The sequence below is a fragment of the Balaenoptera ricei genome, chromosome 8 (assembly GCF_028023285.1).
Source record: "Balaenoptera ricei isolate mBalRic1 chromosome 8, mBalRic1.hap2, whole genome shotgun sequence".
NCBI classification, from domain to species: domain Eukaryota; kingdom Metazoa; phylum Chordata; class Mammalia; order Artiodactyla; family Balaenopteridae; genus Balaenoptera; species Balaenoptera ricei.
Window position 1 is genome coordinate 13192010 of NC_082646.1, and position 128257 is coordinate 13320266.

The window sequence follows — 128257 nt, forward strand, 5'->3', positions numbered from 1 at the left end:
ATGAGTCATGGGGATGAAATGCACAGCATGGGGAATATAGTCAATAATATAATAACTTTGTATGTGTCAGATGGTAACTAGACTTATTGTGGTGATCATTTTCTAATATATAGAAATATAGAATCTCTATGTTGTACACCTGGAACTAACATAGTATTGTAGGTCAATTATACTTCAGTTAAAAACAGTAATAATGAATAAACAAACAAATAAAGGAGTTAAGACTAGTCAAAGGGTAACAATTCAGGATTTTTTTATTTTTCCAGTATAAAAATAATACTCATTTGTTTAAAATTCAAAAACTATACTAAAAAGTATAGATATTTTAAATCACCCAAAGCCCTACAAATCAGAGTAATCACTGTTAGCATTTTTTGTGTATTTCCTTCCAGTCTTTTTTTCTTTGCATAATTTTTTAAACTTTATTTTATTGTGGCAAGAACACTTAGCATGAGGTCTACCCTCTTAACAAATTTTAAGTGTACAGGAAAGTTAACTATACATGATTTTGTACAGCAGATCTCTCGAACTTATTCATCTTGCAAAACTGAAACTTTATGCCCATTGATTAGTAACTCCTCTTTTCCCCCTTCCCCTCCAGCCCCTGGCAACCACCATTTTACTGTGTTTCTATGAGTTTGAATATTTTAGATACGTAATATAAGTGGAATCATACAGTACTTGTCTTTTTGTGACTGGTTTATTTCACTTAGCATAATGTCCTCAAGGTTCATCCATGTTGTCACATATTGCAGAATTTCCTTCTCTTTTATGGCTGAATAATATTCCATTGTATGTATAGACCACATTTTGCTTATCCATTCATTGGTTGATAGACATTTACGTTGTTTCTACATCTTGGCTATTGTAAATAGTGCTGTAATGTACACGGGGTGCTAATATCTCTTTGAGATCCTGATTTCAGTTCTTTTGGATAAATACCCAGAAGTGTGATTGCTGGATCACATGGTAGATCTATTTTGAATTTTTTGAGGAACTGCCATACTGTTTTCCATAGCAGCTGCACCATTTTGCATTCCCACCAACAGCGTACAGGGGTTCCAATTTCTCCACATCCTTCCATAGTTTTCATTTTTTGGATTGTTTAAGAATTGTGACCCTAGCCTCTTCCTTTCAACCTGTGATGCCTGAGGTGAAGGTCTGTTTTCTGAGGCCAACTTTTGCAAGGTGGTGGGAGAAATCTTAAATAGTGGCTCACACACACAGCAGCAGGACGGAGATGGACCACACGCTGGATTGTGTTGGAAAAAGAACTTCTCCACTGGTTTCCATCGTCTCTCACGGAGGTTGGGAGTCCTGATCTTATTCCGGAACTAAGGAGGCCAATGCAGCAGAAAACCCTGCCACCTCGCTCCTCTGTAGCTAATAAGATGCACTGGCATTTGATGCCATGGGGCCATGTTTTGTTGGAGAGTGGGCCACTGAAGCAGGTGTGGCGTGCCCTCTTGCCCGTTCCCCACGCCCTTGAGCACTCCCTGAGCCCTGGCCAGGAAGGCTCTCCTGTGCTTTTTGTTTGCATGGGGTTCACACACCTGAGCACAGCCCCACCCTACCGTAACCCGTGAGAACGCCCGCCATTCCCTGTACCTCATCTGCCCACGTGAGGCAGGCCTGCAGGCCCATTCCACATGGCTGACCCAGAGGGAGGGACACTCCAAGTCTGCTCTGTTGGCCTGTCAGAGCTCCATGGCATGCCACTCCCAAGGTTTAGATTTGTGGGGAGAGAAGGGGCCGCATCTTAACTAGAGATCTAAGCTACATCTTCAAATTTAGCTTGTATCAGAGAATCTGATATCAGATTCCCTATAGGTAGGGATATATACATCCCAGTTTTTCTGGGATAGTCCCAGCTTATGCTTGTCCTTCTGGCATAATTATTAATAGCATCCCCTTTCACTTTCAAAAGTGTCCCAATTTGCACAATACATTATAGGGTGCTTGTGCAGAGTAAGAAGATATGAAATTACCTTCTCAGTGGCTGGTGTAATCTCTGGTGGTGGAGGGGAAGGGAGAGGGATACAATTTGGATCCCCAAGCCCCTTCCAGATGGCACAAGTGCCATGGCTTATCAATCCCTGGTTTTAGCAGAAGTCACTGTAACCACAGGAAGTTCCAGGCAAGGAAGCAGGACAGTTCTGCAGGGAACTATCTCAGGGAAGGTATTGCTCCATTAAGCCATCACCCAGCTCCCAGCCGGCACCCACACAACCTCAGGCCTCCAGGACCCTCTTGCTCTTTATCTTCTAAGTCTGAACCTCTCGCCTCAACCTGCACGTCCAGATTTGCTGCCAGCCCCCCAACTTCTGCCATCATCCCCTTGTTTGGCTGCACTGAACCCTTCACACCTGACTCTACCTCTCAAGGGTCTCTGCCTTGGCCTCCTCCTTGACTACAGCTCAGTCCAGCTCCATCAGGGACCTCCCAGTCGAAGCTGTACCCACAGCAGGGACTTCATCCTGTGCCTCGAAGGCTCTTGATGGAGACCCACACATTAGACAAGACTGTAACCTCCACAGTTTGTCTTCTGAAATTCTGCCTTTGGCTCACTTTAAATTTCTGCCCCATCTTTAATATTTTCCACTGGCTCCTTCCCTTCACCATTAGACCTTTGTATGTTTATTTATTCATTCATTCATTCAGTGTTACTTATGGGCCTGTCAGGGTGCCAGGCGGAGGATGCAGGTCTTCCCTCTCCTTTGTCACTGCTGTCCCTACCACTCAGCTCTCCTTCCTAACCTAACCTCTCCAGGAAGTGACCTGTTCACAGCTCCCATTTACTTGCTCCCACTTTGCAGTCTTCTGCCACCACTGATATTCTAAAACTGCCCCTGCTATGCTCACCAGTAACCTCCGGGTTGCCAGACCAGGAACTGTGCCAGCCTCTTGGCCTTGGCACTATTGGCCCATTTCTTCTTCTCTTGGTGACCTGGACGTTGCCTTTCCCTGACTCTTTCCTGCATCCCACCTGCATCCCACCATCTCCACCCACCCAGGATCTCCCATGTGTCTTGAGAGTATACTGACCCAGTCCCTGGAATTGACTTCATTTTATGGTCCAGCTTCTGTGCCTAGGGGAAGGGGGCAGTCCCACCTCTGACCTATTTCACTTAGCATAATGCTCTCAAGGTCCATCCATGTTGTCACGATAGCAAGATTTCATTCTTTTTTATGGCTAAGTAATATTACAGTGTGTGTGTACACTAGATAGATAGATGATACGTACTTACATACATACATACATACATACCTCATTTTCTTTACCCATTCATCCATCCATCAGCGGACACTTAGGTTGTTTCCATATCTTGGCTATTGTAAATAATGCTGCAATGAACATGAGGGTGTAGATGTCTTTTCAAGTTAGTGTTTTCATTTTCTTCAGATAAATACCCAGATGTAAATTGCTGGATCATATGGTAGTTCTATTTTTAATTTTTTGAGGAAATGCCATACTGTTTCCATAGTGACTGCACCAATTTACATTCTCACCAAAAGTGCCCAAGGGTTCCCTTTTCTCCACATCCTGACTAATACTTATTATTTGTTCTTTTTGATAATAGCCATTCTGACAGGTGTTGAGGTGATATTGTGGTTTTGATTTTCATTTCCCTGATGATTAGTGATGTTGAGCATCTTTTCATATACCTGTTAGCCATCCATATGTATTCTTTGGAAAAATGTCTATTCAGATCTTCTGTCCATTTTTTAATTGGATTGTTTGGGTTTTTTGCTATTGAGTTGTATGAGTTCTTTACATATTTTGGATATGAACGCCTTGTCAGACATATGATCTGCAAATATTTTCTTCTATTCAGTAGGTTGCCTTCAGTGTGATGTCCCACTTGATTTTTGCTTTTGTTGCCTTTGCTTCTGAATCAGATTCAAAAAATCATCACCAAGACCTCTGTAAAAAAAGCTTACCGCCTATGTTTTCTTCTAGGAGCTTTATGGTTTCAGGTCTTATGTTCAAGTCTTAGTCCATTTTGAGTTCATTTCTGTGTATGCTGTAAGATAGTGGTCCAGTTTTCCCAACATCATTTATTGAAGAGACTGTTCTTTCCCCATTGTATATTCTTGGCTCTTCTGTTGTAAATTAGTTGGCCATATGTATGGGTTTATTTCTGAGCTCTCTATTGTGTCCCACTGATCTATCTGTCTGTTTTTATGCCAATACCATACTATGACTTTGTAATATAGTTTGAAACTAGAGAGTGTGATATCTTCCAGCTTTGGTTCTCTTTCTCAAGATTGCTTTAGCTATTCGGGAACTTTTGTGGTTCCATACAAATTTTAAGATTGTTTGTGCTAGTTCTGTGAAAAATGCCATTGGAATTTTGATAGGAATTGCACTGAATCTGTAGATTGCTTTGGGTAGTATGGACATTTTAACAATATTAATTCTTCCAATCCATTGAGCACTTGTTGCCCGTTTTTGAACTTCATATAAATGGAATCATACAGTATGTAGTTTTTTGTATCTGGGTTCTTTCACTCATCCTTATATCCATGAGATTCACTCACATTGTTGTGTATAGCAGTTATGTGTTATCTTTTTAATCACTGAATAGTGTTCCATTGTCTGAATATTCCACAATTTATTTATTCATTCATTCTACTGTTGATGAGTTGTTTCCAAATTGTGTTATTATGAATAAATATGCTATGAATACTTTTGTTTATGCCTTTTGGATGACATATGTTCTCATTTCTCTTGGATATTTACCCAGTAGTGAGATTGCTGAATTATATAAAGCTATATACTTAGCTTTAATAACTATTTCCAGACAGTTTTCCAAAGTAGTTGTACCAATGTACATTCTTCCAGCAAGGTATGAGATTTTCAGTGGCTCCAATCTTGACCAACAGTGGTAATCTCAGTTTTAAAAATTTTAGCCATTTGGGGGAGGGGGTTGTAGTGATATCTCATTGTGGTTTTAATGTGCATTTCCCTGATGACTAATGATCATGAATGTCTTTTAATATGTATATTGGCCACTTGGATATATAAAATGCCTGTTCAAGTCCTTTGCCCATTTTTAAATTGGCTTGTTTGTCTTTTTGTTTGTAGGAGCTCTTTATATACTCCGGATATGAGTCTTTTGATGGATCTATGTATTATGCATGCCTGCTCCCAGTGTGGGGTTTGCCTTCTCTTTTTTGCGTGTGATTTTTTAAAAAATTGTTAACTGTTGTAAAATATACACAACATGAAATGTATCATTTTTAAGTGTATAGATCAGTGACATTAAATATATTCATATCTGCAATCACCACCACCATCTAACTACAGAACTTTTTCATCTTCCCAAACTGGAACTCTGTACCCATTAAACACTAACTCCCCATTCTCTTCTCCCTCCAGTCCCTGGCAACCACTGTTCTACTTTCTATCTCTATGAATTTGACTATCCTAGGAACCTCATATAAATTAGAATCATATAATATTTGTCCTTTTGTGACTGCCTTATTACACTTAGCATAATGTCTTCAAGGTTCATCCATGTTTTAGCATGTGTTAGAATTCCCTTCCCCTTTAAATCTGAATAATATTCCACTGTATGGATAGACCACATTTTATTTATCTATTCATCCTTTGATGGACACTGAGTTATTTCCACCCTTTGGCTATTGTGAATAATGCTGCTATAAACATGGGTGCATTGCCCTGTCTTTGGTGAAGAAATATTCTTGGTTTTTTTTTTTTTTTTTAATTTTTTTTCATTTTATTTATTTATTTATTTATGGCTGCGTTGGGTCTTCGTTTCTGTGCGAGGGCTTTCTCCAGTTGCGGAGAGCGGGGGCCACTCTTCATCGCTGTGCGCGGGCCTCTCACTGTCGCGGCCTCTCTCATTGCGGAGCACAGGCTCCAGACGCGCGGGCTCAGTAGTTGTGGCTCACGGGCCTAGTCGCTCCGTGGCATGTGGGATCTTCCCAGACCAGGGCTCGAACCCGTGTCCCCTGCATCGGCAGGCAGATTCTCAACCACTGCGCCACCAGGGAAGCCCTCTTGGTTTTTTTAAGTCAGATTTATTGAGGTATAATTTACATTCATTCTTTTTAGGCACTACAGTCTATAAATTCTGAAAACACATGCAGTCATACAGCAATCAAGACAGAGCATTTTTTTTTAAATAAATTTATTTATTTATTTTTGGCTGCGTTGGGTCTTTGTTGCTGTGCACAGGCTTTCTCTAGTTGTGGCGAGCGGGGTCTACTCTTCGTTGCAGTGCGCGGGCTTCTCGCTGCAGTGGCTTCTCTTGCGGAGCACAGGCTCTAGGCACACAGGCTTCAGTAGTTGTGGCATGTGGGCTCAGTAGTTGTGGCACGTGGGCATGTGGGATCTTCCCAGACCAGGGACTGAACCCATGTCCTCTGCCTTGGCAGGCAGATTCTTAACCACTGCGCCACCAGGGAAGCCCCAGTTATCTATTTTATACATAGTAGTGTATATATGTCAATCCCAGTCTCCCAATTCATCCCACCCCCCTTCTCCCCTTGGTATCCATACGTTTGTTCTCTATATCTGTGTCTCTATTTCTGCTTTGCAAATAAGTTCATCTGTATCATTTTTCTAGATTCCACATATAAGCCATATTATACAATATTTGTTTTTCTTGATAGAACTCTTACAAATACTGTATGATTTTACTTATATGTGGAACCTAAAAAACAAAACAAACAAAACAAAATTAAAACTGACTCATAGATACAGAGAACAAATGGGTGGTTGCCAAAGGGGCAGTAGGTGGAGGTGGCAAAATAGGTGAAGGGGATTAACAGGTACAAACCTTCAGTTATAAAATAAATAAGGCACAGGGATACAATATACAGCATAAGGAATACAGTCAATAATACTGTAATAACTTTGTATGGGGACAGATGGTTACCAGACTTATCGTGGTGATCATTTCATAATGTATGCAAATGTTGAATCACTATGTAGTACACCTGAAACTAACATAATATCGTATGTCAATCATACTTCAATTTTTAAAAGGAAAAAAGTTTAATTAAAATTTTTAAAAATTTTTGAAAGAACTCTCTTGTGAAAGCCTATAAAACTTGTTCTAATGTTATAGGACTATTCAGAATTTTGGTAAGTGACATATCTTCTAGGGATTTGTCCATTTTATCTAACCTCAAATTCATAGATGGTATTATTTGTTGACATTATTTTATTATTTTTAAACATTGTTGTATCTGTAGTTATATGCTCTTTTCACTCATACTGTTAATTATATATGTCTTTTTCTCTCCTTCTCTCTCTCCCTTCCTCCCTCTGTCTCCTAATTACACCAGGGATTTGTCTATTTGTTTATCTTCTTGAAAAACCAACTTTAACTTTTGTTGAGTCTTCCTACTGCATCAGTGTTTTCTGTTCCACTGATTTCTGCTCATATTTTTACTATGTCCTTCCTTCTGCTTTCTTTGGGCCTATTCTGTTGTTCTTTTCTCAACCACTTAGTTTGGATACTTATATTAATGTTCATCAGCCTTTTTTCTTTTCTAATATAAGAATATAAAACCATAAGTTTCCCTTGAAACATTTTTGCTGTATCCTACAAGTTTTTATATGTAGTATTTCCATTATCATTCAGTTTTAATTACTTTTTTTTTAACGTGACATCTAACGTTGCCAACTTTATTTTGTGCATTTGTGTAAGAACATTTAGTTTACAGGTTTCGGGGCTCTCTCAAACTGTATAATTTGCTTTGAGAAGTACACTCAATACAATTTTTTAATTGTTTAAAGCTGCATTCAACATCAAACTTACCTTGGGTAACTTTTGACAACTTACATCTGTGGACAAAGCTAATAGTGTTTTTTTAAACATCAACAGCACCTTGCCTGAACAGGACTTTAAAGAAATTAATATATTGAAAAAACATATTTGAACCCTTATTTGATTACTTTAATTGCACCATTAAAACATTTGACTTAAATTATTGGACCATTCCAGTCAGTGTACTGTTCTGATTTATCATTGTGTAGGCCAATTGGCCTGTCAGTGCGCATGTCTTTTTCGCTGGTCTTATAATTTTTGTGCAATAATTAAAGGCAAAGGACTAGATGCACTATTGTGTAAAGAGATTACACATGACTGTACCCTATTGCACTTAATCAAATAGTATGTGGGGATTTACAATCGCTTGCACTGTTTCACAAAATAAATATCTCATGTCAAATACTAGATAAGCATCTAAGTTATTTCTACTTAATCCTGTTTAGATAATAGGGACAGAATAAACTGTGGTACAGAATAAACCTGGGCCCTCAGCTGCCAGTAGCAGCTTCAGTTTCTTGGGTGGTCAGGGGACCCGTTCTGTTAGAGGATCCAAAGTAGACCACACCCTGATATAAGGTAGGCGCTATTATCCTCGATTCGTATTTTTTAGAGTCCTGCTCCTGAGCTAGAGTTTACACCAACTGCCTACTACCCCTGCTAACTTGGGGCCCCCCTCCAGTTATTAAGCACCAAAGCGGCTAGACATGGCACTTGTGCATACCTGCCCTTCAACACGTGCTGCCTTGTACTCAGAAATGATGCACGTTTCACCTAAATCCAGGAGGGATCGTTATCACCTAGAACGTGGATTACGAAGGAGTGACTGTGCATTTATCTAGGTGCCTATGTTGTGCCCCGCAATGCACAGAACCCTGTCGTTGTAAGCTGTTCAAGCTATCTGGGGCATATCCAAATAAGCAGTTGACCCTAAACGGCGGTTTTTCTAAGTAGTCCGCGAATACACCGCAGCCAGACGAGTTCAGCCCATGCAGCTCAAGACCGGGAGCCAGTTCGTGTCAAGTGCACTACGGCCCTCACTCAGTCTGTTCAAGGCCACAGCCGGATTCTCATCTCCCCTCCCTGCAGACGCCCTCCCCGCCGCGGTTAAATGAACCTGCCCGTCTCACTGATTTCCACGGAGAGGACACTCGGACTCACAGGACAGGCACAGGAATAAGCAGAGACTGCAGAACCCCCGACGTCTTCCCCAGCCCCCAACCCCGGCAGCCCAGAGCCGCCGTCTAGCTCGCGGTTAAAAAGGCCGCCACCGCGGGGTCAGACGGCCCCAGTTAAGCGCAAGCGCGTGCTGCTCCGGCGCTGCAGCCTGACCCCAGGCGCCACGCGCAGGCGCGGCGAGGGCTCAAAGGAAGCGCGTTTAATTACTTCTAAGTTTATGCGATGATTTCTTCTTGATTCTTGAGACAGGTTTTGGTTTTTTTTTCCAAATGTATAGAAAATGTTTTAAATTGTCCTTTTGTTATAAACTTCTATTGAATTGTTTTGTAAACAGAGAGTCTATTATAATGCTTACACTTTAAAATATGTAGGGAAATTTTATCATTAATTTTTATGAATGTTCCGTGTATGCTTGGGGAAAAAAAATGTTTTCTGATTGTTCGATGCCAAATTTTATATAGGTCCATTAGAAAAAGTCTGTGTTGTGTTTCCATTCATTATACCATTGCTGATATATATTTTTCTACTTATCAATAATCAAGACAGGTGCATTGAAATCTTCCACTAAAATGAAGGATTGTTCATTTTTTCCTTGTTGTACTATTAATGATAGATGTGACTTGAATCTCTTTGGATACTGCCTGTCCTTCATTCTTTCTCTTCTCTCCTGACTTTAGACATTTATCAAACCATCTGATTCTAGCTTCTCTCTCTTAATTTCTCATATTCTCCATCTCCTTTTCCTCTTTGTGGAGTTCTGGATAATTTCTCCTAATACATCTTTCCGTTTACTACTTTTTCTTCAACTGTGTCTATCAAAACTGTGCTTTTTAAACCTATCCACTGAGTTTTCATTTCAACAATTACATTTTTCATTTTGAGGTGATCCCTTTTTTTGAGGTTACATTCATATAACTTGAAATTAATCATTTGAAGTCAGTAGCATTTAGTACATTCACAATATTGTACAACCACCACATTTGGTTTTTTTTATTTCAGATCTGTTTGTTCCTGATAATTTCCTATTATATGCTCTTTGTAATTATATTTCTTTGAAGCACTACATTTTTATACATTTAATTCCTTAAACATTTCCTATATAACTAGTCTATACTGAATATCTGACACTCTATCATCTGCAGTCCTTGGAATGTACTGTTCATTATTGTCCATTGTTTCTGTGACTCTCAGGCACAGTAACTTGGCTTCTCATGGGTTTGGTCATCTTTATTCAGGAGCTCATAGTAATAATCTGTGAGGGTCCTTTGAGCCTAACTTGAGAAAGCTTTCCTCCAGAGAGGGTTTGCCTCTAAGTACTCTGCTTGCTGGAAGGCACCTCCAAACAAAACCACCTCAGCCTCCATTGAGAATCTGGCTCAGAAAAGGAATCCAGAATCAGCATCTCCATCCCACCTTCCAATGTCAGTGAACACATGGTGGTGTGGATATATGATCCGACCTCAGGGGTCTCCCCCCACCACACCCCCACGCCTACTGGTCCAGCTGGTTCCCACCACCCTGCTCCACCCCAGCCCCTGATCCAGCCACCTCACCTACCATGGGGGAAGTGAGAAGCTCCTTCTACAACTCTTCGCCATCAAATCCCAGGCGCTAGCTGCCACAGATGGGGCTGTAGCCACTCTATGACTAGATCATGATTGTTTGTTTTTGGTGGTGGGCCTCTGGAGACCTCTCCTTTTGTGAGAACAGTGATGCATCAAAGATTATGTTCTACCTGGGGTCAAGCTGTGGTGCAGCAGGGCACTCTCTGAGCCCCCAGTAGTCATGATTCTGGTCCACTCCAGCATTTACCCATAATTAAGCTGATATTTCTATCTCCACCCTGTGTCTCTGTCTCCCAATTAGCTGTGAATTCAGGCACGGAAAGGGGATTTATTTATTGGGTCCCCTCAAATGCCAAAAGAGCACAGCCGGGAAGAATTGGGAAACACAGAAGGGGGTTGTGTGAGCATGGACTGCCCCCTCTGAGCCTGTTTCCTCTAAAATAAAATGAGTATAATCCTACCTGGGCTGACTAGTCCCAGGGTCATTGTACAATTAAATGAAAAGACAGGTGGGGAAGATCTTTGAAAGCTGAAATAACTCAATAAATTTACAGGATTGTTAGTACTGCAAACATTATTACTGCTAAACTTAACTATAATAACCAGCACCAGGGTTTCATGAACCAGCTCCACAGACAGGAAAGATGGAAAATCTTCACAATGCTCTTGGGTTTCCTGCTTTGGCAATGGTGTGGAGACATGGTGACAGCCAGTTTCTCAACTGCAGTTATTTTGTTTCATGCCCTTGAAATAAAATATTTCATGCCCATTTCCTGCAAAAATGCCACCCAGATAAATTTCTTGAGCCATCATTCTCAAGGCGTTGACTAATGAGCTTGTTATTTTCAGCCTAAAGAGCCCTCTCTTCCTCTTCCCTTGATTAGATGTACCCCCGCACCCCACTATTTGAACTCACTCCCTTACGTGAAAAGAGGTCGAAGTTGCAACTGAGTTCTGCTAAATGTGGCAATTCAATATTTTTCAACCTTTTTTTACTGCACCTCATAGCAACATACACAATTTACACAGCAACCCAGTACAAATACACATGCGCGCAAACACACACACACACACACACAGATTTTCATAAAGCAATTCCTACCTTACATATCATGTATTTTCATATTTTCAATCCTATTCTATCCTATACTATTATAGTCTACTTGATTTTTTTAAATTATGGTCACAACTTATTAAACTGATTTGCATCTTGAAAAGCATGGGAAAGTAACAAAGGAGGGTGTATGTCCACCTCTTAAGGTCCTGAAGAAAGACATGGGCTTCTCCCCTGCATCTCTCGATATGTGCTAGAGACAGTACAGTTTAACCCAGAAGCAGGGATGACCAGGGTGAGGTCTAATTCCTCTTTTCTCCGAGGCAATGCCTGCCTTCCTTCCTCTCGTCCTTCCTTCATAAAATATGTATTGTGCACCTATTATTTGCCAGGCACTGTGCTAGGTGCTGAGAACACAAAGATAAGTGAGACTGTGGAACAACTCCCCGGAGGGGACAGACACCCCCTCAGCTAATCAAAGGCTTAATGGTTAAACCCAATGGGTTAATGAAAGAAACCCAGGGAATGTGAGAGGCCAAGCCTCCTCCCCATCCTGATACTCATTCCATGTGAAAGTGGTTCCACAACACTACCCTCCTGGCCCCTCTCTACCCTCCACACACTTCACCCCAAGGGAGGTGGAGGAATCTGTCTGGTGATTTTGGAAGGAAAACCTGGCATGTGTGACCCTGACATTTTCTTGTCCTTTTCTTCTCAAATCAAACTGCCTTGGCAGTGGGCATCTCTTACCCTGTCCTCCAGGCTGAAAGTTTTACAGAGGACCTTCCCCAGCACTGCCTGGGACGAGGTGGGTAAATGGATCACATTCTAGAGTTTAGTGTTATGAAGCCCACATAAAAAGTCACAGTCTCTTTGTGGGTGGAAGATCGATGTTGTTTAAGGGTACAAACTTGCAACAAGTAGCAATAAGCCATAGAGATCTAATGCACGGTATAATTAAAATAAACAATATTGTACTATAATTATGTAATGTGATAAATATCGCTACAACAGCAATCATATTACAATATATAATATATCAAAGTAACAGTTGTACACCTTACGTTTATACAATGCTCTACGTCCAATTTATTCAATTTTTTTAAAAGTCACAATCACCAACAACAGCTCTTTCATAACGCAATAGCTCATCTCCATCTGCCTGATACCCTGTCACCCTGTCTTCATATTCATTGTTCCAGGATTTAGGCAAGGAAGAGGGGTGCTATTTAGAGGGTCTCCTTGCACACCCAGCATCTCCCACAAGTGAATCTTAGCCCTTCCCAATGCACATCCCCATCCTGGCTTCTTGCTGTCTCTTTCTACCCCTCTCACCAGTGTTTTGCTTCTCAAAAACCCAGGAACCAAGTTGGCAAAGACAGCCATCTCCACAACGGGCAGATGCGGGAGAAGATCCTCCAAAAGAGACACACATGTCTTTAGTGAGCAGAGGGGGAAAGAGGCTGTAACACTCACATCCACAGGGTGATCCACAGATCTAACCCTCATCTCGTTCTTAAAGCCCAGATCCAATCACCTTACCCCCACTTATAACCTTCCAATGTCTCGTAACAAAACCTCTTCCCTCCACTGGGAGAGCTAGTCCTCTTCTATAATACTTTCTCTGACTCTTATTGCTGCCAAAATATTGGCTCCCTGTACACCCATACCGAAATGAGATACAGAGACAGAGTTTTGGAGGAGAAAGAAAGGGTGGCTTTATTCTTTGCCAGGCAAAGCAGGCTAGCGCCTCAAGAACTGTGCCCCCCTCCCTGGGGAATAGGGAGAGGTCTTGTAGTCAGGGCTGGTGGTCAGGGGTATGTCATAAGGATCAAGGCAGTAACAGTCCTTCATTCTTCTTTCTTCGGCAGAGTTTCAAAAGGGTGGGGTTGCTGACAAGATTAGGGTGTGTGCAGGGTCTCTGGTGGTCTCCTAATCTTGATGAGCTTTTCTGGTCCCTTTAATCTCACCTCAGGTGGTTTCCTGGCTGCTCCTCCCTTGATTTGCAACTCTTTGAATCTGCCCTTTGGAACTCAGGGAAGGTCATGGAGGCTGGAGTCTTGCCTACAAGAAATGGAGGACAAAAAGGCCTCCATGCGGGCTTCCCTGGTGGCGCAGTGGTTGAGAATCTGCCTGCCAATGCAGGGGACACGGGTTCGAGCCCTGGTCTGGGAAGATCCCACATGCCACGGAGCAATTAGGCCCGTGAGCCACAATTACTGAGCCTGCGCGTCTGGAGCCTGTGCTCTGCAACAAGAGAGGCCGCGATAATGAGAGGCCTGCGCACCGCGATGAAGAGTGGCCCCCACTTGCCACAACTAGAGAAAGCCCTCACACAGAAACGAAGACCCAACACAGCCATAAATAAATAAATAAATAAAAAATTAAAAAAAAAAAAAAAAAAAAGGCCTCCATGCCTGGGAGCCCCATAGGGCCCTGCTCGGTTTCACCCTGGGCAGAGGGGTGTGAGCTCAGGAAGCATATTTAACTAGTTTCTGTCACAATGGTTTAATGCAAGTATTGGCTAATGTGCTTTGATTTTTCAGATTCAATGAAATTGGCTAGAATCCCATTCCCACCTCCATCCCCCGTCCCTCTGGAATTCTAAAGGGCATATACAGCTAATGGAGTCTCTAGTCACCACTGCTTCAGCCGTACTTTGCCTAATTTGTTCAATAAACAGGTGCATTGTCCTCTCGTAATGCTGCCCCCATTCTGCACTAAAATGATCCAGATGTGAAATTCACACACACACAGAGGCCTTTATATATTTAGTAGATTTGACTAAAGGTTTGTAGGAATTACATTACAGAACCCAAATGATTTAAAATGAAATACTAAGCATCCTGTTCTAAGAATTCTATCAAGACACTTTCCACCTCTCCACCTATTACTTGGCCCTCTCTTTTGCCCTCTGTGATGTCCAATTCCTATAGATTTCTTACACAGATTCGTTTGGGTATCACTCTCCTTTCTCAGAATCCAACCAATCCCCACTCCCAGCTCCTTCCCTTCCACCTCCACATGGCTCATCGGAAAACTTTTCTAAATGGACGTAGTTTCCCCCAAAGAGCAATTGCAGTGCAGGTTGTAATTGTAATAATTTTCACTCCACTGTATATGGTCATGTTTGTTATAATTGTGTAACAGGGAAGAGCCAAATCTGACTACATGTTGGATCTGTTTCTTTTACTTTAACCTTTGCTTCCCGTTGCTTTTGTTCACTAAAAGGATACTGTCTATACAGAATGGCCTGCCCCGGGAAACCCTGCCCCTCTGCCTGAATGTTAAACCAAAGTGCCTTTGTTCAGGGAAACATCCAGACCCTGTCCGCCTGTGGATGGCTGCAAGAAAGAAGAAATTAACACAACCCCTCCCCCAGGCTGGCCATTCCTGGGGACAATTGCAAAACTTATGGCCTTTTTACTTTATTTCCTCATCTCCTCCCCCTCTCTGTTCTTTAAAAGAAACTGGTATCCAAACCCCAATAAGATGTTTTTTTGGAGACATTAGTCTGCCATCTTCTCAGTCTGCTGACTTTCCAAATAAAGTCGTATTCCTTGCCTCGATACCTCGTCTCCGATTTATTGGCCTGTCATGCGGCCAGCAGAGCGAGCTCGGACTCTCGGTAACAACTGCATGTTTTTAAATATTGTTCTCTAGAAACAGAGAGCATCTGGGAGCAGCTAGAGGGCAGGATCTGCACAGGTCTTCCTGTTCTTCGTGTGGCAGGTAATCTTGAAGATATTTATGATTTCCTCCTTGCCATTTCCGTTTTCCCTTTCCTCTCTCCAATCGACAATTCCTGTTCTTCCTCGCTTCTGGGAGGGCAAAGACTGCTGGTTGTTATTCTTGTTCTTGTAGTATCTGAAGCCCCACATTTTAGCTGTGCTCATAGACACCCAGAGTAAAGACATTTGCCAACCTCCCTCATAATTAGATGTGGCCATGTGACCAAATTCAGTCCATCACGTATGAGCAGAAGTGATGTGCACTTAAAGGGAAGGGACACTTCCTTGCCTCTCCCTTCTTCCTCTTTCTGCTGGCCAGATGTGGGCCCAGGGACATGATGGGGAGCTCTCGGGGACCGTGAAGATAAGAGCAACATCCCAGAGTGTGACAGAGCAGGAGGTTAGAAGTGTGAATCCCCAGCCCCATGTCAGCCCGGATGCCCACGTTCACACTGGTTCATGAGATAAAAATTAAGTCCCATCATGTTTAAGCCACTGTATTCTGGGTTCCTTTGTTACAGCAACCAAACACGAATCTTAACTATATTAGTTTCTTAGGGCTGCCATAACAAAATGCCACAGACAGAGTGGCTTAGACAACAGAAATTTACTTTCTCACAGTTCTGGAGGCTGGAAGTCTGAGGTCAAGGTTTCAGCAGGGCTGGTTTCCTCTAAGGCCTCTCTCCTTGGCTTGTAGATGGCCTCCTTCTTCTGGTGTTTTCACATGGTCTCCCTGCTGTGCTTGTCTGTGTCCAAATCTCTTCTCATGAGGACACCAGTCATTTTGGGTTAAGGCTCAACCCAAAGATTTCATTTTTAACATAATTACCTCTTTGAAGCCCTTATCTCCAAATGCTGTTACATTCTGAGACACCAGGAGTTAGGACTTCAACACAGGAATTTTGCGGGGACACAATTAAGCCCATAACACTAATGAATACCCTTCTCTTCCTGGCTTCTGTTTTCCCGAGTGGATAGGCTAGATGTCCCTGAGGGAGAAGAGAAATGCTTGGAAGCATAGAAAGAGAGAGTCTCCTGGACTAAAAAGAGATTCCCCTGAGCCAGAGAGGCAAAGAGGAGGTAATGCCAGCAGTGGGGACCATTTCCTGCTCCCCGGTAGCTCCCTAGGGGATGACCAGGCACAGGATTCCTGTACCTCAAGCCTGAGCCCCAGGAAGAAGGGGGGCAGTAGAGCAGGCCTGACGGAGCCTCAGCAGCATGGAAAGCAAATACGGCTGCCCAGGCCGGCCTCCTGGTGCCTGGGCTCCACGTGTGACCTGGAATCTTTGCACTGTGTTGGCTCCCAAGGCACCAAGATGACAAAGTTGCATTTCCCACCAACCCAGCAGACACGGGGCTTCGAGTCTAATTGAAGTTGTTTTACAGAAAATAAAGAAATGCATTATCTCTTGCGTATCTGATTAATTAACTAAAATCAGTGTGTTGTATCTGCCGGGACCTAACCAAGAATCAGATACAGAATAGCATGCTTGAGGATCCATGGGGGAGGGGAAATAGGAACAAAAGCAGATACACATGCCAGCACCTCTTCCATCTTTATCCAGCTCAGTTTTCCCACCTGGATGTGTTTCCCTCTTCTGAGCTCCAGCAGGCATTTATCTTATCACAAGTACATTGATTTCCTTGGCGTGCTTGTGCTTTTGCCTTAAAATCCCTACACCAGGGGACTTCCCTGGTGGCACAGTGGTTGGAACTCTGCGCTCCCAATGCAGGGGTCCCTGGTTCAATCCCTGGTCAGGGAACTCGATCCCACTTGCATGCTGCAACTAAGAGTTTGCATGCAACAACAAAGGAGCCCACGTGCCGTAACTAAGGAGCCCGCCTACCACAACTAAGACCCGGCGCAACCAAATAAATAAAAAATTTTTAAACATAAAAAAAATCCTGGGACTTCCCTGGTGGCTCAGTGGTTAAGAATCTGCCTGCCAATGCAGGGGACACGGGTTCAAGCCCTGGTCCGGGAAGATCCCACATGCCACGGAGCAACTAAGCCTGTGCGCCATAACTACTGAGCCTGCGCTCTAGAGCCCATGCTCTGCAACAAGAGAAGCCACCGCAATGAGAAGCCCACACACCATAACGAGGAGTAGCCCTCGCTCCCCGCAACTAGAGAAAGCCTGCACACGGCAATGAAGACCCAACGCAGCCAAAAATAAATTTATTTATTTATTTATTTATTTATTAAAAAAAAAAAAAAAATCCCTACACCATCCTGCACCCCAGGCAGGGATTCATCTCATGTTTTTCTTTTTTCTTTTTTTCTTTTTGTTTTTGTTTTTCCTCTTTTTTTCTTCTTTTTATTTTTGATATTTTTCTAATTGAATGAAATGGGCACTGGGTCAAGACACAAAAACAAGAGGAAACATGGAGTCACTTAGGGTGGAATCACCTGGGGGAAGTTTCCTGAAGGCAGACACTGGGCTGGCTCCACGGAGAGGAGAAGGATGTGGTTTGGAACTGTGGCAGGAGGGATGGGGAAGGCCCGGGAGCCGGGCAGTGCCGCCAGCCCTCTCAGGAGCCTGACACAGGGCTGTCCTCCTCCTGGTCATAATTTATTCAACTGCAGCTGTGACTGAAAATATCCTAGGCAGCTGGTTTACTCTCTGAGGACCCAGCATGTGGGAGAACCCTGAGTGTAGCCCTTGGATACAGACCTGAGCTACACAGGATGCTCAGATGGACAATTACAGGGCACTGAGCAGGGGAAATAGGATTAGAGGATCAACCCCCTTCTGACACAGATGTGAGCAGCCTGGGCTTTTGGAGTCTTGGGAACTTCACTTTTGCCTTGCGCCATGCCACATAGGCCTTCCCACCCTAATCCATGGCTCCCACCCCATTTTGGTCAGCCTTCTGGCTGATGATTGGACATCGACAGCAAGTAATTTCGCTTGGGAGAATGAGACCCCTAACCAGTCCATTCTGGCCTGACAATAACTGCTTATCTAATCCAGCCAGGCCAGGCTGCTTATATGAAAGCAGCCTCTTTCCTATAATCCACAAAATACGTGATGAGAGGGGTTACACCTGGAGCTTCAGAAGGCGTTAATTCCTCTTATTTGAGTGTATATGATATGTACAGTGTATTTGAGTGTACACAGTATATTTGAGTGTATACAGTGTAGAGTCAGACTGCCTGGGTTCAAACGAGGGTCAGCCATCGTCTATTTCACAGAGGACCACACTGAGGCCAGAGAGATGACAGACCTTGCCCAGGGTCACCCAGGAGTTGCTGAAGGAGAAAATAGAGAGACGAGACTGCCCAAGAGGAAAGATGGCATTTGTCCTCAGTCTGAGTGAGACATATGTGTTGCTATGGTTTAAGCCCCCACCTCCATCCCCTGAGGGCGTGCCAAGTGCTGGGTAAGGAAATCCAGGTCTGGCTAGAAGGAAGCAGCTGGATGGAATAGAAGAAAGTCATGTAAGAGCCAAACCTCTGAGATTCTGTCCTCACCTCTGGCACACTCCAGAGCCAGGAAGCAAAGCTTGACCGTCTGTGCCTCCATGCCCCCATCTCTTAAAGCAGGGCAATAATAGCTCAGCTGTGTTTTTGCTACACAGTCAACATGGTCTGGGGGTTAGAAGAGGTCAGAAGACCTAGGTTCGAATCCCTGCCTCACCCCACGTGACTTAGGCAAGGCTGTGGAACTCTTGGAGGCTCAGTTTCCTCATCTGTAAAATGGGGACACCTTATCGACTTAAAGAGCTGCTGAAAGGAACAAATGTGACGTTGCCTAGGAAATGGAGATGGACACAGATGTGAGCAGCCTGGGCTTTTGGAGTTTTGGGAACTTCACTTTTGCCTTGCGCCATGCCACATAGGCCTTCCCATCCTAATCCATGGTTCCCACCCCATTTTGGTCAGCTCAGGCTGCTATAACAAACTATTACAGATTGGGGTGGGGGGTGCTTCAAAAATAGACACATTTCTCACAGTTCTAGAGGCTAGAAGTCCAAGATCAAGGCACCGGTAGATCCCATGTCTGGTGAGAGCCTCTCCCTGGTTCACAGACAGCTGTCTTCTCATTGTATCATCACATGGCAGAGAGAGCAAAGAGAGGAAGCAAGTTCTCACGTCTCTTCTTAAAAAGCACTATGAAAAGAAGGCTCCACCACACACCTATGGTCAATTAATCTTCAACAAAGGAGGCAAGAATATACAATGGAAAAATGACAGTCTCTTCAGCAAGTGGTGTTGGGAAAGCTGGACAGTCACATGTAAATCAATGAAGTTAGAACCCTCCTCACACCATATACAAAAATAAACTCAAAATGGCTTAAAGACTTAAATACAAGACATGACACCATAAAACTCCTAGAAGAGAACATAGGTAAAACATTCTCTGACATAAATCATACCAATGTTTTCTTAGGTCAGTCTCCCAAGGCAATAGAAACAAAAGCAAAAAATAAGCAAATGGGGCCCAATCAAACTTACAAGATTTTGTACCGCAAAGGAAACAATAAATAACACAAAAAGAAAACCTACAGACTGGGAGAAAATGCAAATGATGCAACCAACAAGGGCTTAATTCCCAAAATATACAAACAGCTCATACAATTCAAAAACAAAAACACAAACAACTCAATCCAAAAATGGGCAGAAGACCTAAACAGACATTTCTCCAAAGAAGACATACAGATGGCCAATAGGCACCTGAAAAGATGCTCAACATCGCTAATTATTAGAGAAGTGCAAATCAAAACTACAATGAGGTACCACCTCACACCGGTCAGAATAGCCATCATTAAAAAGTCTACAAATAACAAATGCTGGAGAGGGTGTGGAGCAAAGGGAACCCTCCAACATTGTTGGTGGGAATGTAAATTGGTGCAGCCACTGTGGAAAACAGTATAGATGTTCCTCAAAAAACTATGATCCAACAATCCCACTCCTGGGCACATAACCAGACAAAACTATAATTCAAAAAGATACATGCACCCCTATGTTCATAGCAGCACTATTCACATTAGCCAAGACATGGAAACAACCTAAATGTCCATCGACAGATGAATGGATAAGATGTGGTACATATATACAACGGAATAATACTCAGCCATAAAAAAAGAATGAAATAATGCCACTTGCAGCAACATGGATGGACCCAGAGATTATCATACTAAGTGAAGTAAGTCAGAAGGAGAGAGACAGGGATTTCCCTGGTGGCGCAGTGGTTAAGAATCTGCCTGGCAATACAGGGGACACGGGTTCGATCCCTGGTCTGGAAAGATCCCACATGCCTGGGAGCAACTAAGCCTGTGCGCCACAACTACTGAGCCTGCGCTCTAGAGCCCGCGAGCCACAACTACTGAGTCAGTGCACCACAACCACTGAGCCTGCGCACCACAACTACTGAGCCCACGTGCCACAGCTACTGAAGACCATGTGCCTAGGGCCCGTGCTCCGCAACAAGAGAAGCCACCGCACCGCGCACTGCAACGAAGAGTAGCTCCCGCTCACCACAACTAGAGAAAGCCCGCACGCAGCAATGAAGACCCAAAGCAGCCAAAATAAATAAATAAATTTATTATAAAAATATATATATATATATGTATACCAAGAGGACTAGGAGAATCACTACAAGACAAAAAAAAAAAAGTAAGAGACAAATATATGATATCACTTATATGTGGAACCTAAAATATGACACAAATGTTTCTTATCTACGAAACAGAAACAGACTCACAGACATAGAGAATAGACCTGTGGTTGCCAAGGGGGTGTGGTGGAATGGATTGGGAGTTTGGGATTATCAGATGCAAACTATTATATATAGAATGGATAAACAACAAGGTTCTACTGTATGGCACAGGGAACTATATTCAATATCCTATGGTAAACCATAATGGAAAAGAATATGAAAAAGAATATAAATGTATGTATCACTGAATCACTTTGCTGTACAGCAGAAATTAACACAACATTGTAAATCAACTATACTTCAGTAAAATAAATAAAACATAAAAAATAAAAATTTTAAAAAGAAAAATTGATAATTTTGCAGTGGAGACACGCAGCAGACTCTACCCTAACCAAGTGATCAAAATTCACTTCACCAATAATGGCACAACCTGACATGAAGTGCCTCCTGAAATGAGGGGCTGAGAGGGACACATCAATTCTGTAGTATTACTGCCTGAAGTGCATAAACCAAATCTAATTACGAGGAAACACCAGAAAACCCCAAATTGAATGACAGTCTACAAACTAATAGCCCTGTACTCTTAAAAAAAATGAAGTGAATAATAGCAGTAGGGATGAAGAGAAAGTAAGCTAATTCATGAAATAATTAGAAAATAAATCTAATGAAGTGTTCTCCTGTATGTAGCATTTGCTACGAACTCTGTGGGGGGGGAGAAAGGTACACAATTAGAGACCTGTTTATGCCTAAAATTTCTCTCCATAAATGCTCGAGAAACTGGTAACATTGGTTATCTCTGGAGAAGGGAGGTGGAGAATTGGATTTGGAGACAGCACTGCTTTTCACTATAACCTTTTCATCCTACTTGAATTTTTAAAATCATTTAAGTATATTATTTGTTTAAAGTCTTATATTTTTAAGTTAATCTTAAAAGATAGCTCCCAAACATAATATTAAATGAAGAAAACAAACACAAATGAGTACATATTATATGATTCCATCTATACAGGTTATAAAACTAGGCAAAATTAATCCATGTAATATAAGTCAGGCTAGGAGACTCACATTTCCCAATTTCAAATTGTACACAAAGCAACAGTAATCAAAACAGAGTGGTAGGGCTTCCCTGGTGGCACAGTAGTTGAGAGTCTGCCTGCCAATGCAGGGGACACGGGTTCGAGCCCTGGTCTGGGAAGATCCCACATGCCGCGGAGCAACTAGGCCCGTGAGCCACAGCTACTGAGCCTGCGCGTCTGGAGCCTGTGCTCCGCCACAAAAGAAGCCGCGACAGTGAGAGGCCCGCGCACTGCGATGAAGAGTGGCCCCCGCTCACCGCAACTAGAGGAAGCCCCCGCATAGAAAACGAAGACCCAACACAGCCAAAAATAAATAAACAAATAAATTTAAAAAAAAAAAACAGAGTGGTACTGGCATAAGGACAGACATATAGACCAACAGGATAGAATTGAGAGTCCAGAAATAAACCCATATATCTATGGCTAATAGGGTTTTTTTTAATTTTTATTGGAGTATAGTTCATTTACAATGTTGTGTTAGTTTCAGGTGTACAGCAAAGTGAATCAGTTATATATATTTAAATGTATCCACTCTTTTTTAGATTCTTTTCCCATAGAAGCCATTACAGAGTATTGAGTAGAGTTGCCTGTGGTTGGCCAGTTGGTTTTTAACAAGGGTGCCCAGACTATTCAAGAGGGAAAAAATATTCTCTTCAATATACGGTGGGACAACTAGATATACATGCAGAAGAATGAAGTTGAACCCACATGTCACGCCATATTCAAAAATTAACTCAAAATGAATCAACAACATACATGTAAGGGTTAAAACTATAAAACTTTTAGAAGAAAAGGTAAATCTTCATGAACCTTGGATTTAGCAATGGATTCTTAGGTATGATACCAAAAGCACATACAACCAAAGGAAAATTAGGTAAATTGGAATTCATCAAAATTTAAAACTTCTGTGCATCAAATGACATCATCCAGAAAGCAAAAAGACAACCTAAAGAATGGGAGAAAACATTTGCAAATCATATATCTTTAAAATGTCTAGTATCCAGAATATATAGAGAACTCTTAGAATTCAACAACAGAAAGACAATCCAATTTTAAAATGAGCAAAGGATTTGAATAGACAGTTCTCAAAAGAAAATATACAATCAGTAAACACATAAAAAATAGTCAACATCATTAGTTATTAGTGAAATGCAAATCAAAACCATGATAACATACCGCTTCACACCCACTGTGATGGCTGTAATTTTTTTTAAAGGTAAATGGTAGCGAAGACGTGGAGAAACTGGACCTCTTGTGCATCATGGGTAGGAATGTAAAATGATGCAGCCACTGAGGAAAACAGTGTGATGTTCCTTCAAAAAGTGAAACATATAATCATCATATGACCCAGCAATTCTACTTCTAGGTATATATCCAAGAGAATTGAAAACAAGTATTCAAACAAATATTTATTCAAACAAATATTTATTAAAACAAATAGTGTGCACAGAAATGTTCACACTATTCGAAGCACTATTCACAGCAGCCAAAAGGTGGGAACAACTCAGATGTCTATCAATGGATGAGTGAATAAGTGAAATGTGGTCTATCCATACAATGGAATATTATTCACCCACAAAGTGAAATGAAGAAGAGATACCTGCTAAACAGGGATAAACCTTGAAAACATTACATTAAGTGAAAGAAGCCAGAAACAAAAGGTCATATATTATATGAGCCCTTCTATACAAAATATCCAGAATAGGTAAATCCCTAAAGATAGAAAGCAAATTGGTGGTTGCCGGAGAGAGTGGGGAGGGGGAATCAGAAATGACTGCCTAATGAAGACAGAGCTTTCCTTTGGGGAGATGAAAATGTTTTAGAACTTGATAGAGGTGGTGGTCTCACAGCACTGTGAGTATATAAAATGCCACTGAATTATACACTTTAAAATGGTTAATTGTATGTTGTGTGAATTTCAACTCAAATTTCTTTTGAGGGGGGAAAAATGTCAGGCTAGGGGTTAACCTCATCCTGAGCTACTGTCTGGAAGGGGCACAAGGGTGGCTTCTGGGGGGCTAGTTGGTTTGCTTTCTTGGGCTGGGTTCTGGCTGCACTTGTGTGTGAATTTGTGAAAATTTTCAGCAAGCTCTATACAGGTGATGTGTGCTGTGTCTTCTATGTATTTTACACTCCAACAAAGGAAGTTTGTTTTGTACTTTTTTATTGTTTTTTGTTTGTTTGTTTGGCCGCAACTTGTGGCTTGTGGGATCTTAGTTCCCTGACCAGGGATTGAACCTGGGTCCCGGCAGTGAAAGCACAGAGCCCTAACCTGGAACTCTGGAACACTGGAACACCAGAGAATTCTCTGTTTTGTACTTTTTTAAAAAGGAAATTCTTCTTGCTACATTTAAGATCCTGACAACAGCCCTTCTCTTGTGACAGGGCCAGGATAAGGGCGATGCAAGCAATGTGAATCGTGCAAGTGTTGACTCAGATCCAGTCTTTGTTTCAAAGGCTGCTATTTTGTTCATCATGGCTTTTTTTGCATTTGTTTTGGTTTTTGAAATATTGCCAATAAAATATTGTTTATCTCTGTCACTGAGGTTTTGGGCATCCCCTGAAATGTTGCACCCCAGACAGTGTCTTACTCACCTCACCCTAGTCCCCTCCCTAAATTTCAACCCAGCACCATTGGGAACTGAAGGAAATGCAGTCTGAAGAGTAGGGGGGAGCTCGCCCCAATCTGCCTCTTCCTGTGAGAATAAGGGGCTTTCTGAAGTGCATCCCTCAGCCTCAGGTGGCACAAACAAGACCCCGCCCTTCTTCCTGACACTCCCCCAAGCCTCCTGACCCCCACAGGTTCCAGGCCCCCAGAGTGAGGCCACATTGCTCAGGAGGCAGGGGCGTGAGGCCCCACGCTACCCAGTAAGGAGCTGGATAAAAGGTAGCTGCCAGAGTTTGTACTGGGGAAACCTCAGGGGGATCCTAATAAATGGGCATGCCCCATTCCCGTAATCCTTAGCAACATTCATTTCTGGAAATGTTGCTTTCCCTTCTGTTTTCTGAGTGGGCAAAAGTAAGTGCAGGCATCTTGAGAGTGTATTTAAGTAGATGAGTTGGAGGGCGTGGCCTGGCTTGTCCAGTTCGCTCTCTTTCTTACACTCCTGGGGGATTTGCTTATGAAATCAGATCCTCCCATCATGAAGAAAAAGTTTAACTGTGTCACTTTCCCTTGAATGAAATAGGAACTTTTTAAATAGATGTCTGCAAAGCAGTATGTATTTTTTAAATGCAGCAAAGTAGAGATTTCTCAAAAAAATGTGGTGATCTTTAAATATTTAACAATTTAGAATATCCTCTCTAGTTAATAAAGGTACATTCTATAAAGAGAAAAAATATATTTTAAATACATATTATAAAAGACAACCTATACCACTTATAGATCTACATCTATATGAACATATATGTGATATATATACTTTATTTTTAAATGGGATCAAATTCTAGAACAATGCAGCCCAACAGACATTTCTGCAATGATGGCAATGTTTTATATCTGCACTGTCCAACATGGTAGCCACTAGCCACAGTTGCTACTGAGCACTTGAAATGGAGCTGGTGTGACTGAGGGTCAGAATTTCTAATTTTATTTTATTTTAGATAGTTTAAATTTAAATGTATTTAAATAGCCACATGTGTTACTGTACTGTATTAAGCAGCACAGAGCTGTATAGCATTTCGCAAACATTTAATTCACTTAACATTGATTGGCAAGGTCTTTCCAATTCAATAAATATGCTTCTCAAACATCAGTACCTATGTACATGATAACACTAATAAGTTAAAAAGTGTAATGTAAAACTAGATCCCAATCATAGCAGCACCAAAAATATATATATTAGGATAATATTTTTTTAAGACCATACATGACCCAAATAAAGAAACCTAGAAAATCTCATTAAGGTATTTTTTAAAAGGAAGAGGAAGAAGATTAGAAACAGTGGAAGACGAGGTGGGACAGGACTGAAATATCCAGGGACCAAAAGACAGACTGTCAAGGGTGATGTTGGTGAAGAAGATGATGCTAGGTAAGGCAAAGAGAAATGCAGAGCCTACACATGCAGTCCCGTATAGGAATTTGAGTTTTGTTCTGAAAGAAAAGAGAAAATATTGAGTCATTGAAGAGTTTTATTTATTTATTTATTTTTAGCAAATGTGGGGTTTTTTCTAATATTTATTTTTTAACATCTTTATTGGAGTACAATTGCTTTACAATGGTGTGTTAGTTTCTGCTTTATAACAAAGTGAATCAGCTATACATATACATATATCCCCATCTCTTCCCTTTAATATTTATTTATTTGTTTGTTTGTTTGTTTGCACCAGGTCTTAGTTGCGGCAGGCGAGCTCCTTAGTTTCGGCTCGCAGCCCCCTTAGTTGTGGCATGTGAATGCTTAGTTGCAGCATGCATGTGGGATCTAGTTCCCTGACCAGGGGTTGAACCCAGGCCCCCTGCATTGGGAGCACAGAGTCCTATCCACTGCGCCGCCAGGGAAGCCCCACTGAAGAGTTTTAAAGAGGAGCAGGACATGATCTGCTCCATGTCTAAAAAGAGCACTGATTTGGAAAATGCCCTGTAAGGGGCACAAGGAGGATTATTTAGGAAATTTAAGGAACAGTTGAAAATAGTATTCAAGAGCTCAGCCTCTTACCTGTTGATGAACTTCTCTGTACCTCAGTTCCTCATTTGTAAAATGGGGTTAAAAATGGTATACCTACCTTGAGGGTTACTTTGAGATTAAAAAGAACTAGTGTTTGTAATACACTTAGACAGTGCCCTGCACATAGCAAGTGCTTTATAAGCCATTTACTCTTATTATGACTGCATTAGTCCAGAGGAAAGATGATGTAAGCTTTGAGTGGTAGCGGTGAAATTATTTTGGCAGAAGACTGCAGCTGTAGGAGGCTGTGGAGTTAAAAGGTTTACTGAAGATGCAAAAGCTTGGAGAGAAGTGGGGAAAAGAGCGCTAAATGGGAGGTAGATGGGAGACATGAGTGGGCGGTATGGGAAATGAAGTAATCATAGATGACTTCAGAGTTTTTGGCTTAAGCAATTGTGCTGATGGGGGTCCCATTTATGCAAAGGAAAAGACTGGAGGTCAATTTAGGACATATCAGATTTGAGATCTCCAGGTGGCTATACTAAGTAATAGTTGATCAATGGGTCAGAGCTCAGGGAAGAGTTTGGACTGAAGTTATAAACATGTTCTTCATTTTTGCGAGAGGGCAAATATTTAATAATATAATTTGAATTGGACATTTCGTAATAATATTTAAAGGCACTCAAATCTTAAGAAATTTGATAGATCAAACACATGTAAAATTATATTTGTATAAATCATTCATTGAAGCATTGTTTGTAATAGTACAGTTTGTAAATCACCTAAATAGCCACTGATAGGGGACTGGTTAAATAGCCTATAATATGATCATAAATGGAATATTATAACACTGATAAGAGAATTAGTCAAATTCATATGTCCTGATATATCAGTTAAATGATGCTCAAGAGACATTGTTCAGTGAAAAAATAAGATGCACAGCAAAATGTATAAAAGACTACATTTGTGTGTGCTCCATACCTCTCCTCTAAAAAACAGATTTGCAATGTTATATTCATGGATTATTTCAGGAAGGATACACAATTGCTAACAACTGTAGCAATGGCTAGAGGACAGGAGTTGATCAAGATTTACTTTTTACTCCATGTTCTTTGGTATCATTGAATTTAGAACCACATACATGCATTACAAATATTTTAAGTATGTAAAAAAAATTTTAAACATGGTTTCGGGAAAAAAAATCACTCTGGTAGCAATGTGGAGCAATGTGCAACAAACTGGCATCAGGAGACCAATTAGCAGTCTACTGCAATACTCCAAGCGAGAGAAGATGAGTACTAGGGCTAGGGCTGTGTCAATGAGGGTGGAAAGAAGAGTTTGCTCCAAGAAGCATTTTACAGGTAGAATTCAAACTCAGATGAAAGGCTGGTTATGGGGGTGAAAGCAAGAGAGGATGACTCCCAGGATTTGGGCTAAGAAAGATTTTGTACTCGTAGTCACTCCCCCCAGGTCTACCCATTCCTCCAATAGCTCCTGGAAGGCTGGATGGACAGAGATCTTCCTGGGAAAGCTGAAGAGAGGGGATGGGGGGAGCGTCTAGGTGAACAGAGAGCTCCAGCCACCACCACTGCCCCCCCCCCACACACACACAGCATCACACGGACTCCTGGACTGCACCTCATGCTCTCACCAGAGAAGCTGAAACACATGCTTTCCTAATCAGTGCATTTGGAAAAAAGAATACCCATTGACATTCTCCTCCTTTCCTTCCTGCCAATGAGCAGCAGAAATGCCTCCAACATAAAGAAAAGATTTCTAATTTTTTTCATTTTGCCCGTCTAAGAGTTGAATTTCCCCTCTTAGAGGAAATTCCTCCTACTTTGGATTAGCCTGACCCAGAGTAGCTGCAGGATGCTGCATTTGCATGCCGCAATTCTATTGGCTGAAGCCAGCTGGCAAGGGGTGTGAAGTAATTGTCAGCCTCTTCAGAAGGAGTTAACATGTTATGAGCTTGCAAGTCAGGAGGTAACAGCTTGCTTACAAGGCAGCTTTGCCCAAGATGTGTCCTGGCTCTGGAAGGTTAAGGTGGAGGTGGCTTCAGACAGCTGTGGGACCTCTGCCCATATTTTTTTGTTTTCCCCAAAAGCCAGTAAAAAAAAAAAAAAGCTAACTCTGCTGACATTCCACAAGGATGAGTCTTGTTTATCCCTAGGCACAGCGGTACCCGCCAAAAAACTGCTAATCCGTTTTCCCTTTACTGGAGAGACTGAGTCAGGACTCAGGGGGGCTATTCTCACCTCTCAGACAGCCCTTTCTGGCCCTCCTCTGACTTTGTGCTGAGACTGAGAAGAGCTGAGCTCAGCCAAGCCAAAATCCTGAGGTTGAGCCTGAAAAGGCCCAGGCAGTCCCACAGCCCATGCTCTCGAGCATCTTTGCCAGGTGCTGCTGCCCAGGAGATGGGCACGAGCAAGATCTCACCAGCGGGCAGGTCCTGACCTTCATGGGAGACTCCAGTCCTTTGCTTTGGACACCAGCAACCCCCCTCACCACCTCTAGCCACCCTCGAGAGAAGAGGAAACCACCAGCAGCCCCTCACATACAAGGTTCACATCCTCAGTCTTTTCCGACTCACTGCCCAACACATGACTATATTAACCAGGTAGTTTATTTTCTGTATTCTGATGCTTTGACATCTGGGGTGACCGCCCCTCCCTGGGGCGGCCAATTCCTGGAAGTAGTAAACCACTCACCCACCAGTGCACCTTTCAAATGCAAACCAACCAATTCAATCAACCAAACTAATTAACCAATCTAATTCCATTAACCAATCGGATTTGAGGGTGCCCACACCCTCAACCATCTCCTTTATCAGGCACTCACATTCCAGATCACTAGCCACCTGCCCTAATCATCCCACGGCCAGGTACGAGCCAACTGGAGACACCCTTGTGCCCCAGAGACCACTGAGATTATTCAAACTAGCCAATCCTAAACCTGTTTAACCTGCCTCATCTGTCCCTTCCCACAGAAACCACAATAATGGCTCTTGCCCACAATCTCCCCTTTGCCTCCGCCTCCAACACTAGTGCTTCCCAGTGCGGCCCACCCCCCCCCGCCACCCCCCATACAGTGGTGTGCATCCCTCTTGAGATCTATGAATATAACCAACTACCTTTTCAGTGGTAGTCATCTCCTCATCTGCTGGCCCTGCCATACCTAAATAATAATAAAACCTACATTTTTAAACAATGACCTCAGACCTCAGCTCCCACCAGCTTCTGAAACTGTCCTCACCCGGTGACCACCTTGTTGCTAAATCTAATAAATGCGTTTTAGTCTTTACTTGACGCCACTGACCACTTGCCCATCTCTGGGGTGTGGCTCTCTCCTGGCTCTCCTATCCCTCTGGCTCTCCTATCCCTCTGGCACTCTTTCTCACACTCCTTTGTGGCTTAAACACCAGTGCTCCTTCAGGTCCCGTCCTGGGTTTCGTTTTCTTCTAGGACTACAGTGCCCCCTGGGCGCTCATTACCACCTATTTGCCGACACCTACTAGATATCTGCCTTCCACTCAGACCTTGCTCCCAGCCTCAACCTGGACCTCTGCACTGCGTGTCCCACAGGACCTCAAACTCAACATGGCTGACATTGAACTCATGATCTTTTGCCCCAAAGCTGCCTCCTCTCTTCTCTTCTTTCAGAGCAACCACACCAAAAACCTGGGAATTCCTGCAAGACCTCACCAAACACACCTATGAAGTGCCCATGTGCTGTGAATTCTCCCATGTGGGTCTCTCTCATCTGTCCCACCTCCTCCATCTCCACTGCTCCTGCCCCATTTCAGGCCCTCACCCAGCCACATCTCAGGCACCATCCCTCCCCTCCCGCTGCCCACTCCATGTGTGAACCACACAGAACTTCAGAATGTGCTGTTCCCCAGACACAGTTCACGCTTCCATGCCTTTGTTTCTGAGACTCCCTCTGTTGGAAACGCCTTTCTTCTTCTTTCCAGAAAAACAACCACTACTTTCTCCCAAACTCTCCTTGGAATTTTCTCCCTTTTTTGCCTGACAAACAGCACCGATGATACTTGATTGCTCTTATTTCTTTATATGTTCATTCAAAAATATTTATTAAGAATCTACTTTGAGCTAGGACCTGGAGGCCCTAGAGATACAACAGTAAATAAGGCAGACACAGACCCTGACCTCAAGGAAGTGTCTATCACACCGCCCTGTTCCCCCAGAAGCTGCCTTCTGCCTCTCTACCTCTGCTCTGAACCCACTACAAGACGAAAGGACCAACTGAGCAGGAGACGCTCCATGTGGCCCTCTGTTAATCCCCTACACTGCCCCAGAGTAATCTTTTGAAGGAATGCATCTCTCTGGCCATTCCGCACCCTTCCGATAAAACTTTGATGACCTCACGTTACCCACGTTCCTCAACTGGGTCTTCCCCGTTTCGCCAGTGACCCCTCTCAACATTCATTGCCACAGGCAACCCCAAACCACCTGTATTTTCCCACATCCGCTTTGCTTTGCTTTGTCTCTATGCCTTTGTTCATGCCCTCTCCTTCACCTTAAATGCCCTTCCTTCTCTTCACCTGGTTTATTGTTATCTACTGCTGTGTAACAAACCACTTGGGCTAGTAACTAAAGGCAACAACCATTCTGTGAGTCAGCAGTTTGGTCAGGGGTCAGCTGGGACGGCTCATCAGTACTCCATATGGACTTACAGGGCTCACCCATGCATTTATGGTCAGTTGACAGGTGGGCGGGGGCTGGATGATCCTAGAACGTCTCATTCAATACCTGGCAATTCGGTGGGGCTGTTAACTGGAGCATTTCAGTTCAGGTCTCTCCATGCGGCTAGCTTGGGCTTCCTCAAGTGGCAGCTGGGTTCTAAGAAGCAAGCCCTCTTCCCTTTTACGGCCATCGCTGAAGTGCCAGCGGCCAAAATGAAGTTCAATCCCTTTGTGACTTCTGACTGATGGAAAACCGGAAAAGGAATTTCAGTGCACCTTCCCACATTCACAGGAAGATTATGTCTTCCCCTCTTTCTAAAGAGCTGAGACAGAAGTACAATGTTCGACCCATGCCCATCCGAAAGGACGATGAAGTTCAGGTTGTACGAGGGCACTACAAAGGGCAGCAAATTGGCAAAGTAGTCCAGGTTTACAGGAAGAAATATGTCATCTGCAATGAACAAGTGCAGTGGGAAAAGGCTAATGGCACGACTGTCCGTGTGGGCATTCACTCCAGCAAGATGGCTATCACCAGACTAAAACTGGACAAAGACCGCAAAAAGATCCTCGAATGTAAAGCCAAATCTTGCCAAGCAGGAAAGGAAAAGGGCAAATATAAGGAAGAAACAATTGAGAAGATGCAGGAATAAAGTAATCTTGCATACAACTTTCATTAAAAACTGTTAAAATGAAAACAAAAAAAAGAAGAAGCAAGCCATAATGCACAAGCATTTATGAAGTTTCTGCCTGATCACATTTGCTCAAATCCCATTGGCCAAAGTATGTCATATAGCTGAGCCCAGAATCAATATGGAAGAGGTGTGACTCCCTGGGGAGCCATTAAGGTAGCAATCTACCACAGTCTGCCCTCTACCCCTAATGATGCACAGCCTTCCCACATGTGAAATATACACCCCCTACCAAAACACCCAAAGTAGTATCCAATCATGACACCAGGCTCAAAGTCCTTGATCTCATAACATGCTGCAGGTCTGGATGTGGCTGAATCTCCTGGGGTACAACTCCTCGGGTGTGGCTCCTTTTGATCCAGAAGACTGTGAGCTAACAAGACAAGAAATCTGCTCCCCACGTGCCCAGCATACAATGGTATCACGTACAGGATAACCTCAATAGATGCTCCCCTTAAAAGGGGGAGAAACAGGAGGCACGTAGCAATCATGGAATTCAAAGCCATTCTGGAATCCAGCCAGGCACTATTATCAGGACCCCTACTCCAGAGGCAGGGAATGTTACTTGAATAGAGCTCAGTTCCCCTTGGCTTCTAGTTATATCCTCTGGGCTCTTGGTTCTGCCCTCCGAGAGGATTTTCTTTTCCATAAAAAAAGGCGTGTGTGAATATTGGCCAGCTTACTGCCCATAGACAGTTGGGGGGCCCAAGGCGTCTTTTCATTTTTAACTGTGTCATTCCCTTTGAGTCCAAACTGATAGAGTTTGTTTTGTTTTGTTTTTTAATTTTAATCAAGTCCAATTTATTTATTTATTTATTTATTTATTTATTTATTTTTGATAGAGTTTTTGCCAATACAATACTGTTTAAAACTTTATGGGTTTTCTGTATTATTGGGTTCACTTTGTGCACCAAAAGTCACATGCATAATTAGTTTCAAGAAGACTCTATTTCTGCTATGGGACAGCATCCTTAATTTTCTCAGAAACCCTTTTGTTTAACTGAGAAGGTCTACTAGGCACCATCTTAAATCTTCCTGGGGTCTGAACAAAGTCTCTACAATCATATGCTTGATTTAATCTTTACCCTTAGGCTAGTTCTCACTTTGAGAATCTATTGCCTGCTGGAGAGACTGGAAATGAGACCAGTTTTCTTTTCCATCTCAGCAAACTGGACAGATCCTCATTTAGCTCATCTCTCTTATAATACCTTATCATGCCAGCTAGAAGCACCCAAATGACACTTTCAGCATTCTGTCTCTAGATCCCTTTAGCTAAATCCACAAATTCAGTAGGTGCATTTTCTGTTACCAAAAGCAATGTTTTTGCCAATTGTTTCTCCACCGTATAACATGAGTCACCCTTGGTCCAGCCTCCAAGCAGTTTCCTTACTGCTTTCCCAGCCTCTCCCACCAGTTCATTCACAGCCCCTCCAGCCTGCACCACAGCCTCCTTGCTGCTTATCATGCAAACCTTTGCCCACCACCCAGTTCCAAAGCCACTGCCCCATGTTTAGGTTTTTTTTTTTTTTTTAATAATCATTCTAGGAGCACAGGAGGTACTGAGCACTTTTTTTTTTTTAATTTATTTATGTATTTATTTATTTTTGGCTGTGTTGGGTCTTCGTTTCTGTGCGAGGGCTTTCTCTAGTTGTGGCAAGCGGAGGCCACTCTTCATCGCGGTGCGCGGGCCTCTCACTATCGCGGCCTCTCTTGTTGCGGAGCACAGGCTCCAGACGCGCAAGCTCAGTAGTTGTGGCTCACGGGCCTAGTTGCTCCGCGGCATGTGGGATCTTCCCAGACCAGGGCTCGAACCTGTGTCCCCTGCATTGGCAGGCAGATTCTCAACCACTGCACCACCAGGGAAGCCCCCATGTTTAGGTTTTTAAAGCATGTTTAGGTACCACACTTCTAGGTACCAATTTATGTATCAGGTACCTATCGCTACATAACAAATCATGTAAAACAACAGCTTCAAACAACCACCGTTTTATTAAGTTCATGGATTCTGTGGATTAGGAATACAGACTTGTCTCTGTCCCGCAATATCTGGGGCCTCAGTTTGAAAACTCGAACAGTTAGGCGGACAACTCAAACAGCTTGGGGCTGGATTGTCTGGAAGCTTCTTTATCTACATGACTGGAGCCTGGGCTGAAAAGACTCTGAAAGCTAGGTTCACCTGGGTCTAGAGTGTTTACATGATGCCTCTCCACAGGACGGGGGCTTCAACTGCATAGCCTCAGGGTCGTCAGACATCGCATATGGCGGTTCCAAGAGCAAGTGTCCCAGAAAACAAAGTAAAAGCTATATGGCCTTTCTAAGACCTCAATTCAAAAGCCTTTTAGCATCACTTCTGCCGTATTCTATCAGTGGGAGCAGTCACAAATCCATTAAGACTCAGGTGGGACACAGACTTCACTTCCTGAGAAAGGAAGACCAAAGAATTTCTATCCAGGTTTTAAAACCACCTTAGTAGGCTTATTGGGGATGGTTCATTTCTGTTCTTGGTGGCATCAGTTAGGATTACACATGTGTTTGTGATCACGTGGCAGGTTAACTGGGGGCTAGCTGATCCCAAATGGTGGTTGATACAAACTGAGGCACCTCAGTTCTCTACGTGGTTGCTCAAACTTTCTCACGTGGCAACTGAATTCTAAGAAGGCAAGTCCCAACGTACAAACACTTATCAAGCTTCTGCTTGCATCTCATTTGCTGACAGCCCATTGGCCAAAGCAAGGCACATGGCCAAGTCCAGAGTCAATGAAGATGGAGATCACATGAGGGCATGGATATCAGGATACATGATTCACTGGAGGTCAGTACTATAACAATCTACTACACCTGGGTAACTCCCATTTTTCTTTAAAGACTCAGTTCATGCCTCCCCTCTTCCAACAAGGCCTCTCTTGACAGACTGGGTCATTAGTTGTCCCTTCTTTGAGCTGCCACAATACTTTACACACATCTCTACCTCTGAACTTACCCTATTGTTTTCTAACTATCTATTTACCATTTTCATCTCCCCCACTGGACAAGCCTTCGAAGGCAGACTATGCTCTATTGATCTTTGTATTCCCAGGGTCTAGCCCTGTGTCTAGAACATTGTGCCTAACAATAATGTCTTTCAGGACTTCCCTGATGGCACAGTGGTTAAGAATCCGCCTGCCAATGCAGGGGACATGGGTTCGAGCCCTGGTCCGGGAAGATCCCACATGCTGTGGAGCAACTAAGCCCGTGTGCCACAACTACTGAGCCTGCGTGCCACAACTACTGAAGCCCACGCACCTAGAGCCTGTGCTCCACAACGAGAGAAGCCACTGCAATGAGAAGCCCAGGCACTGCAATGAAGAGTAGCCCCTGCTCACCACAACTAGAGAAAGCCCACATGCAGCTACGAAGACCCAAAAATAAATAAATAAATAAAGTTTTAAAAATAAAAAATAATGTCTTTTAATTATTTGATTAGTTAAACATTCATGAATAAACCTTCTTAAATGTTGGAAGTGTTATCTCCATTGGTGCTTTGACCTCTCGCCCTCTGCCCTGCATTCTAAGAGAAACTTCTCTTTTTTGTCATACTCTCCAACCAAACATGCAGTTCTTCGGGGAGTGACCTCACTCAAGGAGTTGACCTCAAATAGAGATTAGGAGAGGCAGCAGAGGGTCAAGCAGTGGTTCCAAGATTTTTCAATTTCATAGACTACTCATATTTCCAAAGAAGTCTGAGGAGCAACAGAAAGTTACCACTTTTCTTTTTGTGCCTAGAAGGGACATTAAAAACACACCATCTACCACCATCAGTTCAAAAAAGTGGAAAGGTATAACCTTAGAATGAAAAAATAGACCATTGCAAGGAAGGGCCAGTGTGTGGTCTCAATTCGCCCAAAATTAGGGCTCAACAGCTGTCTTAACATGTGATCCAACTGGGAAGGTCTCAAGTGGCCTAAACACAAATTCTCCTTCCCAATTTTCAGTTTCTGCTGATAAGTTCTACTGGTCAATTAACCCTCCTTTTCACAGGGACCAGGCATAATCCCTGCTTATCCCTGAGAATCAGGCTTCTGTTCCCTGCCAGCCCACAGAATTATTCAGACAAGCCAATCATATCCTCCTGCGGGAAATGAGCATTCCACCCTTTGGATACGACAAAGCCTGCCTCTCACAGCTCCTGCTTTTTCACTGTTCCTGATTGCAGCTCCTGAGTGGCAGTGCCTGGCATGTGGTGTCTTCCTCCGGGCTGTAAGTACAGGTGACTAATAAACTGCTGTCAATCACATCTGTCCAGTGTCAGGTGTCATGTGTTCAACCATCTCCAAAACCCTAGGGTGGGAATCTGGGAATCCTCCCGTATCAACAGAGTGAATAGGAGGCGATCAGAACAAAGCAGCAACCTGACAGCTATGTTCAGAGTACCCCACGTTGTCCTTGTTTTTCTCATTTCACCATGCACCAGTTAAGTCAGTCTAGCAGAAGTCTGAAGACCCACCCTGGGAGCAGTGGAGAGCACTGTACATGGAGTCAGGAGATCTGGGATCTAGCTAGTCTTGCCTGTGCTCCAAAATATTTGTCTGACCTTTGACAAATCATTATCCTTTGTGGGCCTCATTTTCCAGCTATAAAATGATGAGATGACTTCTGCCACCTCTGTGATTAAAAAGACAATCTGATGAAATAGGGAAATAAAAAGAGTGAATGGCTGGTAGTCCCTTGGTTATCCTAAAGGAACGTGCATTTTTATTACTTTTTGGTTTGCTTTTTATATTTATTTATTTATTTGGTTGCGCCAGGTCTTAGTTGTGGCAGGTGGGCTCCTTAGTTGTGGCACACGAACTCTTAGTTGCAGCATGCATGTGGGATCTAGTTCCCTGACCAGGGATCGGACCCAGGCCCCCTGCACTGGGAGCGCAGAGTCTTAACCACTGCACCACCAGGGAAGTCCCAGAATGTGCATTTTTAGAGGAGTATTTACTCCATGTGTCTCTAGATAGGGCAACTGGAGATGATGGGAGAGGAAAGATCTAAGGGACCAACAGGGCAGCCACAGTCTGCCAGTAAATCTTGCCTTGGATGGATTCCTCTAAACCCTTCCTGCTTTCAGCACTCCTATCCTGTGCCATTAGCAAATGGGAGTTTTAAATCTCCTCCCCATCACCACCCTGTGTTCCATCCCAGCCCCTAAATGTTTCATTTGAGCCATTAACTCCATCCAGCCGGAGACCTTGCTTTAGCTGACACACAATTGCCACACCCTCTAGAGTCCACACTCCCCACCACTTCCTGAAGTGAAGTGCTTGGGGACCCAGAAAATAGGCCAGGTCCTCATAAACTTATCAAAATAGCACAGCTAGGCCTTCCAACCAGCAACACTCAGAGACTGGGCCATAGAGTGGAAAACAGAGCATCCAGGGTCTTGTCCAGACAGAGCCCAGATATCTCCGGTAGTTAAGGGGCCTCTGGGTATCCTCATGTCTTGCCAAAACAAGTAACCATCTCCAGCCCTCCAGCCCCATCTGTGTGTGTGTGTGTGTTCCAGTGGCGGGGGTGGGGGGGGGGCGGGGAGCGGTTAGGCTGAAGCTAAAGCAACTAAAGCAACTGTGCTCTGATAGGAAAGATCCCTGGACTGAGAACCAGAAAGCTGTTAAGCAGGAAAGAAGACACTGCGTGGAGTGCCAAGGAGGAGGCTAGCACGTCTGGAATGCAGCGGGAAGATGAAAGGGAAAGATGAGGTGGTGGTGGAGGTCGGCCGCCAGGGGCCAGGACATCCAGGGCCTTAAAAATTACCCTCCAGACAATGAGAAGCCAGGTCACCTGATCTTTGAAGAGGGATGGTCCCAGGCCTGGGAGCTTGTGAAAAGTGCAGACTCAGGCAGCTCTACTAGACTAGGGAGATCCCAGGGGGGCAGGGGCAGGGGCATTTCTCATAAAGTGCCCCAGGAGCTTCTGGTTTTTTACCAGAGCCAAGGGCCCCTGGACTGGACCATCTGCAAGGCTTGTTCCAGTTAGAAAATTCCATCACTCTAAGCGTCAGGAGGCCACCTAACCTCCAAGGGAGGGAGAGGGAAGTAAATCTCCCACTTGCAAGCCCAGGGATGGCTTCCAACAGTGCCATTACACTAATGGAAACTGCAGTGAAGGAGCCAGGACCAATGTCTATGAAAAAATAGGAGAATGGGTAGTCAGGGGGGCAGGGCCAGCCCACAGGATGTCCCCACCAGAATTCACAAAGATGCCACAAGGATGCAAATCAATCAAATAAACCTTTGTTCAAAAAAAATTCACCTCACCCGTGGCTGGGAGAGACAAGTCATCAGCACTGGCTGTTAAAAAAAAAAAAAAAAAAAAATCCAAGGGCTTCTGATGACTTCAAATTAATGGGGCAAGGACAGGTGCCCCAGGGGATTAAAAGTGTGGTATTCCTTTCTAGTTGGTCCCGTCTCCTCCCCTTTCCCACAGTTCCACAATTTCCCCTCCCACTGGTCTGGGATGCAGCCATGGAGTGGCTCAGCACTGAGGACTTGGGGCTCCACACCCCAAGTCGACCGGCCAGCTCTCCCACTTACTAATCATGAATTGGGATGGAGAGTGGGCTGAGATGAACCCAGCAGATTGTGGCCATGGATGTAATGTGCCCAGCAGAACGCTTGATAGAGGGCGGCACCCTTTCCCTTGTCTGAAGACCAAGCAGACAGTACTCAAGGACTTGGGTGGGAGTGGGGGCAGGAGGAGTACATGAAATTGAGAAGAACCTTCTAGCTGTCTGCACCAGGAAGTGCCAGCCCAGGAGCTGAGGGAGACTTAGTGCCCAAGAGCAGAAAGCCTCTGAAGGGCTGGGTGCTCTAGGTTGGGTGAAGGGGTGGAGCAGGGCTGGGGACCAGGAAAGACCAGGTGCTGCCTTGCTTCTGAAGGGCTGCTCCAATGTGGAAAAACATCCTACCATCTTCCTTTGGAGAAAACCTGGAATATTCCAACACCAAAAACCTCTCACTGGCGGCTCCTGTGGAGATGGGCTCCAGCTGAAAAGGAAACGAGGAGGCATGGGCGCTGCCTAAGGGGGCCCGATTGCTGGCCTCCATCATCCATCCCTTACCCCTTGGTTTCCCCACAGGCTTGTGAAGCCTAGGTCAGAAGAAAGGATTAAAGCCTTAAAAGGGAAGCGAAAAAAAAAGGGAAGCGATCTTGGCGGGGCTCTGGGAGGCGGCGAGCGGCCCCACCCTGATCTCCAGGGTTCTGAACCCCTCCATCCCTGGTCAGGTCCGCCAGCCACAGTATGAGGGCCCCCTTTTGCTGCGGACGGCCACTCTCCCACACCAATATCGGACCGCCTCCTCCTCCCTCTGCCACCCTTTTTCCGCTACCCACTCAGCCTCTGATTGGCCGAGCCCCCGGGCCCTCCCCGCTCCTCCTCTCCCACCCCTGGTGAAAACTGCGGGCGCCGAGCAGGGTGTAGCAACTGGAGGCGGCAGCGCATCTAAAGGAGGCTGCTGCGGCCGAGAACCGGAGCCCAGGTAGGAGCCAGAGGCAGGGCGGGACCCGGGGCGCAGGGATAGCAGGCCTCCTGGCGCCCAGGCAAGCCCTCCCGATCCGAGGCTTCAGAAAACGGTCGGAGGGCGCCCTGGGAAGGAGCCGCTCAGTGCTTGAGGGGCCTGTTTGCCAGGCAGGGGCAGGAGCCGGACGCAACTGCTGCAGGCCGGGGGCCGCGGCGAAACTTTCGCCCGCTGGGGAACGTTCGCCTGGGGCTGGGGTGCTGGAGGAGAACCGGGAGGAAGGGCGCCAAGGAAAGCCTTGTGTTCTGCTCCCCAGCCAGACGTCCCCAAAGCCAGCCTGCGAAGGCGAGACCGGGGGTGGGGGACGGTGAAACTGGGGGAACGGAGGACCGCAAACTGAAGGGTATCTCTGCCCTGCGACCTCGCTGCGGGCTGGGTGCGGGGCATCCAAAGAACGGGAAACCGCAGTGCCGCGGGCGGGGGCTGGGGCGGGGACTGGGAGGACGGCAGGCAGACGGGGGAGGCGAGAACTGGAAAAGGATGAGAGAGGGGGAAGGAGGACCTCAACTGGGAAAGGAGAGGATTGGAATAGGGACACGGAATAAGGGTGGGGTTAGTCGAACGCGGGCTGCAGAGGAGGGAGCGCAAAGCTTCTCCGGGTTCTGAGCTGCGGGGACGCAAGGCCGAGGACAGGCAGACAGACTGCACCTCCCCTCCAGCTGTCTACCCCTCCCTTTGGCTCTACATCCCCTTGAGTCCCAGCCCCATTTCTTCCTTTCTAGTTCTAGCCGCTGCTTCCCCCGCTTCCTCTCCTAGATCCCAAGCTCGCCACCCCCTCTGTAACTCAGCGTCTGCTAATCTAAACCAGATGTCGGCCCCCCTTTCTTCCCCAACGGCACCTCCGGGTCCCTCTGAGCAGGGGTCTGAGAGGGAATCGACTGCAGCCGCAGGCACCCGGGAGCCCCAGTCTCGCCCCCTTCCCCCTCCCTCACCCCACTGGGCCGAACGCCGGGGACCCTAGACGCGGCTAGCGGCGCGCCCTGCGCACCAGGGCGCACGCACCAGGGCACGGCCCCGCGCACTCGCAGGCACACGCCCCTGCTGTGGCCTCTCCCTGGCGAGCACTGCTGCAGACGGGCTAGGCTACCCGCTCTGTGTCGCCTTGCCAGGATATAGATTCAGCCTAGGCTGCAAAAAAAAGACAGGGCAGAGAGCCTAGGCAGGGAGGCTACCGAAGCTGGACTGGAAAGCTGCAGGCCGAGGAATCCTGCCCAGAGAGCTGGACGGTTGGAAACATGTTGGTTCTGATGCAGAGAACCTATGCAATAGGATGGCACTGTCGCCTTCCCCACCCACAGTCAGGAACACCCTTAGCGGTGTGCCAAGTATGGTCCTACCTGGGGCCCCGCACATTCCTGACCACACTCGTCTAAGAGGCCAAAGACTAACCTTGTGGATCACTTACTCTTCAACAGTGCCAGATGTTTGTCATTTTTCTTAATCCCCATCACAACCCTGTGGGTATCTAAAGCCCAGGTTCATTCAGTATCTTTCGGGCATCTGTTGTATGCCAGGAACTGTTTGGGCATTGGGAATTTTCTTCTGAACGAGAAATAGGTAGGCCCTGAATGAGGAGTTTTTGTTTCATGGGTAGAGAGTTCTGATTTTGCAAGATGAAAAGGGTTCTGGAGATTGGAGACTGTACACTTAAAAATGGTTAAGATAATAAATTGTGTGTTCTGCAAATTTTACAATTAAAAAATTAGGAAGTCCCTGACTTCCTGAAGGAAGAGGAAACGGTCAAGTTAAAGACACTTACTCAAAGCCACCCAGCTAGTAAGTGTTCAGCACACATACACACCACCGAAGGGTGTGTTCTCCAACCCCACTGCTTTCCCAGATGGGGAAGAGCTGAGTGGCAGTGTCACATTCACTGAGAGGTGGGAGGGGAGAGGGCTGTAGAGAGGGGCTTGGATGCTCACCGTGGCCATTATGGCATGTCTCCCAGGGGCCCCCAGCCCTGGCAGTAAGTGCGGGCACACCTGCCCCACCTCTTGGCTGATTCCCATCCTGTTGCACCCCCAGATCCAGGACTGAGCTCTCGGCACCATGAACCCTACCATTGGCATCACTCTCTTGCTGACAGGTACCGGGCAAGGGGCAGGGCTGGGATTCCAAACACCCTGGCTGCCTTCCTTTCAGAGAAGCTAGCTTCTTCCTCATGACCTCAGAAAGTAGAGGTGACTAAGGGAGAGAGAGGGCTCCTTTTATCCCTAAGTCAGCTGAGCAACCTAGTTGATCTTCTGACTACCTGGGATGGTTTTTGGAAACACAATTCACTGAGCCTGCCGCATACTGAGTTGGAATCTCCAAGTGTGAACCAGGATGTTGCATCAACTCCCCCAAGGTCTCCTGCCCCTGGAACATACTGGTGGGACCCACGACTAGAGTAGAGGGAGGTAGGCTGGGGCCTGCAGTAGGGAAGGTAGACTGGCCCTCAGGGACCTCTGGGCAGGGAGAGGTGCTCAGAGAGCAGACCCTGTGCCCTTCCCTGGCCAGGCCTTTCTCTACTGTTAATGTGGATGGGAGGCCCCCTGCTCTACAGGGTCCTCACCAACTTGGAGGGGGCACTGCTGGTGCCAGTCTTACAGGTGGCCCGTGGGCAGAAGGTGACCAGCCTGACAGCCTGCCTGGTGGACCAGAGCCTTCGTCTAGACTGCCGCCATGAGAATACCACCAACCTGCCCATTCAGTACGAGTTCAGCCTGACCCGTGAGACAAAGAAGCACGTGCTCTTTGGCACCATTGGGGTCCCTGAGCATGCATACCGCTCCCGAACCAACTTCTTCAGCAAGTACAATCTCAAGGTCCTCTACCTGTCCGACTTCACCACCAAGGATGAGGGAACCTACACATGCGCACTCCACCTCTCTGGCCAGACTCCCATCGTCTCCAACAGGAATGTCTCTGTGCTCAGAGGTGAGGCAAACCCCCAACAAGACCAAGGAAGCTGGGAGAGGCAGGCTGGGGAGGAACGGGCTGGCTGGGCCAGCTGGCAGTCCCCTTGGCTGGGCCACAATAGGGAGTGGCCCCAAAACTTCTCTCCCCTTCCCCCCACTGCTGCCTGTGCCCGGGTGGGGGTGGGGGGGAATCGCCACCTTCAGCATGAATGGGGGAAGGGCTAAGGGGACAGTCAGACAGGCAGAGTGGTGTGGCGGCCGCTTCCCCCATGACTGCGGGCAAATCGCTCGGCCTCCCCAAACCTCCTTCTCCCCACCTGGAAAACAGGATGGGCACTAGCCTCCTCACCCACAGTTTTCTTGTGATGATATTTGTCCAAGGGCTCAGGAACCGGCAAATGGGAAAGACGGTTGGTTCTGTCAGACCAGGTTGGCCCTGGTTCCAGCCAAGACATCATGGCGCCAGCCTCCCCAAGGGAAAGCAGCCTTGCTCTGGGCCTGGGCCTGCCCGAGTCCTGGTCGCTCTCCATTCCCGCCCTGCCTCTCTACCCCGTCCTCTCTCCACAGATAAACTGGTCAAGTGTGGCGGCACAAGCCTGCTGACCCAGAACACCTCGTGGCTGCTGCCGCTCCTGTTCTCCCTGCCGCTCCTGCAGGCCATGGATTTCATCTCCCTGTGACCGGCTGGGCCCACGGAGAACACGGGAAGCCACAAGGCCCAGTCCAGAGACCCTACTTCTCTGAGTCAGTTGACCCCCCTCCCCGCAACCTCTCACACACCTTGGGGAGAAGTGGGGACCCCACCGCCCCTAAGGAATCCCAGTGCTGCATACCATCATCTCCCACCCCCCACGGCCACCCCCTACCCTCTCCGCACGCCACTGCCTATTTGTATTCTTTGTTCCAGAGCTGCTTCTGTCTGGTTTATTTAGGGCTTATCCTACCTTTTCTTTGGCAGTTTGCGAAAAGGGAAGCCAGGGTTGGGGACCTGATGGAGAGCGAGGGGAAGGAAGGGGTAGAAGGAGGGGAGGGGTATCAGTCCCTGGGGCCGGTCAGCCTTGCCCACCGGGACTAGAGGCCTGGGAGAGACCTGGGCGAGGAGGGGGAAGGGTGTGTTTGGCCCTAGCACATCCCTCAGCAGTAGGGATGGCGCCTGAAGACCCCGGATGTGAGGGCACTGCCAAGCGTTTGTGGCCCATCCTGTGAGGAGAGAACCGAGCATCTCCACGAGCACTTTCTGTCACAGAAAAAAGCCACCTTCTTACCCTGCAGAAGTCCCCAAGGGGCCTTGGGCCCGGGGTCTGGTCCAGTGAAAATGCAGATTCTGCCCAGAAAGCAGTGCTGATGGGTTGGCGAGGCAGGTGGAAGGCAGGGTCCATCATCCCTCCCCCCCACCGAGGAGGCTAAAAATGGAAGCCTAGTGTCTCTCACTGGCTCGGCCGGCAGTTGGGAGGTGGCAGAGGAGGACAAGCCCCCTCCCAGGCTATCCCAAGCTCCTAGGAGCTTCCAGAACTCAGACCTGGAGGCAGTAAATCAGGCCTGGTGGAGCCCCTGGTTGAGCCACACAGAGTTCGGCCCACACGTTCCCCCAAGAGGCTCTTCCGTCTTCCCCCAGCAGTGCCCGAGCCTTCAGATAGACCCCCGTCCCAGAGGCCTGCCTTCTCAGGGACCTCTCGGGGGCCTGGGACTGGCCGTGGGGTGATACCCATAAGTGGACATGCCTTGAGGGGTGGCTTTTCCCAGCACCCAGCTCTCCACCCGGCGGCTCTTCCCCGTCCTGTGACCGTGTGTAGTGCCACCACAGCTTATGGCATCTCACTGAGGAAAAAGAATACTGTACAATAAAACCAAGCCTCTGGAATCTGTCCTCCTGTCTGTCTCTGCTTTGCTCCTCTCTCCCCAGGCCCGCCCCCCTCCCTTAGCCTTGAGGGCCAACCCGCCACCTCCTCCTCTCCCCCATCTCTGCCTTCTGCAGCCCTTCTTCTCCCCCCTGCACCCCAGGGGTGGACCACTGCATGCCCAGCTTTTCAGAACCACTCTAACACGGCACGTTTGCCCAAATAAACAAATGTTCCCTCTCTGTGGACTCACCTGCCCCATGTGTGGGCCAAGCCACATGGCGCTGGTTCCAGAACATGCTAACAGGCACTAAGGCACGGAGTCTGCCTTCTCAGATCTGGATGTTCTCAGAAATGCCCCGTCAGCTTACATCAGCTATAGAGAGGGGCACAGAGAGGAGGCTCGGGAAGCGAGGCGGTCCGTGGGAGCTGCCTTCATCATCAAGGTGTAAGGACAAGCATCTCTTCTGAACTCCAACATGGCCACATAAAGCACTGGGGGTGGGGAGAGAACACTGAGGCCTGTCCCCGGCTCCCTCCCCTAAAAGTCACTGAGTAGAAAGCGCCCCCTGGTAGTAGGGACTAGAACAGCATCACAGGGTGGTTCTGGGTCTCGGTTGCTGCCAGAGTGAGGCAGCCCCCAGACGACCTTCCCTGCTTTGCCAGGGAATCTGGGGGAGGAGAGTGGTGACCCCCCAGAAGCTGACTCATTTGGTATTTAGCGCTGGTGTGGATGGTTTTTCTGAGCATTTACTTAAAGGCCCAGGATCTAAACTCACGCCACTGACTCCCACTCTTGCGACACCTCCCATTGATACCTGAGCTTTGCCAGTGACACCCGTAGTGGCCAGGCCGGAACAGGGCAAGGGAAGCCCTCAAGGAAGAGAGGGAGCTGCCCGTGTCACCGACCACGGGGACCCACCCATCCCCATGTGGGCTGTTGGCCACTCAGGACAGTGCAGCCAGCCTGGACACAGGGCCCTTTTGCTCCACCCTGCTTGCAGCCAAAAACTGAAAAGAGCCTTATGTAGGGGAAGGGAGTTCAAATGCCACCCTCGGGGTAGTAAGAGCTAAAGCTGGAAGGTCTTTCTGGAAGGAACTGGGAAGCCAGGCATGCAGCCTCAACTGTGAGAAGCCATGAGACCCTGGCACCTGTGTGAGCCTCCTGTGTGGTCTTTGTCACCCTCGCACTGTTTCCTTGAAGAGTTTAGCGGCCCCTCAACAAGGGTCCCTTTGCAGCCATGCCTGTGGGAGGAGAGCCCAAGGCCACGGCGAGTGGGCTTAGCTTCAGAAGACACAGAGGCCTCTGAGGCCCAGGGGCTATAGGAAGGCAGGGACGGAGAAGAAAGGAACAGGCCTGGGGCTGGGAAGGGGCTCGAGGACTTAAAGGCAGGGCCGTCGGGCCTCACAGCACAAGCCAACCCAGAAAGACTGCGGGCCGGGGCTGCGGTGGGCTCCCGGGGCCAGTCCACGACGGCAGCCAGTTCCTCCCCGGTCACGTCAGGAGAGCTGAAAGGGACTGCGGCACGTCTGCAGGGACTTGGCTAGCTACAAAGAGGGCTGGGGCCGGCCCTGGTTCCTGCACACATGCCCAGAGCCCACCCCACCCAGCCCCTTCCCATTCCTCCTCACTCCTCTCCCACATCCCCCTTGGCCATCTTGGTCCTTACCTTAGGGCGTGGAATCCTTGCTCCGTAGAAAGAGAAAGAAGCCCCTCTCCACACATCCGTCCACTGAGACAGAGGAACATCTGCACATGGCGCAGCGTGAGGGTCTTCCCAACACCTAGGGGCTCCCTCGGGAAGGACAAGGGGGTCACCGTGGGGAGATGCAGGGACTTTCTCTGGCCAACCAATAAATGTACCCAGCATCCAGGGGACCCGTGACACACATCCTCCAGCCCCTGCCCCCCCCCAGCATGACGTCCCTGTCCTCACTGTGTCTGCAGCTCCCGTGTTGTGAGGAGCAGGTTTGTCTTTACATGTGAAAGAAGCAAGTCCCAGGTTAGGAGTAAACCACTTCCTCATCTACCGCTGAGGAATCAGTGGGCCTGGAGTCCTTCAGAGTTCTGGCAAAGCGTGAGGGTCGTCAGCTGCCTCCTGCTAACCCTGAAGCAGGGCTTCAGGACAAAGGTGGGATTGCCTCCTGCCCAGGGCTCTCAGGCCCCGAATGTCTCCCACCCCTCGGGAGTATCATGTCATGTGAAGACTCCCGGGAGGCGTCTTTGCCTGGCAAAGGGAAGACCTGGGGGCAGGGAAGCTATGGAAGTGGGCACATGCTGTAGAGGGCAGCGTAGGACCAACGGGAGAGTTCTGCGGAGGCCAAGTGTGACTCTACACCGGAAGGGGCCTTTGATGGCTGGAGCTGCCCAGCCGCAGAGGCAGGAGTATCTGGCAGTGGGCTTGGTCAGTGGAGGCCACCTGCCCAGCCTGCAGGAAAACAACTTCCTGAATTCAGTGGGAACCTGGGCTAGATGACCCTAGTCACTTCACCCTTCAGTGCCTCATTTTTCTGATTTCTAAAATAAGATGGGGGGGAGGGGGCGCATCTGGTGCTGCAGTGGTTAAGAACCCGCCTGCCAATGCAGGGGACACGGATTCGATCCCTGGTCCGGGAAGATCCCACATGCTGCGGAGCAACTAAGCCCGTGCACCACACCTACTGAGCCCATACACCACAACTACTGAGACAGTGCTCTAGAGCCCGCGAGCCACAACTACTGAGCCCAAGTGCCACAACTACTGAAGCCCGCGTGCCTAGAGCTTGTGCTCCACAACAACAGAAGCCACCACAGTGAGAGGCCCGCGCACCGCAACGAAGAGTGGCCCCCGCTCACTGCAACTAGAGAAAGCCCACGCCCAGCAACAAAGACCCAACACAGCCAAAAATAAATAAATAAATTTGAAAAAAAAACAAAAACAGAAGTGGTGACTTTGAGATAGATACAGAGTTAAAACTGGGAGGACTGGTGAACCTGAGTAAGGTCTGTGGATTTTACCAATATCGATTTTCCCAGTGTTGATACTGTGCTACAGTTGTATTAGATGTTACCACTGGGGACTTCCTTGGTGGTCCAGTGGGTGAGACTCCACGCTCCCAATGCGGGGGGCCCGGGTTTGATCCCTGATGGGGGAACTAGATCCCCGCATGCATGCCGCAACTAAAACAAAAAAGATCCCTCACGCTGCAACAAAGATCCCGCATGCCACAACTAAGACCCTGTGCAAACAAAATAAATATGTGTGTATATATATATATTTTTTTTTTAAATGTTACCATTGGGGGAAATTGGATGAAGGGTACGCAGGACCTTGTCATATTATTTTTATAACTGTTGTAAATTTTTAATTATTTTAAAATAAGGGTTTTTTTAAATTCTCAACAACCAAAAAAAAAAAAGATGGCAAGTACTAACTCCAGAAACGCCAGAGGGAGGAAAAAAAGAATTCTAATCATATAGCACATTACACAGCTTAGATGTGAAATATTTACAGAGTCATACTAATATAAACACTAAACAGTGATTTTAACCAAAAATTGTGATAAAGCTATATTGGAGGATGGGAGAAGGCTAAGTATATGTGTTTAGTGGGGGAGGAAATGGGCATTAAGAGAGCTAAACCTCATTTTCCAGAGGTGAAAGTCAACAGATAAGACTTAAAACTGAAAAATCAAGAAATAGCTAGCTATATGAGAAATTTTGAAATATAAAAATAAAGTAAATAGCAGAAAAACTAGCTGAAATAGTTGAGAGTAGTTGCTTTGGGGAATGAGAATGTAGGATGGGGTAACAGACTGCTTTTACATTATAAACCTAGTAATACTTTTAGTCTCTATTAGTTTGCTAAGCAATATAAATCAAATGTACTTAAAGAAATATATTAATGCCCAACCCAAAAAAAACAGAGAGGACTTGCTTACTAGTGGTTTAGATGGAGGTGGAGTGTTGAAAGGAAAGGAGACGAAATCCTGGATGACCCTTGGGTTTTTGCTTGAACAATTAGTGGATGGTGATGCCATGTGTTGAGACAGAGAAGGATGGGGAATACTGGGGTGGAGAAGTGGATTTGTTAAATCTGCGATGCCCATTAGATATCCAAATGGAGTATCGAGAAGACAGCTGGCTCTCCCAGTCCTGAGCACAGGTGAGAGATGGGGGTTAGAGAAAATTCGACAGACATCAGCATTTGGGTGGTAGGTACTGACCACGGGACAAGTAAGATCATGCAGGGAGGTGTTATAGAGAAATAATTGAGCCCAGACCTAGAATCTGAGGTGGTCCAATATTTAGCGTTTAGGGGGACGCAACGGAGATTAAAGAGCAGCCAGTGAGGAAAGAGGAAAGCCAGGGGTTAGCAGAGCCAGAGAAGGAAAAGTTTTAAAAAAGAGCAATCAACTAGGTCAACTTCTGTTAAGAAGTCAAGTAAGACGAGGACCAAGTTGTTGGTGACTATGGTAGCTGGTCTCCAAAGATGACCCCCTAAATAAAATATGCCCTTGTGTAATCCCATTCCCTTGGGCCTGGCATGGCCTTGTGTCTTGCTTATGACCAATAGCATATGATAGACATCATGCTACATGACTCCCAAAGTTAGGTCCTAAGAAGCCTTGCAGCTTCCACCTGGTTCTCCAGGAATGCTCACTCCTGGGACACACCCTCCTGGAACCTAGCTACCATTCTGAGAGCCCAAGTCACATAGTGGCCACATGTAGTCACTCCAGTCACCAGCCCCAGCTAAGCTCCCAGCCAACAGCCAAAATCCACTGCCGGCCGAGTCACCACGCCATCTTGGACATCCAGCTCAGGTGAGCCTCTGGATGACTCCTGGCCCAGCGGTTGCTGACTACAACCTCGTGAGAAAGAAACCCCAAGTGAGAAGTTCCCAGGTAAGCTCATCAACCACAGCAGCATGAAACACATTAATAAATTTTTTTAAAATACATTTATTTGTTTGTTTGTTTGTTTGTTTGTTTTTGGCTGTGTTGGGTCTTCGTTGCTGTGCACGGGCTTTCTCTAGCTGCAGCGAGCAGGGGCTACTCTTCATTGCAGTGCACGGGCTTCTCATTGCAGTGGCTTCTCCTGTTGTGGAGCATGGGTTCTAGGGCACTAAAATACTGAGCACGGGCTTCAGTAGTTGTGGCACACAAGCTCAGTAGTTGTGGCTCGCGGGCTCTAGAGTGCAGGCTCAGTAGTTGTGGTGCACGGGCTTAGCTGCTCCGCGGCATGTGGGATCTTCCCAGACCAGGGCTCGAACCCATGTCCCCTGCATTGGCAGGTGGATTCTTAACCACTGCACCACCAGGGAAGCCCATCAATAATTTTTTTTTTTTACACTTAAAAAAAAATCTTATTGAAGTATAGTTGATTTACAATGTTGTGTTAGTTTCAGGTGTACAGCAAAGTGATTCAGTTATACATATACATACATCCACTCTTTTTTAGGTTCTTTTCCCATATAGGTCATTAGAGAGTATTGAGTAGAGTTCCCTGTGCTAGACAGTAGGTCCTTATTAGTTATCGATTTTCTACATAGCAGTGTGTATATGTCAATCAAGTTAATAAATTGCTTAAAGCCGCTAAATGTTGGTGCAGTTTGTGATGCAGCAATAGTCACTTTAACAAGAGCAGTTCAGTGGAGGAGGGGTAACAGAGGCCAGTTTGGAGGGGGTGAGCGAGTGAATGGGAGGGTGTAGACTTCTCTTCCAGGAAGCTGAGCTGTGACTGGTGTGGGAAGCAGAGTCAAGGGGAGTCGTTTATCTTTAAGACGGGAGAGACTAGAGCATGGTGTACATTGATGGCAATTACTTATGAAGACAGGGAAAGACTGATGAACAAGGGGGAGAAGAAAATGAGGAAGCAGAGTCCTTGGGGAGGTGAGAAAGGAGGGATCCAGATGAGAAATAAAGGCAAAGGAGATGGGTGTGGAAGAGGGGAGGTTTGTGAACTTGAGGGTAGAAGTTCAGGGGTTTCCACACGAGTAGCAAGGCCATCAGCTAAATAAGAGGGTGAGGAGATGAAGGGAAGATGCAATAGGTTTGAAAAAAGTAGATAATAGAAAATAGGCATATCAAAAAGTAGGAGTGGTTCGATATTTTGTAATAACCTATAATGGAAAAGAGTCTGAAAAAGAATAGATACAGACATAGATATATGTGTAACTGAATCACTTTGCTGTACATCTGAAACTAACACAACATTGTGAATCAACTATACATCAATAAAAATTTTTTTAATTAAAAAAACCCACATGAAAAGATGTAGACATAGAGAATGGACTTGAGGACACGGGGTAGGAGGGGGAAGCCGGGGCGAAGTGAGAGTAGCATCGACATATATACACTACCGAATGTAAAATAGTTGGCTAGTGGGAAGCAGCAGCATAGCACAGGGAGGTCAGCTCGGTACTTTGCGATGACCTAGAGGGGTGGGATAGGGAGGATGGGAGGGAGGCTCAAGAGGGAGGGGATATGGGGACACATGTATGCACATGGCTGATTCGCTTTGTTGTACAACAGAAACTAACACGGTATTGTGAAGCAATTATACTCTAATAAAGATCTATTAAAAAAAAAAAAGACTAGGGCTTCCCTGGTGGCGCAGTGGTTGAGAATCTGCCTGCCAATGCAGGGGACAGGGGTTCGAGCCCTGGTCTGGAAGATCCCACATGCCGTGGAGCAACTAGGCCCGTGAGCCACAACTACTGAGCCTGCGCGTCTGGAGCCTGTGCCCCGCAACAAGAGAGGCAGCAACAGTGAAAGGCCCGCGCACCGCGATGAAGAGTGGCCCCCACTTGCCGCAGCTAGAGAAAGCCCTCGCACAGAAATGAAGACCCAACACAGCCAAAAATAAATAAATAAATAAATTTATTTTAAAAAAAAAAAGTACAAATAATTATTTTTGGCTGCATTGGGTCTTCGTTGCTGTGCACGGGCTTTATCTAGTTGCAGCGAGCGGGGGCTACTCTTCATTGTGGTGCACGGGCTTCTCACTGCGGTGGCTTCTCTTGTTGTGGAGCACGGGCTCTAGGCACGCGGTTTCAGTAGTCGTGGCACACGGGCTCAGCAGTTGTAGCTCGTGGGATCTAGAGCGCAGGCTCAGTAGTTGTGGCACACGGGCTTAGTTGCTCCGCGGCATGTGGGATCTTCCCGGACCAGGGCTCAAACCCGTGTCTCCTGCATTGGCAGGCGGATTCTTAATCACTGCGCCACCAGGGAAGCCCCAGTGGATTCTTTTTAAAATGCAATATGCACATTTAACCTATCAAATTCTTAAATTAATCAAAACCTTTATCCTCTTTATGGAAAAATCAAGGCCCTTAGGATATTATAACTCTACTTACCCCTTCCCACATACATGTTACTGTAGTCAGAAATTTTAATTTTATTTTTTTAAAAACTTTATTTTGAAAGCTACCATATGATCCAGCAATCCCACTCCCAGGCATATATCCAGAGAAAAACATGGTTTGAAAGGATACATGCACCCCAATGTTCATTGCAGTGCTCTTTACAGTAGCCAAGACATGGAAGCAACCTAAATGTCCATCAACAAAGGAATGGATAAAGACGTGGGGTACATATATACAATGGAATATTACCCAGCCATTAAAAAGAATGAAATAATGCCATTTACAGCAACATGGACCTGGAGATTATCATACTAAGTGAAGCAAGTCAGACAGAGAAAGACAAATATCATACGATATCACTTCTATGTGGAATCTAAAAAAGAAACTGATACAAATGAACTTATTTACAAAACAGAAACAGACTCACAGACTTAGAGAATGAACTTGTGGTTACCGGGCGGGGAAGGGTTGGGGGGAGGGATAGATGGGGAGTTCGGGATTGACATGTACACACTGCTATATTTAAAATAGATAACCAACAAGGAAAAATAATAATAATGTATTATGAATAACTTTATGACAATAAATTTGACCTTAAAAGAAAAAAAAAAAATAGCCTCCCAAGATTCTATACCCCTAATCCCTGGAATCTGTGACTGAGATGAGATGTCACCCCCATGACGGTGTTATGTTAAATGGCACAGTTGATCTTAAAAGAGGAATATTGTCCAGGTAGGCCTATGAAATCACATGAGTCCTTAAAAGCAGAGAACTTTCTCTGGCTAGTGGCGGAAGAGGAAGACAGAGATTTGAAGCACAAGGGTGACTCAACGTGCCATCACTGGCCACGTGAGAAGGACTGTGGGCAGCCTCTAGGAGCAGAAAGCAGAGCCCAACCAGCAGCCAGCAAGGAAACAGGGACCTCACACCCGTAGCCATAAGGAACTGGACTCTGGCAACAACCTAAATGAGCTTGGAAGTGGAATCTTGCCTCGAGCCTCCGGATAACAGCCAGCCTGGCCAGCACCTTGATTTTGGCCTTGTAAGACCCTGACCAGAGAACCAGCTGAGCCCACCAGAACTTCTGGCCTACAGACTGTGAGATAATACATGGGTGTCTTAAGCCATTAGGTTTCTGGTAATACGTTACACAGCAGTAGAAAACTAATATGGTGGGAAAATAAACATACCATGGAAACATAATAGAAGTGCTGGGCAGTGCTGAGTGTGACCCATCTGAGGTGTGTGGCCATGAATATAAAGGGGACTTAATTGGGTGAACTTCTGCAGGATCATTCACCTGCATGTGTGCAGGCATACCAAGGAAGGGCAGATGGCCTCAGGGAGGGTCCAGGTTTTTCCAGGCACGAGCAGCAGAGGGAAGGAGGGGCAAAGGAATAGAGGAAGTTAGCAAAGGAGTGATTAAAATGATCCATTTTAGGGACTTCCCTGGTGGTCCAGTGGTTAAGACTCCGTGCTTCTAATGCAGGGGGCGTGGGTTCAATCCCTGGTTGGGGAACTAAGATCCCACAAGATGCACGGGGCAGCCAAAAAATAAAAAAGAGTCTTAACTGGGTCAGGATGTGAAGAGGTCAGAGGGTGGGCAGATCACACATAGAGAGAGGAGGTAAAGGGGCCAAAAGCTGACAGGCCAGAGGGCTGCAAGGAGCATCCACATGGCTGTTGAAATCATGGAGGATGATGAAGGAGAAGGGGTAGGAAGGAAGACAGTGAGCCAGGAGACAAGTGACCTGCAGCCAGCACGTGACAGCAGTGAAGAAGGGTGGCAGTAGGGTAACTAGATGCCTGGAGATCCAGCTGGGGTGCTTGAAGGAGAGAGCAAGGGAGGAAGGACACTTACCCGACCTGTTGTGGGTTGAATTGTGGCCCACCCCCCAAAACAAAGATACGTTCAAGTCCCAATCCCCGGTACCTAAGAATGTGACCTTATCTGGAAATAGGGTCTCTGCAGATGTAATCAAGCTAAAATGGAGTCATAGGACTAGAGTGGACCCTAAACCAAAGACTGGCGTCCTCATAAGACAAGGGAAATTTGAACACAGAGACACAGGAGACACAGAGAGAAGACAGCCATGTCTTGGAGTGATGCTGCCACCAGCCAAGAATCACCTGGGGCCACCAGAAGCTGGAAGAAGCCAGGAAGGATCCTCCCCTAGAGGCTTCAGAGGGAGCCTGGCCCCAGCAACACCTCGATTTTGGACTTCTGGCCAAAAGTGTACGTGTAAGAAAACAAATTTCTGTTGCTTGAAGCCACCCAGTCATGGCAGCCCTAGGAAACCCAAACCCCACTTCCTGACCCTGAGGTGTGTGAGGGTCAGAGTAAAGGCAGACTCCACTGAAGGAGGCTTCAGGGGAAATGGTGTCCTCAGGGAACAGTGAGTTTCATTTAAGGCCGGAGCTCAAGAGAACCTCTGAAGAAGAGGCTGAGGATGAAGCAGAGCTTGCCCACCCCAGAGCAGTGTCTGGGCACAAGGGGGTTTAGGGGGTGGGGCGGGACCTGGCCCAGGCGAGGAGATGCTACAGGAGAGGTGTGCTGATAATGGATGCGCTGGACTCTCTGGATCTCTGGGGACTGAGCCAGACAGGTAGGACTGGCCTGACGCAGTCACTGGGGGACGGTAGGCAAACAGCTTAACTATGGCCTGATGCCCGGTCCCACTGTCCTGGGCTCCCGGTGTGTCAGCAGCAGGAAGGGCCAACTCTCGGGCAGCCTGAGCCCTGGCACATTCAGTACACTGCCCCCTCCTGCTGCGGGGCCTTCTGGGGCAGCTCCACCCCTCACACAGGGTGACACAGCCTCTTGGAGCCTCCGTGTCCTCTGACGACAACAGCCAGCGTCACAGCTCTGGGCTCAGGCTTCAGGCTTTACAGCTTCATGGTTTCCTGCCATCTAGACCCGAGCTGTCCAATATGGTAGCCACTAGCCACATGTGAGTATTTAGACTTAAACAAATTGCATTGAAGTAAACTAAAATTTCAGTTCCTCAGCCACGCCAGCCACATTTCAAGTGCTCAGTAGCACATGTGGCTGGTGGCGCTCCGTCCCCACAGAAAGTTCTATTGGACAGAGCTGGACCAGACCATGGGCGGGAACCATGGCTGTTCGAACCGCTGAGCTATCCCACCTCAGGCAAACTCATGAAGGGGAGGCAGGGCAAGGACAGGAGGGTCCTGAAAGGAACACTTCTCAGCCTCACTCCCTGAGGCAAGGGTCAGCTCCAGGAACGCTCTGAGCACCCCAACACCTCAGAGCCCAGAACACAGCATCGGGAGGCCTGGAGAGGGGAAAGCCTCTCGCCGCGAGTCTAAGGCCCACCACCCCCCATTCTTTACTTCCTGTCTCAGCACAACTGACAGTGGAAAGTCCACTTCATTCAGAGGCACAGGCTGGGGTACGCCTCTAACCCTAACAGCCACTCACCCAGACTCACAGCACACGCCAACTCATTTCATTCCCAAATGTCCATGTTAGCCAGCCGTGTGCGCCGTGAGTAGGCCTGTAGGACGTCCGCCATCCACCCCGCTCCCTCTCACCTTCCATCACCTCCAGCCCTCCGTGCCCCCGTCTCACACCTCGGCCCCTGTACACACCCGCTGGGCCCAGACCCAGCAAGAGCACTTGAAACTCAAAGCCAAGAAACGCTTTCTCCCCACTGCCTTCTAAAAAGCAAGAAGGTCAGAAGACAATTCCCATCCATCAGATCTAACATTCCTCTCAGCTCAGTGCTGGACACTTGCTCTACATCTAGGAAACTAAAAGCCCTTTGTGGTGATTTTCCCAAAGTAAAGAGTCAGCCACAAGGTGAAGTCTCTCCCTCGCTAGAAACTGAAAACTTGCAACTTTTAAAGGATGGTTTTGGGCTTCCCTGGTGGCGCAGTGGTTAAGAATCCGCCTGCCAATGCAGGCGACACAGGTTCGAGCCCTGGTCCAGGTAGATCCCACATGCCGCAGAGCAACTAAGCCCATGTGCCACAACTACTGAGCCCGTGCACCACAACTACTGAGCCTGCACTCTAGAGCCCGCGAGCCACAACTACTGAGCCCATGCGCCCACAGCCCGTGCTCTGCAACAAGAGAAGCCACTGCAATGAGAAGCCCATGTAACGCAACGAAGAGTAGCCCTTGCTCGCCGCAACTAGAGAAAGCCTGCGCGCAGCAACGAAGAAAGCCTGTGCAGTGCAGCCAAAAATAAATAAATTAAATAAATTAATTAAAAAGAAAAAATTACTATAGAATGGTTTTTCCTGCTCTCCTTATCAAGCTGTCAAAAATCATATGATCCAATCTCAGATAGGCACCCTTTATAGAGGGTTCCCCCAATTGGCTCAAAGACCATGATGGGACCAGTGGGGGCCATAGCATCTGGAAATCCCAAAGCTCAGAAGGCATCACTTGCCTGCAGAAGGTATCTGGCATGAGAAGAACTAACTACACATCACCTGCATCAAAACAAACTAGATTTACCACTCTCTTGTTGAAACTGCAGGGAAATCCTAAAAAGATGAAATCACCCAGGGATGATAAGTAGAAATTACAATATACATATTACTGCTAACTTCAGATCTGTAAAATGTTACTGATATTTCCTTTACTACGCGTGCTAAATGTTACTGTTGATTTTAGTCAGGATAAAATATTTACTGGGCATTAAATAGGTCACTCAGTCTTCCTAATCTTATTTTTTATCAGAGGTCTTCAACCGTAAAAACCTCCTACTGTTCCAGCAACTTGACCCTCGGGGTTGAGGAGAAAATTTTGCCAAACCAGGAGATTTATAAGAATGAAACTCTGAACTAAGACAGAAGCAATGGAGAGAGGAGAACCTTAGGGGAACAAAAGAAAGAAAATCAGAAAGCTATGATCCCCGGGGACTTCTCTGGTGGTCCAGTGGTAAAGAGTCCGCCTTCCAATGCAGGGTACGCAGGTTCCCACATGCCACGGGGCAACTAAGCCCACGCGCCACAACAACTGAGCTCGCACGCCTCAACTAGAGAAGCTGTGTGCCGCAATGAGGAGTCCACGCACCGTGGAGCCGCGTGCCACAACTAGAGAGAAGCCCACACACCACAACGAAGAGCCCGAAGATCCCATGTGTGGCAACCAATACCCGACGCAGCCAAGATAAATAAATAAATAAATAAATATTTTTTTTAATACAAGATATGATCCCCATGAGATGCAGTGAATACGGTGATATTTTTAAATATTATTTTTGTTGGCTTCCCTTTACGCCCATAGCCCCACTTTAACCAGCCAAGCTTTTGTGTTTATGCTTCAGTGGAAGGATGTGACAGCAAAAACCAGGGGAAAAAATGGGAAGCCACTTCTGGCTTTTACATCTCATTTGCCTAGACCCTTAATAAGACAGAAAGGAGCCACAGCCTGGACAGAAGATGTGGAGAAAATATCTTGGGTAGAGCCAGGCCTCCCATTGGCATGCCTACCAGCAGACACAAGCCAGAGGGAAAGCACAGAGACAGCAAAAAACCCAGAGAGGGTTTTGAGATCTGACCACTGTGGGTCCCCACCGCCCCATCCTGGGTAGGTCCTCAGATAGGGGACAGGTCCCCAGAAAGAGGAAATGACTGCAGAGAGCAGCCTATTTTGGACCCAGCTGGAACCCTGGACAGCATCACATTTTCTCATGCTACTCTGGGGCCTGGAAGCCGCAGAATAATTCTCAAGTGTCCCAGAATGACCCAGAGGTAGCAGAGACACATCAACCCTAAAGAGGCCACACAAGCAGCTACCAGGAAGCAGACATCCCAGTGGACACTTGGATGGCCACTTAATAACAAGGGCCACTTCCTCCAGGGCTTTAGCAAATACATATGGGACACCCCCTGGAGTTCAGGCAATCCCTGGAGAAAGGAGGGGCAATTCCACCAAGTGACTGAAACTCAGTGTCCACCACTGCAGTAGAATAGGGGCTGGCTCCAAATAGAAATGTAGTTATATTACAGAAAAACAATGTTATGTTTCCTGAGTTGGTAGACTAAGAGAATACCTCTGTTTGAGAACTATGGGAGGAGAGAAGTTGGAAACTAGCAAATTTCTGGTAGCAAACTGGATAGATGATGCCACCATTCATAGATGTGGGGATTAAAGGAAGAGGAACAAACGGTTGGAAAATGATAAGTTTAAGGTTTGGACGTGCTGAAATTGAGATACTGATGTGATGTCCAAGGGTATGTCAGGAGGCATTTGGATAATTATGACTGGTACTCAGGAGTGAGGTCCACCTGAAAGTACAGATTTGGGCATCGTCAGCCCATACAAGTAGTAGTTGATGGATGAGTAGCAGATCAGAGTGGTCTTAGGCACTCACTACATGCCAGGCACTATTGAGAGCTTTTCATGTATATGAACTCTTTTTTTTTTTTTTTTTTGGCCACTCCACACAGCTTACAGGATCTTAATTCCTCGACCAGGGATTGAATCCGCGCCCTCGCAGTGAAAGCACAGAGTCCTAACCAATGTGGGTCGCCAGGGAATTAGCGAGATTTTCATGCTTTTAAGGGGAAGAATTGGGAGACTTACATGTCAAAGGGAAAGGTGGCAGAAAATGAAAGTTTTAAAGACAGGACTCTACCCAGGGACAGTGGCTGAATGTGACGGGATAGAATACTGAATGGAGACACTTCCAATCCACGATTTCTAACCTCGGATGGGCCCTTGATGCTGCCTGACAATCCCACTGTATGTCCACAATTCATTCGCTCACTCTCCCACCCACTGGCACACGCTAGCTAGCTCTCAAAGGGCCAACCCCAGGCCAGCAGCCTCAGCATCTCCCAGAAACGTGTTAGAAATGCACATTCGCAGGCCCACCTCAGACCTCCAGAATCAGAAACTCTGGACAGGGCTTTAACAGACTCTCTAGGTGATTCCGATACACACTCAAAGTTAAGTGCCCCGAGATGACTAGTTTATTAACTAGCCCCGCGCACACCTCTCTAAATTTCCAGCCCTTCCTCCATCCTCACTCTCAGCTGACCTTGCTTCCTAATTCACTGAGCGAAAAGAGGCCATCCGAGAGAATGTCCACTAGCTCCCACCACATCCATCCACCTCCCTACATCAGTGCCCAAATACTGTGCCTTCTCTCTTCTTACTCTGGATGCACGTTTTGTGCCCTGGCCAAAGCCAAGCCCTCACTTCTGTACTAGATCCCATCCACTCTCACCTCATCAAGGACGTTGCTCCAGTGATCTCTCTCCCGCATCGTCTATTCTGACTCTACTGGCTTTTTCTCATCAACATACAAACATATAATCTCATCAACTTAAAAAATTTTCTTTGTAGCTGAGCAGGACCCTATGGGGCCCTCCCGGGACAGACCTTCCCATGTCCTCTGCCTGCCTCTTGTTTGTAGAAAAACTTTAGCCTCCTAGGGCTTCCCTGAGTTCCAAAGAACAAATTTAATCAGAGAAGTGAGAAAATGCAGAAACAAAGGAAAACAGTCAAACAAGACAAAATAATAAGAGTTTAGCCATTAAACCAAGTCAAGTACCTTTAGTTCCTCCTCAAGGGCTATAGATAATATTCTGAGCCATGTCCTTTGAGCTGTTTTGCAGATACTGAAACCCCCACCAGGTGGAAGAAGTTAACTGCATGCTGACCACAAACACTTAGACTCCAGACAGTTGGAACCAGAAGGTTGATGATAGTAACTCCTGATTATCTCACCACCAACCAATCAGAAGAATGTTTACCAGCTGATCACACACCCCCACAACCCGCTCCCTCACCCCATCTTTAAATCCTTTTCCTGAAAGTCATCAGGGAGTTCGAGTTTTTTTGAGCATTAGCTGCCTATACCCCTTGTTTGGCGTCTGCAATAAACATTGCACTTTCCTTCACTACAGCCCAGTGTCAGTAGATTGGCTTTACTGTGCGCAGGAGAGCAGACCCCAGGTTGTTTGGGTAACATCTTACCCTCACTTCTCCTTTTAGCTCCCACCCAATCTCTCTCCTTCCTTTACCACAAAATTCCTCCAAAGAGTTGTCTAGGGGACTTCCCTGGTGGTCCAGTGGTTAAGACTCTGCGCTCCCAATGCAGGGGGCCCAGGTTCGATCCCTGGTCAGGGAACTAGATCCTTCATGCTGCAACGAAGATCCCACACGTGGCAACGAAGATCCCATGTGCAGCAACTAAGACCCAGTGCAGCCAAATAAATAAATAAATATTTTTTCAAAAGAGTTGTCTATACCTTGTCCCTCCCTCTCCTCCCATTCTTTCTTGAACCACCCACAATCCAACTTTCACTCCACCACTACCAAAACCATTCTTGTCAAGGTCACCAACAACCTCATCTTACTTAACCCACATGCAGCATTTGACACAATTGATCTTTCCTCCTTGATAGGTTTTCATCTCTTGGCTTTCAGCATACCATCACCTCCTGCGGTTTTTTCCCCTACTTCACTGGCCATTCCTTTCATGTCCTTTGATGGTTCCTACTCACTTCTAAAACCATTTAATGTTGGAGAGCTCCAGGATTCAGTCCTTGCACATCTTTTCTTTTCTATTTATATTTGCTCCCTTGGTGATCTCTTCTAATCTCATGACTTTAAATAACATCCATATGCTGATGACTCTCAGTTCTGTATCTCCAACACAGACTTTGCCAAACGTGTATATCCAGCCTCTTTCTTGGCATCTTGACATGCCTAATAAACATCTCAAACTTAATATGTGTTAAATCAAGTTTCTGGCCTCCCCGCCACTCCCAAATCTGCTCCTTCCACAGCCTATACATCCTCAGTTAATGTTCAGACCAAAAAATCCTTTTTTCTCACACCACCTAATCCATCAGGAAACTCTGTTGGCTCTACATTCAAAATACATCCAGAATCCAACCACTTCTCACTTCCTCTCCTGCTACCACATTAACCTGAGCCACCATCACCTCTTACCAGATGATTGCAGTGACCTCCTAAACAGTCTCCTCCTCTACTCTGGCTCTCTTCAGGTCTGTCCTCCGTACAGTAGCTAAAGGGACTCTGTTAAAGCAAAAATGACATCCATGTCCCTCTTCTGCTCAAAATCCTCCAATGGCTCCTATCTCAGAGTAAAAGTTAAAGTCATTGAAATGGCCTAGGGCCCTGCAAGGCGAGGTCCCTCCCTTATCTCTTTGACTTCATCTTCCACTCTCTGCATTCCAGCCACACTGACCTTCTTGCTCTTCCTCGAAGGTGGCAAGCGCATGCCTATCTCAGCACATTTGCGTTTACTGTTCCCTCTACTTAGAACATTCTTTGCCCAGATTTCTAGATGGCTCACTCCTTCACCTCTTTCAGGTCATTCAAATGTCACCTTCTCATTGAGACCTCTGATGACACGTTATACACTCTGTATCATCCCCCCTGCTTTATTTGCCTCCACAGCTCTTACTGCCATCCAATACTATATATTTTACTTATTTCCTTATTTGGTTACTGTCTTCTACTTCTACTAGAATGTAAGCCCCTTAGCTTACTTTGCCTGTTTTATTCACTGTTATATCCTCAGTTCCTAGAAGACTACCTGGCGTGTCCAGTAGCTGTCCGTAAAATGCAATGGAATGAGGGTCCGAAGGTAAGCAGATGGGGTAGAAGAGAAAGAGAACTGGAGAAAGAGAACTAGGCATGGCTTTCTTGATGGAAGAGAAGTCATTTTTGGCCTAAGCTATTTTGTGATCTAAGCCTGGCCACGATGCCAGCCTTTGAACAAGTCCCAGTAATTAATGAGATTAAGGGAAGGGAGGGAATGCAGAAACAAAGGAAAAGCAGTCAAGAAACAATAGTTCAAACAACGAAAAATCAAAAAGAGAAATTAAGGAAACACTCCCATTTACCATTGCAACAAAAAGAATAAAATACCTAGAAATAAACCTACCTAAGGAGGCAAAAGACCTATATGCAGAAAACTATAAGACACTGATGAAAGAAATCACAGATGACACAAACAGATGGAGAGATATACCATGTTCCTGGATTGGAAGACTCAACATTGTGAAAATGACTATACTACCCAAAGCAATCTACAGATTCAATGCAATCCCTATCAAATTACCAATGGCATTTTTCACAGAACTAGAACAAGAAATTTTACAATTTGTATGGAAACACAAAAGACCCCGAATAGCTAAAGCAACCTTGAGAGAGAAAAACGGAGCTGGAGGAATCAGGCTCCCTGACTTCAGACTGTACTACAAAGCTACAGTAATCAAGACAGTATGGTACTGGCACAAAAACAGAAATATAGATCAATGGAACAAGACAGAAAGCCCAGAGATAAACCCACACACATGGTCACCTTATCTTTGACAAAGGAGGCAAGAATATACAATGGAGAAAAGACAGTCTCTTCAATAAGTGGTGCTGGGAAGACTGGACAGCTACATGTAAATGAATGAAATTAGAACACTCCCTAACACCATACACAAAAATAAACTTAAAATGGATTAAAGACCTAAATGTAAGGCCAGACACTATAAAACTCTTAGAGGAAAACATAGGCAGAACACTCTGTGACATACATCACAGCAAGATCCTTTTTGACCCACCTCCTAGAGAAATGGAAATAAAAACAAAAATAAACAAATGGGACCTAATGAAACTTCAAAGCTTTTGCACAGCAAAGGAAACCATAAACAAGACGAAAAGACAACCCTCAGAATGGGAGAAAATATTTGCAAACGAAGCAACTGACAAAGGATTAATCTCCAAAATATACGAGCAGCTCATGTAGCTCAATATCAAAAAAACAAACAACCCAATCCAAAAATGGGCAGAAGACCTAAAAGACATTTCTCCAAACAAGACATACAGATTGCCAACAACACATGAAAAGATGCTTAACATCACTAACCATTAGAGAAATGCAGATCAAAACCACAATGAGGTATCACCTCACACCAGTCAGAATGGCCATCAACAAAAAATCTAGAAACAATAAATGCTGGAGAGGGTGTGGAGAAAACGGAACCCTCCTGCACTGTTGGTGGGAATGTAAATTGATACAGCCACTATGGAGACCAGTACGGAGGTTCCTTAAAAAACTAAAAGTAGAACTACCATATGACCCAGCAATCCCACTACTGGGCATATACCCTGAGAAAGCCATAATTCAAAAAGATACATGTACCACAATGTTCATTGCAGCACTATTTACAATAGCCAGGACATGGAAGCAACCTAAATGTCCATCGACAGATGAATGGATAAAGATGTGGCACATATATACAATGGAATATTGCTCAGCCATAAAAAGGAACGAAACTGAGTTATTTGTTGTGAGGTGGATGGACCTAGAGTCTGTCATACAGAGTGAAGTAAGTCAGAAAGAGAAAAACAAATACCGTATGTTAACGCATATATATGGAATCTAAAAAAAAATGGTACTGATGAACCTAGTGGCAGGACAGGAATAAAGACGCAGACATAGAGAATGACTTGAGGACATGGGGGAAAAAAAGAAACAATAGTCCAGTAAGCAATAGTGAACAATAGTTTAATAAAACAGAGTCCTAGTTCCTCCTCAAGGGATATACATAACAATCTGATGCAAGTCTTTGAGTTGGGCTTGAACTAAGGCCCCCAACCAGGTGGAAGATGGTAACTATCTGCTGAGACCCTAGACTGGTATGAACCTAAGGAATGATGTTGATCTTTTCTGACACTCTAATTTCAATCAACTAAAGCTCTCTGTTAAACTTTGACCCAATTATTTTTTTATTTTTTTTTTAAATTTTATTTATTTATTTTTGGCTGCGTTGGGTCTTTGTTAATGCTTGCAGGCTTTCTCTAGTTGCAGCGAGTGGGGGCTACTCTTCGTTGAGGTGCGCGGGTTTCTCATTGTGGTGGCTTCTCTTGTTGCAGAGCATGGGCTCTAGGCACGCGGGCTTCAGTAGTTGCAGCACGCGGGCTCAGCAGTTGTGGCTCGTAGGCTCTAGAGCTCAGGCTCAGTAGTTGTGGCGCACGGGCTTAGTTGCTCCGCAGCATGTGGGATCTTCCCAGACCAGGGCTCGAACCCGTGTCCCCTGCATTGGCAGGCGGATTCTTAACCACTGTGCCACCAGGGAAGCCCAACTTTGACCCAATTCTATGCTGAATTCCGCTCAAGCCCCGTCACGAATACACAAGCACTCTTAGCTTAAAACTTCCCCAGTTTTGCTGTTCAGGGAGAAACTGCTTTAGGAAAGATCCCTTGCATTCTCCGTACTTGCTGCAAGTAAAACATTCTTCCTTCTCCTGATCTTTGGCCTGGTTGTGTCTTTTGGCTCAACACCCACCAAGAGGCGAACCCAGTTTTTGGGTAACATTAAGGAAACAAAAGAGTTGAGATCCAGAAGGGATTTGTCTTCGACAAGAAAGAGGGACACCTCTTTCACTCAGCTATGTTTGTACACAGAACTTTAAGTGTTTCCCTCCTGATTGCCTCTAGTTTCTCTAGGAAACAGAAGACTTGAAGGACTTGAGGAGGGTGGTGATGGACAGAAATACCAGCCAAAGAGAAGAGAAGGAGCTAAGGACACTTGGAAGGATTGATGGTCCAGGTGAAATTGAAAACCTGGACTTGCCTTGGCACCAATCTACCTGGCTGTGTGGTTTTCTTCATCACTGTGGAGGATGGGGTAAAGGTTATACACAAAGAATGGGAACCGCAAAAATTCAAGTTTCCTTTCAGCTTTTTCTTGAAAGACAAAAGAGAATCTCTTCCACTGACTCAGTGCCACCGTTTACCCACTCAAGGAGGCACCATCAGTCACTGGTCTCGTGCGAGTAAAACGAGCAGAGAGTAGAGAAAGAGGAGCGAAAAAGAGAAGAGGCAGAAGAACTGGCCCTCTCCCAGCCCGGTGGGAAGGAGCGGTAACATTTAGCCTTCCCTAAAAGCTGAAAGCTGATACATACGCCCTGGGATTCAACTTCTGAGCCTTCTCCCCATGACCCTTCCTCTTTCCCAATACCTTGCAGCTGTCCCGTCGTGTCATATTCAGGTCCACTTCAGGTGCTCCACCCCCTCCAAACTCGCGTGCCTTTCCTCCACGTGGTTCTCTGCATATATCGGTCGCCTGAGAGATCCTGGCCGGGCGGGGCTCTAATGACGCCACAATAGGAACAGGCCAATAGCAGTGACGCGTCTCAGTGACGCGAGACGCGGGCTGTCGCTTTGCCCGCCCCGGCGCAATGAGGCGGCTGCCCGCTGGGTGGCGCCGATTTCCCAGGGAGGTCCTCCCTGGGCCCCCCTGCGGAGGTGCGGGAGAGGCGGGCAGGAGCCGAGGCCAGGGAGCCCCCTGCGTCAGCTGCCTCTCACTGCGCTGCTCCGGTACCAGCCGGGACTCACCCGCAGCTCCATGCTTGTGCCCGGCTCGACTCGTCCGTCTTCGGAGAAGAGGCAGGTACGTGCCACCTGTCTGAGACTGAGGAGGGGGAATGCGGAGGGCAGTGTCCTTCGAGGCTCAGAAAGTGAGGTGTCAACGACAGCCTGGGCAGAATGGGCACTAGAAATGTAGGGCGAGCGCCAGCTGCGCTGAGGATCTCCAGCAGTGGGTACCAGTTGTATGGGGGCGGGGCCTGCCAGCTGACAGCCTAGGGTGCCGGGAAGAGCCATCTGTGTGCTGATCCGTGTGTTCTAAGGAAACGGTGCTTGGGCAGGACCGGATCTCTGAGCCCTGTGTGGGATGTGGCTGAGAGTGACGCCTGGACCCTGACAACCCCCTCCCCACGTGTGGGTGGCAGCTCATTTACTCCCTCCTCTCAAAGCTCCTGGGGGCTGTCTCTGGTCAGTTTGCCAAAGAGGGTGGGGTGGGGGGAGGGTAGCAGTCAAGTGGAAGAGGAGATTTTCCACCAATCCCAAACCAGAAAGAGGCATCTTTGAAATTCTCACCAATCCCAAACCAGCAGCAGGCACGCGCTGCTCCAAGGCAAGTAACTTATACTTAACAGTCTAAGGAAGCTCTGGCCAACCCACTCTAGCTAAGGTGTGAACATCTACCTCCTGATCTGGCTGCGCTTCGAATGGGCCTGAGCTGGATCCTGCTGATGCTCACCTCCCCAGGCACAGGCATGAGAAGGTCCCCAAGTCGGGGACGCATAAAGTGGAGGAAAGGAGAGCTGGTTGGGCTGAGATTGGAGCAGCCACCACTCCTCTGATGCTGTAAATGACGCCAAACTGGAGTCGGAATGAGGACTAGAATGAGGGCCGGGTACGAGGGCGTCCTCTGAAGTGCATCATCATGACCTGAGCTGAGTCAGTAGCCTCTGCTGAGACAGGGTGGAGGCACCATCCCGGGTACTCCCAGTCCTCAGGGAGAGCCATCGAGAAACAGACTGGGAGCAGACAAGAGCACCAAGGCCCAAGAGGTTAAGAATCCAGCACCTTCCTCCTGTGACCCTGCCCAGCCAGCCCCGCTCCGTAGGCTCGGGATCCTGAGCATTCCTACAGGTAGAGTGGACACACCAGAGCAGCCAGCCTTGCTCCTGGTAGCCTGGGGGAATCTGCACTTGCTATATTTTTCTGGATGGAGGAGGAAGGAGCCCAAGTGGGCCTGGCCCTTCTCTGATGGGTCGACTGGACGTCTGGGAATAGGGCAAGCCTCGTTTGCCTTGCCAGTTATGGGACATGGACCAGCTCAGAAAACCATGGCACTGTTCTCTGGCATTAGAACAGAGCACTCCCACAGGGTGGGCTGGAGGCCCTTTTCTCCCTAGCAAGCTTCACCCGGGAGGTACTACTACAAATACTACCACTAATTATAATAGTAAGTGGAAGTATTCAATATAGTAATAATTATCATTTATTGAACCCTTACTATGTGCCAGGAAATTTACAAATATTATTTAACCCTCACACCTGTGAGGTATAGCATTATTATTGCTCTTGCTTTACAGACTAAATAAGGTCCAGACAGCTTAAGTGACTTGCCCACTGTCTCAGAGCCAATAAAAGGGAAAGACCCGGAATACGAGCCCAGGCCTAGAAGTCCATTATAAAAGAGTTTGGACTGGAAACTGAGAGGGGTCCCTCCTGCCTCTCCCTACCTGTGTGCCTCTAGGTCTCCTCCATTTCAAAACTAAAGGAGGTGGACTGAGGCTTCCTCCTCTTCTCCAGTTCAGTGACTGACACCTCCTTCTCCATATTTTTGCCTAATCCCACCCCCCTCCCTCTACCCTCTTTCCAGTTGTTTCCCCTTGAATCCTCCTTCTGTTCCATTTCAAAATGCCTCCTTTCAAACAGTCTCATAGGATCTCCTTGCCTGGCACCGGGCCACGTCGAGGGGAGGGCCTGCCACTGCCCCTTTAATTCTCCCCGGGCTTGGAATGCCAGTGAGTGGAGCTAGCCATCTCTGTGAGGTCAGATAAGATACTATATATATCAGAGTCGGTAACCTGAGCTCCGGATTACCCGGCCCGAGTCAGAGTCCTGCCTCTGGGCTGGCCACTGCACTCCCTGCCCTGCTGGGGAAGGAGAAGCCCCCAGATCCTGTCCAGTGTCCCCAGACACAGGTCAGTAACTGCCCCTTTGGTGTCCGAACTTCACAGGGCCGTTGTCCGGAGGGCCCTGGACTGTCTGTTTGGGGGAGCCCTGTCTGTCTGGGGGAGCATGTGAGACGCCGCCCCACCGGGCCTGGTAGGTGCTACGGACAAGACCAAGGGCTCAGAGGCCAGGAGGAGGAACGATGAAGCCCTAGAGGAGAGGGAGGGAGCCTGGGGCTCTCCCCTGGGGTGGGTTCCAGGAGAGTGCCTGGAAGGGAGGTGGTTGGAAAAGAGAATCTAAGGGTTCCAATACTGCCCAGGGGGCCCATATCTTTGCCTTTTCTTGGAAGTGTAGAGATGCCCACCCCCTCCCAACCCCAAATCAAGAAGCGCCGGATAGAGACACTGCCCTAAGCCCACCCACCTCTTCTCCTCCAGGCCGGATTCTGGCTCTAATCTCCAGTCTCTTTATCTTACCTCTTCACCCCCTCCCAGCCCTTGGGTAACTACTGGGATCTAGAGAGACTGAGAGGGACCCACTGCCCCTTGGATGACCCCCTGCCAAGGCATATTAGGCACTAAACTGGTGGGTCAGTGGGGTGGGTGCCAGCCCCTGGGAGGCAGAGCCGCTAGTGGCAGGCTGGAGGGAAGTGGGCCTGAGAGGAGTAAACAGAACTCCTGGACTATGAGAGCACAAATATCCCTCACCCTGACCTTCCACTGCACCTGCATCCTCTACTTCGGCCGGGACATTCCTCGCCCTAGGAACTGACGCTTATGTGTAGGCAGTGCCCCAGCAGCTGGGCGTGCGGCTTGGAAAGTGTAGATGACAGGGCCCCTCTCTCAGCCCACTTTACCCTTCAAGGTCAGCTGTCTCACTGCCTCATTCCGATGTTGTTAGCAAGCGGCTTTGGGAAGCTCTGAGGTCACCACTGTGGAGGTTTCCAAGCACCTAGTGGAACTGGCTGGGATTCCCCACTCACCTGTCCCGGACACCTGAGTAGGAGGGAAGGGACTGAATCCGGCTGAGGCGCACCTCTGAAGCCCAGCTAGGGGCTCTCTATCCAGGCAGTGGCGAGGCCACAGAAGCTGGCACGCCTTCACCCCAGAAAGGAGAGCAGATCTGGGCAGAGAGGGGCCGTGAAGGCTGCTGGGATGTTGGGCATCACCCATCCCCTACTCTGGGTGCCAGGAGTGCCTGGGATTCCTGGGGAGCAAGTCCCTCCCCTGGCTGGGCAGGTTAGGGAGCCCTTCACGTGAGTAACAGGAAATGACAGTGGCTGACGTAAAGGGCTGGTGGCCCCAGGAAGATAGGGTTCATTTAACCCCTGACTCACCTAGTCTGGGTACCTCGGGGGGTGGGCTGAGCTGCAGCAAGGGTAGGAGGCTGAGGGGCATGTCCATAACCAGGCCTTGGGCCAAGGTCCCTGGCTGGGGCCATATGCTGGTGCCAGGGGACATGCAGGAGCTTGGCATCATGGGTGAAATGGAGGCCTCCTGGACCATGTCTCGGCCGATCAGCATTGTACTGGGGCTCAGGTTGCACCTGGCTTCGCTTTCATTCGCCTGCAGTGGAAACTCGAAGGGCAGCTCCTGCGGGAGTCTGAACCTGCCATGCTGTTGCCTAGACAGTGGATGCCTGGATCCCCCTCAACCCCATGCTGCAGGCCCCCCACCCTGTGCCAGCTCAGGGAGAGGCCAGGGAAGTGAGAAGGGAGGTGGGGGGTTGGCTTCAGTGTAGCTGTCAGCAGACAGAGCCCAGGTAGGTCCCAGTCCCGCTCCGCCACTGCTCCCAGTGTGACCTTGGGGAAATCCACATCACTTCCCCGAACCCTAATTTCCTCATCTGCAAATGGGCATAATACTAGCACCTGTCGCTTAGGGCAGTCGTGAGGATTGAGTTAATACGCAGAAGTCTTAGTGCAGTTTTAAGCTTTAATAACTTCAGAAATATGAATGCTAAATGCTTCATTTGAATGTTTCATTATTTAAACGTCTTGTCTGTTTTTTTAAAATTTTGAATGAAAATATTTTGAATTTCAATTTAACGTAAAAAAATTAAACCTTCAAATGATGTTGGTAAGCCAGGGGCGCAGGGAAGGCTGTATGAGTGTTGGACTTCGGGCTGCTGAGAAATGAGAGGCTGCCCGAGAAGCACTCAGGGTGATGCCTGGTCCAGGGGTGCTCAGTACCTGCTGGCGGGGCAGTGGCCAGCTAGCTCACTCATCCTTTCAGGAAGAGGGATGCCACCACACCTCCCAAGAGAGGGAAACTGAGCAAAGCGAGAGGGAAGCCTGGCAGAGCAGGGAAAAGCCGAGGGCCCCGGTGGGATGGCACGGAGGAGGAGGCTGGCAGCGGGGCTGCCCCTGCTGTCTGAGGTGGCGGGCACCTGGGGAGGCACTGCCTGGAACCACATGCCTGTACTTGCCAGCTCTGGGTAAACAGTGAAAGGAGTCGGGCAGCAGGGGCCCCATGCTGGGCAGGGAGGGGGACGGGGGATCACAGCCAATCGGCTGGCCTCCCACTGCCCCATGAAAGGGCCATTCAGTTCAGGCCGTTCCTTTGGCAACAAGGAGACTCGTGGCCATGTGAGTGCCCGTCCTGTCCCTGTCTTGCGCAGCAAGGCTATAGCCAGGGCCCCGGCCCACTCTCCCGCCCGGGGTGTGTTCTGCAGCCTCCAGGGACAGCCGTGCCAGGTAATGCAAGGGGCGCCAACCCAAGCTGTCTGCTCACCTGAAAGATGCTGGCACTGTCCTCAAGAGTGAAACTGGGGGTTGGGGGAGGGGATAGGCATGCTCAAGGCCTCAGCCCCTATAGGGACCCTCTCCCCAGACAGGGGAACTGTAAAGCAGCTGCCAGCGCTGAGAGGCACCTTCCAGGGGGCTGTTAGTGATGGCATGACCACCTGAGACTGCAGGGAGGGAGAGGCCTGTCAGTTGCCTGCCAGATTGAAATAGACAGGAGAGAGGGACTTAGGAGCCCTCCTGCGATTCTGGGGACCGGAAGGTATGGCTCCACCTCCAGACCCCAGCCCTTCCCAGTGTTACTTGTGGGCCATCCCAGGGCCGTCTGTCCCCGTCGGCTGCACCTTGTTTGGCCCCAGCACTTCTGCGTCAGCAGGGCCAGGAGAGGTCGCAAGTTTGGGGCACTGCCTGCAGAATACCAATTCCCTGGGAACCTCAGTGTGGGGAGGCGTAGAGAGGCCCGAGGGGAGGAGGTACGAGCTCCTGCCCTGGTGGGGGTGGGGTGGGGTGGGGTCATATCTGATTGGCTGCCAGGTGTCCCAGAGCCCAGCTCCTGAGACCTGGAGTCTCTTTGACTTTGAATTATTGATGGCGCTCTCCAAAGTGAAATCGAGCAGGACTGATCCCACGCCCCCGCCCCCCGTGCCTCTTTCTGTCTCTCCCCTTGGCCTCTCTCGGCCTTCATTCTCTTCCTTCTCTGGACCCCAGAAAGCTAAGCAGATGGGAGGGAAGCTTGTGGTTTCCCCTAGCACTCCTCCAGTTCTCTTTTCCTAGAAAGGGGTGAAAGTCATGCAGGAGGTGGGAACACAGTGGGGAGGGAGAGTACATGAAGGGTAGGGGGCCTGCGGGCCAGGCGGGAAAAGGCTGAACGATAACTTATAAGCCAGGCCTTTCTGATGCCAGCCTAGACTGAAAACGGCTGGAGGTCTCCGGCAGGGCCTAGAAGTTCTGTTCTGGGGCCTGCATGGAAGGTGGCACCTGCTCACCTCCCAGCCCTGCACCTATCTCACGCCTTACATGGACTGAGTTTCTAGAGCTCTCTGCCTGGCCCTCAGCACTTGAGGCTTGGCACCAGCTCCTCTCTGCCCTAACGGGCTGGGCTGCGGCCTAGGGCAGGCTGTGGGCTGCCCAAGCCACTGGCTGTCGAACGGCTAGATTCTGCCCACTGCCCGCTCATCTCCCTGGGGGCTGCTGGGAGAAGCCTGGTGCCCGGGGCTGCGGTCAGAGGCCCGCCGGGCAGGAGACAGCCAGCCCTGACATTATTACAGGCCTACAAAGGGAGGACCCGGGCTGCCTGGCGGGGGCTGGGGGAGGAGATAATAACCACCGTCATTGTTGAGAGCTTTCATGTTATTATCTCATTTATTCCTCGCAACAACCCTGTGAGGTAGGAATCATAATGATGATTATTATACTGATTTTGCAGGTGAGGAAGTTGGGGCTTGGGAGGTTAAATGACTAGGGCAAAATTGCCCAGCTAGTCAGCCACGGGGCGCGTCAAAACCGGCCCCTAAGCGCGCTCCTCTGAGAGTCCTGGGTGACTCTGCACCCTCACTGCCCCAGGAGCCCCCACAAGAGCCCCTGCTGACCCTCAAGGAAAGAGGCCCGATCCTACCTGCTCCTCCCTCCAAGCACCTTTGCCCTCCAGCTCCATTATAGATAAAGCCTGCATGTTCACGGTGATGGAGGGACTCTGGGGGCCCCCCCATGAGCCTAAATGTGATGGGGGTGCTGAGTCGAGGTGAAGTGGGAAGAGCACAGGGCTGGAAATCTGAGAGACATGGACGCCAGCCCTGGGCCTGCTAGTGCGTGACCTTGGGCAAGTCAGCGGCGCTTTTCCCATTTGTACAACAGAGAACTTAAGATGGATGACCCCTTCATCGAGTGGACACTCTCAGATGCCCAGGAAGGGGTTGATGGTCCTAACCAGTCTTAACTGGCTGGAGCATGCACTGGACACAGCTGACTCCAAGTTCCTGAAAAACAACTTGGGCAAACATCGTACGGTTTAGTCTGAGTAAGATCTGGAGGATGTGCAAGTCTTTTGTAGCAACAACTAAAGCGACCTTAACAGTGAGGGTAGGTAATAGGTGCAGTGCAACTAACTGATAATCACCCTTGTTTCAGTAGTGGGGAAATCTGGGATGGATTCCCAAATCTGATGTCTCTGCGGTGAGACTTGGTTCAGGCTGTTTCGCTTCTGTCTGCTTCAGTGTCCTCTATGTAAAGTGTGGTCATGGCTGCCCACTCCCTGGGACCTTGGGAAGATTCAATTGTATGATGGATGTGGAAATGTCTTCTTTTACTTGTGGTAAAATATATATGACATGAGACTTTAAAAAAAAGATGGATGACCCTTTAGGGATCTCAAAACTCCTCAATTCAGAGGTTCTGTGTTCCTTCAGCGGACCCACCCCAGCTGCAAGGACTGGGGGTAGGGCAGGAGTGCTGCCTGCAGTGCAGGATTTTAGCCTCTAGGGGGCCCCCTTTGCACAAGTCATTATCACCATGAGCAGTCTGTGATGGGTGCTGGTAGGGGAGAACCCCTGGGAGGCCACAGGGCCCTGACTCCACTTGAAACAGAAGTCTTAGATCAGTGAAGACGTTGGGCTCTACCACACGAGGATCCCCCACCGCAGCAGGTGACCATGTCCAGGGAAGAACTCTGGGATTGGGTCGGGAGACCAAGGTCAGGCTCCTGCTCAGCCACTCATCGCCGCCTCCCCCAAACCGCATGGGCCTCCTTTTCCTCATCAAGGATTTGGCCAAGTGATCCTCTCAGGTCATGCCAGCTCAGACAGTGTAAGATTCGCAGAAGACTCCTGCTCGTCCCATAGGTCAGAAAGCAGGGGAGCAGTCTTAACTCTTGGAACATCCAGCGTTTCCAATCCAGGGGGTGAGGGCAGTGGCATCCCCCCATCTTGGGAGTATCTGCAGAAGCTGAGGAGAGGAAGCAGATGGGACCTGGGCTGGAATACTATTTGTTGCTTGAAGGGCTACAGAGGTAGGGCAGTCCCTGCCTCACCCTGGGGTCTTTGAGGGGAGCAATTGGAGTGGCCAGGACGTGCTGAGACTGATTGCCCCGTGTGGTTTATGAAAGCCAGCTCAGCTCTCATGCTTTCCCTGAGGTGTGAATGCATGGTGCGTGGAGACCTGCATGCCTGTGGGCACACGCACATGCAGAGGTGTGTCTCAGCGGTGGGCCAGCCTCTCGTGGAATTAGACTGTGTGGTCCCTGGTTGAGGTCTGGCCAGCTGGGGATGGAGAGCAGGTACAGTGGGAGCCTGACCCCCCGCAGGGCCCTCTGACAACTGCTTTCCTTGTCTTTCAGCCCATGAGGCTCCCAGTTCCCACTGAGTGCCGCCCTGAAGGATGTCCCAGCTCTCCTCCACCCTGAAGCGCTACACAGAATCGGCCCGCTACACAGATGCCCCTTATGCCAAATCAGGCTATGGCACCTACACTCCCTCCTCCTACGGGGCCAACCTGGCTGCCTCCTTCCTGGAGAAGGAGAAGCTTGGTTTCAAGCCCGGCCCCCCCACCAGCTTCCTCACCCGTCCCCACACGTACGGCCCCCCCTCCATCCTGGACTATGACGGAGGCCGCCTCCTGCTGAGACCCGATGTCATCGGGGGTGCTAAGCGTGCGGAGAGCCAGACTCGGGGCACCGAGCGGCCTTCAGGGAGTGGACTCAGCGGGGGCAGTGGATTCTCTTATGGAGTGACCACCAGCTCCCTCAGCTACCTGCCCATCAATGCCCGCGACCAGGGGGTAACCCTGACCCAGAAGAAGTTGAACAGTCAATCAGACCTGGCCCGGGATTTCTCCAGCCTCCGGACCTCAGATAGCTACCGGCTAGACCTGGGCCGCAGCCCCATGCTGGCCCGCACGCGCAAGGAGCTGTGTGCCCTGCAGGGGCTCTACCAAGCAGCCAGCCGCTCCGAGTACCTGGCCGACTACCTGGAGAACTACGGTTGCAAGGGCAGCGCACCGCAGGTGCCCACCCAGGTCCCTCACTCACGAGTCCCTGAAGTCCTCAGCCCCACCTACCGACCGAGTGGCCGTTACACTCTGTGGGAGAAGGGCAAGGCCCAGGCCCCTGTGTCCGGCTGCTCCAGCTCCCCAGGGCGAAACACCATGGTGAGTTTGCCCGAGGGACCCGGTGATGGGCTGGGGAGGCAGCCACTGATGAGGAAAGGACTCCCAACTTAACCGATGATCGAAGGCAGAGGTTTTCCTTCCCAGGCCTCACAGTGGCTTCTCCTGCAGCCCAGGTGGGGAGGAGCCAGGGAAGTTACCTCAGCACGTTTGGTGCCCTCATGGTTTGATGCCTTGCCCAGGGACTTGCCCACTCTCCCCAGGAAACCCACTTCATGACCTGTGCACTCAACGATGGCCCAGCAGTGATCTTGGAAATGCTCAGCTACCCTCACGTACACTGGGATTCTTATCCTCTACTTTCCCACCCAACATGCCAGGGTCCCCTGCGGGCCCTGCCCCATCCTGGACTGACTGCTGAGGCCCCCAGACCACCAGTGTGCCCCGTGGTAAGAGAGGACCCCTGGCCCTGATTGCATCTCTCCTGCTGCTCAGGCTTTTACCTCCCAGTCCAGAGATGTGGCTTAACATTGGGACATAAGACATCAGGAGAAGAGGGTCTCTCCTCTGATGGACCCCGCCTGGCTCAGGATAGGGTGTCTGGACAGGAGTTGTTCTCACGTGTCTTTGGAGAAAATGGTGCAGAACATTTTGTCTAGGGCTTTAGACGATCCAATCCCTCTCTACTCCAATAGTGCCTGGGCTTGAATAAGGGAAGAGGCTCTGCTGGAGACGGAGTAAGGGCTGGCATGGCCCCACCCACATCTAATCCCTGAACACACCTCTCTTGGGGCACTGACTACAATTCTGCCTTTTCTGTAGTCATTAGTTTACCCATTAGATGGTGAGCTCTCATAGGATGAGAAAGAAATCAGATCTCTAGATCCCTCACCATGTGCCTAGCTCAGTGTAGAACTCAGCTGACGTGCTTATCATGTGGATGGATGGATGGATGGATGGATTGGTGAGTGGGTGAGTGGATGGACGGGTGGGTGGATGGATGGGTGGTTGGGCGGATGAGTAGGTGCATAGAAGAACAGGCAAGCATATGGGCAGGAGAACTGGGTGTTGTGTTGCCTTCATTGCTCTATGTACCCTCGTCCTACTCTTAGGACACGTGTCTTTTGGAAACAATAGCTATGCCATAGCAAGAAATGCTGCATAGGGGGCTTGTCCAGAAAAATGGAGCAGGGGTGCAAGATAGGGGTGGAGCTTTGGGGCACGGATCTTGAAGCTTGTCATAACTAAAGGTCTTGAGAGGACAACTCTGATACCATTACTTAGAGAGTCTTGGCCTTGCTGGGCCGTCTGTGAGGTGCCATGGGAGATGCAAAGGCTGGTGCCTCCCAGAGCGTTCAGGCCCTGAAAGGGCAGGGCTGGCTATGTCGGAGGGACGAGGAGTGGCACACGACAGAGCTGGCCCGGGAGAGAAAGACATGCTCTCAGGGCACGTGCGCTTGTGGTGGAGCGTGATTCACTTGAACAGGTCTGGTGTTGCTCATCTCAGGGACAGTCAGAAAGCAGCTCTCAGTGGAGGGGCTTGGGTGCTAGAGGCCTCTGAGGGGCGCCCTCCCTTTGCTCAAAAGAGAAGGGCTCTTTTTCTTTTTTTTTTATTTATTTTTGGCTGTGTTGGGTCTTTGTTGCTGCGCGCGGGCTTTCTTTAGTTGCGGTGAGTGGGGGGCTACTCTTTGTTGCGGTGCGCAGGCTTCTCATTGTCGAGGCTTCTCTTGTTGTGGAGCACGGGCTCTAGGCATGCAGGCTTCAGTAGTTGTGGCACGTGGGCTCAGTAGTTGTGGCTTGCGGGCTCTAGAGCTCAGGCTCAGTAGTTGTGGCGCACGGGCTTAGTTGCTCCGCGGCATGTGGGATCTTCCCAGGCCAGGGCTCGAACCCGTGCCCCTTGCATTGGCAGGCGGATTCTTAACCACTGCGCCACCAGGGAAGCCCGAGAAGGGCTCTTTACGGGGCTCAGTGTTCCTCAAAGTGGGGTCTGCAGACTGCCTACCTCAGGATCACCTGCACAGCTTAACAATTCAGGGGTCCGGGCCCTAACCAGACCCCCCGAATCAAATTCTCTAGTGAGAGTGCCTGGAAATCTGCCCTTTTCACAAGACTTTCAGGTAATCTTCAAGCACACTGAGGTCCGAAAACCTCCCCTCCACAGACTAAACTGCAGAGCCACTCTCAGGCCCAATCCCAGGAGAGCAGGGCTTCCTCCTTCCCACACAGGCATATTCCAAACCTCCCGGGAGCCTGCTGCCCTCCGCCCCTTCCACAGGGACACCCCAGCCCCACCTCCACCCCCAGGGCCAGGGTGAGGGGAATTCTGAGAGAGGACCTCAGAGGAGTGGCAGATTGACCCGGAGCAAACTCAGTCACCCTAACGTCCCTCCTCCCGTCCAGAAGCAACCCACAACACAGGGAAGTAGCCAGCAGCCCGACAACTGAGCTAGCGTTTCACTGTGAGCTCTCGCTCGAGAAGATGCTATCAACTGGGAAAGGCCCCTCGTGGGCTCAGTGGTGTAAGACCTTGATTTAACCTCACCCTCTCTCTCCTCACCACCCTCACCACACCTCTGGAGCTGACTACATCTTGCTGGCGTGAGATCATCCCTGTTCGTGTGGCCTGGACCATTTCTTCCTAGAACCAGGTCCAGTTTCTTTTCCGATCTCCATCTGGGGATCTTACCGTCTCATTCATTCATTTACGGTGCTCGGCTTACTAGCAGCATAACCTCAGAGAAGTTCCTGAACTTCTGAACCTGTTTCCTCTGTAAAACGAGAGCAATCATAGTTCCCACTTCATAAATTGTCGTGAGGAATCAAAGGTTGGCATGTGAAAGGGCCTGGCACGTAGTAGTTGCTCCATACATGTCAGTCCTCCTTGCCCCCTTCCAGGTGCTCCGGGAGGCAGGAGAGGTGTGAGCCATGGCCCCTGCCCTCGGGCATATGCACAACTAACTTGGGGAGATAAGTTCCCAAAACAGTTGCAGTAGGAGGCCTCCCTAGGTGTTTTGCAGTGTCATAGGTGATGGGGAAGGGAGAGGTCATCCGAGGCTGGGATGGGCTGCTCTGACCGCTGGAAGAACAGTTTGCCTCTTTAACCTTGGACACCTCTCATCTGAGCTGTTTCCTCACCCATGAAGGGAATGGTCATGCCTGCCCTGCCCACCTCCCAGCGATGTCATGAGGTTCAAAGCACATAATGGATGTGGAGGAATCTGAAACCAGTAACATGCGATGGGAGAGTCGGTTTAAACTTAAGGGGGGAAAGGAGATGATGGAAAAGAAGGGGCATTTGGCAGCTGACTAGAGTAGGAGAGGGGACCACCGTTGGGAGGAACAAAGGTGAGAAGAAAGTGCATACTGGGGCGGAGCCAGCATAATCTGACTCCTCTGGGGCAGCCGTGGCCCCAGGGCTCTCAGAGTAGCTGACCTGAACTACAGTGGAAGTACAGTAAAGGGAGGTCACAAGCAGGGCCACCCACCGGGGACTAGAACAGTTCTAACCAGACTCAGTCCCCTTGTTAATAGTAACAGCCCACATGAACTTGGACTGTCACAGACTCAGCTGAGCACGGGTGAAGAACTGGTGCAGGGGGACAAGAATTCTGAATACCCCCCCACCCCACCCCCAGCTTGCTTAAGTACCAACTAAATGCCACTCCACGGAGGGTGCAGCTCAGCCTAGGACAGTGAGGGCTGCCCCAGGCTCCACCTTATGACAGACTGAAGAGGAGGGAGGCGTGTTGGTTCAGAACTGATTAAAAAAAACAAAACAAAACAAAAAACCTTTCACTACCCTCAGTGGGGACTCCAAACCAGGAAGCCAGGCCAGGTGAGTTGGCCCTGCAGAGAGCCAGGGGCCCAAGCACCCAGCCTGGTCACATCCCCCCTCTGCCCCACCTCTCCTGTTCCCTTGGGCCTATGGAAGGACAAGCTGTTCCCACTGAGCCCTTCCAGGGCTGCGCTTTAACCCCTACAATCCATCCTAATCCTCCTCCGCTCCCCACCCCCTCCAGCTGCTCCCTCCCCAGCCCTGGCATTCTGCCTGCTGGCCTCAGCCCTGCGCTCACCCTGCCCAGCCCGCTCACCCTGCCCAGCCCTGCCGAGGCCACCCTCTTCTTTCCCCAAGAAGAGCCGGGGTTGGCCTGGGGCCCTCCAGAGCACAAGCCACGGGCCGGGCACCTGCTGCTCAGATGCAGGGCCTGAGCCGGCCTCTTCCACACCCGTGCCCTCTGTTCTGGGACCTGTTGCTAGGAGCAAACGTCCTGGGCACCTGGAGTACCTGGGTCCTATTTGCCACTGGGGCTGCTGACTCATCGCGCAAAGCCTCGGGTTCCAGCTGTTCAGTGACAGGGAGATTATATAAGCCGAGGTCATGTGATTTTTCTCTCGGGTGGGACTTTGGACTTGACTGCTGCCAAGCAGTGGGGGGAAGGGAGGAGTTTTACTCCAAAGAGAACCACTTGAGGACAGCAGGGGCTGCCCTAGGGCTCCTGGGTGAGAGGTGTGACCTTCCTCTCTGTCCCCTGCCTCCTTACTGTTCACTCAGCCACACTGAACTGCATGCCTGCCGTCTTATTTGTCCAGTTTGGCAGCCTGAGACCCTGGGGCTTGTCCTCACCCACTCGGCCACCCAGAGGAGGGTGAACTTCCTCAGGGCCTGAATCTGTGCTGACAGCATACGAAGGTCACACAGAGGAGCCCTTAAGCCAGAGGGGTCCCACGGCCAGGACTAGTACTAGCTGCTGAGAAAGAAAGGGCAGTCGGTCTGTAGTCTGTGGTTACAATGAGCCAGACACTGGTGTCTCCAGCCCTTGAAGACCAGCTGTGGGCTATGACCTGGGTGGCGGCCTTGGTGCTGCCTTACCCAGGCTCGTTTTCTCAATCAGTGCCCCGCACTGTGCTCCGTGCCTCCCCCTCCACCCCGCCTCGGGGATGTCTCCATGAGTTAATGTGGCGCAGGGGTGGGCTCAGCAAGGCCGAAGTTAATCCAAGCCTGGCAAAATGTTCCCTGCCCCTGGGAGAGCCGCTCCACTGACCATCGGCTACAGAAATGAACAGCATGTTCAGGGCCCAGAGCTGCACACGTGGCCCCCTGCACCCTCTCACCTCAATGGGTATGTAAAAACTGGTGCCCCACACAGAGGTATAAACGAGAGAGGGAAGTGTGTGGGCCTCTGGAATCCAGCTGGTTCAGGCCAGACTGCCCAGGGGCTCAAAGGAGTACAGAGCTCTTGGCCTCCTGGAGTCTGAGTGATGCAGGGAGGCGGAGCTTCCTACAGACCTAGGTACCGCTGGCTGGCCCTCCCTCCGCAAGGGCAATCGTGGGCTGAAAGCCAAACCTCCTAACAAGGACTCTGAGCCCCTACCCGTTCAGTCAATCAGGCCACCAGTCTGTCCCATTTGCGGTGGTAACAGCAGGTGCGTGCAGGAGCAGGGCCTAAGCAGTGTTTCCAAATCCAGGACCAAGCTGCCCACTAAGATCTGAGGGAGCAAGGTATTCGCCGTCTTGCCTTCGTAGAGCTAACCCTGACTTTAATTTATTTAAACACTCCATCCGTGCCAGGAAGGATCTGAGGTGAGAAAGTACCTACGGGGGAGGCAGGCCAAGCACAGGGTCTGAGAAATGGCCGTCTCGGGCTCCAGGAATGAGTCCTGCAGAGATCAGCTCAGTGTGTCTGAGGCAGAAAGTCACGGAGCCAGAGCCAGATTCAGATCCCAGAAGACTATATGCTTTACCCACCCCACTTCACGAAATGGCACTGAGGAGAAAGGGTCTCACGGGGGCTTGGCTAGTTGAGAAATGACCACGGTTCTTCCTCGGCTGTGTCCTGCAGCCGTCAGACCTGCCTGACAAGACTGGACCCTGTGTGAATTCTTTCCGCCCCGGCTTCTCAAAGGGCTCCCATGCAGGAGCTTTCCCCAGCTGGGCCTCCCCTCTCCCAGCAATGCCCCTAACCTCCCGCATCCCAGGAAAGATGGGGAGAGCTGGCAGAATGTCATGATGTCCCGGGGTGGCTGGCCTACGTCATGGGGAGACAGGCCAAATGCTCCAGGGGGTGAGCACCTGATAGCGCTTCCTGCAGCTCACTTACTCAACATGCAAACCCAGACTCGCCCCACCCTCTGAGGCTCAGTGGGACTTCCAGGATGCCCAGCGGAGCCTGCTCGGGCCCCCTTTCGTGATGAGCTCAACCCCTTTATTAAGCACCCGCTAAGAGCACCCACAACGCTGCCCTTCAGGAGGTATCAGTGTGATGGTACCATCAACACACAAGCTCACACCACTTACCGAAGTCTTAGAGACACTTATAACACAAAGATAAACATATTAAGACAAATTCATACAGTGGAAACTGAATGCTAGTAGACTGAGGGTATACAGGGATGGTGTTTAGAGCTGGGTGGAGTTCATTGGAGAAGGCTTTGTGGAAAACATGAGTTTTGAGCAGAATTTACAGGTTGGTAACTGGCAGAGAACAGGAAGGGCATTCCAGAACCTCCTGGTAATTGTTACTAGCATGGGTTTTGCTGTAGGACGGGTCTGGGTTCAAAGCCCCACACTGCCATTTACCAGCTGTGTGGTCCTGGAAAGTCATTTGACCTCTCAGGGCTTAAGGTCCTTCATCTAGAAAATAGAGGTAATAGTTGCTACATCACTGTGTTATTATGCAAGTTAGCTGGGATAATATATATAAAGCACTTAGCAGTGCCTGGCATTTAGTAAGTACTTCATCGGTGGCAGTTTTGTTTTTTAAGCGAGAGAAGGCAAGTGCTTAAGCAGGTTGGTTGGCAGCGGGGATCAGAGAAGAGTGAGGGTGGTGACGGTGGTGTCGTCCGGCCTATGGATGACAGTCTCACAGACAGGGCTACCTGAGGTTTCCAGACTGGATAGAAGAGTCGAGTGTTTCAGGGCAGGGGAGTGATGTGATGAAATGCAAGCCTTGCTGCAGACAGTGTGGGACTGGCTCAAAAGGGTGTGGTTAGGAAGAAGGAAGCATGGAGGAAAAGGCTGTTGCATTTTGTCCAGGGTCCAGGTTTGGTCACCCGGCAAGGAGAGTGACGGTGGAGATACCCCTCCTAACATCAAGCCTCACTTATCACGCAGGAGAACGCCCTGCGGCTCCTGCCACCTGCGCACTCCTCCCACCACCGCTGCTGGAACACACGGGGCAACCGTCTGTGCTCCCCTCTCAATAGCACAAAATTGCTGTTTCGTGGGAGGCCTGGGGTACAAGCCATACATGCGTCCTGGACACACTCCCCATGTGGCTGTGGTCGTGTGTGCCGTGTGCGTGTACATGTGGGGATGACAGGCCAAGGGAAACAGAAGGAGGCCACAGATGAGTAACAGCACACACTGCTGCCTCCCAGAGTATTTTTAAATGCTAAAAATACTGGCTAAAAATAGCCATCAAGCTCCAAACAAGATACTTTCTCCAGGCAGATTCTGTGTGGGTCCCTGATAGGTGAGTGGGGTGGAGCCTCAGAAATCTTCAAGCACTGCTGCCCTTAGGGTCACAGGAGTACACTCACCCCACACCAGCTGAGCACCTAGTTCTCCACCGTGGTGGTACTTTCTCCCCATCTCCCAAAAACAAATCAAAATTTGAGATTCTAGGAGAGATGGAGTTGGGTAACTGGGTAGAAGAGGCCAGAAACGGTTCCTTCCTGGGGCCAAAAGGTACGGTGACATACTCTACCATATAAACATATGGGCATTGCCTCTCTTGGCAGTGGGCCAAACTAGGGCTGGAGGGAGGAGGGGTGCTCAATGCCGAAGCCGTGAAAATCTACCTTCCTAACCTGGGCCCTGTGACCCTCACGGTCTGTGTCGATGTTGGGCTCCAAGAAAGCCCTGAATGCTGAATCCCCCCTGAATGCTGTGCAAAAGTTTGTGCGTGGGTGCCTTTTTCCCTGAAAAAAATGAGTACAGAGCTTTCATCGGGTTCTCAAAATGATCTGCAGCCCCCAAAAAGTTAGGAATCGTTTGCCGCCTTGGGGGAAGCTCACCCGGCTGACACTCGTCCTTGGAGACGTGTCCTCTGCGGGCCTCAAAGACAGTTTCTCGAGTCCCAACCCCGAGGTGGGTCCCGGACTCCGCGCTCCGGTCCTGCCGGCCCCCGGGGGCTGCCAGGTCTCTGCGGCCCGCGGGCTCGGTCGGCGCCAGGGGGCTGGGGGCAGCCAGGCGGTGGGCGGGAAGCGCGGGGTCTGGCGGGGGCTCAGCCTCGCTCGGGTCCGCGTGCTGGTGCCCGGGGGCGGGGCCCAGCAGGGGCGGAGCTGGAGCCCTGGTCCCGCCCCGGCGCTGACGTCGCGCGGCCAGCGGCGCCGGTGGGGCCGCCAGTCGGCCGGAGAGAGAGAGAGAGAGAGAGAGAGAGAGAGCCGGTGCAGGGGCGGTTGGTGGCGTGCGCCGCGGAGGTTGAGGCGGAGGAGCGCGCGTTCTGCCTGCCGTACCGGTTGCCGCCGGGCGCCGTGGACGGTGTCCTGTGGCGGCCTCGCCGGCCTGGGCGTCCGGGCCGTGGCATCGCGCGGTACTACCCCGCGCCCCCTTGGCCAACGTTAGGCGAGGGGTCGAGCCCGCCGCCCGCCCGTCAGCATGCGCACCTCGTACACCGTGACCCTGCCCGAGGAGCCCCCCGCAGCCCCCTTTCCCGCCCTCGCCAAGGAGCTGCGGCCGCGCTCCCCTCTCTCCCCTTCCCTGCTGCTCTCCACCTTCGTGGGGCTCCTGCTCAACAAAGCCAAGGTACGCGGGGCCCTTTTCCGGGACCCCCAACGCCGAGGGCTGGGGTTCCGCCTCCTCCCCGGGATGCCCTCCCTCCCGCCCCCTGCTGCCGCGCGCCGGGCCCGGGCACGGAGGGTCCCCAGCCCCCACCCCTCCTTTCCCAGGGTCTCCCGGCAAGGAACGCCCCTCCCTGGGTGATCTCACGCTTACTCGCGGCCCCCTCCCCTTGTTAAGGTCCCAGCCCCTGAGTCCTCCGAACCCCCCTTCCCCCTCCCTCTCGTCGACCCCGGCACCAGGTGGCTCTTGGACTCTTAATTCCTGGCACCTATCAGGACAGGTGCAGGAAAGCGTAACCTTGACTAGTTCTCGGTGTGTGAGGGAACGGGCAGCTCGCTGGACTCCGCGGGCGTGACTCCTCCAAGGCCAAACCCAGCAAGAAAGGCTAGTGGGAAAGGGGCCACCTCCCCGACACTCAGTCCCAAAAGGCCCTTTCCCAGAGGGTCGGTAACAGGGGTCCTTTGACCCCGTGAAGGGCAGAGGAGTTGCAGACGGGGAAAGAGGTCAACGTCCCTTCCCTTCCCAGCCCTCCCCAGTTCAGCTAAGTGGGCACTGGATCCCTCAAATGACGTAGCCGCCCCAGAGTGATGCTGGGGCTGAAGGCTGGGCCCTGCCTCCTCGGGGAAGAGAGAAGGGGGCAGAGCTTGACAGGTCTTATGTAGCAGCACCAGCTCCCGTGTTGGCAGTGTGTGCACTGCCCCGTGCCAGGGCCACACCAGGCTCCTCGGCTGCAGCCAGGACTCATGGCTGACCCTCATGGCACAGGTGAAGTAAGCCGGAAAGCCCTTTCCTGGGGTCTCGGGCGTGAAGACACAAACCTCCATCAGCCTTTCTTCTGCGGCCGGTGTTCCCAGATGTTTCCCCCGCGTTAACATAGAGCAGGCTCTTACGAGCCCCCTGCTCCTTCCCTGGGAGGGGAATGCTGTCTGTTTACTGGCCATGCAGGTGGCATCTACCTTCTAGAACAGTGGTTGCTACTGAGTCAAATTAGGTTTGCTGATGGCTAATTTTAAGGAAGTTCTTGACCCGAACTTTCTCCGCTCTTTGCACTTGAGTTCCAGCATCCCAACTGGAGTCGTTTCCTTGTCTCCTGGTGAGAGGCTGGCTGTGCAGGGTCTCTCCCAACTTCTCCAGTTTTGGCCTCTCCCTGTCGGCCCTGAGGTAGGATTGTTTTTTCCGTAAGAAAGGTCACTCCTGGGACATTTTGTTTCTCTCTGGAATGGAAACTGCTGACTTTCCCTGCAGCTCCTGATTTCCTATTCATGGCAGAAGAATATCTGTCCGGGCAAAGAACAGCCCTGCTCTCCCCTCCACTCCCACCCCCTGACTTCTGTCACCCAGCCGCCTTCTACACAGAGTGCTTAGAAATTGGCAAGTAGTGTTGAGCTCAGGAAATTTTAGACAAAGGCACAACCCAGAACTAAGAGGGTCCCAGCGATGCCTTGAAGGAGCCTCCCCCATCTCTCCACCCGCCAGGCCATAAGCAGGGGTAGATCCTCAAGAATAGTAACCGTAGATCGTGACCTGTTCTTCTTGACCTTCCCTCTGTTGGGTCACAGTTAAAAGTGTCAACACCACAGGAATGCTTCATTAGAGAGATGCCTCCAGTCTCCCACTGCCCCACCCCCACTAGTGCTGCATGACTGCTGGCTCAGCCAAGGGCCCGCTTTGGTAGACAGTGACAGTCACCAGCGGTAGAATGCTTTGCTCCTGTGGCCTGTTTAGACAGATGTTGTCTGAGGCACAGGGGGTAAGAACTAATAAAGCACTGCCGGAAATAGGTGTAAGAGTGGGTGTTCTGGGGAAGAAAGAGCAGGTATTTGGTCGTGGGCAGACTTGAACGTTTAGTTCCGAATGGGCAACACGGAGACGTCAGTGTTTCTTTGGGCCCCATGTCTACTTCAAAATGCTGATAAGGTCTTTGTCCAGGGAATCATCTCTGTTGTGGCCCTCTGGAGCGTCAGGGTTTAGATTGTCGTGAAGGTAAGATTTAAATTCTGTGTTTGGGGCCATACACTGCTGTTCTTCAGCGGGTGCTTATACCCCACCTGCTGCCAATAGGCTTTTCTTTCTAGCTGCAGGTGGACAGCAGGTCTCTCTGCTGGTTTAGGTATTTCCTTCCCTACCTATTAGTGTTAGACCTAATAATTGGCAAGGAGGGATCTTCCCACTTGTGGGATCAGCAAGGCAATACCTGAGAAAAGCCCTCCTTCAGCCTGCCTCTCCCCAGCCCACCCCCTTATGCTGACAGCCTCATGGGCTTTGAGCTGCTGACAGCACACGGCATGAGTAATTTTAGCTGAGTTATTTCAGGCTCCTGTTCTGATCAGGCTTGAGCTGGCCCCACGCATGCCCCAGCCAGTGTTGCTCCAGAGCTGCCTGCTCCCAGGTCCCCTCCCTGAGAGAGAGGGTGGAAGGCTCATCTGTAGGCCGATGCTTTAACCCTTTGAGCCTGAAGGTTTTCTCACTCCTTGGAGGTTGGGCCAGGATCAGCCAAGAGACCTGGACAGACAATGCGCAGAGTCCTCAACGGAGCACCTGTTCTCTCTCCCACCCCCTCACCGGCCTCCACAATAGGGACAAGAGCAAGAGTAGCGCCTTCAGCCAGGTGCTTACCTCTGCTTGGCCGCAACCTGCCATCAGAAGGATTCCCAGCCAGTGGCCAGTCAGGGTGTTGAAACCTGAACCAGGCGAGGAGGATTCTCCCAGGTTTTAATCAGCCCTCAGGAGCTGAGCTCAGCTGGAAGGAATTCCACCTGTCTCTGGCGATTCAGAATGGCAGGCCAACTAGAGTTTTTCCCCAGCTGAAGATCTAAACTCAGTTGAGATGTTTTGTCATTGAACTTTTCAAGACCTCCTTGAAGTGCTCATTATGACAGCTGCTTTAGATATCAGACATCTCAGGATACTAATGTAGGTCACTTGAGAGAGTGCCTGGATTTGGGACCTGGAATTTCTTGGAGCCAGGTATATGAGCTCCTGGTCTCTGGCTCTAATCTCCAGTCTCCAATCTGGCAGAGAATGAAAAGTAACATAAAGATGGGGGAAAACACGTAGTCGATAAAAGAAAGCAAAGCCTTGAAGAATATTTTTGTTGTGTGTTGAAAATGACAGGCATTCCACACCCCTCTTTCCTACAACGTACGTAGACTGAAGTTGAAGAGAGAATAATGTGTGCGGCTTGATGCCAGTGGCTACAACTGGCAGAAGGTTGCAGAGAAAACCTAACATAGGCCGGGCGTCTTCCTTCAGCCTGAATGTGCCGCGTGTTCTTTGCTTACAGAATTCTAAGAGCACCCAGGGTCTGGCTGGTCTTCGAAACCTTGGGAACACGGTGAGTTCTTCCTAGCCCACTTCTTTCCTGAGGCCACTCCCTACCATCCCAACTGGGACCGTCTAACCAGAGTCCCCCTCCTGGCTCCAGCTGACTCCCTACCCTCTAGGCCAGCTGGTACCTGCCCTTCCTGGCTGGTGTTTTACAAAGTTGCCAGGCTCTTCCTCGCCCCCGCCCCCAGCAGGAAGCCCTGCTAAAGAGGAGTCGCCCTTTGAACTGGCAGCTTAGCTACTTTGCTGGATCCTTCTCCTCGAGGACAGCCATCACTTCCCACCCACTTCTGTCCAGCTCCCCCACTCCCTTTTGTACACCTCTGTAGTAAATAACCAGTTACATCACCTGTGCCAGCAGTGGGAACTTGCCTCACTTCACCGCTTTACTTACGAAAAGAGGCACTTGAGGCTGTGGGAGGATACGTTGCTGGGCCAGATGGACCAGAGGGCTCTAGGTGGGAAGTAACTAGACGTGCCAGCCAGGGTCTTTGTTCCGCGGCTGACGTGCAGGTGGTCTCTCGCAGTGCTTCATGAACTCCATTCTGCAGTGCCTGAGCAACACCCGGGAGCTGAGGGACTACTGCCTCCAGAGGCTCTACATGCGGGACCTCGGCCACAGCAGCAGTGCACACACAGCGCTCATGGAAGGTGAGGGGCGCGGCCCTGCTCCCCCTCAGGACGCTTTTCCCACTCTGCTGTCGCTGCACTAGTAGTTGTGTGTCATGTGTTCCTCTCCTATTTCTCTTTCTTTGGCTTCTTTTAGTTGGGACTCTAGTTTAAGAATTTCTTAGAGAAAATGGCTCAGCTGTCCTCCACGCCCCTCTCTACCCTCTCCTTTCAATAGAGTTTGCAAAACTAATCCAGACCATATGGACCTCATCCCCCAATGATGTGGTGAGCCCCTCTGAGTTCAAGACCCAGATCCAGAGATACGCACCGCGCTTCGTCGGCTATAAGTAAGGGCCTTGGGGACGTGACCTCCCCGGGGTGGGTGGCGGCAGCAGCAGGTTCTAGGGGCCAGAGGTGTCGCTCACTCCCTTTTCTTTGGATTCAGTCAGCAGGACGCTCAGGAGTTTCTTCGCTTCCTTCTGGACGGGCTCCACAATGAGGTGAACCGGGTCACAGCGAGGCCCAAGTCCAACCCCGAAAACCTCGACCATCTTCCGTAAGTAGGAGGAGAGTGCTGGGGGCAGAACCACACGAACTTCTTTGGGGGTAATGATTTGGGGAGAATTTTGGATATTAAGGATTTAGATCCCTAGGCCTTTAAACTTATCATGGTTTGAGCTCTGACCCAATTTATCTTCCTCTCTCTGGGTCCTAGTGATGATGAGAAAGGGCGCCAGATGTGGAGGAAATATCTAGAACGGGAAGACAGTCGGATCGGGGGTAAGTGCGGGCACGGGGGGAAATGCCTGCCTTCCCTGCTAAGTGCTTTGCCTGAGCAGAGCATGAGAAGCCCATTCTCCCGGGGACCCCTCCTGCTACCCAGTGCCCAGCACCCAAAGGTCTGAGGCAGGAGCGGTGAGAAAGGAGACACAGTGTTTAAGCATCGCATGTCCGTCTCTCCCCAGATCTCTTTGTCGGGCAGCTGAAGAGCTCCCTGACGTGTACGGATTGTGGTTACTGTTCTACAGTCTTCGATCCCTTCTGGGACCTGTCTCTGCCCATTGCTAAGGTACGCACCCCTGTCCCCCTGCTTCGGAAACTCCCGCTCTTACCCTTTCATGTCAGCGACCTCTGACCTTCATTTTTCTCTCTCTCAGCGAGGTTATCCTGAGGTGACGTTAATGGACTGCATGAGGCTCTTCACCAAAGAGGATGTGCTTGATGGCGATGAAAAGCCAGTAAGTCACCCTCCGTGGCAGCGAGAGTGCATCTCCCTGAGCCCTCTCGGGGGCGGACCAGCCTAGGAGTTGCTGGATTCGCCTGTTGGCCTCTCTCGTGAGTCCTTCCCAGCTCTGTCTATCCTGTCTTTCAGACGTGCTGTCGCTGCCGAGCCAGAAAGCGGTGTATCAAGAAGTTCTCCATCCAGAGGTTCCCAAAGATCTTGGTGCTCCGTATCCTTCAGCTCGTCAGGGCAGGGACTTGACATTAGAGAGTGACTGATGACAAGGGCCCAGGTGAGGGCCAACAGAGTAGGAACCTCAGAAAGTCAGGCGGCTTTTCTTCTCCCTCGTGCCCTTCTGCTTCCTGAGAAGCGCAGTCGCCCTCAGGGGCTCTGTCTCCTGTTCTCTGACTCTGTTCCTGCCACCCTGTCTGTCCTTGACTCACACCAATACCAGATCTGAAGCGGTTCTCAGAATCCAGGGTACGAACCAGCAAGCTCACAACATTTGTGAATTTCCCACTAAGAGACCTGGACTTGAGAGAATTTGCCTCAGAAAACACCAGTAAGTATTTTTCGGCTGGAGGTGCAGAACCAAGGCACAAGTGTCTAAGATACAGCGGGGAGGCCAAGAGGTGGGGGGACGCTGCTAAGCAGTGAGACGTGGAAACTGGGAGTAGCGGCAGGAGGGGGGGGCCCGGGGGGCAAGGGATGCCTCGGGGGCTTGACGCCTTGTGCTTCCTCCTCAGACCACGCTGTTTACAACCTGTATGCTGTGTCCAATCACTCCGGAACCACCATGGGCGGCCATTACACAGCCTACTGCCGGAGCCCGGTGACAGGCGAATGGCACGCGTTCAATGACTCCAGGTGAGACAGGCCTCGGGCGCGGCTCCCGGCTGCCGAGCACCTGTACCTCACCGGAAAAGGTCAGGGCCAAAAGGGGTGTAGCTGTGCATTTGAAGACCCTCCAGAAGAGAGTGGCCTCGGGTGTCCAGTAGATCAGAGACGGGCCCTCACGCTCCCCCGGCCGCTCTGCCGCGTCATGGTGCCCCGTGGCCGCCAGGCTGACCTGTCTTCTCTCCACAGCGTCTCCCCCATGTCCTCCGGCCAAGTGCGCACCAGCGACGCCTACTTGCTCTTCTACGAGTTGGCCAGTCCGCCCTCCCGCATGTAGCAACGAGGAGCTACATCTCATCCTTCCCCGTGGTGGCCCTACACCCTAAGTTTTTTTAAAAAGGCAAAAAAAAGGCAAAAAAAAACACCTGACTAATAAGCGAAAAATAAAGGAAAGTGAAGCTGCCGAACAGGAGTTGCTGCAGCCTGGCCGGGGTCTGGAGTGGGGAGCCTGGTGTCCCCGAGCCCCGCCTGGCAGGGAAGATCGGCAGGACACAGACCGAGCCAGCACAGTGTCCCTCGGCTTCTCATGTTTGCATTTGTAAGCTTGTGGTTTCTTCCTGTGTGTGATAAACAACAGCCGTCTGTGGGGAGAAAAGATCCTCATCCACTGGCCCACTGGCCGAGGCTCCAGCCCCCGCCTCCCGGAAAGACAGCGCCCTCTGGAGCCTGCTGGGGAGGATCGCCGCCCGTCTTCACCTGGACCCTGTTCACCGGTCCAGGAGCAAGAAAAACATCCATGAGCCAAGAGCCCTCTTAACGCTGCTAACTCCAGGGGGACAGATGAGGGGACGTCTTTGAAAAAAGCTGTTTTTGGTTTTTAAAAGCCCACCTTTTTTTTTTTAATTTACCGTAACTAAAGTTTTCAGACTGGAGATGCTCTCTTTCACACCTCTTCACAGCTGGGACGTTGTGCTGGTCATTTTTCTTTTTTTTCCTTAATTCTTCAAAATACAGCTTTTCTCGTGCCAGCCCCCAGTGGTGCTAGGTGGGAGTTGGCCAGGCCCCAAGCACAGCCGCAGTAGACTGGGCTCTGACAGGTTTTTTGTTTGTTTTTTTTAACGTTTTGGATGGAATCTAGTTGCCTCCAAGAATTGTGCCTTATAGCATTTGGGGACCAGGGGGTAACTGCCCCTCCCTGAAATATCCCTCAGCCTCTTCCCTTTTCCCCAGTGCCATGTTCAGAACCGCGGGGGAGCCTCAGGGTCGTGCCCGTAGCCCCTGGCTTGTTTTGCATTGCAGTGAGGTGAAGAGGAGAGCAGGTAAAAGGAGATTTCTTCTGATAGTGTTAATCAAGTTCTTCCTCTAACCCAGCCCCAGGCTACTCCCCAGCTGTTGGAAGGATAGCACGAGCCCCTTACCCTCGAGCTTCTCTCACCTTTAATTTATTCCTCCTTAACTTGCTTTTTCTCTCCGACCTTCCTGCCCCACCTCCCCTTCTCAGAGCCTCCTGATGTAGGCCCTTTGGACCGAGTTTCTCAGGGATGCCCATGCCGCCCCCAGCTCCCCTTGGCATTGGTCTACAGTCCAACCTGGGAGCTGGAGCCTGGGTGTTTGGGGACATCTTGCCTCGGTTGTATGGTTCTTTCCCATGGGCTTGATTCTGCCCTAAGTAGTTGGGCAAAACTCTGTGCTGTCCCCTAGAAAGAAGCTGTTCAGCACCAAGGCACGGAGGTCTGTGCTTGGAGCTCTCTGCACACCCACACAGCTGGGCCCCACTTGTGCCCCTCGGAGCCCAGAACTTTCCAGTGTTCCCAGGAGGCATCAGAAAAAGACACCCTGAGTCTAACTGGCCTGACACCCTTCTCCAGGGAAGACCTGTGAACCTGAGCCAAAGGGCTGGTGTACACTTGTTTACTGTGTAAGCAAGAGTAGAAGAATGTGTGATGTACAGTGGAACCTTGTACAGAATAAATAATAGCTTTGAGAAATAAGTTGGTAAGTGATGGAATCTTGATTTGGGAGAGGTCTGAACCCAGGAAGCGCTCCTAGCCTATCAGTGGAGATATTTTACTGCTTCAATCAGATCGTAGATTCCAAGTTCTGGAAAAAGTTAACTACCCACTTTTTAGCTTAAACTTTTCAATTCTGTAAAAAAAAAAAAAAAAAGCTGGACTAGTACACATTTTGAACACTCTATTCCTTATCTGGATTCACTGATATATTAACATTTTGCCACATTTGTTTACGTATACTTTATTCTTTGGGGCAAAACATTTAGGGGCAAGATGTCCTGTCACCACTTCTAAATACCTCAGTGTGCGTCTCCCGCGTAACCACAACCCTGGCTTCACACCTAAGGAAATCAGCATGTCTAACGGACATCACTTTAAATGGACTGTCTGCTTTTTAACTGCTAGTATGGGCACTCTGGTGGTTCTCTGTTGACACACTTGGGTGCCTGTATAGACCTGTGACGAGGTGAGACAGGTCTCTCCAGCAGAGACTGAATACAGCAACGCTTGCTCTTAGAGCAGAGTGGCTATGCCTGGGTGTGGAGTGATCAAGGCTGGGTCCTCAATAAATTAAATGAAAGATCTCAACTTGCCCCACTAATACCTGGAAACAGCAGCCTTTACATTAAAGGTGTTGTTCTCTAAAATGGTGTTTTCAAGACATCACCAGATTTAACTCCTTGAAGGGAGGGCCTCGTTGGGGTCCCCAGGGCCTTGGGTTTTCTCTCTTCTCAGAATTGTTCAGATTTTCCATTTCTTCCACCAATCCCAGAACTTGGGAAACTTAAGTCACCACCAGTTGAGCTTAAAGTGTTTTATGGGGAATTTTCCTAACTGCCATCCATGCTCCACACACTGAGAAATCAAGGCCTATCTTTCCTTCCCTTGCTTGTCACTCTTCCTCCCAGCGGCACCTGCTGTCACACTCGCCTCCTGGGCTGAGACTGGTGGCGGCAATTTTTTGGGGGGGTGGGCATTTCCCAGAAAGGATTGAAAATAACAGTGGCTGAAGCCTGAGGTTTCTCCCCGGCCTGCCCTGGAAGGGGCCCGATGCAAGAAAAATAATTTCCCCCAAACCACAAGTGAACAGGATCACCTTCAAGATGGAAACATTAGGCTTAGAGCAAAATGGATGGCTGAGCCCCAAATCAGTGTAAGGTGCTGTACCTCTCCTGTGACTAGTTTTTCACTGGAGGTAGAAGCCACCTGTGTGCTTTTGTTGTCTTCCACTGGGGAACAGACAGACTATAGCTAACATCGAGGGCGGGGGCTCAGCCCCCTCCACCCTTGCTCCCAGCCCTCCTTTCTGTACTTAACTTGTCGTGCTTTCTCATCCCCATGGCAACAGGTCCTAGTGCTGCACAGATCCCCAAACACAACCTGTCCCCGTGTTTCCTTACCCATCAGCTTTGCCTCCTAGCAACTGGGATTTCTTCCCCCATTCTTTGCTGGCATGCCAGCAGGCCTCTCCCTAGGGGTGGAGCTCTCCCTGCACCTGTTCTTGTGTGACCTTGAGCAAGAACCTCCCTCCCTCTGGGCCTTAGTGTCTCATCTGTGAATTCAGGAGATTGGACTAGAGGATCTCGATGGTCTCAGCTCAAGTGTTATTCCAAGTCACTTTTTCCCTAAGTACAAGTCCTACGTTAGAGGACTTGCACACCTCTGGTTCGCTGATTCCACTTTAGAGAGTTTATACGTTTTAAAGTGATCAGTGCTCAGAAAATGCATACTACTTTCCGTAGGGGTCACCTTGTCCACGTTCTTATCTTGCCAGTGAGGACATGAGCTCTAAAGAAGCCTCGAGTCCACCAGCTCGTCGGTGGCAGGGGCAGGACGGAACCCAGGGATCTTGACTCCCCACCCAGATCTCTTTCCATCTGCATACTCTTCCTTTTGGTCGAATAATTAACAGCATTTTGCAGGACATTCTGCAGCAAATTTCCCAATCCCGTGTCTATTAGCAACTGAGCTGAACAGCAATGTAACCAGGGAACTCCCTGATTCTACACATTCACACACCCAAGGGCAAAACCAGCACGATCTGTCGCATACCTGGGCCCACACACCTCTGAGGGTCCCGTCCTTCACTGTTCTAGGGGCACAAACAAGCACCTGTGCAGGAGGCAGGAGAGAGCGGAGTCCAAGCATTCCTAGTCCAAGCAAATTACTTAATCTCTCTGAGCCTCAGTTTCCACCTCTGTAATCTGAGCATAACAAGAGCTACTCAGAGTTGTGAGTGTTCAGCACATAGTAGGTACTCAACGAATGTCTATTTCCCCCACCTCACCTCTATTTCCAGTACTGCACCATCAATGCTCCACTAAGATTCTCTTAGTTGGGTGATCCTCAGCAAATGCTGAGTTCCCCTGGCCTCTCAGGGTGCCTATGACTTTTCAGGAATGCAAAGTAAGTACAGCATCGCCCAAACCACACAGAGTTAGTGAGGCAGAGCCACTGGTTGGGCATTCCAAAGCCAAGGGCTGAGCTTTTCTGATTTCCTGATACTCGGTGTGACCTGCCTCTTGGAGACGGCAGTGGGTTGGCTGGGATGGAGCTGCAGTCATCCGGGCTCCTAGAGACTAAAGATCCAGGAACCAGAGGGTGAGAGTCAAGGCTAGGGGTGGCAATGAACAAGGAGAGGAGAGAGTATTTGACGGATCTGGGGAGGGCGGCGGGGAGTCAAGTCCTAATGCACATCTATAACGCTGGCCCTGGGAGCCAGCAAAAGGAAAGCGTTCAGATCAGAGGACAGGCCTGGACAAAGACAGGTAGGGTGGGTACAGTGTGCCAGGGACAAGGAAGAGGCTGGTCCGGCTGGAGTGGAGGGTTGGAGCTGGAGGGCCAGCAGGAGGGAGAGCTAGTGAGCCAGAGTCTAGAAGGTGATAGCTAACCTCAAGCTGGCCTTGCCCTTCCTGGTTATAAAGGGGCCACAGAGGGCTTCCCTGGTGGCACAATGGTTAAGAACCCGCCTGCCAATGCAGGGACACAGGTTCGATCCCTGGTCCGGGAAGATCCCACATGCCGCGGAGCAACTAAGCCTGTGCACCACAACTACTGAGCCTGCGCTCTAGAGCCCACGAGCCACAACTACTGAAGCCCACGTGCCACAACTACTGAAGCCCGCATGCCTACAGCCTGTGTTCTACAAGAGAAGCCGCCACAGTGAGAAGCCTGCGCACCGCAATGAAGATCTAATGCAGCCAAAAATAAATAAATAAAACAAATAAATTTTTTTTTTAAAAAAAGGGAGTCACGGAGAGCCAGCCAGGCCGAGTTGCAGGGATCCAAGCTTGCAGGAACAAAAGCAAAAGCCCAGTGGAGATTCTGGGGGTCTAGGAATCACTTGAGCAAGAAAAGATGTAACTTCCCTTTGCTTGTTAGTTTTATCCGTAGCCGTCAGCAGGAAAGTCCATGCAAACGTCCCCACGGCAGCAAGAAAAGGGAGGGCTGGAGACACAGTGTCCCTGCAGGCAGTGGGGGAGATGGGGAGACCCCCGGAGAAGGAAGAGGCAAGAAGGCCAAGGCCCCAGGGCCTGCAAAGGAAGAAGAGGAAGCCCAAGAGGCAGCCAAGAATGAAGCAAGCAACCTGGAGCTCAATGGCCGCAGGCCTGAAACCTCCCAGGGCTTCACAGCCCAGGTGTCCTCTGCACACCTAGCCTGCAGGAGTCCTTGCCCACAGGCCCTCTCGCCCCCACTATTCTACATGGTTCATAGAAAGAACATGGAAAATGTAAAAGAAAGGAAAGAAAAAAATAAGGGAGGGCTTCCCTGGTGGCGCAGTGGTTAAGAATCCACCTGCCAATGCAGGGGACACGGGTTCGAGCCCTGGTCCGGGAAGATCCCACATGCCGCGGAGCAAGTAAGCCCGTGCGCCACAACTGCTGAGCCTGCGCTCTAGAGCCCGCCAGCCACAACTACTGAGCCCGTGTGCCACAACTACTGAAGCCCACACACCTAGAGCCCGTGCTCCACAGCAAGAGAAGCCACCACAATGAGAAGCCCGCGCACCACAACGAAGAGTAGCCCCCGCTCGTCACAACCAGAGAAAAGCCTGCATGCAGCAACAAAGACCCAACACAGCCAAAAATAAAATAAATAAAATGAAAGAAAGAAAGAAAGAAAAAGAAAGAAAAAGACCAAAAGCTGAGAATCAGGAATCCAACAGACCCAGCTCTGAAACCTAGCCTGGTAACTGGTGCCTCAGTTACATCTGGAAAATGGGAACAAACACACCTCCCTGACCTTGGCTCCCAGGGCTGTTATGAGGGTCAAATGAGCTGATGAGCTGAGGGGTGTCTGTTCTATTTCTCTCATTGTCCCTTTACTGGTGCCATTCTCCCACCCTGACCTGGCCCCTGGCCTGGCTGACCTCCCCTAGGAACACGTCCATGAAGCAGCCAGTCGCAAGGGCGCCTATGCCGGCAGAGCCAGGGGTGTCGTGGAGGATGGCCATGGGCAATGGCAAAGCCAGAGAGAAGCTTCCGGCCCTCCCAGCCTCCCCCTTGCCTCCTTTCCACCACCTACCCACAAACAGGGGCTGTTCTAAGACCCGGGTCTGACTCAGCCACTCCCTGCTTAAAATGGGTTACAACCCAGCCTCCTTAGGCCCATAGTGCTAAGTACCCCCTCCTTTCTGGAATCCCTACCCAACCCCCAAGTTCTACCTATTAAAATCTTTTTCAACTCTCTAACTTTAGACTAAATGCCCACCTCTTCCAAGAAGTCCCCCTGCCTGTTATAGCTATTAACATTTACCGTGTTAAAATCAGAATGGAAAGGAATTAAAATATTTTCTTATTAATTTTTTTTTTTTATTATTCGGCCACACCATGCGGCATGTGGAATCTTAGTTCCCCGACCAGGGATTGAATCCACACCCCCTGCATTGGGAGCACAGATTCTTAACCACTGGACCGCCAGGGAAGTCCCTTTTCTTATTAATTTTTAAATAAATTTTAAAATAACAGCAAACCTTTTACATGCTAATATAAATAACATTTTTTTTAATTTTTTTTTTTTTTTTAGGCCGTGCCGCATGGCTTGGCTTGCGAGATCTTAGTTCCCCGACCAGGGATCGAACCAGTGCTCTCTGCAGTGGAAGCGTGGAGTCTTAACCACTGGACCACCAGGGAAGTCTTATTTTTTTTTTAAACTACATTTTCCAAAACAAAAAGAACTTAGTAAGAAGGATAACTTTGTTTTACATTTTTGCAAATCTCATTAACGCCTGGCTGGATTCTCACCTCCTTCACATCATGCAGCCTCTGGAAACCACACTGTTCACTCAAGAACAAGGAAAGAAAGGGAGAAGGACAAATAACACCTACGTGTTATTATAGAAATACTTTTGACCTCTCAAAGCCTCTAAAAGCAGTCCACATCTTAGGACCAAGGAAAGGCTTGTCCCCTAGACAAAAGCAGCCCCGGGCCCTCTAGGGGGTGAAAGGAGAGGATCTGCGTGTTGAGGGGGATCTCCTGAGTGTGAAGAGAGCTGCCTCGGGGGGATCGGGGGGATCGCAGAATCTGTCTCCTTTGTTTCTTCTCTCCCCACTGGGTTCTTCACTTAGTTCCCCTCTGTCACCAGCCTGCCTCAGGCTGGTGTAGAGTGAAAGACGTGTGTCAGAGAAAACGTGCGCTTTGGATTTACCCAGTCCTGGGTTCAACTCTTGTCTCTGTATCTTGGGGAAGCTGATGTGACCTTGGGAAATTTACTTAACCTCTTGGAGCCTTAGGCCATCATTTGTACAATGGCTATGCTCCCTCACAGAGTGATTCAAGGAGAGAAACTGCGCGCAGGACCTCTGGCCCAGGGCCTAATACGTAACAGACATTCTGCAAACAGTAGCCAGAAATATTATGCTGCCTCCCCACCTCCTGCCCTGCCCGACTCAGCGTGAGCACGGCTAACACAAAACAGATTAACAATCCCTCTCCCTTCTCCCTGAGGACAGCTGCGCCAGGCTGGGATTTTCCAAGAGAACTTCGCTCGTGGAGAGAGAGTCACGGAGTGATGTAGTTTGCAGAGGGCAGGTTTTCTACCCTGCAACAGCCGATGGCACCACCTGCCGGATTCCACAGCCCATCTGAAGGGCCAGCCCTGACCAACCCGTCCAAGGCCTTGGGCACCTTCACCTCCTCCACCGCCCTTTCTCCTACGGGCTGAGGCAGCCAACCCCTCAAGCTCCCCGACTCACATCAGCACAGACACAAGCAGCCCAGAAAGACTTATCTCCTTGTCCCGGGCACCCAGGTGTTTTAGGGGGACTTCCAAAGACCCGGCTTAGCTAATGCCTCAGTCGCCCTGATGGCAAGGAGCGGTGGGCTGCTGGTCTGTCCAGGACCTTTAGGACTCACAGGCCTTGAAGCTGCCAAACCGTCACACCCGGCTTCGAAGGCTCCCTCGTGCCTGCAAAACTGCCCCGCCGTCTCCCTTCCTCCCCAGCACCCCTCAGCCACTCACTCAGCACCTCAGTGAGGTTAGGAGAGGGGGTGGCCAGCTCCCAGGTCACACCCCCGACAGAGCGCCTAGCTTCCTCCAAGGGGTGTTCTCAGCCTGCGCCTTTAAGGACTGCCGTTCTGTGCCAGGGTCTCGACCTCGGCATCCTCAGCTGAGTTGGATTAAGGGACCATTTCATGCCACTGCGAATTCCTTCTGGCTGCTGTCCCTTCCCCCACGCAGAGACAGAATAGCCAGTAGCTGGAACCAGCCTGGAGCCAGTCTGCCCAGGGCAGCGGGAGAGCTGGTCTAGCCTGGCAGCCCTCGTCCTCGGGGAGCAGAGGCTGCCCCTTTGAGAGGGGGCCTGGGGGCAGGGAGCGGGCCCTCTGGGGTCTTGGGCTGTCGCAGGGACTCCAGAAAGCCGTGCAGAGCCTAGAGCCATGAAGGACTGCTCAGACATCATCCTCTGCGTGGAGGCGACAGAGCTGAGCAAGGTAAGGGTCATACAGGACCACTCCCGCAAGACCCAGATGCCCACCTAGGGCTGGCAGTGCCCAGTGAACACACCTGCCAGGCAATGCTGCCACCGGCCCTCAGCCCTCAAGTCTCTCCCTTCAGACTGAATTCTGCAATCCTGCTTTTGAGCCTGAATCAGGGCCACCTTGCCCCCTACCCAGCCTCCAGGAGGACGCCAGCTGCAGCACCCGAGCTCCCTGGCATGGTAACCATCTCAGGGGGTGAGCTGGGGGTAGGACAGAAAGGCCCAGCGGCTAAGGGCTGTGTGAGAGATGCCCAAGGGAAAGGGCTCTCAAAATCCCACCCCACCTGCCCGCAGGTCGGCGTCCCCGAGGGCTGCAGCCTGACTGCCACTTCTCCTGGCTGTGTGTCCTCCTGCTGGCCAGCCTGCTGCTGCTGCTGCTTGGGCTGCTGGTGGCCATCATCCTGGCCCGTAAGTTCCCAAGGCCTCCATGAGTCTCCCATGCCCTGCAAGAGATCCAGCACCTCTGAATCCCATTCCCTCGTCTTCCCGCCTCCAGAATTGCAGGCTACACCTGCGTCCGGGGCCTCCCATCATCCACTGCCTTCCCAAGGCCTCACCACCATTGGCTCCAGCCCCACTCCCATCCCCACCACCTCTCAGGCAACTGGGACCCCTAAAGGGCAACCGGAGGCAGGCATGAGCCCCGCACCCCAGTCGGGTGAGTACTAAGGGGCAGATCTTCCTGGAGAAGGGCCCAAGACGGCAGGAGGGAGGGGAGGCCGGGAAGAGGCATCTTGTAAAAACAAGTCTCTCTCCTTTTGACCTCTGAACTCTAACCTCCGTCGCTGCAGCCTGTGGGGGCCTCCTTCCTGGCCCAAGGGGCTTCTTCAGCAGCCCCGACTACCCAGACCCTTACCCACCCAACGCCCACTGCGTGTGGCATATCCAAGTGGCCACAGACCATGCAATACAGCTCAAGATCGAAGCTCTCAGCGTGGAGAGTGTGGCCTCCTGTCTTTTTGATCGCTTGGAAATCTCCCCCGAGCCTGAAGGCCCCCTCCTCAGGTGGGTCCCTCTGCCCCCAGGAGATCCCACCCCTCTCCTGAACCACTGTCTGGAGGGCAGAACCAGGGAACTGCAGTGGGAAATTCTTGACTGGGAGGAAACGGAGAGACTTGGCCCCTGGGCCCAGCTCTGCCACCATCTTGCTATATGACCTTGGGAAGGTCACTTCCCCTCTCTGACCTTGGTTTCCAAATCTGGAAATTGGAGCTCCCACACATCTTTCCCATGGATAAATGCCTCAAGGATGGACGTACAGGAGTCAGGGAGGTCAGAGCTCTGCTGAAAATGAAGGGAACCTTTTGGACACATCGTCCCCAGGATGGGGCTTGAGGAAAGAGGACCGCAGGGCCCAGGCAGGCTCCACTCTGGCTGGCCCTGAGCTCTGAGCCTCCGTCACCCCCAATCTGGCTTCTTGCAGAGTGTGTGGGAGGGTGCCTCCCCCCACACTCAACACCAATGCCAGCCACCTCCGCGTGGCCTTCGTCTCTGACAGCAGCGTGGAAGGATCTGGCTTCCATGCCTGGTACCAGGCCGTGGCCCCCGGTCATGGTGAGTGCTTTCCCGCCAGGTCCCCAGCTACCTGTCAACTGTCCGCTTCCCCCCTCTCCAGCCATTCCCAGCCCTGCAAAAGGGGTAGAGATTCTAGGGGTTTCTGAATCCAGATGCCCGCCCCCAGGGAGCTGTGCCCACGATGAGTTCCCCTGCGACCAGCTCGTCTGCCTGCTACCTGACTCGGTGTGCGACGGCTTTGCCAGTTGCGCCGATGGCAGTGACGAGGCCAACTGCAGCGCCAAGTTCTCGGGTATGGGCCCGGCCAGCCTCAGAGCGGGTACTGTCCTCAGGCATCTGATCCAGGTTCAGGCTGGCCTGGCCCAGCTCCAAACCTGCCTGGTCATTCTTCTGGCCCAGAACTTGTCTCCCCACGGGCACGGCCAAAACTCTTCTCTGCCATCCCTGCTGGCCCTACCGGGCGAAGGCACAGACCCTGGCAAACTCATGAGCCCCTCCTCCTCTCTACAGGGTGTGGGGGGGACCTGACTGGGCTCCAGGGCACTTTCTCTGCTCCCAGCTACCCGCAGCAGTACCCTCACCAACAGGTAAGCCGGCGCTCCATAGGGAGGGTGGTGCAGCCCACGTGGGCACACCTGAGCATCCGGGTTAGTGCGATTGAGAACAGCATGGCAGATACTGCCTTGTACCTGGGAAGGTCAGCGATCAAGCAGGCAGGAAGGGAACATTATTAAGTGCTTACTAGGTAACCATGTTCCCGTGCTGGGTAAACTTACCTCTGAGACCAGATAAGTTAAAGGCCCTTCCACCACCACCGATGATGAGAGCAGTGTGGGCAGGGCCCACCCACTCCCTACCCCGCTTGCAGCAGGGGGAAGCCCATCTGGAGCTCAGCCTGGAGGCCCCGACTGGGACAGAAGAAGGAACCCATAAATTACTCCACCTGTGCCCTCCCCCAGCTTTGCACCTGGCACATCTCGGTGCCCGCTGGGCATGGCATTGAACTGCTGTTCCACAACTTCAGCCTGGAAGCTCAGGACGAGTGCAAGTTTGACTACGTGGAAGTGTATGAGACCCGCAACTCAGGGGCCCTCAGCCTCCTGGGCAGGTATTGGCAGAGCCAGTGGGAGGAGCTGAGGATAAACCCCACCCTCCAGAGTCCGACTTCAAGGCTTTCTACAAATCGGCCCACGCACGCACTAGCTTCATTGTCTTCTCCTGCGCCAGGCTGGAGGTGTCCTGTCACCCTAAAAAAGGCTTGTCCTTCCTCACCTTCGTACCTGTCCCTCTCACCTTTGCTCCTTACATCACCTCCTCCAGGAGGCTCTCCCCGTCCCAGTTCTCCTACCTGCCCGGTCTATTTATAGCTTCCCCCAGAACCCTCACTGATTTTCCCCAGGTTGAAGGGGCTCAAGTGCAAGCAGTTTGGTTCGTTTGTTTAGTACTTTGTCTCCTGAACGTGTGTGTCTTCCTCACCAGTCCCATGAGTCAGTGACTATGCTTCCCATCCCCTCTGGCATCGCCCAGAGCACCCAGCTCTGTGCTGCATCTGCGGGAGGCCTCGTGCACGCTCGATCAGCCGGGGGGGGTGGGGGGCCCATGCCAGGACTGCTGTCTGCTTTGGGCAGGTTCTGTGGAGCAGAGCCGCCCCCGCGCCTCATCTCCTCACACCACCAGCTGGCTGTGCTCTTTAGGACAGACCATGGCATCAGCATCGGGGGCTTCTCGGCCACCTACCGGGCCCTCAATGCCACAGAGAGTAGGTAGCCTGGGCGAGTGGGTGTGGGCAGTACAGGCACCTCCAGGAGAACAGGGAAGGGCTCTGGACCCTGGTCAGGGCACTGTGAAGGCAGTGGGGGTACAGGCATGTCCCAGGGCACTGCCATGCCCCCTGTGCCTGCAGACCCCTGTGGGCCCGGAGAGTTCTCCTGCCGGGATGGAGGGTGTACGAATCTGCAGTGGATGTGTGGCATGTGGAGAGACTGCGCAGAGAGCAGCGATGACAACTGCAGCAGCCCCTTGCTCCCACCCCCCGGTGAGGAGCCTGCCCCAGGGCACCACAGGCGGGGCTGGCAGGCCTGAGCGGGCTGGGTGCCCATCCCTAGAAACCCACTGGCACGCGTCGTAACAGCTATCCCTATCTTCCCTGATGGGGTGGGGGGCCCACTAGCCTGACTCTGGACCACTCCACCAAATACTGGAGGGATTCTCCCCCAGGGGTGGCAAGGGTACTTAGTGTCACCCCCGAGGGAAATGGGAATCTGGGAGTTGATGGTTGAGGCTTCAAGAGCCCGTCCGGCCTTGTCACACAGAGAGGCCCTCTCCAGGGCCCACCTCGGAGATGGGGGGAGAGCGGGGGAGCTCCTTCCAGATGCCCTGGTCCTGCCAATGTTGGTGCCCCTAGCTCCCTGAGATCATAGAGGTGCCTGCATGATGCCCAGGGCTGGCGAATGATCCTTGGAGTAGGCTCTCAAGGAAAACAGGAATCCTCGACATGGATAAAGCATCTCTCTGTGTTATCTCCTTCGATTCTCCCCGTCTGACCCATAGGGAGCGCTTAGGTGACTTGTCCCGGGTCACACAGCCAGTGAGTATTCCCCAGAGTGACCCTCCCCTCCCACCCCTGCAGAGCTGGCCTGTGAGCCTGTCCGGGTGGAGATGTGCATCGGTCTGAGCTACAACACCACGGCCTTCCCTAACATCTGGGTGGGCATGGCCACCCAGGAGGAGGTGGTGGAGGTCCTCAGAGGTTACAAGGTGCTCCAGGGAGAGATAAGGAGGAACCCCCAGGAAGGGGAGGGAACTGGGGGAGCAGGGTGCCTGAGGGCTGGTCTCCTCCTTCCACAGAGCCTGACAAGCCTGCCCTGCTACCAGAATTTCCGGAGGCTCCTTTGCGGGCTACTTGTGCCCCACTGCACCCCGCTAGGCAGTGTCCTTCCCCCTTGCCGCTCTGTCTGCCAGGAGGCAGAGCGCCAGTGCCAGTCTGGCCTGGCACTACTGGGCACCCCCTGGCCCTTTAACTGCAACAGGCTGCCTGAGGCAGCTGGCCTGGAGGCTTGTGCCCAGCCCTGACCCTGAGGCGGGCCCCTGCCCTCTGCTGCCCATCCTCCTTTGCCTATCAGGGTGGGCAGGCAGGGGAGCAAAGGAAAGGGGCCAGCATGGGACTCTGCCCATCCCCTCTGGGTCCTCCCAGGGAGGGGAAGAGGAGTCCTCAGCGGGGCTAACGGGACCCTCCCACCCTGCCAGATCCTTCCCTATCCTTTCATTTGCCCTGGCTGCTGCAAACAGCAGGCCTGACTCCACACTGTACCAGTGATAATCTAGATTGCTTCCCACCCAAGCCTCTGACCCCAATTTCCTACCTTCTACCTTCCTCACCTCCATCTGCTTTTTCAGGCTCTCTACGACCCGCTTTCTGACTTTTTCATTTATTCAAAAAAAAAAGGTATCCAGTGCCTAGTCATGTGGCAGGCCCTATTCTGAGCCCTGGGGATCCAGTTGTCTACTGCTTCTAGAACCTTCCACCCTCGGTTCTCAGCTTCTATTTCTTCTGGACTAGAGTGTTGTCTTTGATCTCCGTCGTGGCACCATCTCTCCTTCCAGCTCCTTGGAGCTGTAGATGCCCTGAGCGTCTGTTTCTCATGGTTCTGCCTCTCTGTGCCCGCCTCAAATCTCTCCCTCCTTTCTCCACCAAACTTTGGCCGGCCGCCGGGCGACACCACGAGTTATTTCCCTGCTATTTCCCGGCCCGGGCTCTTGGCCCCCGAACAACTGGTTTCCTCTTGGAGTCTGGGAGGAGCAGAGCAGAGCCGGCAAGGAACGAACCGGGACCAGGGAGACGCCGAGGGCAGGGGGCGCCTGGCTAGAGAGAAGCGCAGGGAAGGAAGGTAGCAAGCAGGGGTCAACTGGAGGGTCCGGAGTAGCGAGAACCCCGAAGGAGGCCGCAGAGAGAGCGAGCAGCCCCGGGAGCCGGGAGGGGGGTGAGTCTGGTCGCGAGGGGGGGGGGGGCGGGGAAATGGGGATGGGGGAGGGGACTGTGGGAAAGTCTGGGCGCCGGCCCCGGGTGGTGGTGGGGGGAGGGCCGGCCTCTCCTTCCCCCTGCGCGGTGCTCTCGGGGTTCTTGGGTCTAGGGACGCCCCCTTCTTCGTCCCCTCGCGGCCACTCAGCCTCACTCAGGGACATGGCAGTGGGGTGGGGACCGAGCCGGCTGCGCCGGGGCGGGGACCGAGGCAGGTCCCAGGATTCTGGGTCCCGACTCCTGTCCTGCCCAGCCCACAGACGACGAGAGGCCCGCGGCGCCCGGACTCCGCGTGCCAGCGCCATGAGGCCGCTCCTCGCTCTGCTGCTCCTGGGCTTGGCGGCCGGCTCGCCCCCGCTGGACGACAACAAGATCCCCAGCCTGTGCCCGGGGCACCCCGGCCTTCCCGGGACGCCGGGCCACCATGGCAGCCAGGGCCTGCCCGGCCGCGACGGCCGCGACGGCCGCGACGGCGCGCCCGGGGCTCCGGGAGAGAAAGGCGAGGGCGGGAGGCCGGGTAAGAAGCGCCTCCGCTGGGAGGCGGGTAAGAGTGCGGCCCCGCTCCTGCTCCCCGGGGCCCGGGGCTCGGGGTTGCCGCTAGGGGGTGCCGCTCCCATCCCCGTCCGACCCGGCCGGAGCCGGGAGAGGAGAGAGTGACTCAGCTGCGGGAGCCAGAACCCCTGGGACCCTCAGATCTGCCCCAAGCCCTGCAGGAAGCGTGGAGGGGGTCCTGGGGCGCAGGGCGGCCCCGGCCGGGAAGGGGCGGCTGGGAGGCTGAGGGAGGATGCTGGAGGCCCGCGGCGGGCGCGCCCTAACTGCTCCGCTTTCCCCCCACCCCCACCCCCGCAGGCCTCCCGGGGCCGCGTGGGGAGCCCGGGCCGCGAGGAGAAGCAGGCCCCGTGGGGGCGGCCGGGCCAGCAGGCGAGTGCTCGGTGCCTCCGCGCTCCGCCTTCAGCGCCAAGCGCTCAGAGAGCCGGGCGCCCCCGCCGTCGGACGCGCCCCTACCCTTCGACCGCGTGCTGGTGAATGAGCAGGGACATTACGACGCCGTCACCGGCAAGTTCACCTGCCAGGTGCCCGGGGTCTACTACTTCGCCGTCCACGCCACCGTCTACCGGGCTAGCCTGCAGTTCGATCTGGTCAAGAATGGAGAGTCCATCGCCTCTTTCTTCCAGTTCTTCGGGGGGTGGCCCAAGCCAGCCTCGCTCTCCGGGGGCGCCATGGTGAGGCTGGAGCCCAAAGACCAGGTGTGGGTACAGGTGGGCGTGGGTGATTATATTGGCATCTACGCCAGCATCAAGACAGACAGCACCTTCTCTGGATTTCTAGTGTATTCTGACTGGCACAACTCCCCTGTCTTCGCTTGATGCCCACTGGAAAGTGAGCGCATGCTCACTCGAAGGGCGGGAGGGCGTGACACTGACAGCCGCGTCATCCAGGAGGGCGGGCCCCCCTGGAATGTTGTGAATGACCGCGGAGGTTGGGTGGGGGCCTCTCCATCCTGCTGCCGGCAGGGGATGGGGACAGAGGCTGAGATCAGGGCTGGCAGCACGGGGCAGTGGCTGGATTTCTGCCCTAGACCAAAGGAGTGCTGGCAGGCAGCGTGCTGGCGGTGTGCTGGCAGGTGTGAGTCCCCGCAGTTGCTCTGGTCCAGGACCCCAAGGTGGGGTGCTCCCTTCCTTGTCCTCTGTTCCTCTGGGTCCTCCCTCATCCCTCCTGCTCCTGGGCCCTTTTCTCAGAGATCATTCAATAAATCTTACAACAACAACAATAAAAAAAACCCTCTTACTGGCTTCAGCCTTTCTTCTTTACTGGTGGGGATGCCCTGATTCTGAGAACGGGGAGAAGAGGGAGGAGGGTGTTGGGGAGGGTGCTCAGGCAGAAGGGAGGGCTCTTAGGCTGGATGGAGCTATGGGCCAGGAGATACAGGAAGCAGGCCCAGGTGAAGGAGAGGCCGCTCCACAGACCTGCTGCGTAAGAAGTGGAGGTTGTGAACAGGAGCCCCCTGCTGAGGAGGGTGCCCTGGTGTCAGACTTTGGCCACCCACAAGGAGGAGCCCTTTTTCTAACTCAAAGATGTCATATGAACTGGGTGGAACTTCACCACACACATCCCTGCCCTGACCAACAGAAGGGAAGCCAGGATTTTCATTCACGGCTGCTCTGGCTACTTGCCTGGTCTCTAGATGACTGGAAAGCTATTTCTCTGTCCCCCATGCCAGGGGAGTGGAGTGTTCCTGGGTGTCTAGAGATGTCATTTTGGAGATGGCCACGAGGGGGCACCCCAGTTCCAGAATGCAGCAATGACCCTAGGTAGCTGAGCTCCTGACTGCTAGGGTGGCTAGAGGGAGGAAGGGTATTGAGCTCTGCCAGTGGGATTCCAGATGGGGGTAGAGGAAAAGGGGGTCATTGGCTCCCAGCTCAGGAAGTTTATCTTCTCTAATAAAATGTTTATCCTCACATTAAACAGAGACTGGAAGGAACCAAGCCTCCCCTCGCCCAGCTCCCTCTCCAGGATTGGGGGAAGGGGAAAAAAGAGCCCTTCCTCAGGCCTCCCGACTCCAAGGTGGATGTGCGCAACACTCAGTCACTGAGCCGGGCCATACCACTCAGTCTGAGGCTAGCCGCAAAGCCCCTCCGAGGCGCCTCTCCTTGCCCCACCCCCGACCCGACCCGATGACTAGCAAACCGGGCCTGGCCCGCCCACATCAGCTCAGGCTGTCAACCCAAGAGAAAGTGGAGGGGCCTCTCCTCGGAGTTTCTTCCCATCTACCGCTTTCCCCTCCCCCGCCCCCTTCCAGAAGGCTGTCCCTGGCATCATGCTCCTAGATTTAACATACAATTATGGGGTAGTGTCCCCCCCTCTCTTGCAGGTCATGTGAGGATGGATATGACCAATGGGGACTGGACCCAGTGAGCTAGAGACAGGCCTCCCAGCTGTCCACCACGAGGCCCCACAGCCATACTCCAGCCCATCACAGCGCCACTCTATGCCAAGAGACACAACAAGCACCAACTCCTCCAGGGATCTGAGGGTAGGTTGGACTCCAGGCAGCAGGAACCCCAAGCTCCCTCCTGGGAAGAGTGGCACCAGAGGAAAAGCTGGGAGGGCTGACCCAAAGGGGGAGCAAATTCACACTCCTCTCTCCTAGGGCTAATTCTGCAAAGACAGAAAAGATAAGGAGAGCTTTACCAAAAGCTGTGCACGTGAGAGGGCACAAATCAGACAGGGTGAAAGCGAAGCCAGCCACACCTGGCAGGGGCTCTCCCCAAGGCACCCTATCTTATCTCTCTGCCAGGTCCCCCACCAACCACACTTGTGACTCCGGCAGGACTGAAGGACCCTGCTGCAGCATCCGTCACCCTAACCGACGGCTCGCCCTTGCAAGGATGCACACAGAGGCCGTCAGAGCTGTAACAGAACTTCATTCATTGGATCCTGGGCCAGACAGACCCCTCAGGGAGATGCATGACTCTCGGCCCTGGCCCCTTCTGTATTTGGACCCTAGTGAAATGTGCACAGTCTGCCCTCCCCGATGCCAGGGAGAGACGAACAGAAGGGGAACGCCATTTCACTCTGCGATGTGGGGAGTGAAAGGGATAGGAGTAGAAATCTGGCTATCCCCTCTGCGGTTCCCAGTGGTGCTGGGGTGTCAGAGGGCACATGGTCCCAAAGCCAGGTGCAAACACACACACACCTGGGGGTTAATTCTTATCCCAGCTGTTGGCTCAGGTCAGAAGGGAGCCTCATAAGATCATGACTGGTAGAAGTAGCTCTAAGGGCACCTGAGAGATACTACCCCCAAAGCCTGCCAGAGCACAGGGGCTCCAGCTGAAAGCAAATGTTCAAGATCATTCCAAGGCCCTTGAGTTGCCAAAACACCCAAATGACACTGATGTGTGTGGCTGCAGAAGCGGGGGAGGCAGTGGGAAGGGAGCAGGGAGAGAACCTGCAAATCCCCAACAGAACAACCAGAAGCGGAGAGGGGGAGCCCCAGGCGCGGGCACCTGGGTGGGCCGGGGCAAGCTGGAGGGGAGTCCACAGAGAAGTCTCAGGGCCTCGCAGAGTGACACACTCACTACCCTCGGCATCACAGGCACCCACTGGGTAAGGATAAGCTGTTACCCTGCCCCCAGCCAAGCCACAGTCTTCCAGAGTTTCCCATCTCCATGTCCTGGACATATGGCTTCGAGGCTCGGCAGGATGGCCACAGGGGCAGGAGGGGCTTCAGGCTGGGACCCAGAGATCAGGTGTGAATGCTGTCCTAGCGCAGGTGGCTGCGTTGAGCGTGGAGGGGTGGGCAGGCGGGGAGGGAGTCTTCAGAGGTAGACGTTGAGGGTCTGCAGGATGCCCCGGCGGCACAGCGGGCAGTTGCGGTGGTGGACGGGGTGGCGCATCAGGATCTCAGTGCAGGCCTGGCAGAGGCACAGGTGCCGACAGGGCAGAAGCAGCACTGTCTTGCTCTGGTCCTGGCAGATGACGCACTTCTTCCGCTCCTCTTGCTCCTTCAGCAATTTCCATGGGTCTTGCCCAGCTACAGGCTCCTCCACATTGAGCCTCTCCCGGCCCCGGGCAGCTGTCACTCTGGCCATCCTGACCTCCTCTTCTTCTGCCTCTGATCTGGGCCCAGCTTCAGGAAGAGCGTCCTGTCGCCAGGTCCTGGCTGAGGGCACCCTCCTAGGGCCACCCTGGGGGGCCCCGGGGGCCCCTCCCCGGTTAGGCCAGCTCGCCAGCTGCAGGCTACGGCTCCAGACTCGGCGCCAGGCCTCCAAGCCCAGTGCTAGGCGAGAGAGCCGCACAACATCCTCTCTGAGCCGGTGGTAGGATGGCCGGGCATGGAGCTGACTGAGCGCCCGGGTGGCCAGCCTCAGGGTGAGGTCCGGGTGCAACAGAGTCACTGTCACTGCCAGCACGCAAGCCAGCAGCACCAGGCCAGTGAGATTGACAAGCACAAAGCTGGCCAGGAGGCGGGCAGCGGAGGCCAAGAGCTCCAGTACCAGTTGGCAGGGGGTCCAGAGGAGGATGGACATGGCCACAGCACTGCTGGAAATGTGGGCTAGGAAAGCAGCCACTACATCCGTCATCCTCCACAGCGGTCCCATCACTGCATCCCACAGGGCCAGCACCAGAGAGAAGAGGTTCTGGGTGCCAATGAGGCAGATGTTGACCAGGCTATTGATCACATAGGCCACCAGGCTCATGGTGATGGCACAGATGTCACAGACCTGGCGCAGCAAAGCATGGCCATTGGAGACCATATTGAGGACACCCCGGTGCAGGATCTCCCGGCTCCTAAGCGCCCCGTGGGAGGCCAGGTGCCCCAGAAGCTTTAAGCTCTCCAAGCCAGAACAGCAGCTGTATAGTACGGTACACAAGGCCTGAAAGCCCCCAAAGGTGAAGGGAACCACGGCTTCAATGAAGGCCAGCAGTGACAGCAAGACTCCACGGCCCAAGTGCAGAAGACTAGTCAGTACCGTATGTGGCAGGTTGTAGATGAAGGCCAGGAGCCAGGCCAGGGAAGCCAGGAGGGAGGACACCAGCAGGAAGTTGAGGTCCAACACCAAGGTCAGCACATCCAGCAACAGGCCCACCCCATTCACGACCAGGTACACAGCCTCCATGATAGGGCTATGGGGGTTCTGGCTCCCGGTTGAGGCGGGTGTCAGGGCTGTCAATATTTGGGGGAAGGAGGAGGTCGGGGATTAATTTGGAAGGGAAGTGAGCAGTCTCCAATACAGGGAGAATCTAAGAAAGAAGTGGGTTAGAAGGAAGTGGAGTCTCAGGGGAGGGAAAGGGGGCCAGATGCCGGTCCAGGAGTCCCGGTTTTGAAGGCGGGCTCTTTGGGAGGAAAGAGCCCAAACATCTCTAAAGTGGAGGTGATCCCGGGCTGGAGGAGGAACCTCAGCTTTGGAGGCCTGGTGGTGGCACACCACGGCCGGGCAATGGGTCAGACCGAGAGGAGACCGGGAACGGAAGGGATCGGGCCAGGCCGGGGCCGGGTGGGGGCGGCGCAGGCTGGGCGCGGGCTCGCGGTCCAGCTACGCAGGTGCCTCTGTCCCCGCCCGGCCCCCGTCCTCTGGGCTGGCGGCGCTTTGCGCCCAAGGGAGCAGCGGGGAAGGGAACGAGCCTCAGCAAACCCCAGGCGCGGCCTCTACTCCGCTGGGCGCCGCCATCTTGCGTGCTACAGGGTGAGGCAAAAGGCGTGACAAGGAGGGAGGGACGACGAACTCTGACCAATCGGTGAGGCCCAACCCGCAGGAAACATCGAGCACTCATTGGTCCGTTTGAACGGCGCCCAAACATATTTAGTACTTTAAGGGGGGGTGGGAGAAACAGATTGAAATCCCCGCCCCCTTGAGGCGGGGATTGGTCAATTGAAGGGCAGAGGTGAACTTGCCCCCTAGCCCCGCCCCCTAAAGGAGCAGGACTTTGGACTGGGATAATGTGGGCGCTGTTCTTTCACTTGGCCTCCAGCCTTGATTTTTTTAGGTGCGGGTTGGCGGTCACTGCCTCTGAGCTGGGCTCTAAGATCGCACCGCCTCCGCAGCCTCAGACTCGATCGTTCGTCCTCCTCCATTCATCCATTTATTCTATAGTTTATTGAGCCTGCTACAAATGCAAATGAGGATTTGTATTTGTACAAATGAGGATACAAAAAAATGTTTAAGACGTGCCTGCTCACAAGTAGTTCAAGGGGAAACAGATTGTGATAGGGGATTCCCAAGGTGCTATTTCCAAACTGTTTCCTCAAGCTCTATCACGTTTTCTCATCATCCTCAGGAGATTACCTCATTGTCAGTGAGAAAAGGAGGTCACATGCCGGAAATAGCTCACCCTCCTAGCCCAGGCCCTATTAATTTGTTTACTTGAACGCTTTAGTTAAATATCTGCCTGGGCACCCTTAGTAGGCTCCTCAAAAATTTACCCTTTTCTTTAATATTCAAATAATATTCAAAATATCTAAGATCCTATCCCAAGTATATTGAGAAGCCTGGTGTTCTCTACTAAGGCCAAGGATACTTGGAGGTCTTATCCTTCCCCTGGCCTCCATTCCTTTAATTTCCTGCTTGCATTTGTCGACTGAAAAAAAAAGCAAAACATGAGAGTCGTGAGTTAAGATTTATTTGGAGTGAAATGAGGACTACAGCCCAGGAGAGAGTCTCTCAGATAGTTCTGAGGAACTACTCTGAAGAGGTAAGGGGGGAGGTGAATATATGTGTAATTTGGGTAAGGGGGGCATACGTGCAATTCAGCACACATTTTGGCAGAAGGTTGCTGCTGGTCACAAGGAGCAGATGTCTCCGTTAATGATTTAAGTGCTTTTCTAGATATGAGAAGATGCAAGAATTTGGGCTCGTAGAATCTTCTCCTGAAAATAACTATCTGAAGGCCTGTTCTGCCAGTTTTTCCCAGAGCAGAGTGCCTCATTCCTGATCTCTGCCCTGAACTCCTTTCAGGGGATGCTGAAGGTCAGTGTCTATGGTGGCTAGTGACAGTTTTTAGTTAGCACATTGAATTCTTCATCTCCACTCTGGCCTGGACTGCTGAAAGTGTCTGTCTCTGTCACCCCACCCTGAATACTGCCTGAATCCTTTCTTCCCCAAAGCACCACTGATGCATACGAAGGTGAGGGATGCAGCACACCTTTACTGAAACGGGGCTCCCAGTAGGGGTTACACCATAGTGCAGGGCAAGGACTGCAATTTCTAAAACTCCACTGGTTTTTCCCCAGCCTCTCTCTCACATCTGTCAGGCCCCAACTTAATGTTTTCTCTGAGACATATTTTCCCTTTGTCTTCCTCTTCCTTTTGAGATTTCCCCTCCCTTTCTCTAGCCATCAGACTCCAACTTCCCATTGTTATTTTATATTACAGAACAGTCTATTTCTATCCCCAACCCCATCTATGCTTTAGCCACAAAATGCTAATTTCTCTAAACAAAGGAGAATAATATAAAGGTTTGTTTAACCTCTTGCCCAGATCACAGTCTGTTGTGGTTATTGTTGCTGGGGTTTTTATTTTGCATTTTTCCCCTAATTTCAAATCTTGGAGAAAATGCCCACCTCCTCTTCAAGATACTTGAACCCACCACACATAACTTGTCCTCTTCAGAAACCTTACCTGTCCAGTGAACACTATTATGTTCTTAACTTACCGTCCTGCAGCACTTGACATCAGTGACCACTTCCTCCACCCTTGGCCTCTGGACCTTACCCTCTCCTGTATTCTTTCTGTCTCCATCATGGCCCCCTCTCCTCTACACGATGATTCCCAAATCTGTGTCTTCAGCCTGAATCTCTCTTGTAAAGTTTAGGCTCCACCTGCTTCCTGGACAGCTGCTGGATATCCCACTGGTGCTTCAAACTCAATGTGTCCAAAATCAAACTCAGCAAATTTGCTGTGCCTGCACTGTGTGTAATTAACCAGCCAGCTTTCCAGGCCGAGAAAGACCTTGAAGTTGGCAGGATCCTCTAAGACAGTATTTCCATTAGTCTGGGACCAAGGTCTCCCTTTTGAGTGATCTGAGACACACTTAGCCAAAACCAGCTTAGTTTAGCTTAAACAAGCCACAACGTTTGACTCTGCGGGCGTTCTAGTTGTGGACAGGCAGAGGTTACCTGTGGCCAAAATTCTTGTGACAAATGAATTACTGCAAGATACTAATCATTCTTAAGCTAGAAATATAAGAAAGTACCATGTTACCACAAGGCAAAAGAAGTGCTCGGATGACCCCCGCCTTAGAGAAGCCAAGGCGCTTCCCAGTGCTGAGAGGTTGCTAACACTCCCCTTGAGGTGATCATTGTGGTTGGGTTTGGTTTGGACTCAAGCAGGATCTCTACTGACTTGACAATGTTTCTTTCTCCTCTAGGACTGTGTTTCAGATAACAGCTGGTTCAAACCGACTGCTGCCAAAGCAGGGGTCATCCTCTATTTGGAGGCTGGAAGACTGGAGAGTGTTGGTCGAAAGAACTAACACCAACTGACTTCAGGGAGGAAGTTCAAATTGTTTACTAGTGTGAGTTGCAGTGGTTGAGAAGAAAATACGCCAGATCTGGAGAAAACTTAATGCCTGGAGGCGCTATCCCTGCAGAATTGTGTCACGGAAGATGATAGTGGTATGACCTAAAACTCTCAGGCATCTGGCCCAGGGGCCTCCCGGAAAAACAGCTGGTTTCTGCTGTTGTGCTAAGTGCAGGGCTTTTGTGTTGCTAGGTGAGAGATGCTAGCTGGGACAACAGAGGGGGTTTTTGGAGGTTGTTCAGGCTCGAGGATTAAGAGATGGGGTAAAACCTGAAAGAATGTCTAATTCAGGAGTTTTGTTTTGTGGTGTTGTGTGTACAATAACCCTCGCCTTCATCTCCCCATCAAGCATTCAGTAAAATCCATATTACTGCCATGGTCTTAGAGTTGGATTTTTTTCCTTTTTGATTTAATTTGGCTTTTTAATCATGCAAATCATTTACAGGGTCCCAAAATCAACACTATATAAAAAGGTACATTCCTAAAAGGTTTGCTTTTGGGCTTCCCTGGTGGCGCGGTGGTTAAGAATCCGCCTGCCAATGCAGGGGACACAGGTTCGAGCCCTGGTCTGGGAAGAGCCACATGCTGCGGAGCAACTAAGCCCGTGTGCCACAACTACAGAGCCTGAGCTCTGGAGCCTGCGATCCACAACTACTGAAGCCCGCGTGCCACAACTACTGAAGCCCGCGCACTTAAGGCCCGTGCTCCGCAACAAGAGAAGCCACCGCAATGAGAAGCCCGCCCACTGCAATGAAGAGTAGCCCCCGCTCGCCGCAACTAGAGAAAGCCCGCGCACAGCAACGAAGACACAACACAGCCAAAAAAAAAAAACTAAAAAGTTTGCTTTTATGTTGCCCCCTCCACCCTGTTCCCTCCCAGTACACCCCTAGCCCCACAAATCACAAACATACCAAAAAATATTTTCCTCTTTCAATCAGGATCCGAGGCTTGGCACCAGTACAGGAGAACCCATAACCCTAAACATCAGCTCTGGTAATAACGCTGTTCCGGTCCAGAGAATCACTTCACGTCTCATAATCTGTGTCCTGGAAACATGAGGTGACTGTCCAAAATGCCACAAAGACCTGTGGTTTGTACCAGGGAGGATTTGAGCCATTGAAGCACTTAGGGAAGAAAAGAAATACATTAATTAACTAGTCAAATCCTCTTGCTTTTCTTCCTGTTCCAGTTTGTGGTTCCAGAAGTACTCAGAAATTAATGCGGTATTTGCCATAGTGGCTGAGGAACATTTGTAATATTAATTCATATTTTTAAAAATTTGTCTATATGTGAGTCTGGATGAAACACGTGTGCGTATTTAATTGGTTTTAGCCCTGTTCTGACTTGAGGGAAGGACTGGAAAAAAGCAACTTACAATTTTAGGCATTGATTTAAAAGGATGTTGAGAGCAAGTTCAGGATAACGGGACTGACATGGTTTAGTAAAAATAAAGGTGAACAAGGTCATTTTTTTAACGAAAACTCCAGAAGCATTTTTTGCGCCATATGCCCTGTATGGCACATAGCTGAACTTGTTACTAGACCTTACCTTGACTGTGATCATGATGGCTTTCTTTGGAATGTTAAAAAGATTATATACAATACTTTCTGGATCTACCCAAAGTTGAAACATCTTAGGAAGATACATATCACATTTGACCTTCCAACCGTTCTTGGAAGCATGATGAGAATTCTGGCTACATGCTGTTAAAACAAGTAGATATAATTAACACATGATGCTAAAAGAACTTGAAGAGTTAAGCAAAACAACAGAAGATTCTCAAATAAAGAGTAAATCATGGTCACAAGTAGAAAATGAAATTATTCTTGCATATGCACTACCCACAGATATTTGAGATGGACTGTTGCTTACTATTAATAATATTGGCAAAAGTTTAACAAATCTAAATCTAAGCTTGACTATTTTAGTTTCTTTGTTTTTTTTTACAATTGATGAGCCAATATTGATACATTATTACTACTAACTGAAGTCCATAGTTTACATTAGGGTGCACTTTTGGTGTTGTACATCCTATGGGTTTTGACAGATGTATAATGCCGTGTACCTACCATTACAGTATCATACAGAATATTTTCATTGCCCTAAAAATCCCCCGTGCTCCACCTATTCATCCCTTTTCTCCTTCACCCCCAGCCCCAACTCCTGGCCATCACTGATCTTTTTACTATCTCCATCGGTTTGCCTTTTCCAGAATGTCATATCATTGGAATCATGCAGTACATAGCCTTTTCAAATTAGCTTCTTTCACTTAGCAATATGTATTTAGGGTTCCTCCATGTCTTTTTGTGACTTGACAGCTCACTTTTTTTTTTTTTTTTTTTGCATATGGTCTTTTTTTTCCCCCCCATTTAACATCTTTATTGGAGTATAATTGCTTTACAGTGGTGTGTTCGTTTCTGCTATATAACAAAATGAATCAGTTATAAATATACATATATCCCCATATCTCCTCCCTCTTGCATCTCCCTCCCTCCCACCTCCCCCATCCCACCCCTCTAGGTGTCACAAAGCACCGAGCTGATCTCCCTGTGCTATGCGGCTGCTTCCCACTAGCTATCTATTTTACGTTTGGTAGTGTATATATGTCCATGTCACTCTCTCACTTTGTCCCAACTTACCCTTCCGCCTCCCCATATCCTCAAGTCCATTCTCTAGTAGGTCTGTGTCTTTATTCTCGCCTTGCCCCTAGGTTCTTCATGACCATTTTTTTTTTCTTAGATTCCAATATATGTGTTAGCATATGGTATTTGTTTTTCTCTTTCTGACTTACTTCACTCTGTATGACAGACTCTAGGTCCATCCACCTCACTACAAATAACTCAATTTCTTTTCTTTTTATGGCTAGATAGCTCACTTTTTTCTAATCCCTGAATAATATTCCATTGTATGGATTACCTTCCAGTTTGTTTATCCATTCCCCTATTAAAGGACATGACGCGGTTGCCTCCAGGTTTTGACAATTAAGAATAAATCTGCTATAAACATCCGTGTGCAGGTTTTTATGTAGACCTAAGTTTTCAACTCATTTGGGTAAATACCAAGGAGCATGATTACTGGATCGTATGATAAGGGTATGTTTCACTTTATAAGAAATTTCCAAACTATTTTCCAAAGTGGCTGTACCATTTTGCACTCCCACCAGTAATGAATGAGAGTTCCTGTTGCTCCACATCCTCTCCAGCACTTGGTGTTGTCAGTGTTTTTGGACTTTAGCTATTCTAATAGGTGTGCCGTAGCATCTCCTTGTTGTTGGTGGGTTTTTTAAAATATTTATTTATTTATTTGGTTGTGCCAGGTCTTAGTTGTGGCCGGCAGGCTCCTTACTTGTGGCAGGTGTGCTCCTTAGTTGCAGCTCGCTGGCTCCTTAGTTGCGGCACGTGGGCTCCTTAGTTGTGGCATGCAAACTCTTAGTTGCAGCATGCATGTGGGATCTAGTTCCCTGACTTGGGATCAAACCCAGGCACCCTGCATTGGGAGCCTGGAGTCTTAACCACTGTGCCACCAGGGAAGTCCCTCTCCTTGTTTTAATTTGCAATTCCCCAATGACAAATGACGCTGACATCTTTGGATATTTGCCATCTCTACATCTTCTTTGGTGAGGTGTCTGTTGAGGTCTTTAGCCCATTTTTTTAATTGGGTTTTTTTGTTTTCTTATTGTTGAGTTTTAAGAGCCCTATATAAATATATTTAGGGATTACCAGTTATTTATCAGATATGTGTTTTACAAATATTTTCTCCCAGTCTGTGGCTTGTCTTTTCAGTCTCAACAATGTCTTTCACAGAACTTAAGTTTTTAATTTTAATGAAGCCCAATTTAACAATTTTTTCTTTCACAGAGTATGCCAAAAATTCACTGCCAAACCCAAGATCACTTAGATTTTATCCTGTTATCTAGAAGTTTTATAGTCTTGCATTGAACTTTTAGGTCTATGAGACTGTTAACTTTTTTTTTTTTTAATTTTTATTTATTATTTATTTATTATGTTTATTTTTGGCTGTGTTGGGTCTTCGTTTCCGTGTGAGGGCCCTCTCCAGTTGCGGCGAGTTGGGGCCACTCTTCATCGCGGTGCGCGGGCCTGTCACTATCGCGGCCTCCCCCGTTGCGGAGAAGAGGCTCCAGACGCTCAGGCTCAGTAGTTGTGGCCCACGGGCCCAGCTGCTCCGCGGCATGTGGGATCCTCCCAGACCAGGGCTCGAACCCGTGTCCCCTGCATTGGCAGGCAGATTCTCAACCACTGCGCCACCAGGGAAGCCCGAGACTGTTAACTTTTGTGAAACATGTAAGATCTGTGACTTTTGCATGTCCAGTAGTTGTTTTATTTTCAAAAGGATTAAATACTTTCTTTTAAATTTCAAAATATTATCTAAAGCTAAAGAGGCTGCATTCTAATAAACTATAAGGAAATGAAGCTTGACAGTACACTCTGTTGGCAAGGCTCTGGAGAAACAGGCACTCTCATACATTGCTGGTAGGAAAGTAAAATGTTCACGCCGGTGGAGAGGAGTTTGGCAATATCTACACAAACATTATTACAAACCTGCCGTAATCAATACAGTGTGGTACTGGCATAAAGACAGACATTCATGGACTTCCCTGGTGGTCCAGTGGTTAAGACTCCACGCTTCCACTGCAGGGGGCGTGGGTTCAATCCCTGGCCCGGGAACTAAGATCCTGCAGGCCTCGTGGCACAAGAACAACAACAAACAACAATAAAAAATAGACATTCATATAGACCAATGAATGGAATAGAGAGCCAGAAATAAACTCTCACATATATAGTCAAATGATCTTCAACAAAGGTGCCAAGACCCCTCAATGGGGAAAGGACAGTCTCTTCAACAAATGGTGTTGGGAAAACTGGATAGCTACATGCAAAAGCATGAATTTAGACACTTAGCTTACACTATATAAACAAGGGAACTCTACTCAATACTCTGTAAAGGGCTATATGGAAAAGAACCTAAAAAAGAGTGGATACATCTATATGTACAACTGATTCACTTTGCTGTACCCCTGAAACTAACACAACATTGTAAATCAACTGTACTCCAATAAAAATTTTTTTTAAATGAAACAAAGACCTAAGCATAAAACCCTCAAACTTTAAAATTCCCAGAAGAAAACATAGAGGGAAAGCTTCATGACATTGGACTTGGCAATGATTTCTTGGATATTACACCAAAACGATAAGCACCAAAAGAAAAAATAGACAAATGGGACTACACCAAACTTGGAGGCTTTTGTGCATCAAGGAACACAATCAACAGAGTAGGGAGGACAACCGACAGAGCTGGCGAAAGTATTTGCAGATCGTGTATCTAATGAAGGTTGGTGTCTGGAATGTGGAAAGAGCTCCTACCACTCTACAACAGGAAATCAAATAGCTTGATTGGGGATGGGCAGAAGGTCTGAATGGACATTTCTCCAAGGACGATGTGCATTTGGCCAGCAGGCATATGAGGGGATGCTGGGCACTTCTGGTTCTGACAGAGGTGCTGGTAAAGGATGCCACCTTGTGCCCAATGGGATGGCTGCTATGAAGGAAACAGAAAATAGCAGGTGTCCCCAAGGACATAGAGAGGATAAGCCCTTGTGCACTGTTGGTGGGATTGTGGAGTGGGACAGCTGCTATATAAAACGGTATGGAGGGTCCTCAAAAAACTAAAAATAGAACTACCATATGAGTTAGCAATCCCACTTCTGGGTATATATCCAAGAGAATTGAAAGCAGGGTCTTAAAAAGATATTTCCACACCCATGTTCATAGCAGCACTATCCACAATAGCCAAGAGGTGGAAGCAAGCCAAGTGTCCACTGACAGATAAATGAATAAACAAAACGTGGTCTATTCATACAATGGAATATCATTCACCCGTAAAAGTGGTTGAAATTCCGACACATGCCACTACATGGATGAAACGTGAAAACATCATGCTAAGTGAGAAAAGCCAGTCACAAAAAGATGAATACTATACAATTCCACTTATATGAGGTATCTAAAGTAGTCAGATTCATAGAAACAGAAAGTAGAATGGTGGTTTCTGGGGGTCGGGGGGAAGGGGAAAAGAGGAGTTTTTATTTAATGGGCATAGAGCTTCAGTTTTGCAAGACAGAAAGGTTCTGGACATCTGTTTCACGATAATGTGAATATACTTACCACTACTGCACTGTATGCTTAAAAAGGGTGGAAAAGTTAAATTTTACTTTATGCGTTTTTTACCACAATTAACATAACAAAAAACCTACATATGCATTTACCTTTTGACCCAGATATCCACTTCTAGGACTTTACTGTTAAGACACTTTCAACAAAATGAAAATCTATTGTAGCATTATTTATAATTGCAAAATATTGAAAATTATCTAAAAGTCTGAACAGGAGATTGGTTGACAAAACTCTGGTAGGTAAATCCAGTGGAGTACAATGCAGTTGGTAAAAAAAAAAAAAAAAAAAAGGAATAAGGAAGAACTATTTAATATAGGGTAATTTCCAGTTTACACTTTTTTTGTTGTGGTTATAAATTTATTTATTTTATTTATTTATTTTTGGCTGCGTTGGGTCTTTGTTGCTGTGCGAGGGCTTTCTCTAGTTGCAGTGAACAGGGGCTACTCTTTGTTGCAATGCGCGGGCTTCTCTTTGCAGTGGCTTCTCTTGTTGCAGAGCACGGGCTCTAGGCGCATGGGCTTCAGTAGTTGTGGCACGCGGGCACAGTAGTTGTGGCACATGGGCTCTAGAGCACAGGCTCAGTAGTTGTGGCGCATGGGCTTAGTTGCTCCGCAGCATGTGGGATCTTCCCGGACCAGGGCTCGAACCCCTGTTCCCTGCATTGGCAGGCGGGTGCTTAACCACTGCGCCACCAGGGAAGCCCCAGTTTACACTTTTAAGTGAAAAAAGCAAAGTGCAAAATATTATATATCGTATGGTACCTTCTGTGTAAGAGAGACGGCGAAATAAGAAAACATAGGGCGTTCCCTGGTGCTCAGTGGTTAAGAATCCGCCTGCCAATGCAGGGGACACGCGTTCGAGCCCTGGTCTGGGAAGATCCCACATGCCGTGGAGCAACTAAGCCCGTGCACCACAACTACTGAGCCTGCGCTCTAGAGCCCGCGAGCCACAACTACTGAGCCCGTGCGCCTAGAGCCCGTGCTCCGCAACAAGAGAAGCCACCGCAATGAGAAGCCCGCGTACCACAACGAAGAGTAGCCCCCGCTCGCCGCAACTAGAGAAAGCCCACACACAGCAATGAAGACCCAGCGCAGCCAAAAATAAAAAAAAAATTTAAATAAAATTTTAAAAATAAAATAAAATAAAACCATCATAGTAAAAACTGGTTCAGGCCAGAACCATTAAGGGATGCTAACGTATATATTACTTATGTAGTATTCCAGCCTGGGGTGCATAACCCTAATTTAAGCACAAGATTACACCAGACAAATCCAAATTAACAAATATGAAGCAAAGTCTGAGGAACTGTTGCAGATTAAAGAAAAGTAATGAGACCTGAGGACTAAAGGCAATAGAGAATTCTGTACCAGAGGGGAAAGACAAATGCCACAGTGGACGTTATTGGGACTCTTGTCAAACTGGAATATGGATTATAGACTAGAAATGTTTTGTATCAGTTTAAATCTTCTAAATTTGGTAACTGTTTCATGGTTGTATGGGACAATATCCTTCTTCTCAGGAAATACTGTAGTTTTAAGGGACCTAGGAGCATGACGTACACAACCTACTATCATGACTCATAAACACAAATTATACATATGTACACACATATCAAATAAAAATTTTTAGTTAAAATTTTTATTAAAAATTTTAATTTAGAGAGGATAAAAAAGCAAAATCTGGGGAATTCCCTGGCGGTCCAGTGGTTAGGACTCCTCGCTTTCACTGCCAAGGGTGTGGGTTCAATCCCTGGTCGGGGAACTAAGATCCCGCAAGCTGCAGGGCACAGCCAAAAAAAGCAAAATCTGTGGCAAAATGTTAATCATCTTTGACACTAGGTAAAGGGTATATACAAAGACTCTATACTATGTTTGCAACTTTTCTGAATGTTTGAAATTATTTCAAAATAGAGTTAAATACGTATACACAGAAACTAAAACAAGGAAATAAAAATGTTTGCATGGGCATAAAGGAAAAGAATCATATGCAAGTAATCCCCAAACTAATTTCTAGAGAGACTAACTTCTGGTCAAGTTCAAATTACAGTTTCAATTGCAGAGAGATTTGAAGAAATGTAGCAAAATACTACTCTTTGGGGTATTTTTAAATAATAGGTTAGCACTGAATAATTTGAAAAAAGTAAAACTTAAACACCAAATGGAGCTAGATATTGCTTTAAAATATGTTGAAAATTATAATGATAAAGCTTTATAAGATGAAAAATATTTTAATATTTATAATCTGTGACTCCTTTATAATGTTTGAATATGACATATAAAATTTATGATTCAATTCTGATCTAAGTATTGCTTTAAAAATATTAGTAATAATTTCAGTTTGGAGCAAAGTTTCTCTTTATTGAAATTAATTTTTTAAACATCTAAGAACAACAACTCAAGAAAAGTAAGTTAATTTGGCATTACTGGCAACAGAATATGCATTAGGGATTTTAGCAAAATGAAGACAAGAAAATTTTATTTAATGGAATATTATATAATAACTATGAGTTGCATATGACTTTATTCTCCATCCAAACATTGCTGGCCCATCGTGAGGACACCCAGGCATGTGCAATGATAATTAAATTAAATTATCTTGGATATTTTGCTGACTTTGTCATACAAAAACTACAGCTTCACATATTTTTTAATTTTGTCATTAGAAAGGCTATTTGTCAAGGTAAGAGGACAGAGCATATTTAACAGAGTTGGTTAGCCTTCAAATAATTCAAATATTTCAACCTTCATTTGTATCTGACCTGGCCACACAAACATTGTTGGTTTGGGTCCTTTCATTGTTTCTATTTGAAAGTATAAATATAGATGTAGATCATATAAAATATTCATCCATTCTTACACAAAAGGTAGCATTCCACATGTAGCATTCTATATCAAGCTTTTTAACTTAAAACTATATTCTACATCAACTGTACCTCAATAAAAAATGTCAATGACCCCCAAATAAATAAATAAGTAAAATTACATTTTAGCGATCACGCCATATCAGCGTATAGGGAGTGTCCGTATCCTTTTAGCAGCTGCATATAATCCACTGAGTGGAGTTTATTCAAGGATTGTTTATAGGGGACTCAAAAGTGTTGTGTCCCACCTCAAGTTAGATGTGGTAAGGAGAAAAGGCTACCAAGAGGCTCTCAGTCATGGTGGGTGACATAAGGGACAAGGTCCCTCCCATGCTTATCTTTCATTCTAGTGTGGAGCGCTTATGATCAGAGGGATGGATTGGCTTGTTGAAATAAGGCCATAACCCAGGTGTAGCAGCAGCCTCCCCAGAAGCAGCTGGAAGTTTCCAACCTCAGTCACCCAAGGGAGAGGATGAACCTGGGAGGGGAAATGGGACCTTAGAAAGTGGGACCTTTGGTTCTGTCCCTCTGGGGCTGAACTCAGATGGATCTAAACTGATTGGCAGGTGTTCCCCTGCTCAAAACCATTTATACACACCCTGCTGTGCTAGATCATTTACCAGGGTTTACAAATCCTCTGTAATCTGGCCTCATCCCTCACTAAATTCATTCCTCCCTTGCAGGATACTAACCAACCGCTAGTCGTCTCCTGCACAGAGCATGCTGTCACACTCCATTTACCCAGGTACCTACCATTATCCCTTAATATGAAGCTAGGTGTCAACTCTTCCAGGAAGCCTTCCCTGGTCACCTCAGGCTGAGGTAAGTAACTGTTTCATGTGCATCTTTGCACCCTAGTACTTTGGCACGTTGTATTCTAATTGTTTACTTGTCTGTCCCCCTCACTAGAGTACAGACCTCTCAAGCACATGGACCTTGTCTTAGTTATCATCCCATCCCCCGCCCCCAACTTAGTACCCTACACATGATATCCTAGTTCAGTTACAAGACAGAGAAGGGAGCCACCACAATGCCCTTTTCCTTCAAAGCAAACCCTATCTGTCCACATGTCACCTCTATTTGTACTGCAGTGCTGTCATCGCTCAGGACGAATTGAAATGAGGCCTAAGAGTTTGGTTTCTGCAACTCATCAATCCAGCTTTTCAGTACCCCCATCCTCCCACCTACTCCGTAAGATGAGAGAACAATTCAAACTAGGGGCGCCAGGGGGCGCTCTCAGGCAGAGAAGAAATAAAGAAACCATCATAAATCTAAATTTCAATTTCACCACATCATCTTGCCATTGCTCAAGAACCTGCAGTGGCTCCCCATTGCCTACTCTATCTCAAGATCCAAGTTCCTCTCCCATGACCTAACTTCACCTCATCTGCCCAAGCTCTCACATAGATGCACCCTCTACCCTGCTGAATTTCTATTTAGCCATGTAAGTTTATTTAGTACCAGCTGTCTGCATAAGGGTGGTACCAACAGGTGGTAGCAGTGGCTGAAGCTCTCCTTAAGACACTCCAAGTAAACATATAATGAAAGTGAAAGCAGTGGGCTTGCTATGCAAATAGCAAGCAAGGTCTCCCAGCCTCCCCCATCAGCCTGATCTTCTAGCCAGTTGCCTATGCCGAAACTCTTCTTATACAGAAGAAGCAGTTTTCACTGTGCATGCCCCTTTCTTTCTTTCCCACCCCCTCTCATTGCTTGTGCCACTTGCCCTGCCTGGAATGATCTATCCTCACTCTTCCCCTATCTAAACTTGACTTTTCACTGAAGCCGCCACACTTCCAGAAAGGCTTTCCTGGCTAGTGCAGGCAGAGTCCACATGGATTCTCCCTCTTCTGAACCCCTGTTGCATTTCCTGTTTATACCACATAATGCGGTGGCATTCCAATCCGCTGCTTTCATTTCCATGATATGTTTACTTAATTCGGCTATAAATTATGACAGGTATGGGGCACGGGTTTTGGAGTTAGATCAACCTTGGTTCAAATTTTAGTTCCTTGGAGTGATCAAAAAGTTCTGGAACTAGACAGTGGTGATGGTTGCATAACATTGCGTGTGTACTTAACGCCACTGAATTGTACACTTAAAATGGTTAAAAGGGTAAGTTTTATGTTATGGGTATTCTACCACAGTGAAGAAAATGTAGCTCCATTACTCACAGGCTGCCTGACTTTAGGTCATGTAACTCTTTTCACTTCAGTTTCATCATTTTTTGTTGCAAAGATCAAGATGAACATTAGTGGTGAAAATGACCCTTAAGTGATGGGCTGAGTTGTAAAGCACTGTGAAAATATTAGCTATGAGTAGCTTCTTCTCTCATTCTGAGCACTGCCATGTCCCCTCTGAACAGTCACTGGTTTGGCCACTTGCCCAAGATTAGCTAATTAAATGGCAGGGTTGTCTCAAAGCCACCAATTCCTTCATGGAGTTTACAGCCGGGTGTTGGAGACCAAAGTTGAACCAGCACTTTCCAGTGTGATTGGGACACAAAGGGAAGGTGCCAGGGAGAGCACAGCCCCTGGGGCTTTTCTCTGACTCAGAATCCTTCCACTTTTCAAGTCCCCTTGAAGCCCTGGGCCCTGGGGTATGGGTCAGGGAGGCAGGGTTCAGGTCCCCAACTTGCCACCCCTCTTCCCTCCCACCTCTCTCCCCACCTCCAAGATCAGCTGTGGCAACTACAGAGGGGATCGCAGGCCCCTGCAGGGGTGCAGTGGAACAAGGCTCCCCTCCTCCAGGGCTCCTCCTGGGTTGATCAAAGCTCTGTGTGGAAGGGAAAACGCAATGCAGAAGTGGCCTTCAGGGAGGAGACACAGCAGAACCCGGGATCCCTAGGCTTCCTGTAGGCTCCTCTCTGGTAGACTACCTGGGCTTTCCTCAGGGACAACTCAAAGTCAAATTTAAACAGCTCTCTGGGGACATTGCTCCTCCTGGGTGGTGGTATTTTGGGGAGCGGATGTGAACTTCCCTGAGGAGAGGTGTAGGCTCCCAGCATCCTGCCCTGTGCCCTCCCCCTGCCCCCAACTTGCTCCATTCTCCAAATTTAGGATGGCAGGAGGAAGTGGGAAGACGTTTAGGTCCTCCGAGGCCAGAGAGCAGAGACCCAGCACTGCGAGCGAGAGGCTCCATTCTTACAGCTGACAGGAGTGGATCCAGCGGGGCTAGAGGGCGACCCAGAAGCCCGCACCCCTGCCCTGATGCTGAAATCCTGGCTGCGCGGTCCTACTCTCTCCTCGATCAGAGGTCACTGCACCCCCGGGAGGCCGTCCGCAGGGACTCCCCATGCAGCCTGGTTCTCTCCCCAACACCCCAGCCCACCTCTACCCGCAACTCTGCCCCCGCCCCCCTCACTTCCCAAAGCGGAGGCTGAATCACCACTACCAGCCCGCGCTGAGAAAGGCCTGGAGACCGGATTCGGGGCTTCCGGAGAGCCCCAGGGTCCCCTGCCCGAGCCCCTCCCCGACCCGCTACGGCCTGAGCATTTATGGTAATGTTTGGATTGGTGCGAGAGCGGCCGGATGCCCCGCCTCTCCGCGGCCTCCGCCGGTCAAGACCTGGGGAGCAGGGGCTCCTGGGATCCCCTGGGCTGAGGCCCTGGGTGCTGGAGGGCTGCCCAAGCGGAGAGGCCCCTGGGGTCTGAGAGGACTCGAGGGACAATCCCGGTCTGAAGGATGGCTCAACAGGGCGGGGGCTAGGATGGCAAGGATGTGATCCCCCTCAGTATACCCCACCCACTGCTACCCCTCCCTCTGGTTTATGGGTCCCTAGTCCCCAGGAAGAGTCCCCATGCACCCACATCCTCTTTCTCTTTCTCTCCCGCACTCCCTGGCAGAGAAGGGGCTGAGAGGAGAGGCCAGTAGCTCCCAGGGGAGTCGCTGGAATGCTGGGAGCCTGGGAACAGACCCCGCAGTCAGTCCCTGGGAAAGCCAGGCTGTGGGAATCCCACCCGCAGACCCCTCCCCAGGAGGCGACACCGGATGCCAGTGACAGACCCCACCTCCCCAAGAGGGGGGCTTTGTGAGAGTGGGAAACCCCCTGTCCAAGCCCCAGCCTGGCTCGACCCCGGAGTTCAGTAGGCCAGCTGTGACGGAGACGCCCCTCCCCCGCCCTCCTCTCCCCGGCCTGCTCCAGCATAATCCCCGCCATTGTGCCACCACCTCCCTTCCCCCTCCCCTTCTCTGGACCCCTGTACAATGGGGCCTTTGCCTCCTCCAGCACTCAGGGTGGAGATGAACGCACTCACGGTTTTTCCAAGTTTAAAAATAGCCCCTCCCATCCCCCCCCCAAGTCCCCCTCCTCCTCTTCCATGGTGTTTCTGGGGCACACCTCAATCCAGGCCACACCTCCTTCTTCCTGCCCCCGGGTCAGGTGCGAAGGACGTGGGTGAGACTGCATCTGGCCAGGATGGGGGCTGCTTCCCCCCATTCAACCTCTTCCCCAGCATCTCCCACCCAGCCCCGCAGTATCCGGTTTCCTGGCCCGCTGATGTCCTCAGCAGCAGCTGCCCCCCAACCCTCCTCCTACCCAGTTTTTCACTCCCTCAGCGCAGTCTTCTCCCAGCTCAGATCCCCACTCTGGAAAAATTCTCCTTCCTCCCCTCCAAAGACTCAGACCGAACCCTGCTTTCCAGCCAGGCCGGGGCGGGGGACGCCCAGCCTTGGTCATGGCCGACCCGCCCCTCCACCCACAGCTCCTTCTCACTGCAGCTGTAAGCTTGTCTTTCTAAGCTTCCTTCCTCCGCCCAACCCGCCCTTCTCATATCCTCCTGGTTAAGGCCCCTCCACCAGAGGGGTGAGTGGGAGACCACTGTACCCACTATGAGAGAGCGAGAGAGGGCTCCTGGGTTTAATCTCACCCCAGCAAGCCCCCAGGGGCAGGCCCAGCCTTGTCTTTTGACCTCCAACTCCACCGGGGTGGGGGGCACAATGAAATGAAAGCCCCCGCTCACCCTGGAGACGGGAGCTGAGGGACCCAGACTGCGGCCACCACCCCACCCAGCCTCAGTTTCTCTACCTGTGGTCAGACCCATGCCCATGAGACACACCGAGGGCATTCTGCACCGCGAATCCCCTCGTGTCTGAGTAGCCTGGGTCTACCATGGGGGTGGAGGAAGGCAGCCTTCCTACCCTTTCCTTCCGGAGAGAAATGAGGCAGGGCATTAGGACTCTGGCCTGGGGCTCTTCTGATCTTGGCCTGCATCTGGGCGAGGCTGCCTCTGCCCCAGTCCAGGCGCAAGAGTATCTGCCGACGGAAGGCCCGCCGCGGCCTCCTTGATCTCCCCTTCTGCTGGACCTCCATCCTCTCTCACTGGAAGTTCTTCCCCTGCCACCTTCTCTCTTTCCTGCGATTGCTGAAGCTCTGTCTTCTGGCCTCTTGGAGGAGTTGTAGGGTTGATCCCCTCCACCTCCTTCACCCTGTGCTGCCCGCCGTCACTCCCCTTTCTTCTGTTTCCAGTTCCCTCTGAGTCCTCTCCAAAGTCCTGACCTCTTTCTGGTTTGGAATCCTAGTGTGCCCCCCTGGTGAAGCCGTCCTGGAGTTGTCTGCCCCCTGAACTCTGGCAGCCCAGATCGCCCCAAGCTACTGGCTTACTTAAAGGACAGTCTTTGTGCTTCTTTGGTGGGGACGTGCAGGGCACGGATGTCACCCTGGGCTCTAACCTCATTTCCCCTTCACTGCAGAGGCAGTTTCTCCACCCCCACCTAGATTCACTCGCCTCAGGATGGAAGAAGAATTAAGAACTGACCGTCCTTGGTGGTTAGCTGGCTTTGTTTTCAGGCCAGGGAGAGGAGAATGATTAGTTAATGGTGTTAAGTGAAGGGAAGGGGGTGGGGGCGGGGAAGCAGAGCAGCATGCCCAGCTCTGAGCTCGCCAGGGCAAACAGCATCCTTCAGCCATTCCCACTCCTGCCCCTGCAGACAAGCAAACGCATCCATTCCATTCTGGGCCCTGGGCCAGTCCATACCTTCACTCTGGGGGATGGGGAAGCACCATTCTCCTCTTGTTTCTCCCCACCCCCACCCCCACCCCCTCCCCCGCCTCCCCCAGGCTCCAGGCCTCTGGCCTGGCCGGCCTGGCATGGCCTCTGGCTGCAAACTAATGGAGGTGAGGAGGGGGTCAGCAAGGTTCTGAAAGAAGAGGTTGATGTGGTTTGAAAGTCATTTCCGCGTCATCAAAACGCCATCCCAGAGCATCCTCCCAAGTCACCTGCCCATCTCTGGCATTTGCTGCCTCACCCTGCTCCTCCCCCAACCAGCATCAAGGCTGCCCTGCCTGGTGACAGGACTCTACCCCAAATCCAGGCCCCCTTTTGACCCTCCCTGTTGAAGGAGTCCCCGCTGATGTGGACCCCTTTCCCAGGGCCAGGGTGCTTGGGGTCTCTATGAGGCAAGTCCGTCTCACTTGCCAGGGCCTTAGTTCAAGAGGCCAGAAGACCCAGGGTTTGGGAATAAGAGGAGCTGCAGGGTCCCCCTCGCCTCACTGTGTGGCAGATCCCACTCAGGCAGGGCAGCCTGAAGTCAGTTCTGATTCCTCCTCCAAACCCCTACCCTCAGCTGCTGAGCCCTAAGCCATAGGTGAGCTTAGGGGGCTTGGTGGAGGGGGGCGGAGCCCTGCTGCAGGGGGTCCTTTCAACCCTCAGGAACAGCAACGGGTGCTGGGGGTCAAGCTGGAGACCTTGCACCCGTTAACTCTTTCTTCCCCGTCTTTTCTTCATTCAGGCAAGAGGAAAGTGAGTCCAAGCCGGGCTCGATGAGTGAAGAAGGCAGAAGCAGAATTCTCAAGATCTGGGCTTGGACAAGTGTGACAACCTTGGGCCTATGAATTCAGCCCCTCCCTCCTTCCTCTAGTCCAAGACGGA

The 128257-nt window shown here is 49.9% G+C and overlaps 5 protein-coding genes, 1 long non-coding RNA gene, 2 other non-coding genes and 1 pseudogene across 15 annotated transcripts; 6 read left to right on the plus strand and 3 right to left on the minus strand.

Annotated features, from left to right (window-relative positions):
- Positions 1–9045: 9045 nt before the first annotated feature.
- LOC132371170 (small nucleolar RNA SNORA76) lies at positions 9046–9181 on the minus strand. Its single transcript, XR_009504793.1, has one exon. It is a non-coding gene; the product is annotated as a small nucleolar RNA SNORA76 (small nucleolar RNA).
- Positions 9182–23322: 14141 nt separating this feature from the next.
- Positions 23323–65397, minus strand: LOC132370345 (uncharacterized). The gene is made up of 3 exons (XR_009504549.1): positions 65052–65397; positions 64675–64805; positions 23323–23386 (listed from the first exon to the last, which is right to left on the minus strand). It is a non-coding gene; the product is annotated as an uncharacterized LOC132370345 (long non-coding RNA).
- LOC132370344 (large ribosomal subunit protein uL24-like) lies at positions 31596–32032 on the plus strand (annotated as a pseudogene).
- THY1 (Thy-1 cell surface antigen) lies at positions 39470–44373 on the plus strand. The gene is made up of 4 exons (XM_059930207.1): positions 39470–39573; positions 41638–41698; positions 42196–42531; positions 43080–44373. Exons 2-4 carry the CDS (start codon positions 41662–41664, stop codon positions 43190–43192), a joined length of 486 nt encoding a protein of 161 aa, XP_059786190.1. The 5' UTR covers positions 39470–39573; positions 41638–41661; the 3' UTR covers positions 43193–44373.
- Positions 59741–59813, plus strand: TRNAG-CCC (transfer RNA glycine (anticodon CCC)). The gene has a single exon. It is a non-coding gene; the product is annotated as a tRNA-Gly (tRNA).
- On the plus strand, positions 65010–90793 carry USP2 (ubiquitin specific peptidase 2). 8 transcript variants are annotated; one of them, XM_059930199.1, is made up of 13 exons: positions 65010–65106; positions 73259–74067; positions 86091–86141; positions 86659–86782; positions 86979–87090; positions 87189–87299; positions 87459–87523; positions 87709–87812; positions 87901–87981; positions 88116–88194; positions 88420–88527; positions 88712–88832; positions 89052–90793. In XM_059930199.1, the coding sequence occupies exons 2-13, from the start codon at positions 73300–73302 to the stop codon at positions 89137–89139; spliced, it is 1812 nt and encodes a 603-aa protein (XP_059786182.1). In that variant the 5' UTR covers positions 65010–65106; positions 73259–73299; the 3' UTR covers positions 89140–90793. The 8 variants fall into 8 exon arrangements, with proteins under 8 accessions (XP_059786182.1, XP_059786181.1, XP_059786185.1 ...); XM_059930198.1 differs by lacking the exon at positions 65010–65106 and adding an exon at positions 67106–67213; XM_059930202.1 differs by lacking the exon at positions 65010–65106 and adding an exon at positions 67106–67213 and having other exon boundaries at positions 86683–86782.
- A 6743-nt stretch (positions 90794–97536) lies between these two features.
- MFRP (membrane frizzled-related protein) lies at positions 97537–102385 on the plus strand. The gene is made up of 13 exons (XM_059930208.1): positions 97537–97744; positions 97869–97971; positions 98086–98199; positions 98288–98449; positions 98583–98796; positions 99215–99345; positions 99473–99598; positions 99817–99893; positions 100266–100414; positions 100935–101065; positions 101210–101341; positions 101936–102063; positions 102154–102385. The coding sequence occupies exons 1-13, from the start codon at positions 97691–97693 to the stop codon at positions 102376–102378; spliced, it is 1746 nt and encodes a 581-aa protein (XP_059786191.1). The 5' UTR covers positions 97537–97690; the 3' UTR covers positions 102379–102385.
- Positions 102386–103201: 816 nt separating this feature from the next.
- C1QTNF5 (C1q and TNF related 5) lies at positions 103202–105116 on the plus strand. Its single transcript, XM_059930209.1, has 3 exons — positions 103202–103286; positions 103578–103841; positions 104174–105116. The coding sequence occupies exons 2-3, from the start codon at positions 103628–103630 to the stop codon at positions 104689–104691; spliced, it is 732 nt and encodes a 243-aa protein (XP_059786192.1). The 5' UTR covers positions 103202–103286; positions 103578–103627; the 3' UTR covers positions 104692–105116.
- Positions 105117–106732: 1616 nt separating this feature from the next.
- Positions 106733–109530, minus strand: RNF26 (ring finger protein 26). Its single transcript, XM_059930210.1, has one exon. It carries the CDS (start codon positions 108943–108945, stop codon positions 107644–107646), a length of 1302 nt encoding a protein of 433 aa, XP_059786193.1. The 5' UTR covers positions 108946–109530; the 3' UTR covers positions 106733–107643.
- Positions 109531–128257: the final 18727 nt, after the last annotated feature.

Coding starts and splice junctions, on each gene's coding strand:
- MFRP (XM_059930208.1), top strand. CDS start 97,691: ATGAAGGACTGCTCAGACATCATCCTCTGCGTGGAGGCGACAGAGCTG. Junction 98,797..99,214: donor CCTGAAGGCCCCCTCCTCAG/GTGGGTCCCTCT, acceptor GGCTTCTTGCAG/AGTGTGTGGGAGGGTGCCTC. Junction 99,346..99,472: donor GGCCGTGGCCCCCGGTCATG/GTGAGTGCTTTC, acceptor GCCCGCCCCCAG/GGAGCTGTGCCCACGATGAG.
- THY1 (XM_059930207.1), top strand. CDS start 41,662: ATGAACCCTACCATTGGCATCACTCTCTTGCTGACAG. Junction 41,699..42,195: donor CATCACTCTCTTGCTGACAG/GTACCGGGCAAG, acceptor TGCTGGTGCCAG/TCTTACAGGTGGCCCGTGGG. Junction 42,532..43,079: donor GAATGTCTCTGTGCTCAGAG/GTGAGGCAAACC, acceptor CTCTCTCCACAG/ATAAACTGGTCAAGTGTGGC.
- C1QTNF5 (XM_059930209.1), top strand. CDS start 103,628: ATGAGGCCGCTCCTCGCTCTGCTGCTCCTGGGCTTGGCGGCCGGCTCG. Junction 103,842..104,173: donor AGGCGAGGGCGGGAGGCCGG/GTAAGAAGCGCC, acceptor CCACCCCCGCAG/GCCTCCCGGGGCCGCGTGGG.
- RNF26 (XM_059930210.1), bottom strand. CDS start 108,945: ATGGAGGCTGTGTACCTGGTCGTGAATGGGGTGGGCCTGTTGCTGGAT.
- USP2 (XM_059930199.1), top strand. CDS start 73,300: ATGTCCCAGCTCTCCTCCACCCTGAAGCGCTACACAGAATCGGCCCGC. Junction 74,068..86,090: donor CCCCAGGGCGAAACACCATG/GTGAGTTTGCCC, acceptor CTTTGCTTACAG/AATTCTAAGAGCACCCAGGG. Junction 88,833..89,051: donor CACGCGTTCAATGACTCCAG/GTGAGACAGGCC, acceptor TTCTCTCCACAG/CGTCTCCCCCATGTCCTCCG.